The sequence below is a fragment of the Staurois parvus genome, unplaced genomic scaffold, assembly GCF_062004578.1.
Source record: "Staurois parvus isolate SC_StPar_1 unplaced genomic scaffold, SC_StPar_1.0 ptg000308l, whole genome shotgun sequence".
In the NCBI taxonomy this organism is placed as follows: Eukaryota; Metazoa; Chordata; class Amphibia; order Anura; family Ranidae; genus Staurois; species Staurois parvus.
In genome coordinates, this window is record NW_028318104.1 from 2,378,809 (window position 1) to 2,522,987 (window position 144,179).

General features: G+C 42.0%; 1 protein-coding gene across 1 annotated transcript; it reads right to left on the reverse strand.

The window, feature by feature from the left end:
* Nucleotides 1-44,626: 44,626 nt before the first annotated feature.
* Nucleotides 44,627-114,699, reverse strand: LOC149457666 (vomeronasal type-2 receptor 26-like). The gene is made up of 9 exons (XM_089683395.1): nucleotides 114,643-114,699; nucleotides 114,335-114,528; nucleotides 104,319-104,614; nucleotides 95,944-96,230; nucleotides 79,202-80,041; nucleotides 72,393-72,410; nucleotides 68,099-68,266; nucleotides 47,900-48,023; nucleotides 44,627-45,521 (listed from the first exon to the last, which is right to left on the reverse strand). The coding sequence occupies exons 1-9, from the start codon at nucleotides 114,697-114,699 to the stop codon at nucleotides 44,629-44,631; spliced, it is 2,877 nt and encodes a 958-aa protein (XP_089539521.1). The 3' UTR covers nucleotides 44,627-44,628.
* Nucleotides 114,700-144,179: the final 29,480 nt, after the last annotated feature.

Consider the following 144,179-nt stretch of genomic DNA (forward strand, 5'->3'; position numbering starts at 1 on the left):
TAGGATCAGTGTCACTACTGGTAGCATGAGGCCAGGCCATACCTGGACCCTACAGAGGTTGCACAGGCAGTCCAACTTCTCCAGGATAGCACATCAATATGTGCCATTGCCAGAAGGTTTGCAGGTTCACCCTGAGCACATGTGACAGGTGTGAAAGGGTTTGGAGAAGCCATGTAGAATGTTATGCTGCCTGTAACATGGTTCAGCATGACCGTTTTGGTGGTGGGTCAGTGAAGGTCTGAGGAGGCATATCCATGCTGGGACGTACAGACCTCCACAGGCTAGACAATGGCACCCTGACTGCCCTCAGGTATCGGAATGAAATCCTTGGACCCATTGTCAGACCCTACGCTGGTACAGTGGGTCCTGGGCTCCTCCTGGTTCACGACAATGCCTGATGTGGCAAGAGTTTGCAGACATTTCCTGAAGAATGAAGGAATTGATACCTTGAGAGATGCCCTGGTCCAGATCTGGGAGGAAACACCCCAGGACATCATCCATCATCTCATAGAGGAGCATGCCCCAACATTGTCAGGTATGCATACAAGCATGTGGGGGCCATACAAACTTTTTGAGTTCCTGCAATGAAATGTCAACAAAATGGACTAGCCTTCTGCATAATTTTTTTACTTTGATTTTCAGGGTGTCTTTGAATCCAGTCCTCTGTAGTTTGATCATTTTCATTTCCATCAAACAATGGAGCATCCTTATGTTCTTAACACATTACCCCGTCCATATCAGTTTAGTTATCCACGATGATATTTTTCCACATTGAGATCTGATGTGTTTTTAAAGTGTTCCTTTAATTTTTTTGAACAATGTATATTGCTGTGATCACTTACCTGTGTATACCGATACAGACTAAGTAACTGGGCCAATGCATAATTTGAATGGAAACCACTGTCACCAATAAAGCCGGCCACTTCTCCATGTTCCTTACAGCAATAGTTAGCAGCTTCCTTCTCTCCAGACAATATCTTTATGGCATATCCCAAAGTTTTCTTTGCATCATCACAAGTACTAAATATATGATAGCCCAGGGTGACATTGGGCAGAAGATCGGGATCCTTGTTAATCTCATTGATAACATACTTCATCGCTATGATGCTTCTGTATTCTTCAAAGTCAACTCTGCAGGATATTGAGAGGTTTTCAAACCACACAAAATGGTGAGTTCTGAGATTACAGTTTAGCCACAGCTCATAAAACTAAGACTCTCACAGGAAAAAAATGATTTAAATTTAAATATCAGTTGCAGACAACATAAATTACAAACAATGAACTGCTATTGGTAAACAGTAAATAATTGGTTGTGTCGCGCTCCACCTACTAAAAATGAGATATTTGAGATATTTTAACCATGCATATCATGCACTACTGTGTTAGATAATAAATAATGTGAATATATATTATTCCATGATCATATAAAATAAATAAAATAAAATAAAAAACCTCTGTGCTACAATTAATTATTGACCAATATTAATAAATATAAAAAGTGAAATCAATAATGTGAAAAACTCTAATAAATATAATAGAATTCCCTATCAGTGACATTAAATAAAAAAACATTTAAAGTGACATATATGTGCAAAACACAATGTGTATGTGCAAAATGCAAAATACATCAATAAATTAATAATAATGATTAATGATAAATAATGAATAATATAAAATAAGCATAAGAAATGAATGTGAAATATAAAAAAATGTATATCAATTGATAAATAATAAATAATAAATAAAAACCTCTATATAATCTTACTGTGCAAGTGATACTGTGTATTCACCTCACTTGTACAGCCCAAAGTTCTAAATGGAGCTATATATTGTCCTTAGCTAGACACAATGTGAATGTCCCAATTTTGATCTTTATATATTGTGAACAATATATATTGCTGTTAAGATGGACTATAATATTGCTCTCCTTCCACTAGGTGGCCTCCCAGATTCTTCTGAGCTGTAAGGGCTAGGTGGATGGATACGGATATCCCTCTCGTCCTGGGGAGGGGTCAATCCCCTATCTCCTCTTCTCCCCTTTTGCTCCTCCAGTTTAGGCCATGTAAAAGAAGAATTCCCACATAGTGCTTTATCTTTCAAACAAGACTTTAATTTGTCTCCGGTAAAATGCGCACTTACATTTCTCAAGACAATACAGAGCGTGTTTCAATGTGTGCCCATGCACAATAACAGTACTCGCCGTTCTGCTGACTGGTGGCGTCGTGACGTCAGAGCCCCTCCCCTACGCCTTGCGCCACAGGGTCACGTGGCTTCCTCAGGGGGATTCAATAGGACGACATAACGCTGCTATCTTTATATAGGCCGTTCCAGCGCCATTTTCTCGAAGTCCGCATGGAAGCGGCCATCTCAATGGGGCCAGATATTACTTATACATATGCAATGTGTTCCCAGGTTAAACACATTGCTTATATTATTTGCATAGGGCTTATTGGAGAGCACCCTTACATTACTCTGACTTAACACCATTAGTACTGTAACTGAGCTAGGCACCATTGAATTCAATTTTTTAAGTACACAAAGCCTCCATTAAAACACAATAAAAATACTTGTTATCCTTTAATTAGCAATATAAATTTTTTTTTTAAAACAAACGCATTAAACTCAAATCAAATGTAAATTTTTTTTTAAAATAGATTAAAAATAAAAAATAAAAAATAAAAATAAAAATGAAAATAAAAATGGAAATGAAAATAAAAATAAAATAAAAATAAATATGAAAATAAAAATAAATATAAAAATAAAAAATGCAAAGTAATAAAATTGAGAATATAAAAATATATATTAGATAAATGAAAAGAAAAAATGAATATAATAATTGCTAAAATGTTAAAAATATTATTTTTATCCCCTTGTTATTTCATTATTCAATCCTGCGACTATACACAAATCAGTATTCTACTTGTTATACATGCTCTTATTGTTTCTATTATTTTAACATCTGTATTTGAATATATGAAGTGTAAAAAGTATTAAAAAATGTTGTTAAATATTATTTGTACTTGTACACTACCCTTAAATAAAAACCATACTAAAACCTCAGTCTATATATATATATGTATGTCCACATCCATCTTATCTACATACGTCTAATAAATACGCATGGACATACATAATATAATATACTATGTAGCTATTAACTTAAAACACTATCAATTAAAATCTTATAAGGTAATATGCCCTTCTCTAGTAATTACTAATAAAACAGGATAAGATTACTGATAATAAATATATAGATGTTTTTAAAAAAACTAGTTGTTGAGGATTTGGAAGCTCTGCAAATTAAAAAATTTAGAGAAGATAAGGCCTTACAAAGAGGTATTAACAGTTTGGAGAAAAAGAAAAATGTAGTAATTAGACCCGCAGATAAGGGAGGAGGAATAGTAGTCATGTCCAAAGATCAATATGAAAATACTATGACAGATATACTAAGTGATACAGCAACATACAAAAAACTTCACAGTGATCCCACAAAGGCATATAAAAAAGAATTGGTTAAATTAATACAATATGGAAGTACGAAGGGAATATTGAATAAAAAAGAAGAGAAATATTTGACACCATCAGTATGCAAATTACCCATTATATATGCAGTACCAAAAATACACAAAGACAGTATGAACCCTCCAGGACGACCAATTATTAATGGTATAGATTCAATGACATCTAGGTTAGGTGAATACATTGATATCCATTTACAGCCACTAGTTGAGAAAACTACAGCATACCTTAAGGATACAAGACACATTATACAGTTAACCCAAAATTTGAGGGTAAATAAAAATACACTATTAAGCACAGCAGATGTGTCATCCTTATACACCAATATAAACCATGAAGGAGCAATAGAGGCAGCTAAATGGGCGTTAAAAAATGACCCTGCAATTTCTAACAAGCACAAAAGATTTATTATCAAATGTTTGAAGTTCTGTCTATACCATAACTATTTTTGGTATAGTGGTGAATATTTTTTGCAAATAAGAGGAGTTGCTATGGGCGCTAAATTCGCCCCTAGCATTGCTAATTTGTATATGTCAAAATGGGAGGAGGAATATATCTACAAAAATTACAAAAAAGAAATACTAATATATAGTAGGTACATTGATGACATTATTCTTATATGGGATGGCAACAAGGAAGATCTAGAGGATTTTTATGTGAATTTAAACAGGAATGAAGATAATATAATTTTGAGCTGTAATATAAGCGAAAAGGCTGTAAATTTCTTAGACATACTGATGGTGAAAGATGGTAATATGGTATATACAAAAAATTCCTTCAAACAGACAGATCGTAATGCATACATACCAACTACAAGCTGTCATTATCGCCTTTGGATTAACAACATACCCAAAGGTCAATTTATAAGGCTTAAAAGAAATTGCACTAAAGAAATTGATTATAGAGCACAAAGTGAAGTACTAAAACAAAGATTCATTGATAAAGGATATGCACCGGATAAAATTGAAAATGAAAGAAAAATAGTAGGTCATATGGATAGAGACATGATTTTGATTGATAAACCTAAAAAAACTATAAAAAATATTGAAGTACCAGTAGTTTTGCACTACAACAAACAATATAAAGCGGTACAAAAAATAATTTCCAAACATTGGAAAGTTCTAAAGTTAGACAAACATCTAAAAGATATAATACCGGATAAAACTAAATATATATACAGGAAAGCACCAAATCTTAGAGACAGACTGGTAAAAAATATTTTGGAACCCCCCAACTCTAAAAATATGAGTTTCTTTCAGGGTGTAGGTTTTTATGCATGTGGACGCTGCTACAGTTGCAGCAGAGTTCATAGTAACCCGAAACGTAGACACACGTTTGTTAACATTCATAATAATAAAGAATACAAAATCAAACAATTTATTTTGTGTGATACGAGAGGAGTGATCTATGCTTTAAAATGTCCCTGTGACCTCATATATATAGGTAGAACTAAAAGAGCTTTAAAAGAAAGGATCAAAGAACATGTGTATAACATAAATAGAGGTTACAAGTACCATCATGTATCGCAACATTTTCGCCAATTTCACAATTCGGATGCTTCCAATTTACAATTTTGGGGAATAGAGAGGCATACTAAGCATTGGAGAGGGGATAACATGATCAGAGAGATAAGTAAAAAGGAGTCAAAATGGATATATGAAATGGGATGTTTAGACCCTAAAGGCCTGAATAAGGAATTTGATTTATCCTGTTTTATTAGTAATTACTAGAGAAGGGCATATTACCTTATAAGATTTTAATTGATAGTGTTTTAAGTTAATAGCTACATAGTATATTATATTATGTATGTCCATGCGTATTTATTAGACGTATGTAGATAAGGTGGATGTGGACATACATATATATATAGACTGAGGTTTTAGTATGGTTTTTATTTAAGGGTAGTGTACAAGTACAGATAATATTTAACAACATTTTTTAATACTTTTTACACTTCATATATTCAAATACAGATGTTAAAATAATAGAAACAATAAGAGCATGTATAACAAGTAGAATACTGATTTGTGTATAGTCGCAGGATTGAATAATGAAATAACAAGGGGATAAAAATAATATTTTTAACATTTTAGCAATTATTATATTCATTTTTTCTTTTCATTTATCTAATATATATTTTTATATTCTCAATTTTATTACTTTGCATTTTTTATTTTTATATTTATTTTTATTTTCATATTTATTTTTATTTTTATCTTTATTTTTATTTTATTTTTATTTTCATTTCCATTTTTATTTTCATTTTTATTTTTATTTTTAGTTTTTTTTTTTTTATGAATAACATTTTATTAAATTTTCCACATGTATATACATACATGACATTTTAAAAAGAAATAAAGATAAAGAAAAACAAAGGGATCATCGATGCTAGTAACATGGGTAGAAAAATAACAGTATGCAATGACAATAGGGCAACATTGGAAGGATGATCAAGTCCGCACAAGTCAAGCAGGTTGACCAGAGGTGTAAACATCCCACGGGTTCCACTCAGCTTCAAATGAGATTATAGAATCGGCGTGTGAAGCGGTTAGATATTCCATTTTTCTGATATCTGCAATAATCTTAAATAATGTCAACATTGAGGGAGGTGTAAGGGAGAGCCAGCTCATTGGAATGCTTCTCCTGGCCGCCGTCAAAATATACACAGAGAGTCTCCTCGATGGTCTAGAGAGACCTGGAAAGGGCAGGCCCAATAAAAAATAAAGAGGCTCAAAAGGGAGAGAGGAATGTAATACCAGTTGTAATAAGGCCAAAACCTCTTCCCAAAAGGGAGTGATAAGCCTACAGTCCCAAAAAATGTGAAAAAGGGAGCCGGTTTCCCTTCCGCAGCGCCAGCAAGCAGGAGAAGCACTCAAGTTATGAGAATGGAGCACATCAGGGGTTCGATACCACAACATTATGATTTTGTAAGCATTTTCCTTATAAACTACACACATAGAGGATTTGGATGCGTTCTCCCATATTTTCTTCAATGTCACAGCGGAGAAACTGGGACCACTTACGCATATAGCGATGGGTATCAATAGTTAAAGGAAGGGACATCCAGCAGGAGCTTATATGTATTGGAGACTGTGCCCTTTTGATGTGGGCCCTGAATACACAGGCGCTCAAAGGGTGTAGGCTTCTGCAGAGTCAATGAGGGTGACAGGGTGGAGAAAAAATGGCATATCTGCAAATAAACATAGAAGTGCTGAGGAGGTATTTGGGTATTTTTTTGGATGTCTGAAAATTATTTAAATTTCCGAGTTACGGGATGGACCAGATGACACAGTTGGAAAAGATTGGCTGAGGCCCATGGGAGCATTCGGTGTAAGGACAAACTATCTGGAAGGGAGGGATTATAGAGAACATTAGTCAGAGGGGAGCACTCGGAGGACAAAGCGAATTTAGCCCTGCATCTCTTCCAGATAGACAAGGAGAATTGCATGGGTCCAAGTAAAAGGTGTCGGTGAGAAGCAATGGCCACCGCTGACATATCGCAAAGCAGAGAGCATAAATGGGTCGGAGTAAGTTGTAAGGTTTCAATCTCAGTCCATTTGTTAGAAGGGCGTCTGGTGGACCAGGAGATTAAAAAACGAAGGTGGGTGGCATAGTAATAGGTCACAATATCCGGTACTCCCAAGCCTCCTCTAGAGCGTAAAGAAAGGAGTACAGTACGTGCAATTCTATGTTGTTTGTTGTGCCAAATAAAACGTAAGAGAGATTTTTGGATAGAATTTAGCTTGGACATAGGGATGGGGACGGGGAGAGTTGCAAATAGATACAAAAGTTTGGGCAGTACGGTCATTTTTATAACATTTATACGTCCAAGAAAGGAAATAGGTAGGGTGTCCCAAACTTTTAAGGAACAGGAAATAGCGACAAATAGGGGGGGGGGGGAATTAGCCTCATATATGGAATGGTAGGAGGAAGTAAGGTTGGTACCCAAATACTTCAGTGAGTGGGTACACCAACGATATTGGTAAGTCGCTTGGAGAGAGGTTAACATGTCCGGTGGGATATGAAGTGGGAGTGCTTCGGTTTTGGATGTATTTACCTTGTAGCCTGACAGGGTCCCAAATAATTGTAAGGTTTTATGAAGAACCGGAAGAGAGGTGCAAGGACTAGTTAGAGTAAGAAGGATATCGTCTGCAAATAGGGACAATTTATATTCACGCCCATGGGAATGTATCCCTCGTATGTCAGGGTTAGATCGAATGGCAGTGGATAAACAGTAAAGGGGAAAGTGGGCACCCCTGCCTTGTACCATTCGACATCCTGAAAGAAGGTGAAAGAAACGAAGACAATCTGACCTCTGAGGACGGGGAGGAGTAAAGGACCTTCAGGGCCATCACAAACGGGCCCCGGAAACCATATCTCTCCAAGATCATAAACATATAGGGCCAGCTAAGGCGATCAAAAGCTTTTTGAGCATCCAAACTCAGCAATATAGCAGGGGATGAAGTTCTGTTAATCAGGTCGATCAGGTCAATAGACCTCCTGGTATTGTCCGCAGCGTGTCTGGTGGGCACAAAGCCCACTTGGTCCCTGTGTATGAGCTTGGAGAGGAATCGGGAAAGCCTATTGGCCAAAATCTTAGTAATTATTTTATAATCAGAGTTTAACAGGGCAATGGGGCGATAATTGTCCGGAATAGAAGGATCCTTATCAGGCTTGGGGATAACGGAAATATAGGCACGTGAAAAATCAGCCTGAGGGGGGACACCTCTTAAGAGATCCTGAAACAAAGAGAGAAGATGGGGGGCCAAAATGCCTATGAACGTCTTGTAATAAGAATAAGGCAAGCCATCAGGTCCTGGTGATTTGTGAGAAGGGAGCTGCTTAATTGTATCATACAGCTCCTCAGATGAGATATCGGCATTAAGGGCCGAAAGGTCAGAAGATGATATCTGCGGCAAAGAAAATGACTCAAAGAAGGCATCGAATGACGTTTTACAAAAAGGAGGATGGAGATCTGGGGTTAAACAGTTGTAGAGAGTCTTATAATATGATCCAAAAAGTGAGGCCATTACATGAGGGTCATATGTAGGTGTACCATCTGATTGAAGAAGATGATCTGGTAGCGAGGGAGAGGATTGTGTTTTAAGCTTGTTGACTAGCATACGGTGGGGCTTATTGGAAAATTCGTAAAATTTCTGTTTGACCCAAAGAAGTGATTTCACAGCTCTATGTGAGTCAAGAGCTTTGATTTGGTCGCGTAGAGAAGTAACCCTACGAAGATGAGTTATGGACGGCTTGATTAGCAGCTGACGCTCAGCTGAGGATAATTGGTGGATGAGAGAAGCCTTGGCACTGGCTGAGGACTTTTTCAAACGGGAGCCTATAGAGATACATATTCCCCGGAAAACGGCCTTGTGGGCTTCCCAAAGTGTCGAGGAAGAAGTCACCGAGCCAACGTTGTGTTGGAAGTACATATCCAATCCCCGAGAGAGTTCTTCACGGAAACAGGCAGTAGTGAGAAAGGTCTCATTGAGACGCCAATGACAAGCTTTCGGTAAAAAATCAGGGAAGAAAAGATTCAGAGACAAAGAGGCGTGATCGGACCATGTACTGGGATTGATTTCGGATGAAACCAAGAGAGGGAGTAAGGGGGAAGAGATAAAAAAGTGGTCCAAGCGGGAGAAACTCCGATGAGGGATGGAGTAGAAAGTATACTGTTTATGATGGGGATGTTTGATCTGCCAAGCATCAAAGAGACGATGTTCCCTTATCAATTTGCGAAAAGATTTTGAAGATGAACACTGCCGCTTCGAGGGGGTGGATTCAAATAGTACTTTCCTATCCTTATGGGGGGACATGATTAAATTAAAATCACCTCCAATGATCATATGTGGTGTGGTAAAGACATTCAGTCTAGCAAGGGTTTGGGAGAGGAAATGTAATTGACCTGCGTTCGGGGCATACAAGTTTAACAGGATAAGGGGGGAACCAGCAAACATACATTCCAAAATGATATAACGACCCCGTGGGTCGACTTTGGAGGAAATGACCCGAAGGGAGCAGTGTGTCCGAATCAAAATAGCCACTCCGGCTTTCCCAGTGGGATCAAAAGCCGAGTAGGAGTGGGAGAAAAACCTTGAGGCAAAACGAAAAGAGCCAGTCGACTTGAAATGGGTCTCCTGGACAAAAATAATATCTGCTCCTGAGGATCGAAATTCCTTCAAAGCCATCCACCGTTTTTGGATGGAGTTAAGACCTTTGACATTGTACGATAATAACCGTAAAGCTATCATTAGATAAACATACAAATAGCAAATGTACCCAGATAAAGAATAATGGAGATAGCATCGATGAGGCAAATCTAAGAACAGTAGGGACATGAAACATTAGAACTAATAACATTAATAGACAAACCAAAAAAATTACAATAAAGAACATAGATATCCGTATGGATATGAACTTGGGAAAGACATCGGCACCCAAGTCGTCCAGGCAAATGTCCGGACGTGATCGGGGGCAACATGACAACCGGAACATAAAAATCGGCAAACCCGGCCAAAAAGATACAGCATAAAAAGGCACCCAGCGCAAAAATAAAATGAAAAAAAGGGAGGAAGAAGGGAGGGTGAGGAAAAGAAGGGAGAGGGGGAAAGGGAAGGGGAGAAGAAGGGGGGGAAGAAAAGGAGGGGGGATGGAAAGGGGGAGGGGAGGAGATAGGGATACAACCTTGAAGAACACCTCAAAAAAACATCAAGCAGGATCATCACTACAACGAGCAGGGCGAGGGCATTGTGGAGTACGGGAAGGACGCTTCCGGCCCCTACGAACTGGTGTCCAGATCTTGCTGGGGGTAGCGGAAGGACGAGATGGAGTAGATGGTAGTGAGGCATTGTCGTCCGGCAGGGGGGGTAGTCCCAGTTGCTTCAGGAAGGAGTCCGCTTCAAAAAGATCACGTAGAATAACCTGGGCGTTATCTTTGGAGACGACCAGCTTGAAGGGAAAACCCCAGCGGTAAGGGATACGAAGATGTTGAAGATGCGTGGTGAGTGGTTTCAGCGCTCGCCGTTTAGCCAGGGTAATAGGAGAAAGATCACAAAAGAGCTGAAGTCGGTCCCCTTTAAATTCCAGGGAGGGAACGTTGCATACAGAGGCCAACAAGGCTTCCTTGCTCTCAAAAAAATGAAAGCGGACGATGACATCACGTGGTCTGGTGCCGTCAGCAGGTCTGGGACCTAAAGAACGATGAGTCCTGTCCATGCGCCACTCCGCTTCTGGGACCAAGGGTGCGGTTGTGGTGAAGAAAGACAGGAGGTGTCGGCGAAGTTGGGAATCGGCAATGGATTCAGATATACCTCGAATACGGACATTTTGCCGGCGTTCCCTGTTTTCCAAATCTTCTTGCTGGAGCTGAATTTGGGGCATGGTGTGTTTCAAGTACGCATTGTCTTCTTCCAAGACATGAACGTATTGCACCAGTTCATCAAATTTATTCTCCAGTTGATCTGCACGCTCCCCAATCTGCGCTATTTCTCCACGAAGATCCAAGGCTAATTTGCCCACTTCAGCGGCAATAGTGGCGGTAATATTGCGCAAGAATACCTGCAATTTTTCTTCTAGCGCAGATATCGTGAGGGCAGGTGACACACGGAGATTTGTGAGAGCGGATGAGGAAAGGCTCATCAAAGGATGCTCTGCTGTCCCCTCTATAGGGATCTGGGATTCAGATTCATCTATATGGTGGTGCTGAGGGAGTGAGGAGATTAGCTGCATTGTGGAGGCAGCAGGTGTAGTACCTCCTGCCGCCACTGGGGGCCCGTCAGAGCTCATCCCTGGGAGTGAGGAGGTTGGCTGCATTGTGGAGGCATTGTGGAGGAAGCTTTAGGCAGCTGGTATAGTACCTCCGACCGCCACTGGGGGCCCGTCGGAGCTCGCCTGTGGGATCCCTGTTGTAATTGAGGCCGAGGATTGTGGCCTGTGAAGAAACCGCTGCAGCGGTGACGGCCGCGGCTCACGTGGCGGAGGGGAGGGGGGCATCCAGCGCCCTATCTTCCCCATTATAGGACTGAGGTCTGGCGCGCTGGGTGCCCTGCTACTGTGACTCACCCAGGGAGGAATATGGAGCAGCGGTGCGCCGTGGGTGAGTCTCTTAGGTCGGGGGGATGTACGGAGCTCACAGGAATGCGGCCATCAAAGTTCCCAGCCGCGCATGCGCCCCTTTATTTTTATTTTTTATTTTTTATTTTTATTCTATTTTAAAAAAAATTTTACATTTGATTTGAGTTTAATGCGTTTGTTTAAAAGAATTTTTTTATATTGCTAATTAAAGGATAACAAGTATTTTTATTGTGCTTTAATGGAGGCTTTGTGTACTTAAAAAATTAAATTCAATGGTGCCTAGCTCAGTTACAGTACTAATGGTGTTAAGTCAGAGTAATGTAAGGGTGCTCTCCAATAAGCCCTATGCAAATAATATGAGCAATGTGTTTAACTTGTGAACACATTGCATATGTATAAGTAATATCTGGCCCCATTGAGATGGCCGCTTCCATGCGGACTTCGAGAAAATGGTGCTGGAACGGCCTATATAAAGATAGCAGTGTTATGGCGTCCTATTGAATCCCCCTGAGGAAGCCACGTGACCCTGTGGCGCAACGCGTAGGGGAGGGGCTCTGACGTCACGACGCCACCAGTCAGCAGAACGGCGAGTACTGTTATTGTGCATGGGCACACATTGAAACACGTTCTGTATTGTCTTGAGAAATGTAAGTGCGCATTTTACCGGAGACAAATTAAAGTCTTGTTTGAAAGATAAAGCACTATGTGGGAATTCTTCTTTTACATGGCCTAAACTGGAGGAGCAAAAGGGGAGAAGAGGAGATAGGGGATTGACCCCCCCCAGGACGAGAGGGATATTCGTATCCATCCACCTAGCCCTTACAACTCAGAAGAATCTGGGAGGCCACCTAGTGGAAGGAGAGCAATATTATAGTCCATCTTAACAGCAATATATATTGTTCACAATATATAAAGATCAAAATTGGGACATTCACATTGTGTCTAGCTAAGGACAATATATAGCTCCATTTAGAACTTTGGGCTGTACAAGTGAGGTGAATATACAGTATCACTTGCACAGTAAGATTATATAGAGGTTTTTATTTATTATTTATTATTTATCAATTGATATACATTTTTTTATATTTCACATTCATTTTTTATGCTTATTTTATATTATTCATTATTTATCATTAATCATTATTATTAATTTATTGATGTATTTTGCATTTTGCACATACACATTGTGTTTTGCACATATATGTCACTTTAAATGGTTTTTTATTTAATGTCACTGATATGGAATTCTATTATATTTATTAGAGTTTTTCACATTATTGATTTCACTTTTTATAATATATTTATTAATATTGGTCAATAATTAATTGTAGCACAGAGGTTTTTTATTTTATTTTATTTATTTTATATGATCATGGAATAATATATATTCACATTATTTATTATCTAACACAGTAGTGCATGATATGCATGGTTAAAATATCTCAAATATCTCATTTTTAGTAGGTGGAGCGCAACACAACCAATTATTTATTAGTTTATTATCACACAGTATTATGAGTATGTGTATTTGTGTTGAGGCACCATTATTAATTTAGTTGTCAGCCATTTATAAATTATTTTTAGTTGTTAGCCACTTATAAATTTTGCACATACCACTATAGTAGCTCACAAGTACACTTTATTATTATTGGTAAACAGTAACTCCATTTTGAAAGTGCTGTAATGCAGTACCCCAGGGGTGCAAGGACGCAAAGGGGGGAGAAGTGAGTATTGTTGGAAGAGGGTTGCAGGAGGTGCAGAGGGGAGCAGTACTGAAATCAGTCTGCAGGGGTGCAAAAGTGAGCAATTTTGGAAGAGGGTGGATGAGGCACAGAAGTGAGCAGTTCTGGATTAGAAGGGCAAGGTGCAGGGGTGAACAGTGTTGAAAGAAAGTGACAAAAAGGTGAGACTGAAATCTTAATGCAGCCATGCATAGAGGAAACTTCATTCAATACAGTAAGAAAATTTCCATCCATGTATGGGCAGGCTGGTTGTACAGAAATCGATCTACTGTAAGTCTGTTCAGTTTTTCCCAAACAATCATACTGTATGGCCTGCTTTATGTCTATGGTAGACAGCCAGACTGAAACACCCATAAAAAACATCATGCATCCCTCATGCTCCACGACACCTGGCGTACCTTAAATCCTTTGGTGATTACTCTTTTTATTCTGCACCACATTGTAAGTATTCGCAGATAGACTATTTCTTTTTATTGCAACCAAACCTGACATATTTGTCAGCGGCCTCCATTGATCCAATGTATCTATTGGACCATAACACAATCTCACACTACAATTTCCAGAGAGGGACTGGAGGACAAAAAAACTGGAAACTGAACCCCTCTCTTTTGAGTGATCCTGCACAGATCGCTATGATCAACACTCATATAAGAGATTATTTTTATGAAAACGTCACTGGGGACGTCTCCGAAATGACAATCTGGGAGGCACATAAATGTGTTTAGGGGTACCTTTATAGCACTTGCGAAATGGCGTAAGTAGGAAAGTCAAGCGAAAATTAAGACATTGACCAACAAAATACAGAGACTGGGACTTAAACATAAATGCTCACAATTATCATCAGTTATGGCTTCCCTGACTAGGGCAAGAGAATCCTTGTTAGAGGAGTGGGGAAGAAGACTAAGCATCAGTTCATTTTGTTCAAAAGCTGTTTTATGAACATGCTAATAATAGTGGAAAACTGTTGGCCAAAATGGCTCAGGCTTGTAAAGCGAGTATGAATGCATAAAATCAGAGACCAGACTGGCACTGACCATCATAGTATGCAGGCAATAGCTTCTCAATTCAAGACCTATTATGAGGCACTTTATCACCTATGACCTTCCTCGATTATTGATTAACATTCTACAACCAAAATGATTGAGGACTACTTGTATAAGTTTTGCCCTTGCACAATCCCCCATAAGGAGATGGCTAACTTGGAGAAGCCACTCACTGCAGTAGAGATTAAGCGGGCCTTCCAGCAAATGAAATCTGGGAAAAAACCTGGTCCAAATGGACTACATGTGCAATATCATAAATGCTTTAATGAGGTACTACTTCCCCATTTTCTATTCGCCTTTAACACATGGTCTCATGATGCAATGGCTTTTAGTCAGTTGTTGGAAGCTCATGTAATGGTTATTCATGAACAAGGAAAGGATCCAGCAAGCGTCCATAATTATAGACCCATACCCTTACTTAATGTGGATGTTAAACTTTACACAACAGCCTTAGCGACTCATTTGCTACCTTTTCTCGCCTTCTGGATCTCCTTGGATCAAGTAGGCTTTGTGCTTTTGTGGGATAATACGATCAAGGCTGTAGGTACCACCCACTGGCTTAAACATCGACAGTTTCCTCCTGTCTATGGATGCAGAAAAGGTATTTGACAGGTTGGCCTGGGATTACATGCTGTCGGTATTATCTCATTTGGGTCTGGGGACTCAGATGTGCAAACACATAGCTGCGCTATATTCCACCCCTACAGCCAGAGTCAATTGCAATTGAACAAGCATGTGTACCTAGCCCTCTGGCCTCACTTCCTTGGATGGTCATTAGAAATATGCGGGCAGTTACTACTCCATGAGGAATGTATCTTGGATTTTTCCTCCATTATAGGCCCATTAACACCCCTGAATTTTAACCCTGATTTTCTACCTGGCATTGAGGGAGGAATCAGAATCCCAGGATGTCCTGAAGACCGCTTAGAGGCCACTCTATGTTTTGAGAGAGGAGTATTTAAAAATAAAACTCCAGTTCATAGATCTTTCTACTTCCTCTTCTTTCCCGTGGTGGCTGTATTTTCAACTGAGACACTATTTAAACTCCTCCCAAAGGCGACAAGTGTTTGGCAGACCGCTTTCTCGATATGAAAAACTATGCTGCTCGAAATCCCCCCAACGTCATCTGATGATCTATGTGACTTTCTTTGAGGATAAGTCCCCTAAGACTCTCAGATCAGTGAGATCGTGGGAAAAAGACCTCAACCTTTCCTTCTCAGAGGAAGAGTGGCAAATATCACTTGCTGTGATACATAAAGGATCCAGTAATGTAACGGCCCAGGAGCACAATTTTAAAGTGTTTTCTAGATGGTATAAAACCCCTGAGCCTCTTCATAAGATGTTCTCAAACATTTCTGACCTTTGTTGGTGCTGCGGACTAGATGTAGGTGATATGCTACATGTCTGGTGGTCATGCCCAATGATTAAGCCTTTTTGGAACAAGGTGCATGATCTGATTGCACGCATTACAACTTTTGACCTGGATTTCAGTTCATCTCAGTACCTGTTTCATCACTCGTCTGTCATGGGATCTTCTTATCGCAGATCCTTGCCCATGTTTTTGATCAGAGCAGCGTGAATGTGCATCCCAACTCACTGGCGCACGACAACTGTACCTACCCTGTGGGAATGGATCCTGCGCGTGAATAGATTAGCAGAAATGGAGGAACTGATCCATATTGCCCGAGACTCCATCCACACATACTCCCACCATTGGGCATGCTGGCTCCATTTTCAGACTACTGAGGAGTACTGTGCTATCTGGGTGAGATCAAACTCAAACTGAACTATACCAGTTGCACTATACAGGATCTTATGGGGAATCTCTCAGCTTGTCTATCTTTCACATCAGTACGTTTGGTTTAAATATGGAAACCTAGAGCCCTTCTGGCTAAGGATTTGGGTATTCTCCTGATTCTTATCCTTTTCTTTCTCTCTTGTCCTTTTCTTTCTGTTTTCCTTTGTCAGTTCATCCCTCCCCTTTTTTTAAATTTTCTTCTTTTCTTTTCTCTCTCTCTCTCTCTCTCTCTCTCTTTTACTATCTCTCCATTTTTTTCTCTTCCTCTGTTTTCTATCTCTTCTTTTGTTACTGGTGCATTTTGTTCACCTATACGGCAATCAAGACCTTTAAATGGTATTCAATCATGGTGACCTCTGTTCATGTTCATATGTATTTGGTAGAACTGATGTTAAGTTTTGGAGATATGTTACATTTTCTGATTCTGATATTATCGATGTCATCGCTGTGGACTTTAACTGGATGCTAACTACTTCATGACTTTTGTATGTGCCTATTTCTGTACTCCATGTATCTTCTGAACAGTTTATTGTTACACTTTTTCTGTATGTTGATATCTGCATTAATAAATATATTTTCAGGGGAAAAAAAACATCACGACCAGCTGAAGACATGTTTCATGAAAAGCAGAGACAAGATACATACAATGAAAACATTCTAAGCTAAAAGCAAAGCAGAATATTGTACATCTAAATGAAGCCAGAGTTTGCTAATGGCTAATATAAACTTGTAAAAAGGTCTAGAGCAAACACACCGTCATGAATTGTTTTTTTCACCTGACCACAGACATGTAATCCAGACAGTATGGCCGGGGGCATTATATATTTATCACTCATGGCCCACCGGATAACTGTGATGGCATCAAGGGTGAATGTAGGATGGGGCACACCATTGGAGCTGATTGTTCTGTCCTGTGTCCTTTCAACTGCTGATGGTGAAAATAGCCTCCAACTTCTTTGCCTCTTTAATGCTTTCCTTGGGGGAATCAGCCACTGAACATAGAGACTATGCAATGGCTCAGGCAAAACAATGCCATTATTTGTTGTAGCTGGTACCCCTAGGTGATAGGAACCCCACTGGGGAAGAGATATGGTTAACCCGGAAGTGGTTGATTGTACCCTGTCTTGTGCCGGGTAAGGCTGTGTGGGAAAACAGCACCAACCTTCTGTCCGCCTTCAGCATGAAAAGTTCATATACATACTTTGCCTGGCGCAAGTCCTCAGCCTGGTGGTGAAGTGCTTCCTGGACAGGTACCCTGGCTTACAGAATCTTCTGAGGCAGGCAAGAAGAGAGTTTGTAGTCATTTCAGTTGGTCACACCCAGATAGTATGCAACTTTGTGAAATTCAGCAAGGAGATTGACATGTCTGGAAACTGCTTGATATGTAACCCAGCTAGTGGACCTCTACTGTCTTGCTGCATCAACTGTTCATGCATCTTCGGGCCATAAATGAGTCCTTTCGTGAGTATGAAATGAGGACAGACTCCAGAAATTGGGATTCTTCTCCCAATGTCAATAGCATCTCATACAAGGTGCATGCACCATATCATCATGATTTGAGGAGGCAACCACAATGGTGAGCTGTAACAATGCAGGCATCAGTATCACTATTTCTGTGGTATTTCTGCTGGAACATACAGTGCATGACAGGGCACTAGGGGCATAGTAAATATAGAAGGTGAACTTACCAGTGTCTCAGGGTCGAATATATCTGGCCACCATCCCTGTGAGGCCTTAGCAGGTACAGGAGCAACGTTAGGAGGAGAAGGAATATAGTTGCCATCGTGGCATTGAGGAGAAGGAGGGCATGGGACAAACTCCAGGGGATTGGTTTCATTCCTCACAAATCCTTGGAGTTGTATGTAGATATGGGGAGGTAGCTGAGGAAATTATTATGTGACAGATCAGCTATTTCATCTGTCCCTGCACAGAGTTGTGTGGCTGAAAATGATCCAGTCCTGAATCAGGAACAAATAGCAAGCCGCTGCTGCAGATGCTTCTGAATAATTGGGGCATTCTGCTAAAGTATTTATTTTCTGTACAGCCTAAACCTCTCCTTTCATCACTACAGGAATGAAATAAATCCCACCATCCTCCACTATTGCTGTCTCCTGCAACCATGAGCACAGCTGGCCACCATTAACACTTTCTTCTACCACTACTGGCCTGGCACTGTTAGCATCTACTGCCATCACTGTAGTCCCCCCCCCCCCCACCACCACCACCATTCCCAGATCATACTGGGCCCATGTGCTGAGTATACATAAGGATGGGGTTCTATTTTGCTATGCCCCAGCCCCTACACTCTCTCCTGCACCAGCTCTTGTCAGTGATCCCCCCGGACTCTTCTGGCTCTGCTGCAGGCCATGGAGGCCAACAGAATGATGCATGGAACTCTCAGAAAGTTTCTAATCTCCAACCCCCTTTTAATTGCAGTGCCTATGACAACTATATGAAAGCTTTTAGCATACTATCTACCAATCCAGGTTCTTGTTATGAAAACAAAGGAATGTTCCACCCCAAGTGGGGGGGGGGGGGGTGCAGGACATGCTGATCGCAAGACTGCTTCCACTAAAAAATATGAGGTTAGGACTGTTATATTAAATAATTATTTAAGGGTTTTTCTAAGAGAATATCATTTAAACCATATTATAATGTATTTTAAAACACAGACGGCAATACAAACTGACAGGGGCTCTAATCCATCTCTACTCTGTCCAAAACAAAAAAAAAAGTTTTGCCTTTAGTTAACTTTAACCCTTTGATTGCCCCAGATGTTAACCCCTTCCTGCCCAGTGTCATTAGTACAATGTCAGTGCATTATATTAGCACTGATCACTGTATTAGTATCACTGGTCATGTCAGTTAGCCAGCGTCAGAATGCCCGCCATACTATCACAGTCCCGCTATAAGTCACTCCTTGCTGTCATTGCTAGTAAGCAAAAAAATCCAGTATATACTGTATATATAATTTTCATGATTTTTTTTTTACCAAAGACATATAGCAGAATACATTTTGGCCTAAAATTATGAAGAAATTGTATATTTTTTTAAATGTTTAATATGTTTTATAGCAAATATTAAAAAAATATATTGTTTTTAATTTTTGGTCTTTTTTCATTTATAGAGCAAAAAAAAAGTCCAGTGGTGATCAAATACCATCAAAAGAAAGCTCTATTTGTGTGAAAAAAAACCCCAACAATTTCATTTGTGTACAGTGTTGCATGACCACACAATTGTCAGTTAAAGCAGTGCAGCTCCGTATACCAAAACATGGCCTGGTGATGAAGGGGGTAATTCTTCCTGATGGCAAGTGGTGAAAAAAACTTGAGATATTGCTTCATCCTAAATACATATTATTACAATTCCTCTACCCTTAAAAACATCCCTCACGTTGTGCATGTGATAACAAAGCCCCTCATATATCCATTCCTATGGGGGGAACACACATCAGTAATCCACAGCTCTCTTTCTTTTAGATACCATTAATCAGCTTCTCTGTGTGTGACAGGAGACTTGGGGGTTGATTTACTAAAGGCAAATACTCCGGGCACTTGCAAAGTGCAGTTGCACTCTGTTAGAGCAGTTGTTCCAGAGCTTAGTAAATGAGCACAAGCTCTGCTGACGTTCATCATCCAATCATGTGCAAGCAAAAATTCTGTTTTTTGGTTTCCCTTGCATGTGATTGGGTATTCTTTGCAAAGTGAAGCTTTGCCTCATTTACTAAGCTCTGGAGCAACTTCATTTTGCAAAGTGCACAATCTATTTGTCTTGCCCAAGGGAACTGTAATTGAGGACAAACTCCTTAGCAACTATGTCTAAGTCCATAAACAACAATTCTTTTCTTGGAGAGCTCTCCAGCCCTCCTATACCACTCCTGTACCACCTCCGACCCCAGATGACTTCTCCTCTTTACACAGCTGCCTGAAGGAATCTCTGGGCACGGGGACCCAGAATCTTCCACTTTAAATCAACAGTCCCATATGGGGGCTAGTTATGTTTCCCACCTGAATGCCCTCCCCACTTATCTAGCCCAGGGGCTATAGGGTTTCTCCCTCCCCCTCTCCTGAAAGCTTGTTGGGTTGGTGGCTGCCTCCAGACCTTCTGCTGGGCTGACTCCTTCCCTGCTATACTGGTGGTTCTCTCTCAGGGGACTGCTGAGGTTGAGAGATCCTCCTTTCCAGCACCCCCCCCCCCATCCCCTAGGCTTCACATTCCAGCCTCCTAACTTCATCTTCCACCCAACAATCTTCTGCTGCTGACCAGTTTCTCTCATATTTAAGGCTGTCCTGTCTCCATGCCAAGCCTCCTGCTTGAGGTCTGGTCAAGATCCCTTATTTCTGCAGATCAGCCCCTCCTCACCCCCACCCACTGCCTTCTAAAAGCTTATCAAGCTTCTAGAAAAGGCAGAGGTATCAGGGAACTCTAACAAAAAAAAACTGACTTGTGGGTGAAGAGCCTACAAAAAAGAAGTCCCAAAGGGAACAAACATGCTTCTTAACAAATGTGTTTATTGAAAAGTTTCAAAGTCTTGATAATACAAAAACCCCTCCACCTTACACAATAAAACATAATGACAAAGTTGCCATATCATAAAAACACCCACCTGGGCACACAGGCATACTCTCCAGACACACAAGATGACATATACATGGGGATGTAATGGTAGAGACCGGGGAACCCTGTAGTGATATCCCTTAACAAATGCCGAGGATGTATCACATATCAGTGTGTGTAATAATAGATGGTAATGACAGTCCATCAGTCCAAAAGGAATATATTCATACATAGAAGCAACAGTCTGCGTGCAGTCAAGAGAAGATACCATGTGTGTAAAGGTCAACAGAGCAATCAGAGTTCAGAAGATTTTTAATAAATAAGCAAAAACTTAGGCAATGAAGTGACTGTGGACATTGTTTGGATTTTGCCAAAATGTTTGACACAGTTAGAAAATTGTATATATATAAATGGATAGAAAACTGGCTAAACGACTGAATTCAGAGAGTAGTGGTAAGGATTCATACTCTGAATGGTCTAGGGGTGTCAGTGGTATATCCCAAGGTTCAGGGTTGGGACCCTTACTTTTTAAACACAATACGATTATACTTGAACAAAAATTAGCTGCGTGGTCGAGTTGTCCGAAAGAACCCTTTACTGTGCCAATACTACAAAATAGCCCGGTGTCAAAGTGTTGTTGGGCATATTGGAACTGGGTTTTTTTGTGGCATTGGAACAGTAAACACCTCACTACATTAATTAATGCAACATTCATTGTAATACACACACACACACACACACACACACACATATATATATATATCCATTCAGTTGTATCCGACCCTTGGCGATTGCATGGACCGTCACTCGTAAGCTTCTTTTTCCATGAATTCTCTTAGCAATTATTATAAAGGTAGGGATGAAACTAGGACAATTTAGACAGGAGCCAATTAACCTACCAGCACGTCTTTGGAATGTGGGAGGAAACCGAAGTACCCGGAGGGAGAGAATGCAAACTCCATGCAGGAGGCGCCATGGTTGGGAATCGAACCCATGACCCAATTACTGCAAGGCACTAAGCCACTGTGCCGCCCTATATATATATATATATATATATATATATACATGGAGCTATATGTGCATGTCATGGTTCTCCCAGCTTTTCAGCAGAGGGATTCTAGCAACACTGAGATTGGCTTTAATTCTGGAGGTCCATTGTGAGTCGGAGCGGGGCTGTGTATTAGATCTGGATGGTGGATTGCTGGTTGTTATCCACAAGCTGAGCTGCACAGCCCACCTGAACTACTGTATATGTGACCATCACTGCCTTTGTGGTCTGATGTTATTAGGTGTGCATTCCTTGCATGTGGTGCCATAACATTGGACCATGTTGGGGCATTGTGTTGTGGACTGGTCACATTGTGCAAGGTGTGAGACCTGTAAGGAATGGCTCAATGTGCACCATGTCAGTAAAGGGAAGGGAGCCCTGTAGGACATTCTAACAAGTCAGACCAGGTCTGTTGATGCTTTTATGGATACTATGAGGAATGTCCTTTCTAAGTTGTTTTGCAGAATACTGTATGAATACTGTATCTAGGTTTATTGGGACAACATAACCACTTGCCATCCAGAATAGTTATGACATCACATACATGTTGGTATCAGATTTTCTTTTTCTACAAAAGTACTTTGAACCTCCAAACATCATAGATTTTCTACAATTTAAAATACACCTAAATTATTTTTAATGCACACAAACACAAAATAATACCCAATTTTTAGTTAAATATAAAAGATAATGTTGCATCTAGTAAATAGATACCAAACATGTCAAGATTTACAACTGTTCATTCCTGTAAAATGGTGACAAACTACAGTGCTTACAATTATTCATAGGTGACATTTTAATCTTGGTGATTATAAATAGGAAGCTGGTATACATAGCAGAGGAACAGTGTTACGGCTGTCTTCCTTAGAAAAAGTTGTAGGAACGTGTCTGTACGATGATGTCATCACTCCGGGGTCGTTACCAGAAATGAGGTTTTTCCACATGTACTGATGTCTATGTATTACTTAAGGGGGCAATACAGCTTTTAAGGAGGCAATATATCTGAGTTCATTGGGATACAGTGTACATTGTTTGTGAGAGCTTTTCTCTGGCTTTTAAATATTTTGGGGCATTTGAATTAATATATTCCATAATGAAAGTTATCTTTTCTCTTGAGCCAACCTTGCTGATGTAGAGAGGATCTGGTGTGTGGTGCAACAGGAGAAGCCAACGCTTACACATGGAGAGGAGACTGTTACACCTGGGATCACAGCAGCCCAGTTTAGTAGGGAAGAGATGAACAACATCCTTTGTGAATGTTCAGACAGTGACAGGTACTCTTTATGAAGAGTGTAGAGATCTATTGTACCCTCGATCCCTCCTCTGCCCTCCGAAGCATCTGTTCATACACAGATCAGTAACCGGAAATGACAAAATCCTCATAGCTTCCGGCATCATTCATCAGAGAGGAGAAGGATAGATGGATATTCTTCCTTCTCCTAGTTGGGAATCATGCCAAGGACTTTAGTGCTTCAGAGAAGGAATACTAACCACTGAGCCACTGTGCTGCCCACCACTAAGCCACAAGGAGCTGCTGCACAACTGCCATAGCCCTTCCCAGCAATAAGAATTGTGCCGGTACCGATAGCATGTATGTTTTTAGTAGTGGGTTAATATAAAATGATACATGTTAGTATATGTAAAGGGTTATATCAGAATAAAAGCTATACATGTTCATACAATATTACTGTGAAAATTAAGGCAAACCATTTTTTTTGTTGAGTTATACAGAGAGAACAAAGATGATAAAAAGAGACTTACAACACACAAAAGTCAAAGCGTGGAGGTGCACCAGGCAAACCAAAACCTTCAACTCTTCTCGTATATAGGGTGTTATGGTGAGCAGAGAGTAATCCTCCGATAATGACATCTCCCTCCTGGTAATATTCATACTCAAACAATGGCTTTAACATATCAAGTCTACAACGAGGTGCTGAGCTCCGGGCCAATACAACTCCATAGGATGTGATGGGAAGGATGAGGATCAGCAGGTAAGAGACACAGAGGAGCAGAGAACATCTCATGTCACAGCAGATCCTCTCAGTCACCGGCAGATCTGCCCAGGAGGAGACACAATCACCAGAACTTTATACACATCGACTGAGACCGATTTACACTACAGAACAAAGAATGGAAGAATAGAAACATCGACTGAGACCGATTTACACTACAGAACAAAGAACGGAAGAATAGAAACTTCAATCTGAAATGATAAGATCCATATTGGGCAGTGCAACTGATCTAATAAAGTTGGTTTATTATTTTATTTCATATTTAGTACACTTTCAGTCATTCAGAATTACCTTTATTCATTTTCAAGTTATACTTCTTTTTTTTTTCTGGTAAAATGACATTTCTACATCACAGGATGGGAAGTGAATGTTCAATAGGGGTGAATGAGTCATTCATAATTCACTTTGGTTTGTTGGGTTTTCAGACCCTCTACTGGGGAAAATTAAACTCACTCTGCTGGGGAAAATCAACAACAAAGAAAAATGGTAAATCAATCAAATGAATTGCTTTGGTGATAAAGGAGTTCAGGGGAGCATGCTGATTCACCAGCCGCCTATTGTACAGAATGACTGAACCCCATAACATTCCATTGTATAGGATTGGTAGATCATTTCTGCAGTCTTTGCAGTTGTTTAAAATAGTCCCTGTTAAGTTACATGTGGGGGAGGGGAGGGGGGGACAGGGACAAACCATTTAACATTGAACTATTGTCTATACTGTACACAAATTGGGTTTCCATTCCTGTCTATGTCCATGTAGGATCTTCCTCTTTATTTCCCAGTCATCATTCTCACCAAGACAGAAAATAAAGAGATGTATCCCCAACTGGGACAGAATTAAAACCTGACAGAAAGGGGTGCATACATGGGACAGAGTGTGACAGATGTGTGAGTATCTTCGCTACATTTCAGCCACAAAACCTGTCAGAGGTGCTGCACAGGGACCTGTGGTGTGGTAGACAAAGCTTACTATGTGCTAGAGCTGCCTCCAGGTCAATGTATGAAGGGAGGTCATGGAGACAAGGTAAGGTGGAGGCAGGAGGATCAGGAAGGGGGAAAGTAACAACAGTTGATATCTCTCCATCTCCTTCTCCCTCTGATGGTGGATCTTTGTTTGACCCATCACCTTGATCTCCCTCTACAAAAAGCAGAAGAGATCCCAGAGATGCTGCAGGTCATCAGATCACTGCCCCTGGATCTCCCTTTCAGGTCTCCTCTGTTGTACAACCACCAGAGCCTGAATATTCAGGAGTCCCTGTTATTTTATCTAGATTCTCAGCCCTGCTGGAACAAGGTCTTCACAAAACAAACCACTTTTATGGGGGGGTTAAACAAGGGCATATATAGGGTACATGTGTTTTATCAAGGAGATGAGGCGAGTGGATTCTACATACCTATAGAATAAATTGGATATGGCTCAGGAAGAATTGTGTCCCTTGCACCACGTCTCACACTACCTAAATGATTTATTCACAAAGGTCACAGATATAGGTGCTATGGTAGCTCTGAATACCGGCTATCACAACTTTTAGCATTGGAGCAAAACTTTGATACTGTTATGGAACAAGAGGACCGGTCCAAGTGGCTAAATACAGTTGCAAGAAAAAGTATGTGAACCCCTTGGGATTACGTGGAGTTTTGCATGAATTGGACATAAAATGTGCTCTGAACGTCATCTAAATCACAACAATAAAAGAAGACAGTCTGCTGAACATAATACTACACAAACATTAGATGTTGCCATGGTTTAATTGCACATAACATGTAAACATTCACAGTGCAGGGAGGAAAAAGTATGTGAACCTTTGGACTTAATAACTGGTTGACCCTCCTTTGGCAGCAATAACCTCAACCAAACTTTTCCTGTAGTTGCAGATCAGACCTGCACAACGATCTGGAGTCATTTTGGACCACTCCTCTTCACAAAACTGTTTCAGTGTAGCAATATTCTTGGGATGTCTCGTGTGAATCGCTCTCTTAAGGTCATGCCACAGCATTTCAATCGGGTTGAGGTCAGGACTCTGACTGGGTCACTCCAGAAGGCGTATTCTGTGCTGTTGCAGCCATTGTTTTGTTGAATTACTTGTATGCTTTGGGTCATTGTCCTGTTGCATCACCCATCCTCTGCGGAGCTTCAGTTGGCTGACAGATGGTCGTACGTTTTCCTGCAAAATGTCTTGATAAACTCTGGAATTCATTTTCCCATCAATGACAACAATCCGTCCAGGCCTTGAGGCAGCAAAGCAGCCCCAAACCATGATGCTCCCTCCGCCATGTTTTACAGTGGGGATGAGGTTTTGATGTTGGTGTGCTGTGCCTTTTTTTCTCCACACATAGTGTTGTGTGTTCTTCCCAAACAACTCAATCTTGGTTTCATCTGCCCACAGTATATTCTGCCAGTAGTGCTGTGGAACATCCAGGTGCTCTTTTGCAAACTTCAAACGTGCTGCAATATTCTTTTTGGACAGCAATGGCGTCCTCCGTGGTGTCCTCCCATGTACTTCATTCTTGTTTAATGTTTTCCTTATTGTAGATGTGTCAACAAAAATGTTAGCATGTGCCAGAGATTTCTGTAGGTCTTTAGCTGACACTCTGGGATTCTTCTTTACCTCATGCAGCATTCTGCGCTGTGCTCTTGCAGTCATTTTTACAGGACGACCGCGCCTAGGGAGAGTAGCAACAGTGCTAAACTTTCTCCATTTGTAGACAGTCTGTCTTACCATGGACACATGAACATCAAGGCTTTGGAGATACTTTTGTAACCCTTTCCAGCTTCATGCAAGTCAACAATTCTTGATCGTAGGTCTTCTGAGAGCTCTTTTCTGCGAAGCATGGTTCACATCAGACAGTGCTTCTTGAAACCAGTAAACCCAAAACAGGTGTGTGTTTTTTAAGGGCAGGACAGCTGTCAGCAACACATCCAATATCATCACACTGATTGGAGTCAAGATTGGCTCACTCCTGGCTCCAATTAGCTCTGGGAGAAGTCATTAAGCTAGGGCCTCACATACTTTTTCCTCCCTGCACTGTGAATGTTTACATGTTATGTGCAATTAAACCATGGCAACATCTAATTTTTGTGTAGTATTATGTTCAGCAGACTGTGTTCTTCTATTGTTGTGACTTAGATGACGTTCAGAGCACATTTTATGCCCAATTCATGCAAAGCTCCACATAATCCCAAGGGGTTCAAAAACTTTTTCTTGCCACTGTATAATTTTTAAAACTGTTCCTAGGGGAAGCAAACTATAAAGTTTTCTCTAGAAGTTACCCACTAAACTGGGGAAAATATTACCCAACTGCTCCATCCACTGCTCCTGAGACTGTGGCCGAAAGGAGATAAGCTACATGCATAGTGGCAATGCCCAAAGGTTAATGTGTTACTAAACCCTTGACCCCGCATTCACTATATGTGGTCTCCCCGGACCCTGCATTCACTATATCTGGTCTCCCCGGACCCCGCATTCACTATATCTGGTCTCCACAGACCCTGCATTCACTATATCCGCTCTCCCCGGACCCCACATTCACTATATCTGCTCTCCCCGGACCCTGCATTCACTATATCCGATCTCCCCGGACCCCGCATTCACTATATCCGATCTCCCCGGACCCCGCATTCACTATATCTGGTCTCCTCGGACCCTGCATTCACTATATCCGCTGTCCCCGGACCCCGCATTCACTATATCTGATCTCCCCGGACCCCGCATTCACTATATCTGCTCTCCCCTGACCCCGCATTCACTATATCCGCTCTCCCCGGACCCCGCATTCACTATATCCGATCTCCCCGGACTCCGCAATCACTATATCCAATCTCCCGGACCCCGCATTCACTATATCCGCTCTCCCCGGACCCCGCATTCACTATATCCGCTCTCCCCGGACCCCGCATTCACTATATCCGCTCTCCCCGGACCCCGCATTCACTATATCCGCTCTCCCCGGACCCTGCATTCACTATATCTGCTCTCCCCGGACCCTGCATTCACTATATCTGCTCTCCCCGGACCCTGCATTCACTATATCTGGTCTCCCACAGTACACACAACATGGAAATGCCATTATTTTAGTAAATATAAACTGCTAAATACCTTTTCTCATCAGCAGTTAGAGCAGTCTTGTGACTTCAGCAGAGCACTGGTTAAAGCTTGCAGAAGGAATTTTCTTTCTGCTCTAGGAGGATGTGAAACCGTTGACCCTCTGTCTGGACAGTGCTGGTTGGCCCTGTGTTGATCACATGCACTCTCCCAAGAAAATAAAAAACCTCTCTAGCAATACACACCAAACTGAGCATGTGCATGTGGCCATGGGTTCAGTCTGTATCAGGTGGTCATTTCAACAAGAGGAAGGTCGGGGAAGAAAGGATCAAACAGTCTTTTTACACAATGCAGAGGATTAACCCCTTTGATTCCACAGTGAGTATAACAAGCACGCTTTCCTGCATCTACAGACTGATTGTACTGTTGGGGGTTTAGTAACACTTTAAGTAAATTTGGAACCACTTTTTCAGCATCATATATACAGTCTTAGGTAAAAACAACTTGGACTTCCCTACCAAATAAACCTATTCCAGATACTCTATATTGCCAAAAGTATCGGGACACCCCTCCAATCATTTATACACAGGTGTATACAATCATCCCCTAGGCATGCAGACGGCTTCTACAAACATTGGTGAAAGAATGGGTCGCTCTCAGGAGCTCAGTGACTCCAAGCGTGGCCCCATGATAGGTGGTCACCTGTGCAATAAGTCCATCCGTGACATTTCCTGGCTACTAAATATTCCACGCTCAACTGTTAGTGGGATTATAACAAAGTGGAAGCAACTGGGAACAACAGCCACTCAACTATTGATTTAATCCCGAATTGTAAATCATCATCTTTGGCAAATAACAAATCTATGTTGGATGAGGGTGCGTGTCCCTACGCAGCATCAGGCCAATTGTTGAATCTAAAATATGACTTTTATTCAGATATATATAAAATGTATGCTAAGCTGTAATGAATACCTATTGGAGTGGAATGTACTGCGCACAACAGTATGACTGGATACCAATACAAGGATTTACCTTCCATCCAAATGGTTAATAACACCAGACCAGATCACATACCATACCACTGTAGATGAAGTTACGGCATAAAGAAGACTCTGTAGTTTGATCATAAGCCTATCAGATGGAATATATCATCTCTATTAAGGAGATAAGGTCACCCCATGGGCAGAACTAGTTGGACAGTATAATCTGTCTTGCTACAGATATGTAATACAGGTACACTCATCCACGGGACTTAATACCAGCCTCTAATGGACAAGCCCCATACATCACCATATCCAGTCAAAAATACCTCACTATCTTGAGGAATGCAAATGATGCACTATAAAGCACAGTACAGACCTCTCCAAAAAAAGGGGGGGGGGGTAAATGCCATGTGCATTCGAAAAGTGCTCCCAAAGAAAGACCCAAAGAAAAGAAAAAAATAAACTCTACATGTTTCACTCCAAAAAACAGAGCTGCTTCAGGAGTATAAAGAATTGAAATATAAATACAGATATGCTCAGTGATAATCAATAAAGTAACTTTTCTTATGTAATAATCTCAAAAATCCAAAATCTGTAATTAGTCAAATAAAGTCCAATTTTAAATTAAAGTCCAATAAACAAATACGTGTAGTCCAAAATTCAAGTGCAAAAAACTCTCCGCTGCTTGCAAGACCTTGATTACCTCAAAAAAACAAAAAAATATACATAGTGCATTATCCTTTATAAATAAAAATTAACATATAAAATTAATCCGATAATATTCACCCAAGTGAAAACACGTGTATATATCAAACCACATACACATGTGATATACTGTGCAAAACCATGCATGTGAAAACACTCTACTGTGCTAAAAACTCATGACACAGTGCACACTTCTATCAGGGTAAGGAATGAATACCCTTACCAATGTTCAAAGCAATTAATGTTTTTAATCTCAATCCACAGAGAATTTGTCTGGTGATATAAATCCTTTTACAGATGTCCTCAGGGTTTGCTTTGTATGGATCCTTCCACCCTAGCAACTGAGATATGCTTCCACCATATACGCCAGCCAGATGCCCATATACAAGGAATAAATCATAGCGTAATACTGCCACACACTAAGATCAAAAGCTTTTAATTATCCTGCTTACATTAAAAACATCTTTCATCGCACATAGCATATAAAAACCTGTCTGCCATCCGGAATCCAGGAGAGTTCTAATCGCAACTCACAGCCGAAATTTTGCCCTCTCCAAGATGGCCGCCACTCTACTTCCGGTATTCTCGTATGCGTCTGACGTCACCTCCCTTTGACGCGTTTCGTCATTGGACGTAATCATAAAGGGTACGTTCGCCAGACTAGGAAGTTCAATTTATACTCCTCCCTCACAAGGTGATGTCGCCACAATCTCCATCTTTAGAAAGGGCAATGCCCTCACCTTCCGGAATTCGATAGCCAAACAGCGCACAAATGACGGAGAGCCATACCTAGTATAGTATTGGCGCCACAATCTCCATTTTTAGGAGGGGCAACGCCCACACTATCTGGTATATCCTTAACCAATACATAGCAACGGCACAATTTAGTACATATCTATATATATCATCCTAAATTACCTACTCTATTCATCAATTCTCATTCAGATCAGAATATTAAACACATCAATTCCTTCATATACAATGTCACAATATAATCAACCAATTATTTTTTCAATATTTCATTATATGTCTATATCCTAATTAATATTAAAATACCATAATATAATAAATAATTAAAATTATAAAAATAAATTAAATTCAGAAATTAACACCTAAACCCTATTCTTCTCTGAAATCGCATGTTATATATTTATAAATATCTAACCAAATTATTAAATAGTTTATATACGCATAAACTCTATCTATAATAGACTAAGTATAATCTGTCCGTGAAAGTATATTACAACCGATCACTATACCCAACTATATATATTACCCTATACCTTAAAAATTATTATATTAAAATTATATATTTCATAAGCAATATTAAATAAATTACTATCATTTTATATATACTAAAAATGAGACATTATTTTCATATTTATATGTCGACATAAGACCTCAAATGGTAAAATTACTAAATTAGCCATCCGATATCCCAATAGACATATCATCCTAAATACTTTTGCTAATTGATGGAAGATAATATCCTATATAACCAAAATACAATATTTATCATTTTAATATTAACACTACCTTTTCCTTATATTCTTTTTGTTCCATTTTCTTTCTAAAGATAAACATAAAATCAATTACATTATTATTTATCATTCCCTATCAACTCCAAAACACAATATACAAAGACTCATATCTTAGCCACACAAATCATAACGATTATTCTCATAGATTTGGATTTAAAAATTAGAGATGAAACAATTCAAATCCAGATCCACATTTAGGCCTCCCGGTTTTAAAGTTCTCAATTCGAATATCCAATATGTTTCGTTCTTGGATATGGCCTTAATTTTGTTACCTCCTCTCCAATGTGTATCTATCTTGTCAATTCCACAGAATTTGAGGACACTAGGATCACAATTATGCTGATCTCTAAAATGCCTCGATAAGCAATGATCTTTTTTCCCTTTTTTTATATTTGTGATATGCTCACTTAATCTTTTTTGTAGAGGTCTTGAGGTTCTGCCTACATACTGGAGTTTACAGGGGCATTCCAGTAAATACGTGACATAGGGGGTAGTGCAAGTAATAAAATTCTTGATCTTAAATATCATACCAGTGTTATTAGATGTAAAATTTGTGATGACTCTTACTTTAGTATTGGTTATTTTACACATTCTACATTTTCTACAGGGGTAGAAGCCTTTGAAATCAAACATATGTTTTTCTTTTTTATTAGGAGGGGATATAATATTTTTCACTAAAACATCTCTCAAATTTTTGGTTTTCCTGTAAATAAATGAAGGTTTACTTGGGATTAGTGAGCCCAAATTGGTATCTCTTCTTAAAATCGGCCAATATTTGGAAAAAATGGATTCCACATCTTTATATTGGCCATTAAAACCTGTAATAAAAGCATATTCCACTTTATTTTTATTAACAGGATTTTTTTTAATATTATTCTTAGATAGGGATCTTATAATCTTCTTATCCCCTATATAGCTTTTGCTCACCTCAAATCTGTTTTTTTCCAACACCTCTGGATCATACCCCTTTTCGATAAACCTATCCTTAATAATTTTAGTTTGCTCTATATATTCTTTTAACCTTGTACAGTTTCTTAAAATTCTGCAAAACTGTCCTTTGGGAATTCCATTGATCCAGGATGGATGGTGACAGCTATTAGTGGGTATATATCCATTCCTATCTGTTGTTTTAAAATATGTTTTAGTAAAAATAACATCATCTTCTATAAAAATATTTAAATCTAAAAAATTCACTGAAACATTATCCATATTGAAAGTAAAACCTAAGTCATATTCATTTCCTTCTAAAACTGTTAAAAAAGCTTTCAAAGATTCCATAGAACAGTGGTCGGCAAGCCGCGGCTCGCGAGCCACATGCGGCTCTTTACAAGCTTAAATGCGGCTCTTCTGTGTGCCGGACGCCCGCTCCCCTCCCTCCTCTCCCTCCCCTCCCTCCTCTCGGATGGGCGTGTGCCGGGAGGCCGCCCCCTCACCTCACCTCCTCTCCTCTCGGACAGCCGCCCCCTCCCCTCCCTCCTCTCGGGCGGCCGCCCCAAAAGTCAGGACTCTGCAGCTGTCAGGATGTAGGCGGGGCAGCCAGGATGTAGGCGGGGCAGCGTGACGAACTCCTCTCCTCTCACAGTCCGCCCTGAAGACCAGAACGGCGCGGGAAGCACAGCGAGAGGAACGCGCGGAGCAAAGGTAAGTGAATTGACACAGGGGGGACTTACTATATGGGGGATGAATTACTATATGGGGGACTTACTATATGGGGGGGACTTACTATATAGGGGATGAATTACTATATGGGGGACTTACTATATGGGGGGGACTTACTATATGGGGGATGAATTACTATATGGGGGACTTACTATATGGGGGGGACTTACTATATGGGGGGGGACTTACTATATGGGGGATGAATTACTATATGGGGGACTTACTATATGGGGGGGGACTTACTATATGGGGGACTGACTATATGGGGGACTTACTATATGGGGGATGAATTACTATATGGGAGATGAATTACTATGGGGGGGATGAATTACTATGGGGGATGAATTACTATGGGGGATGAATTACTATGGGGGATGAATTACTATGGGGGATGAATTACTATATGGGGGATGAATTACTATGGGGGATGAATTACTATGGGGGGGATGAATTACTATGGGGGGGGATGAATTACTATATGGGGGATGAATTACTATGGGGGATGAATTACTATGGGGGGATGAATTACTATGGGGGATGAATTACTATATGGGGGAGGAATTACTATGGGGGATGAATTAATATGGGGGATGAATTACTATGGGGGATGAATTACTATATGGGGGATGAATTACTATGGGGGATGAATTACTATATGGGGGATGAATTGCTATGGGGGATGAATTGCTATATGGGGGATGAATTACTATGGGGGATGAATTAATATATGGGAGATGAATTACTATATGGGGGATGAATTACTCTATGGGGGATGAATTACTATATGGGGGATGAATTACTATGGGGGATGAATTACTATATGGGGGATTAATTACTATATGGGAGATGTATTTTCAGTTTTAAAAATGTGGCTCTCAAAATAAATTTCAATCGTGGTTTTGGCGAGATTTGGCTCAGTTGAAAAAAAAGGTTGCCCACCACTGCCATAGAACCATCCCAAATCACCAAAATATCGTCGATGTATCTTTTCCACAAGATCAATCCTTCCCATTTCTTATTAAAAATGACTCTCTCCTCCCATTTGCTTAGGAAAGATGCTTAGGAGAAGGAATGTATAATCTTAGTTCTATCCCCCTGACACAGAATGAAATCCATGTTCTAGATAAAGGACTCAAATTTGCCCCCAAATCTAATTTTAATAAATTTGAGGCTTACATTGATCTTAACAGATGCGTTAGAAAAATTAAATATTAAAAAATATTTTTCTTCTCTACCTGGGCCTGGGTTTTCGGCCATTAAATCTAGCCCAAGTATTGTAGAATATTATACACATAGTGGATTAAAGAATAATTCGACTTTTAATCCAGTTAATATGAAAAATCAGTTCGTGGAAGTTTTTAAACAGATGGTTACAGAAGAAATAAGAGACGTTAAAATTAAGAAATTAAAAGAGGAAATTATTTTTCAGGAAGGTTTAAATTCCCTAAAGAAAAATAACAATGTTGTAATTAGGCCGGCCGATAAAGGTGGAGGGGTGGTGATTTTGGATAGGTCGGCCTATGAGGATGTTATGGGAAATATCTTACAGGATTCAGATACTTATATGAAGTTAAAGAATAATCCACTGAATAAATACAAGAAAATACTCCAAGAATTAATTAATAAAGCACAGAAAGATGGAATTTTGGATAGTAAAGAGGTGAGATGCCTAATTCCATCTCACTGTAGAATGCCCATAATATACTATTTACCTAAGATACATAAAAGTTTGATCAATCCCCCTGGTAGACCGATCATAAATGGAATAGATTCTATACATTCTAGAACGGGGGAATATATTGACTTATATCTACAGCCTATAGTAAAACAAATGCCATCATATCTAAAAGATGCACAAGATGTGATTGATTTGGTGGAATTTATGAAGGTCTCGAAAAACACTATATTGGTAACTATTGATATTAATTCTTTATACACTAATATTAAACATGAAGACGGAATAAAAGCAGTAAAGTGGGGTCTTAAGAACTTCACTGATCTCCATATTAAACAAAGGAGATTTATTGTGACATTACTTGAATTCTGTATGACAAAAAATTATTTTTGGTATGGGGGACAATATTATATACAAAAGAAAGGGGTAGCAATGGGCGCAAAGTTTGCGCCCAGTCTTGCAAATATTTTTTTAAGCAAATGGGAGGAGAGAGTCATTTTTAATAAGAAATGGGAAGGATTGATCTTGTGGAAAAGATACATCGACGATATTTTGGTGATTTGGGATGGTTCTATGGAATCTTTGAAAGCTTTTTTAACAGTTTTAGAAGGAAATGAATATGACTTAGGTTTTACTTTCAATATGGATAATGTTTCAGTGAATTTTTTAGATTTAAATATTTTTATAGAAGATGATGTTATTTTTACTAAAACATATTTTAAAACAACAGATAGGAATGGATATATACCCACTAATAGCTGTCACCATCCATCCTGGATCAATGGAATTCCCAAAGGACAGTTTCGCAGAATTTTAAGAAACTGTACAAAGTTAAAAGAATATATAGAGCAAACTAAAATTATTAAGGATAGGTTTATCGAAAAGGGGTATGATCCAGAGGTGTTGGAAAAAAACAGATTTGAGGTGAGCAAAAGCTATATAGGGGATAAGAAGATTATAAGATCCCTATCTAAGAATAATATTAAAAAAAATCCTGTTAATAAAAATAAAGTGGAATATGCTTTTATTACAGGTTTTAATGGCCAATATAAAGATGTGGAATCCATTTTTTCCAAATATTGGCCGATTTTAAGAAGAGATACCAATTTGGGCTCACTAATCCCAAGTAAACCTTCATTTATTTACAGGAAAACCAAAAATTTGAGAGATGTTTTAGTGAAAAATATTATATCCCCTCCTAATAAAAAAGAAAAACATATGTTTGATTTCAAAGGCTTCTACCCCTGTAGAAAATGTAGAATGTGTAAAATAACCAATACTAAAGTAAGAGTCATCACAAATTTTACATCTAATAACACTGGTATGATATTTAAGATCAAGAATTTTATTACTTGCACTACCCCCTATGTCACGTATTTACTGGAATGCCCCTGTAAACTCCAGTATGTAGGCAGAACCTCGAGACCTCTACCAAAAATATTAAGTGAGCATATCACAAATATAAAAAAAGGGAAGAAAGATCATTGCTTATCGAGGCATTTTAGAGATCAGCATAATTGTGATCCTAGTGTCCTCAAATTCTGTGGAATTGACAAGATAGATACACATTGGAGAGGAGGTAACAAAATTAAGGCCATATCCAAGAACGAAACATATTGGATATTCGAATTGAGAACTTTAAAACCGGGAGGCCTAAATGTGGATCTGGATTTGAATTGTTTCATCTCTAATTTTTAAATCCAAATCTATGAGAATAATCGTTATGATTTGTGTGGCTAAGATATGAGTCTTTGTATATTGTGTTTTGGAGTTGATAGGGAATGATAAATAATAATGTAATTGATTTTATGTTTATCTTTAGAAAGAAAATGGAACAAAAAGAATATAAGGAAAAGGTAGTGTTAATATTAAAATGATAAATATTGTATTTTGGTTATATAGGATATTATCTTCCATCAATTAGCAAAAGTATTTAGGATGATATGTCTATTGGGATATCGGATGGCTAATTTAGTAATTTTACCATTTGAGGTCTTATGTCGACATATAAATATGAAAATAATGTCTCATTTTTAGTATATATAAAATGATAGTAATTTATTTAATATTGCTTATGAAATATATAATTTTAATATAATAATTTTTAAGGTATAGGGTAATATATATAGTTGGGTATAGTGATCGGTTGTAATATACTTTCACGGACAGATTATACTTAGTCTATTATAGATAGAGTTTATGCGTATATAAACTATTTAATAATTTGGTTAGATATTTATAAATATATAACATGCGATTTCAGAGAAGAATAGGGTTTAGGTGTTAATTTCTGAATTTAATTTATTTTTATAATTTTAATTATTTATTATATTATGGTATTTTAATATTAATTAGGATATAGACATATAATGAAATATTGAAAAAATAATTGGTTGATTATATTGTGACATTGTATATGAAGGAATTGATGTGTTTAATATTCTGATCTGAATGAGAATTGATGAATAGAGTAGGTAATTTAGGATGATATATATAGATATGTACTAAATTGTGCCGTTGCTATGTATTGGTTAAGGATATACCAGATAGTGTGGGCGTTGCCCCTCCTAAAAATGGAGATTGTGGCGCCAATACTATACTAGGTATGGCTCTCCGTCATTTGTGCGCTGTTTGGCTATCGAATTCCGGAAGGTGAGGGCATTGCCCTTTCTAAAGATGGAGATTGTGGCGACATCACCTTGTGAGGGAGGAGTATAAATTGAACTTCCTAGTCTGGCGAACGTACCCTTTATGATTACGTCCAATGACGAAACGCGTCAAAGGGAGGTGACGTCAGACGCATACGAGAATACCGGAAGTAGAGTGGCGGCCATCTTGGAGAGGGCAAAATTTCGGCTGTGAGTTGCGATTAGAACTCTCCTGGATTCCGGATGGCAGACAGGTTTTTATATGCTATGTGCGATGAAAGATGTTTTTAATGTAAGCAGGATAATTAAAAGCTTTTGATCTTAGTGTGTGGCAGTATTACGCTATGATTTATTCCTTGTATATGGGCATCTGGCTGGCGTATATGGTGGAAGCATATCTCAGTTGCTAGGGTGGAAGGATCCATACAAAGCAAACCCTGAGGACATCTGTAAAAGGATTTATATCACCAGACAAATTCTCTGTGGATTGAGATTAAAAACATTAATTGCTTTGAACATTGGTAAGGGTATTCATTCCTTACCCTGATAGAAGTGTGCACTGTGTCATGAGTTTTTAGCACAGTAGAGTGTTTTCACATGCATGGTTTTGCACAGTATATCACATGTGTATGTGGTTTGATATATACACGTGTTTTCACTTGGGTGAATATTATCGGATTAATTTTATATGTTAATTTTTATTTATAAAGGATAATGCACTATGTATATTTTTTTGTTTTTTTGAGGTAATCAAGGTCTTGCAAGCAGCGGAGAGTTTTTTGCACTTGAATTTTGGACTACACGTATTTGTTTATTGGACTTTAATTTAAAATTGGACTTTATTTGACTAATTACAGATTTTGGATTTTTGAGATTATTACATAAGAAAAGTTACTTTATTGATTATCACTGAGCATATCTGTATTTATATTTGTACACCTCTAAGGGTAGAGGTGAAGTGTGCTTATAATTAGTTGGGGAAAATTAGTGATTTACATTTATTAAAGAATTGAAATAGGTCACATAGTGGCTGGAAGTTGTGCTCAGCTTTCCATGGTAGCAAAATGGCAACTATCTTTTTTTCACCTCTATATATAGAGGTTTGACCATCAAAATGGCCCCCACACATGCTCAGTTCCTCAACAGATGCCATCTTGTGGACAATAAAACAACACCACAACAGTGGTGGCACCTATAGTTTACTTCACCTCTATACATAAAGGTGTTGGCCATCAAAATAGCCCCCACACAAGCTGAAAACAACAGTGGGGATGCTGAAATACTTGTGTAAGTTCAAAATTGAGCAATTTTCATTGTAACTTTACGGTGTGACTTGATGCGACTTTGGATGAGGGTGACTTTGGTGTGACTCTGATGAGTGTGACTTTGGTTTTAAATATGGATGACAGCACACATGCCGTACTCGAGCCGCATGTACATCATTCAGGTGTGACTTTCATCTGGTTTTTGTAAAGATCACATTGATCTCTATGGCCCTCAAGTCGCATGAAAGTCAGTAAAAAGTAGTGCAGGAACTACTTTCAAGTCGCTGTGACTACAGGTTGCACAGATATGAATGGTACTCATTGGAAAACATGGGGTACTACTTGTCTGGACCTCAAAGTCACATGATGAGTGGCACAAGAGTGGATGGGCTCTAAGAGTCAGATGTTTAGTAATATGACATGTATATTGTAGGCCTGGAATATAAAAATGCCACTGAACAGACTCTGAGATCATGAACTAAGGACAAGCTGATGGCTCACCATGTTGTCATTTCACAACAGATGAGAATGATTGGGTTGGGTTGATAAAAAGCAAAAACCTTCATAACTTAACCACTTGCCCTCCAGAGCATTTACCCCCCTTCCTGACCAGGCCTTTTTTTGCTATACAGAGCTGCACTATTTCAACTGGTAATTGGGCGGTCATGCAGTGCTGTACCAAAACAAAATTTATGTGCTTTTTTTCATACAAATAGCTATTTCTTTTGGTGGTATTTGATCACCTGTGAGATTTTTATTCTTTGCGCTATACAGAAAAAAAAGACAGAATTTTTTTTTAAAAAACTATATTTTTTACTTTTGGTTATAAAAAATATATAGTAAACTCAAAGTTAGTCATAAATTTAGGCCAAAATGTATTCTGCTACATGTCTTTGGTAAAAAAAATCCCAATAAGTGTATATTGATTGCTTTGTGTGAAAGTTATATACGCGATAACTGTGATATACAGTAGATACTGCAATTTACGCCATTTCGTGCTATACAGCGCTGCGCTAGTTTAACTAACAATTGTGCGGTCATGCAATGCTGTACATAAATGAAATGTATGTCCTTTTTTCACACAAATAAAGCTTTCTTTTGATAGTATTTGATCACCTCTGTTTTTTTGCGCTATAAACAAAAATTTTGAAAATAAAATAATTTCTCATTTCTATCTTAAAAAATATCCAAAAAACTCAAATTTCATCATACATTTAGGCCAAAATGTGTTTTGCCACGTGTCTTTGGTAAAAAAAAATCCCATTGAATGCATATTAATTGGTTTGTGTGAAAGTTACAGCATCTACAAACTATGGTATAGATAATAGAATTTATACAGATTTTACTGACTGCCTATCATATTTCTTGAGGTGATAAAATACCAGGAAAGTACAAACACCCCCAAATGACCCCTTTTTCAGAAAGAAGACACACTAAGCTATCTGCTGAGAGGCATGTTGAGTCAATGAAAGATTTATTTTTTTCCACAAGTGGAAAATGACAAAATATTTTTTTTTACACAAATTTGTCAATTGCATGATATATTGCTCACACATGCCATGGGTATATGTGGAATCACACCCCAAAATAAAAGCCAGAAGGTTTCACTTCCTCGCTACCTATCACAGTTTCGGAGGCCCCGAAATGCCAGGATAGCACCAAATGGTGAGTATTTTTTTTTAGATATTTTGTTTTTTTTTAATTATTTTAACACTATCCCTTTCATTTTTTTAATTTTTTGAATCACTTTTATTGCTATCACAGGAAATGTAAATATCCCCTGTGACTGCAACGGGCATTGACAGGTATTTTTTTTTTTTTTTTTTTTTTTTTTTTTTAGAAATCTGGGGCCTATCAGACTCTAGATATCTCCTCTGCCCTTACATCATGTAATCTCACCAAGATCGGTGTGATCAGATGCTTTCCCAATTTACAAATGGTGCTGTTAATATCCTGTGAAACTGAAGTGATGAAATGCTCGTAGCTTCCAATTTCTTAGACTATAGAGATGATTGGCACCATTCTGGTCTCCAATCAGCTCTATATTCAGCTGACAGAAACACCAGCTGCATTCTCAGGTTCCCCCGATCGCACAGAACTGCGTGAGAAGACAATGGAAGGCAGTGGGGGGGCATCATCTCCCGATGCTTGTAAAAGCAATCCTGCAGCTTATTAGCCACTAGGATTGCTTTTACTTGAAAGCTAATTGCCGGATGAAAAAAAATTATACCATCCTGATATAACCACTCAAAGTCCAGTGATGTACCAGTACATCGTTGGTCCTTGTTGAGTATATATGCTATGTTCTTTTTTTATGCAGCCTGTGGACTGAATAAAAAAAAGGGAAGAAATCTATGCCAGAAAAAGTGTGTGTTATGCCCACCATTAGAATATACCGCCCTGCATCCACCCACTTCTAATGGTGGGCACACATGAAATGTCCTTTTTTTGTCATTCAGCCCGTGGGCTGGGTGAAAAAAAAGAACCTAAAAGATTCCTCTATTTACATCAATCAACGTGGATAAAGAAATCTCTGCCAACATTTTTTTTAAATATATACTGAAGCATAGAGGCCATCCACCCACTGGCCACCCAAGGCCCCCATGCTTGGGCATATATGTTCTTTTTTAACTGTGGATGAAAAATCTCATCCAACAGCGCTGCACACACCTACTTATGTGTATTCTGAGAGCAAGACCCTGTTTCTGTCAGAATAAACAGATCGGAGCTGCAGCTGAATGGCATTCCTGCAAAGAAAACAGCAATGGTTAACAATAAAAAAGTAACAATAAAACAGTAAATGTGTAACGGTAGAACAGTAACTCGACAACAACAAAAAAAAAATACAACTATTTTTGTTTTTTAAAATTTTAAAACATTTTTTGTACTTGTACTTGTATTGTAGAGTCTCTCAAAATGTGATAGCCAGTTTCCTGACTACTTAACATCTTTCGAGACCCTGTGCAAATATGTGCCCTGAACTGTGCCGCGCTGTACCCTATAATAATACTCCTCTAGTGTGTGGTAGCGACAGAAGCAGTGCTTGAGGCAGAGAAAAGGTTGGCCAGGACAGGAGGGACAAAAAAAGTGGGTGTCTTGCCCAATTCCATATCTGCTACAGACACAACATCTTTTTTGCGGTGTCCTTTGGGTTGGGGTACCAGGAATGGTATCAGGAAAATGCTTCTCATGCAGCTGGCTAACTGCATCTGGATTTAGGGTTTGGGCCATAGCACCTTCTGGATACAAAAGGGCCATGATGAACTCTTCCTGGAATTTTATGAAGGATCCACTTCATCCAGTTGCTTTGTAAAGCACAAAAGCATTATTTAGAGGCAGTTGAAATAAATAAACAGACACTATTTTGTATCAGCGTCTGGCTTTTCAGGAAACTCAGTACAGCTTCATCATCTGGTTGTTGAAGTCCACCCCTCCCATGTTAAGGTTATAGTCATGGACACAGAGGGGCTTCTCAAAAACACCAGCGGCAATTTGGATGGTCGTGTCTGCGTGAAAAGAAGACAGGACGGAAACATCCTGTTTGTCCTTCCACTTCACTGCGAGCAATTCCTCATTTCTCAAGCAGACTTTTTCCCCCTCTCTAAGATTGGTATTTACAAGCCGTTGGGGGAAGCCCCGGCGATTAGGTCACACGGTGCCACATGCACCAATTCCAAGATTCTACAAAATCTCTAATTAGTGGCACGCTTGAATAGAAATTGTCCACTTATAAGTGGTGCCCCATATGGAAAAAGGATGACACCAAGTCCCAAACTATCTTGCCACTGCTCCCCATGTAGTCTGGGCATCTGAGGGGCTCTACGTGACTATCTTTTCCCTCGTAATTCCAAAACTTATATGTATAGCTTGTTGCCCTCTCACAGGTCTTCTACATCTTGACCCCATATCTGGGATGCTTGCTGGGTAGAAATTGAATGCAAGGCGGCCAGAAAGATTAATGAGGGACTCATCAATGCAGATGTTTTGCTGGGGAATATAGACATCTGCATGTTTTTGGTTAAGGTGATTTATGAGGGGTCAAATTTTGTGGAGCCAGTCAAATTCAGGGTCACCCTTAGGATGACAGTGTATTGTCATTGAAATGCATAAAATGCATTATAGTCTCATATCTATGCCTGGCCATGGCAGCAGAGAACACGGACATATGATGAATTGGGTCTATGGACCAATACAACCACAATTCATTTTTTTTTAGTAATGCCCATGTTGAGGGTTAGGCCATAAAAAATGTTAAATTCAGAAACGAATAGGTTTCCATGCGAATGGTCTGGCAAGGTTTGAATTTGGGTTGGCGGCGATAATCTATTGTGCATATAAATTGCTTTGATCCACAATCAATGCATATAGATCTTCCGTGAAAAACAGCTAAAAAAAAACAAGGGGAGTAGTTCAATTTGCTGTTTCCACCTGAATTCCGAGTTGAGCAGTGAATGGGGGATGCTGCAGAACTTGTGACCTGCCAATCAGGATTTGCAAGCACATTCAGAAGGACACTAGGAGCCCCCCTGGGCCACAAATCTCATATATATACGCAAATCATGTATATATACGTGATTTTGTGCACCCGTGTCGCCTTGTAGCAGTATTACTGCTATAGGGCGGACAGGAAGCTGTTAAGAGGGATATGCCTGCTGTAATTTCATCCTGTGCCCACCTGGGGGAGTTGGCCAGTAGAAGTGCAGCAGAAGAAAGTCAATATATTCAAATGAAGATGGCAAAACCTGTTACACTTTTGGGTAAGACTGTTGATGGTAAAGTCATGAAGAATACTGACTGTGTGATTGCCCAAACCGCTATGGGAAGGACCTCAACTGGGAGACCTACCGTCTGTGTGAAAAAGGACTTGCCTCAGTGCAGTGCCCTGTGTAGTGGGGAGGAAAGGGTTAAAAATTAGTCTGTTGATGTGATATCTATTGATCAGTATGATATTACTGTGTATACACCAGGGGCAGACTGACAACTCATGGGGCCCCCCGGGCAATAGGGGATCATGGGATCCCTGTGTCCTTGCCTTAACTCAAAAAAGCCTATGAAAAAGGTACCAGGGGCATCTCATGGGGCCCCCTACTGACCCTGGGCCCTCGGGCGGTGCCCGAGTTTCCAAACGGTCATTCCACCCCTGGTATAGACCTGTGTCAGTTGAACAAAGTTCTGAATTGAATGAGGTGGGGTGACCACTAAACAGGGTATGCTATCTTCCCTACAAACAGTATATGAGGCAGCAGAGCTGTCCCTAGAAACCTCCAGGGAGCTCTGTGTGTTGGAGCTGGAGGTTGCCCGGGACAACTATGGTGCTGCTCTGATGGACAAGAGGGTATTTGAATCTAGTGTGGAAAATGTGTTAAATGCTAATGATTACTTCTTAATCTTTTTTAGCTTTTTCTTTGATATGTCTGACCAGGAGATCTTAGAGCTTGGAGACATACCACCTTATGGGTCCTACATTAAGCTCCTTGGTTGTTGTAATTCTGAGAATAAAACCTCTGATTGCTCAATGCCCCCCTGGAATCTGTTTTTACTTTAGAAGTTTTCATATCAGGATCTGGCAAGGTCTGGCGTATGAGAGTTGTCTCTGCAGCATTGTATGGGGAAGCCGTATACTCCCTTGTGGCAGCAGTTTGCAAATAAATGTCTACAAGGAGAAAGATTTAGTAGGTCCTATAATGAAAATGTCCTTTAAAATGAAGTAAACCTTTCACTTTAAATGTGAACTTACTGACAACACGCTCTCATCAACTTTAACTAATATTAAGAATGATTTTTAAAATAAACCAAGCAAAATGTATTTATTAATATAGACAAATACATCTACATACAATATAATTACAGTGACCCTGACACCAAACAAAACTACATTAAAGTCAGCTTACGAAAGAACATGTATAATATTTATCTTTCTGGAAGGTGGTGAGTGAAATCTTCCCTCTCTGGAAGAGTGATGGGTGTCTCTGGTATCTGACACTTTAGGATGTTTAGGATACGTTCCCCCCTCTGGTAACTGTGGTTCCTCCTCACTAAGTGACTACATTGTTCTGTAGTGATGTAATGGATGATGGGAGGAACCACTAAACCCAGCAGGGGACAAGGTTTCCAACAAGTCCAAAGTTCCTGATACCAACGGTGTCCAGAGCAAACATTACACCCACTGTCCACCATCTTACTTCATTCCAGAGAAGTAAGTATTAAATATTTATTTATAACAGTTAATTCTCAATACACTAGCAAAATACTAAAATGAACAATAATAGAGATAATGCTATGACTACAGGTAACCCAGTGTTGCTCCTCACATATTAGCGGATAACTGTCTTTGTATTCAGGTCAGGTCTGAACAGAATTATGTAACATTTTGGGAAGAATATACAGCCAAGAAGTCCAGAACTTGATGCCATTATAGCAAAAACCTCCACAGCCACCATGTACTTCCCTCTGGTGCTCAGATAGGCCGGGATCATGGCAATCCAGACACTGCAGAACACCAGCATGCTGAAGGTGATGTACTTGGCCTCATTAAAACTGTCCGGTAATGTCCTGGCTATAAAAGCTATAATGAAGCTCACAGCTGCCAGAAGCCCCATATATCCCAGGACTGAGTAGAAGCCAATAACTGAACCCTCATTACACTGAATGATGATCTTCTCCTGATAAGAGTGAATGTCCTGATCCTGGAAGGGGGGAGAAATAGACAACCAAGTGACACAGATTATGACTTGGACCAGTGAGAAGACACAAATGACAAAATTGGGCAGTTTGGCTCCCATCCATTTCCTCCAGGGACTGCCAGGTTTGGTGGCTTTAAAAGCAATACACACCATGATACTTTTGGCAAGTAGAGAAGAGACGGCAACTGAGAAGATGACCCCAAAAGAGGTGACACGCAGCATGCAGGTTACATCTACTGGATGGCCGAGGAACAAGAAGACACAGAAGAAGCTCAGCATGATGGACACCAGGAGAAGATAGCTCAGGTTCCGGTTATTGGCTTTAACAATGGGGGTGTCCTGGTAATATATAAATATTCCCAATATTAAACCAGTCAGAAGACAACAGAGGATGGAGATGGCTGAAAATACTGGAACAATGGGGTCATCAGTGTAGGAGAGAAATTCCACCACTCTTGGAACACATCGATCCTTCTTCTCATTTGGCCATTCTTCATCAGGACATTTTATGCAATCTTCACTGTCTGCAGGAAGAACAATACAAACACAATGAGCATCAGGGTCAGAGCTTAGAAAACAAATTAAAAAGAATAATTCATTTAAGATATAGAGATAGAAAACTTAAAGGAAGACTTTGAAAACACATCAGATCTCAATGGGGAAAAATATCATGCTGGATATCTATACTGATATGGACGGGGTAATGTGTTAGGATGCAAGAAAGCCCCTTTGATGGAAATGAAAATTATCAACTTACAGAAGACTAAATTCAAAGACACCCTGAAAATCAAAGTGAAAAAATGATGCAGCAGGCTAGTCCATTTTGCTGAAATTTCATTGCAGCAACTCAAAATGGTACTCAGAAGTTTGTATGGCCCCCACGTGCTTGTATGCATGCCTGACAGCATTGGGGTATGCTCCTAATGAGATGACGGATGGTGTCCTGGAGATTTTCCTCCAAGATCAGGAGTTGAGCTCCTGGACAGTCTGAGGTGCAACCTGTCGGTGGCAGAAAGACCAAAACATGATATCCCAGAGCTGTTCTATTGGATTTAGGTCAGGGGAGAGTGGGGATCATTCAGTGGTATCAATTCCTTCATCCTTCGGGAACTGCCTGCATACTCTCACCACATGAGGCCAGGCATTGTTCTGCACTAGGAGGAACCCAGGACCCACTGCACCAGAGTAGGGTTTGACAATGGGTCCAAGGTTTTCATCCCGATACCTAATGGCAGTCAGGGTGCCATTGTCTAGCCTGCAGAGGTCTGTGCATGCCTCCATGGACATGCCTTCCCAGACAATCACTGGCCCACCACCAAAACGGTCATGCTGAACGATGTTACAGGCAGCATAATGTTCTCCAGACCCTTTCCCATCTGTCACATGTGCTTAGGGTGAACCTGCTCTCATCTGTGAAAAGCACAGGGTGCCAGTGGCAGACCTACCAATTCTGGTGCTCAATGGCAAATGCCTATCAAGCTCTATGGTGCCGGGCAGTGAGCACAGGGCCCACTAGAGGACGTTGGCCCCCCAGGCCAACCTCATGAAGTCTGTTTTTGATTCTTTTGGTCAGAGACATTCACGCCATTGGCCTGATGGAGGTCATTTTGTAGGGCTCTGACAGTGCTTGTGCTGTTTCTCCTTGCACAAAGGAGCGGATACCGGTCCTGCTGATGGGTTAAGGCCCTTTCTACGGCCCTGTCCAGCTCTCCTAGACTAACTGCCTGTCTCCTGGCATCACCTCCATGCTCTTGAGACTGTGCTGGGAGACACAGTAAACCTTCTGGCAATGGCACATATTGATGTGCCATCCTGGAGGAGTTGGACTGCCTGTGCAACCTCTGTAGGGTCCAGGTATGGCCTCATGCTACCAGTAGTGACACTGACCCTAGCCAAATGCAAATCTAGTGAAAAAGGGTGAGAAAAGATGAGTCGGGAAAAAATATCAGTGGCCTCCACCTGTAAAACCATTCCTGTTTTAGGGGTTGTCTCATTGTTGCCCATCTAGTGTACCTGTTGTTAATTTCATTAATACCAAAGCAGCTGAAACTGATTAACAACCCCCTCTGCTACTTAACTGACCATATCAATATCCCAGGAGTTTTACTGACTTGATGCTAGACTCGTATTAAAAAGTACTCCTTTAATTTTTTTTGAGTAGTGTATATCAACTGTTTAATTCATGCTTTGTCAGTATAAAAATGGAGATTATATGACTGTCATTGATGGTGTCACATCCCGCTTTTGGGAAATGTTGTATTGTTGTAACCCTGCAAGGAACTATATTATTAAAACAGTATATCAGAGCCATTAATATGATTTTCGGATGCAGTAAATCTTTTTTAACAAATTTTTGTATTATAAAGTATATATAATTTTTAAGCAATATATGTGATTGTCTGTATTTGTTTTCTCATTTTGTCTGTCATAGTTGAGATCTACCTATGATGCCAATTACAGGCCTCTCTCATCTTTGTAAGTGGGAGAACTTGCACAATTGGTGGGGACTAAATACTTTTTTGCCCCACTGTGTGTATATATATAGTGATGTTTTATTAGCTGCATTAAAGTCCCAAGGGGGGTAATTTTTTCTTGTATGTAGTAGTATTAGTAGTGGTAGTAGTTGTAACAATATACAAATACAGCCAGGCAGGGCTGACACCATTTCAATTCACAAACTCCTGTGCGTTGTCAGTCTACAACAGTATTAGGAGCTAACTACATTTCTAGCAGGACCAACAGGCATCTTTCTGTACTTGCAGTGGCTTTACAGATATAAAACATGAGGGAATGTACACTTTACAGGTACATACTTCATATGTTTTTCCCTGACAAACCCTTTAGGTACTGAGGTTACTTCTGACCAGGCCAAAAATAACTCACTAACAAGTACAAACTCTACCAGAAATGTTGGATATCTCTCCTTCCGGACACGGGATGCACTCATAGCAGCATTTATGAATTGAAGATCCAAACTTTTTTCTGCTGCCGGGTAAACAGGGATCTGAGCATCGAGATACCGGAATCTGAAATAAGATATTGTTATTAATATGATGATTATTATTATTTTGCGACGGTCCATCATATCTCATGAGGTTATACAAACTAAGTGTTTCAAATAGTACAGACGTTCAGGTTTGCCTCAGCCATGGGTTCAAGATCAAAGATCTATTCAGGGATAATAGTTTAGTGTTCATGAATTTGAAGGGGTTCATTAATAGATTCTCCAGCACCCAGAAACAATAGACCCTTCCCTCAACAGAAGATCTCTCCCACAATTGACCCCCACAGCAACAATAGATACCCCAGCAGCCAGCATCAATAGACCCTCCAACACAGCCCAGCACCCTTTGGCATTATATACATTAAGTGCTGGAGGTGCCGGAACTGCGTTCCTCGTGCTCCCACTGAACAAAAAGCCCCGGTCCTTTTGCTGGCTCTGGGGTATGAAACAACATTGTAACACAACTTTTTTGGGCACAAGATGACATGGGAGTAACCACCCTTGGGCCTGCCCCTGCAGAGCTGACAAAAGCTCTTCCCCAGAGTGGCTCCTATCTCCTAGGAACAAGCTCCAATGCTGCATGGCATTGTTTTGCCTAACCTTTGTATAACCTCTTAAATGCCTGAAGAGGACCAGTTGTTCATAGAACAACTCATCCAAAGAGGGTATTGAGGGGAGCAGGAGATGGCGGTGACTGTGCTGTCACCATCACCAGCCGAGCAAATGGCAGCACAACCAGCTCCAACAGTTGCCCTGTCCTGTATCCATCACAGATGATATTTACTCAGTTGGGCATGAACTATATATATATACACAGTGAGGAACAGAAGTATTTGAACCCCCTGCGATGTTGCAAGTTCTCCCACTTAGAAATCATGGAGGGGTCTGACAATCACATTGTAGGTACATTCCCACTCTGAGAGACAGAATTAAAAAAAAAATTCAGGAAATCACATCGTATGATTTGTAAAGAATGTATTTGTCTCGCACGGCTGAACAGAAGTATTTGAACCCCTGAGAAGATCCGTGTTAATATTTGGTACAGAAGCCTTTGTTTGCAATTACAGAGGTCAGACGTTTCCTGTAGTCCTGACCAGGTTTGCACTGCAACAGGGATTTTGGCCTCCTCCTCCACACAGATCTCCTCTAGATCTGTCAGGTTTCGGGGCTGTCGCTGAGCAACACGGAGTTTCAGCTCCCTCCAAAGATGTTCTATTGGATTTAGGTCTGGAGACTGGCTAGGCCACTCCAGATCCTTGATATGCTTCTTACGGAGCCACTCCTTGGTTCTCCCGGCTGTGTGCTTCGGGTCGTTGTCATGTTGGAAGACCCAGCCACGACCCATCTTCAATGCTCTGACTGAGGGAAGGAGGTTGTTGCTCAAAATCTCACAATAAATGGCCCCATTCATCCTCTCCTTAACACAGTGCAGTCGTCCTGTCCCCTTCGCAGAAAAGCACCCCCAAAGCATGATGTTACCACCCCCATGCTTCACAGTAGGGATGGTGTTCTTGGGATGCAACTCATTCTTCTTTTTCCTTCAAACACGACGAGTGAAGTTTAGACCAAAAAGTTCTACTTTGGTCTCATCTGACCACATGACTTTCTCCCATGCCTCCTCCAGAATTCTTGCTGTTTCTTAGGTGTTCAAATACTTATGTTCAGCAGTGTAAGACAAATACATTCTTTACAAATCATACAATGTAATTTCCTGAATTTTTTTTTAAATACTGTCTCAGAGTGGGAATGTACCTACAATGTGAATGTCAGACCCCTCCATGATTTCTAAGTGGGAAAACTTGCAAAATCGCAGGGTGTTCAAATACTTCTGTTCCTCCCTATATATATATATATATAAAACATTCCTGTCTATACTTGCTGGATCATGTTCCTGTAGTCAGCTGATCCCATGGTCCAGTGATGTAGAAACATTGCCTTCCTCATGATGGTGGTTGTTAGGGATGGTTTTACAGACAAAGAAATGGTGGCTGGGAACCTGCTACTGCCAAGTCATAAAGGGGTCTGAATTTATCAGCTACAAAGGTGCAATCTGTAAAACCACCAACATTTCAAAGGTGGCTAGGAGTAAACAGAAAAACTTGCCTGCTCACTGGTATAGCTGAAGATAACAGGATGGGGTTGGCAGAATCTGAACATGGTCATACCCTAATCTCTCTGTATGTTAACTAATTTCTCACTTAAACCTGAAACAATTGACTACTGATGTGATACTTTTTTAATTTGCACTAACATACAATTTTGAGGACAAGCTTTCGAGGTATGTCCCTTTCTTCATGCTCTACGCAGTTGAGTACTGCCTGGACCTTGAAGAAGGGGACATACCCCGAAAACTTGTCCTCAAAATTGTACAGTGGGGCAAAAAAGTATTTAGTCCCCACCAATTGTGCAAGTTCTCCCACTTACAAAGATGAGAGAGGCCTGTAATTGGCATCATAGGGAGACCTCAACTATGAGAGACAAAATGAGAAAACAAATCCAGACAATCACATTGGCTGATCTGGAAATAATTTATTTGCAAATTATGGTGGAAAATAAGTATTTGGTCACCTACAAACAAGCAAGATTTCTGGCTCTCACAGACCTGTACCTTCTTCTTTAAGAGGCTCCTCTGTCCTGCACTCATTATGAAGAAATTCATAACTCAGTCTATTTGTGCAATCTCATACTGTGACCTGTGGTATCAGTGACACCTACTGGTGAGAATGAGAAATGCACAACCCAACTGAGCTTAGGGGAATGTCAAATAAAGAAACTGTACAATCAATTTGCACTAACTACAGCCCAGCCAAAAACTACATTTGCAAAGTAGCCCCAGTTTAGGACCCGGGGGCTACAAATACCAAAAGCAGAACTAAACTCTTTCAATCAATATTATCTATCTTTCATTAACATATATATACGTTGTGGTTTTTAAGTGGTCTACTGAGGTTATAGCCATAGCTGTCAGCTATAACCCGGGTATTTTTGCAGCAGCTGCCGCTCTTTCTTTTAACCTCCTTAGCGGTATTCCCGAGTGTAGCTCGGGGTAAAATTTCAGTACCAAAAGCGGTAACCCTGAGCTACACTCGGGAATACACTGCGGCGTTCTCCGGGGGTCCCTGCAGCACTTACCTTGTCCTTCGCTCCCGCGATGCGTCCCCTGCAGCGTCCCCGGCCATCTCCTCCGGCATCCGGCTTCCGTGTTACGGTCCCTGTGACGTCGGGACGTACGACGGGAAATTGGAAATTTTTAAAAAATGTCATTTTTGCTGTCATTGCTTTTTCAATGCATTTCACATACATTTTGTCCCGAGTGCTTTGTCCGGCGCCCTGCCTGCATTTTTACTGTTCTTTCTGCCTGGAAACTGAGAAACGTCCATGGCGTCCAAAAAGCGTCCCTTTAGGTCAGACGCGGTTTTAGACCGGCTAGAGAACAGCGATAGTAAATCAGAACCACTTGCAGAATTGAGTGATAATGATTCGTGGGGGAAATTCCTCATCAGACACTGAAAACGATTCTGCGACTGAGCTCAGCGATGTGCGAACTTGGCGCTCTATTTCACATTTCAGTGTTTTTGGTTTGATTATATTATTGAATTACATTTATTATTATTATATTATTATTTTTTATGATTATTTATTAAATTATAATTTATGATTTCGTATTTCAAGTTTTATCCTCCCCGGGATGTTTACTAGACTCTTGTTCGGACAGATTTCAGGGAGTTATTCCTAAAAATTACAGCCTACAATAAAAAAACTACATATTTCCATGCAAAAAAATGTACCGCTTTCAGCACAGAAAATAGGAAATAATCATACCGCCAGGGTGGTCCAAGTAGTGGATTTGCCACTGAATAACCTTTAGAAGCAATGGGAGAGGACACCCCCCTCCTGCCTCATTTCGGTAGTTTGGGGGCTTTCCTGCCTGATCCCTGGAACCAATTCAGTGCTGGCGGTGGCTGGTCATAAAGATGGATGAAGATAAGATGGCCACCACCCATCTCGATGGCCTAGGACAGTGGTGGGCAACCTTTTTTTTCAACTGAGCCAAATCTCGCCAAAACCACGATTGAAATTTATTTTGAGAGCCACATTTTTAAAACTGAAAATACATAGGATGGTACACTGTTTTTAGTTTCAATAAGTTTTTATAGTAATTCATCCCCCATAGTAATTCATCCCCCCTATAGTAATTCATCCCCCCTATAGTAATTCATCCCCATATAGTAATTCATCCCCCATATAGTAATTCATCCCCCATAGTAATTCATCCCCCATAGTAATTCATCCCCCCTATAGTAATTCATCCCCCATAAAGTAATTCATCCCCCATAGTAATTCATCCCCCATATAGTAATTCATCCCCCATATAGTAATTCATCCCCCATAGTAATTCATCCCCCATAGTAATTCATCCCCCATATAGTAATTCATCCCCCATAGTAATTCATCCCCCATATAGTAATTCATCCCCCATAGTACTATTCCCCATATAGTAATTCATCCCCCATATAGTAATTCATCCCCCATATAGTAATTCATCCCCCATATAGTAATTCATCCCCCCTATAGTAATTCATCCCCCATATTAATTCATCCCTCATATAGTAATTCATCCCCCATAGTAATTCATCCCCCATAGTAATTCATCCCCCATAGTAATTCATCCCCCATAGTAATTCATCCCCCATATAGTAATTCATCCCCCATAGTACTATTCCCCATATAGTAATTCATCCCCCATATAGTAATTCATCCCCCATAGTAATTCATCCCCCATAGTAATTCATCCCCCATATAGTAATTCATCCCCCATAGTAATTCATCCCCCATAGTAATTCATCCCCCATATAGTAATTCATCCCCCATAGTAATTCACCCCCCCCTATAGTAAAATATCCCCATATTAATTCATCCCTCATATAGTAGTAGTAAGTAGCAAGTAGTAAGCCAAGTCCTCCCTGTGTCAATTCACTTACCTTTGCTCCGCGCGTTCCTCTCGCCGTGTTCCCGTGCCGTTCCGGTCTTCAGGGCGGACTGTGAGAGGAGCCTAGCTCCTCTCACGTTCGTCACGCTGCCCCGCCTACACACATCCTGACAGCCAATCACTGGCTATCAGGATGTGAGTGGCAGCGAGACTGGCCAATCATTGCATTTGAGCGCGCTGCCCTGGCTGTTTTTTTTTTGGATCACGCTGCAGAGTCCCTGCCGCCAGAGAGGAGGGAGGGGAGTGGGCGCCCGGCACACAAGAGCCGCATTAAAGCGTGTAAAGAGCCGCATGTGGCTCGCGAGCCGCGGCTTGCCGACCACTGGCCTAGGAGAACCAGAGTGACACCATGACGTCCCTTCCGTTTCTGGATCAATGTTAAAGCCATTTTCGTTTTCTCAAAGCAAAAGATCAAAACTTTTTTTGCTTTTAAGGGTAGAACAGAGATTTGGGGTCTTATAGACCCCAGATCTTTCCATAAAGAGGACCTGTCGTGCTATATTGTTATCGCAAGGGATGTTTACATTTCTTGCAATAACAATAAAAGTGATTTAAAAAAATTAAAGGTACAGTGCAAAAAGAAAAAATGTAATAAAATAAATAATAATAAAATTATTTAAAACACCCCCCCCATGTTTCGCGCAGTGGTAAATGCATATGGAGGTCACGCCCACATATGTAAACTATGTTTTCATCACACATGTAAGGCATTACCGTGAATGTCAGAGCGAGAGCCATATTTCTAGCACTAGATCTCCTCTGTAACTTTAAATTTGTAACCAGTAGAAATTTTTAAAGTGTCGGCTATGGAGAGTTTTAAGTTCCGTAGTTTTCCGCCATTCCACAAGCATGCACAATTGTAAATCATGACGTGTTAGGTATCTATTTACTCGGCGTAACATCATCTTTCATATTTTATGAAAAGATTTGGGTATATAATATGTTTTGGGGGTTTTTTTAAATTCATGAAAGTGTATTTTTTCCCAATCAATTGCATTTAAAAAACCGCTGCGCAACAACCGTACGACATAAAAATTTGCAATCACCACCATTTTATTCTCTAGAGCCTCTGCTGAAAATATATATCATGTTTGGGGGTTCTAAGTCATTTAGATTTGATTTTTACTTGTAAACAAAGAGTGTCAGAGAAAGACGTGGTCTTCAGGTGGTCACAGAAGATGGCACAGATAGAAAATGCTAGGGAGGTGTATTAGTCTCTGTTCAGAATCTTCCATCAACTGTCATACTGACTGACCTCACTGCCACACCTAATATCTCACAACTGTCATACTGACCGACGTCACTGCCACATCTAATATCTCACAACTGTCACGCTGACTGACGTCACTGCCACACCTAATATCTCACAACTGTCACACTGACTGACGTCACTGCCACACCTAATATCTCACAACTGTCATACTGACTGATGTCATTGCCACACCTAATATCTCACAACTGTCATACTGACTGACGTCACTGCCACACCTAATATCTCACAACTGTCACACTGACTGACGTCACTGCCACACCTAATATCTCACAACTGTCACACTGACTGACGTCACTGCCACACCTAATAATATCTCACAACTGTCACACTGACTGACATCACTGCCACACCTAATATCTCGCAACTGTCACACTGACTGACGTCACTGCCACTCCTAATATCTCACAACTGTCACACTGACTGACGTCACTGCCACACCTAATAATATCTCGCAACTGTCACACTGACTGACATCACTGCCACACCTAATATCTCGCAACTGTCACACTGACTGACGTCACTGCCACTCCTAATATCTCACAACTGTCATACTGATTGACATCACTGCCACACCTAATAATATCTCACAACTGTCACACTGACTGACATCACTGCCACACCTAATATCTCGCAACTGTCATACTGACTGACATCACTGCCACACCTAATATCTTGCAACTGTCATACTGACTGACGTCACTGCCACACCTAATATCTCACAACTGTCATACTGACTGACGTCACTGCCACACCTAATATCTCACAACTGTCATACTGACTGATGTCACTGCCACACCTAATATCTCACAACTGTCATACTGACTGATGTCATTGCCACACCTAATATCGCACAACTGTCATACTGACTGACGTCACTGCCACACCTAATATCTCACAACTGTCACACTGACTGACGTCACTGCCACACCTAATATCTCACAACTGTCATACTGACTGACGTCACTGCCACATCTAATATCTCACAACTGTCATACTGACTGACGTCACTGCCACACCTAATATCTCACAACTGTCATACCGACTGACGTCACTGCCACATCTAATATCTCACAACTGTCATACCGACTGACGTCACTGCCACACCTAATATCTCACAACTGTCATACCGACTGACGTCACTGCCACACCTAATATCTCACAACTGTCACACTGACTGACGTCACTGCCACACCTAATATCTCACAACTGTCATACTCACTAATGCACATAATTTTCACAATCAGCAACCTTCGTTGACTCCAAGAATGACGCTATTCATGAACAGACACATTTACATGTTTATCCTAAAATAAGGCAAAAATCCCTATAAATCCCAATTATGAATCTCCTCAGCAGACTAGATGTAGCCAGGTGCCGGCTATATCATTACACCATTCAGGGACATTCACAGAAGAGACTTTCATCCTTCTCTGCCTAGAACTGGGACCGCTACATCAATTCCTGTTAGCAGAGTAGATTCAGTTTTTCTGACAGCAGAGGATCTTGGGACCTGTAGTCCTAGAGCCAATACATCCTGTATTCCTGAGTGCTGATGGAACTACAACAACCAGAAAGCTGGCAAACAAGAGGGATGCTGGGAAAGAAGATATATTCTACAGCAAGGGACTGGCTCGCTCGCTGGATTCAGAGCTGGACATAGGGGGATAGCCGTTTTCCTCCAGAGACAGATTTCTGGCCTACTGCTGGGGGACTCTGCACATCAGTTCAGCACAGCGGTGACACAGATCACCACACTGGGATCACATCAGTCTTCTCTACACTGGGATTTCACTGTCCGGTCTTCACACAGATATCTCTGCTTGCCACGCTAACAGGCTGGTAACTCTGCACTTCCCTGCAAACAGTCAAGAGCCTAGGCAAGTCTCTCAGTCCTAGGAGACCATACTATCCATAGGATTGATGTCCAACTTCTTCTTGCCATCACTCTAGAGACACTGCATGCAGACACCTTTACTCCTCAGTACTAGAAGATATTTGCTTTGAGCAGTACCACAGATTATCTTTTTAACTTAATTGAATTACCAATATTCACTAATGCTTATGGGACCCACCATTGCTAGCAGATGACAGTGGATATCACCATATCAGAAACATTAAACATTGCAGGACTCAAATGCAAGAATTCTGTCTCTTGCATTGTTATTCAATACCAGCCTTTCTCAACCAGGGTGCCACCTGAGGTCCTCAGGGGTGCCGCAGCATCCTGGCTAACAGAGACATTCACATCAAAACTGTGAAGTAAAACAAGAAGAAGCGCACCAACCTTGCGCATTACCTCAGTAACCAAATTTATTTAGTAAAAGAATGGTACTCACAAACAGCGAATAAAAACAGGCATGTAAGTCCTCCAAGGGACTTCAAAGGCAAGAGGCCAGCGCGAATCCCATCATGGGGGTGGACACTCAGTACCTCTGACGCGTTTTGAAGGTCATGCCTTCTTCCTCAGAGCTCAGAGCATGACCTTTGAAACGTGTCAGCTGTACTGAGTGTCGACCCCCATGATGGGATTCGCGCTGGCCTCTTGCCTTTGAAGTCCCTGGGAGGACTTACATGCCTGTTTTTATTCGCTGTTTGTGAGTACCATTCTTTTATTCAATAAATTTGGTTACTGAGGTAATGCACAAGGTTGGTGCGCTTCTTCTTGTTTTACTTCACAGTTCTGTTCGGGCTTCCCCAGCCTTGGTTTGGAGCTGCACGACCTTGTATGCCCCGGTGGTTGTTTTGTTGGGATTTGATCTGCTCACCACCGGCCTGGGTCCCGGAGCGCAGGAGATATAGCATTTAGTACATTCACATCAAAGCCAGGCTCCACATCATCCACCGAACATCGGTATATCGGGAGCTCGGCAAAGACAGTCTCATGTGGATCAGAGGGGGGGGGGGGGCATCTTCCAAAATCCCAAGCTCTCCACCTCCTCCTACAGGGCAGAACTGGCATTGCAGTTCCCAGCAGTGAGTGCGGGTACCATACTGCACATTTTAAAAAGGCTGTGTATGTGTGTAGATGTGTACTGTGTATATATATATATATATATATATGTGTGTGTGTGTATGTTTGTATATATACATGTGTTTGTGTGTGTTTATATGTATACATGTGTGTGTGTACTGTATATGTATGTGTATTTTATTTATTCATTACTACATGTACTTATATAGCACCATTAATTTACACCACGCTTTATATTTATATTATACATTCACATCATATGTGTGTGTGTGTCTATGTATGCACGTTACTTTTAATCCTTTCCCCTAATCCTGTACGATCAGAACTGCTTTTTTGGGCTTGTTCACAATGGCAGAAAGAACTGCTACTCCTCTGAAAAGCAATCCATATTCATATTGTTTTTCAGAGGAATTTGACAGGTGGTGAAGGGGCACTATGTTGCCTCCACAATGCCTGTTTTAATCCCCTAAATGCAGCAGCACTGCAGGGCGGTTACAGCATGGCCCCATTCACCTGGGGGCATACATCTTGCCAGGGCCACAGCATGTGTATGACCTCCGCAGCTAAAAGGGGAAGCAGTTGGGCATGGTAAAAACACAGCTCAACCCCATGGCTTTACTATTCCCCAACTTTACATGTGAAAAGTCCTTGCATGCTGTGTGTAGGGCAGCCTATTCATTTAAATGGGATGGCCCACAGAAGTCCCTGACCCTTTTTTAAAGTCACTCTGCACCAAAAAACATATCAATTCAAAACACGGGTGGTGTAAAAGGTGCCACCTCTCCAACCGCTCCACCTCTGCCTCCCCCCTCTGCCTCTCCCTCCACTGGCTCCCTATCGCCCAATGCATCAAATTCAAACTACTCACTCTGACCTACAAAGCCATTCACAACACTGCCCCTAACTACCTCACCAACCTGATTCCCAGGTACCACCCTACCCGTACCCTTCGCTCTTCACAGGACCTCCTTCTATCTTGCCCCCTGGTCTCCTCCTCCCACACACATCTGCAAGACTTCTCCAGGTCCTCCCCCATCCTCTGGAACTCACTACCCCAATCCATCAGACTGTCACCTTCCCTCCTCACCTTCAGGCGCTCCCTGAAAACCCACCTCTTCAGGGAAGCCTACTCCTCCCTCACCTAACTGCTGCTCTCCTTCATTCCTCCTACCACTCCATCCCCCACAGCCACTTCCTCCTGTACCACTACCCCCTCCCTCCTAGATTGTAAGCTCGAAAGAGTAGGGCCCTCTAACCCCTCGTGTGCTGTTTGTAGTTGCTGTACTGTTTCATGTATTGTCCCCCCCCCCTCTATTGTACAGCGCTGAGCAAACCCTTTGGCGCTATATAAACTCGATGTAATGTAATGTAATGTGCCACAGCCTATTAGTTATCAATCGCAGAACACCAAAACATTTGGGCTTTTAAGGCATCAAATAACGACAAGCATGTATGAACAGACACATTTTTATTTACACAACGAAAAATATTATACATCAAACACATTTAAAAAGGGAAAATGACTACAGGTGCATCCAAAACAAATATCCAACCCTCTATAACCGTATTATACTTTTATATCAAGATAGTCAAATTCTCTGTCCAAAAAAGGACCATATACAGTACTATAAATAGATTTTATACAAAGAGGGGGGAGAAAAGAGTCACCGATGGGCTCTACACGTTTCGCGGTCCAAGCAGCTTCATCAGGAGAAGTACAGATCAGAATCTATTACAATCTATAAAACAATATACAGTAAGTATATACACAATGACAACATAGATACACATACACGTCGTATCTTCTCTTTACCACTTCATTCCCCAAGATGCATGTGGCTATCCAGGCATAGCTATCAGACCAAGACCCCCCAATGAGGAAGACACATCCCCGGAACCATGTGCCACCCCCAAAGCTAGACTACTGGAGCATACTAGGACAGTCTGGGCCACCACCCCACCAGCCTCCAACATTTTCAATGGTATAAATATATAGTATGCAGCAATATACAATAAGTACACCCCTAATTATAGCACAAATACTATGTAATACCACTTGCATCCAGTCTCTGGAGTTATCAACAATATACATTATACACCAAATTCATTGGTAATATCTCCTTAAAAAAAACAAATTCCATTGCTGAACGTTAGCCACTGACCATATACAGGTGAAACTCGAAAAATCAGAATATCGTGCAAAAGTTCATATATTTCAGTGCAGCAACTTAAAAGGTGAAACTAATATATGAGTGTCAAGGTCCTACCTTTTCCCAGAGGTTATGCTGCTCCATGTGCTGGCATCCATCTTGGATTTCTGCAGAGCATGGTGGGAGTCTTTTATGCCTTCAGGCCTCTGCGGTCCATCCCCCAGAGGCGTGTGGTTGATCACATATAAGCCTGTTGTCCGCACGTGCCCTTTGCATTCGTGTCTTGTGTGTTAGTGTGACTATAGCTCTGTTTATACTCTCGTGGCTCTCCTGGAATCTGACTCGGGTTTTGACTAGACCATTCTCTGCGGTTTCCATTGATCTGACCTTCCGTTGCTGAACCTGGCCTGTGACCTGTTATTCTTGTCTACTGTTCTGTACCGTCTGTCCAGTTGTTATCGACCCGGCTTGCCCGACTACTCTTTGTCTATCTGGTCTATCTGGTTACCACAGATGGGGTGTCTCGGGGGCCGCAACCTGGTTCCTGGCTGCGTCAAGTCCATCCCCACCATCAGGGGCCCTGGTGAAGGGCAGCCTGGGACTTAGACTCCACGCCCTGAGGGACTCTGTTCTGTGGGTGGTGGTTGTCGTCAGTCAGTGCGTGACCCTGCCCTGACAATGAGATAGACTCATTACATGCAAAGCAAGATAGTTCAAGCCGTGATTTGTCATCATTGTGATGATTATGGCTTCCAGCTCATGAAAACCCCAAATCCACAATCTCAGAAAATGAGAATATTGTGAAAAGGTGGAATATTCTCGGCTCAAAGTGTCCCACTCTAATCAGCTCATTAAGCAATAACACCTGCAAAGGGTTCCTGAGCCTTTAAATGGTCTCTCAGTCTGGTTCAGTAGGAATCCCAATCATGGGAAAGATTGCTGACCTGACACCATCACTGACACCCTCCATAAGGAGGGAAAACCTCAAAAGGTAATTGCAAAAGAAGTTGGATGTTCCCAAAGTGCTGTATCAGAGCACATTAATAGAAAGTTATGTGGAAGGGAAAAGTGAGGAAGAAAAAGGTGCACAAGCAGCAGGGATGACCGCAGCCTGGAGAGGATTGTCTGGAAAAGGCCAATCAAAAGTGTTGGGGACTTTCACAAGGAGTGGACTGAGGCTGGAGTCAGTGCATCAAAAGCCATCACACACAGATGGATCCTGGACATGGGCTTCAAATGTCGTATTCCTCTTGTCAAGTCGCTCCTGAACAACAAAAGTCAGAAGCGTCTTACCTGGGCTAAAGAAAAACAGACCTGGTCTGGTGCTCAGTGGTCCAAAGTCCTCAACTTTTGCATCTCATTTGGAAACCAATGACCCCGAGTATGGAGGAAGAATGGAGAGGCACAAGGACCCTGAGTATGGAGAAAGAATGGAGAGGCCCAAGGACCCGGAGTATGGAGGAAGAATGGAGAGGCCCAAGGACCCCAAGTATGGAGGAAGAATGGAGAGGCACACACTGCAAGATACTTGAAGTCCAGTGTGCAGTTTCCACAGTCTTTGTTGATTTGGGGAGCCATGTCATCTGCTGGTGTTGGTCCACTGTGCTTCATTAAGTCCAGGGTCAACGCAGCCGTCTACCAGGAGATTTTGGAGCACTTCATGCTTCCTTCCACAGACGAACTTTATGGGGATGCTGACTTCATTTTCCAGCAGGACTTGGCACCTGTCCACACTGCCAAAAGCACCAAAACCTGGTTCAATGACCGTAGGATTACTGTGCTTGATTGGACAGCAAACTCGCCTGACCTGAACCCCATAGAGAAAGATGAGAGACATGAGACCGAACAATGCAAAAGAGCTGAAGGCCGCTATTGAAGCATCCTGGTCTTCCATAACACCTCAGCAGTGCCACAGGCTGATAGCTTCCATGCCACGCCGCATTGAGGCAGTAATTGCTGCAAAAGGGGCCCAAACCAAGTACTGAGTACATATGCAGCTTCTACTTTTCAGAGGTCCGATATTGTTCTATGTACAATCCGTGTTTTATTGATTGCATGGAATATTCTCATTTTCTGAGATTGTGGATTTGGGGTTTTCATGAACTATAAGCCATAATCATCACAATGATGACAAATCACGGCTTGAACTATCTTGCTTTGCATGTAATGAGTCTATCTCATATGTTAGTTTCACCTTTTAAGTTGCATTACTGAAATAAATGAACTTTTGCACGATATTCTAATTTTTCGAGTTTCACCTGTACATTGCTCAAAAAAATTAAAGGAAGGCTTTTTAATCAGAGTATTGCATCAAGTCAATTAAACTCCCAAGATATTGATCTGGTCAGTTACATAGCAGAGGGGGTTAATAATCAGTTTCAGCTGCTTTGGTGTTAATGAAATTAACAACAGGTGCATTTGATGTGGAGGCCACTGACATTTTTTTCCTACTGATTTTTTCTGACTGTTTTTTACTAGTTTTGCATTTGGCTAGGGTCAGTGTCACTACTGGTAACATGAGGCCATACCTGGACCCTACAGAGGTTGCACAGGCAGTCCAACTCCTCCAGGATGGCACATCAATACGTTCCATTGCCAGAAGGTTTGCTGTGTCTCCCAGCACAGTCTCAAGAGCATGGAGGAAATTCCAGGAGACAGGCAGCTACTCTAGGAGAGCTGGACAGGGCCGTAGAAGGTCCTTAACCCATCAGCAGAACCAGTATCTGTTCCTTTGTGCAAGGAGGAACAGGATGAGCCCTGCCAGAGCCCTACAAAATGACCTCCAGCAGGCTACTGGTGTGACTGTCTTTTACCAAACAATCAGAAACAGACTTCATGAGGGTGGCCTAAGGATCCAATATCCTCTAGTGGGCCCTTTTCTCACTGCCCGGCACCATAGAGCTCGATTGGCATTTTTCATTGAACACCAGAATTGGCAGGTCCACCACTGGCACCCTGTGCTTTTCACAGATGAGAACATGTTCACCCTGAGCACATGTGACAGACGTAAAAGGGTCTGGAGAAGCAGTGAAGAGCATTCTGCTGCCTGTAACATCATTCAGCATGACTGTTTTGGTGGTGGGTCAGTGATGGTCTTGGAAGGCATATCTATGAAGGGACATACAAACCTCTACAGGCTAGACTACACTGGTGCAGTGGGTCCTGGGTTCCTCCTGGTGCAGTGGGTCCTGGGTTCCTCCTGGTGCAGGACAATGCAGGGCCTCATGTGGCGAGAGTATGCAGGCAGTTCCTGGTGGATGATAGTATTGATACCACTGAATGGCCCCCACGCTCACCTGACCTAAATCCAAATAAAACACCTCTGGGATGTCATGTTTCGGTCCATCCAACGCAGCCAGGTTGCACCTCAGCCTGTCCAGGAGCTCAGTAATGCTCTGGTCCAGATCTGGGAGGAAATCCCCCAGGACAGCATCCTTCATCTCATTTCGGAGCCTCCCCCAACGTTGTCAAGCATACATACAAGCACGTGGGGGCCTTACAAACTACTGAGGACCATTCTGAGTTGCTGCAAGGAAATGTCAGCAAAATGGACTCGCCTGCTGCATCGTTTTTTCACTTTGATTTTCTGGGTGTCTTTGAATTCAGTCCTCTGTAGGTTGATTATTTTCATTTCCATCAAATGATGGGGTTTCCTTACGTTCCTAACACATTACCCGGTCCATATCAGTATATATATCCAGCATGATATTTTCCCCATTGAGATCTGATGTGTTTTCAAAGTGTTTTTTAACTTTTGGAGTAGTGTACATTATTTGTAAAATTATAAGCAATATAATTATCTAAGGCTCGCAATGGGGATGCCCATGGTTTTAACCCAACGTCAAAAGTCCAGCAATACAATAATAACTTGACCCCTAATCTAATATAGAAAATATATGATTACCATCAAACCCCAGGGACAAGTTCTAAGATATACATACCATATAGAATAGACTGGTAAACCGTTTGCATATCAGGAATATTTTCAACCACCACTACCACCATCACATGCAACATAGTCCAAAAAAGAGGAAATGAAGCCCAGGATTGGCCAATATATACTCCCAGAATAGTCCACCCACTGGCATCATCAAATGGCGCTGGTGTTGTCACTTCCTGTTTAGGCAATAGGGCACACATGCCAATAAACTAAGCAGAGGGGTGGATAATTGAACCATCCCAAGCATTGGGTGCCCGATTGGCCCACCAAGCAGGAGACAGTACACAGCACCAAGAAACCCCTACACTGGTAGGATCAAACCCAGGCACTTTACTGAACACCCCATGGACCCAAAATATAAATAAAAAGAAAGACAATCACATATAATATGTATCCCTTAACAAGTATTACATTGGCTAGTCTCCAAGTTCTGTATCCACGTGACTTATACTGCTTGCATGACCTATGTGTAAAACAAAAAAATGGAAACTGCTACCCTCACTTGAGCTGGGAGGTTAAAAAAAACAATGGGGGTCCCCATTGTGGGCCTTAGATAATTATATTACTTGTAATTTATTATAGATAATGTATATGGTCAGTTGCTAACAGTCAGCAATTACATTTGGGTTGATTAAGGGGATATTACAAATGAATTTGGTGTATATATTGTTGGCAATTAACTCCAGAGACTGGGTGCAAGTGGTATTACATAGTGTTTGTGTTATAATTAGGGATGTACTTATCATAGTATATTACTGCATACTATATATTTATACAACCATGTAGGACACATTGAAAATGTTAGAGGCTGGTGGGGTGATGGCCCCTTCTGTCCTAGTATGCTCCAGTGGTCTCACTTTGGGGGTGGCATGTGGTTCTGGGGATGTCTCTCCCTCACTGTGGGGTCTTGGGCTTATGGTTACTCCTAGATAGTCACATGCATCTTAGGTAAGAAAATGAAGTGGTAAAGAGAAGATGTGTATTTGTATCTATGTTGTTATACTTTGTAATTGTATACACTTACTGTTGATTGTTTTATAGATTGTAATAGATTCTGATCTGTACTTCTGATGAAGCGGCTTGGACCGCAAAATGCGTAAAGCTCATTGGTGATCCTCTTCTCCTCCCTCTTTGTATAAATTATAGTACTGTATATGGTCCTTTCTTGGTCAGAACATTTGACTATCTTGATCTACAAGTATAATACGGTTATAGAGGGTTGGATATTTGTTTTGGGTGCACCTATATTAATGATTCATTTTCCCTTTTTAATGTGTTTTATGTATAATCTTTTTTATTGTGTAAAAATAAACATTTGTATGTATGTTGATACATAGTTGTCTTTATTTAATACCTGGTGCTTTAAAAGCCCAAATGTTCTGGTATTCTGTGACTGCACCAAAAATACATGGCATTTACCAATGTGTGGGGGTACTATTAAGAATTAACCTCCCTAGCGGTCTGATTATGTCCATATTTCTGTGCTCAAAGCGGTACATTGTTTTGTATGGAAATATGTATTTTTTTTATTGTAGGCTGTAATTTTTAGGAATAACTCACTGAAATCTGTCCGAACAAGAGTCTAGTAAACATCCCGGGTATGTTAAAATTTGAAACACAAAATCACAAATTATAATATAATAAATAATCATAAAAAATAATAATATAATAATAATAAATGTAATTCAATAATATAATCAAACCAAAAACACTGAAATGTGAAATAGAGCGCCAAGTTCACACATCGCTGAGCTCAGTCGCAGAATCGTTTTCAGTGTCTGATGATGAATTTCCCCCACCAATCATTATCACTCAATTCTGCAAGTGGTTCTGATTTACTATCGCTGTTCTCTAGCCGGTCTAAAACCGCGTCTGACCTAAAGGGACGCTTTTTGGACACCATGGACGTTTCTCAGTTTCCAGGCAGAAAGAACAGTAAAAATGCAGGCAGGGCGCCGGACAAAGCACTCGGGACAAAATGTATGTGAAATGGTTTGATACAGGAATGTTATACTATGTGGTTTTAGTGTATTTAGTGAATGTCACTTTTTGTCATTTTCAAATTTCCCGCCAGTTCTGTCCCCCGTACGTCCCGACGTCGCAGGGAATGGAACCCGGAAGATAGATGCCGCCATCCGCTGGATTACATTGCAGTGGGGACATCGCGGGAGCGCAGGACAAGGGAAGTGATCGAGGGATCGTGGAGCAACGCTGCAGTGTATTCCTGAATGTAGCTTCGGGGGGGTTACCGCTTGTGGTACTTAACCACTTCCAGTCCGGACACTTTTACCCCCTTCCAGTCCAGGGCAATTTTCAGCTTTTAGCGCTATCACACTTTGAATGACAATTGCGCGGTCATGCAACACTGTACCCAAATGAATTTTTTACCATTTTTTTTAGACAGATAAAGCTTTATTTTGGTGGTATTTATTCACCACTGGGATTTGTATTTTTTTTGCTATGTAAATGAAATATCCAAAAATTTTGAAAAAAAGTGTTTTTTTTATAAAATTTTGCAAATAAAGAATATTTCATCATAAATCTTAGCCAAAATGTATTCCGTTATCTTTTTAGTAAAAAAAAAAAAAAAATCCAATTAGTTTATAAGCAAAAATTATAATTTTTAAGCATTTTTTTTACATTTTTATTATATTTTTTTATATTATTATTTTTTATTTTTTTTTTACATACTGTCACCCTAGCAGTACACTGTCACCATGGTGACACTGTACTACTTGTGGGGGGTGATGAAGATTTTTTTTTTTACACTGATTGCTTTTACACCCATATAGGATGTAAAAGCAATCATTTCTCCGTCTCTCTGGTTGCATTCTTGCACTCATTGAGAAGTACTGAGTGAGCTGTGATTGGTCACAGCTTGTCACATGGTACAAGGCTTTTGTGAATAGCCTTGTACCATGTGACCTCTGTGATCATTCACAGATTTCACATGTAGTAAGCAATGATGTCAGAAGTGACATCTTGCTTACTACTTTGCATGTGATCACTGATTGGCCAGTCAGTGATCACTGTGTCCGGAGGACACAGCGGGCACCGGATTGCGGTGCTGCACGCTCCCAGGGAGCGCGCACAAGCAGGGTGCGGGAAGGTCGTTTATAGACGGCAACCCGACCCTGCAGTGCCACTGTCCGGCCGTTTATATACAACGGCCGGACGGGAGGTGGTTAAACTTTACCCCGAGCTACACTCGGGAATACCGCCAGGGGGGTTAATGGCACCCCTGTGCATCTGCTAAAGAGCAGTGTGTTTGTCTACATGACAGGAAATGCACAATTTTGCACGTATTACTGACAGCAGTAATGTGAACCAAGCCTTAGAGTGGGAGGCTTCAAGACTAAAATTACTTTTCAAGGGTGTCTAGATTGGAAACAGGTTGATAAAATGATAAATACAGTTCTATACTGTTGAAATATGTCTGAACCCAGACTGTCAGATGTCGGGAGGTATAGGTATAACATGCTGTCCTGTTCTAAGCTTATACAAGGATCTCCCAGCTGGTTGCAGTGAAGGGAGCAGAGGTCTATGCACCATTCAGGGGTGCAGGAGCATCATCAGAGGATGGAAGAAGCACCGCCCATTGACCCAAGCCATGAATATGTGGATGAGTGTGGACTCAGCCAGTGCCGCTCCATCCAGGCAGGGCCATAATTAATACTGAATGGACCCTGAACAAACATTTTCTTTGGTCCCCCCATGCAATTTCATTATCCACCTGCTCTGAGACATACAATAAATAGCAGCTAGACTCAAAAGCTGTTTATTGCAACAGATCAGGCAGCGATTGCGATTGGTTGGCAAAGATTAAAGCATATCATTACCTCTCACCGACTGGTTGATAGAGCTTACATCACACATTACTGCTCACTGATTAGTTGCTAGAGGTTAGAGCACATGATTTCTGCTTCCTGATCGGTTGCTAGTGATTACTGCACATAACTACTGCTCACTGATTGGTTGCTAGAGGTTACTGCACATCCTTACCACTCACTGGTTGCTAGAGATTACTGCACGTGATTACTGGTCACTGATTGGTTGCTAGAGGCTACTGCACTTCATTACCACTCACTGATCAGTTACTAGGGGTAATTTTTTTTGCACATAATTATTGCTCACTGATTGGTTCAGGAAGATTACAATAGATCACTGCTGTTCACTGATTGGTTGCTAGAGGTTACTGCACATTATTGCTGTTCACAGCACATCATCTTTTCACTGCCTGCACACCATGGACTGAGAAGGGGATTGGACCCACCAATATGTCCCTTTTTACCTTCCTAGTGGGCAGCATTCAGCAGAGGTGATGGTGGCTGGAACCTCAGGGGGGCATATTATTCATATGAATGTCACATTGTCACCACTATTTACATATGAATGCCGGCTATTTACATGTGAATGCTGACACCACCTGCACAGGTGAGTCATGTGTACATGGCAATAGGGAAGAGCTGGGCAGAATAAGTGTCAGCACTTCACACTGACATCAGGACACAATGCGGGTTTAAGACTTCAAGAGAATGTAAACCAAGTATGGGGCAGCTGCTCTGGGCCCCACAACAATGACTTTTGCCCCTCCTTATAGACAGCCCTGCATCCAGGCCCCCTGACATGTTTCGCCCCACACACCAGAGCTTGGGCACAGAGGTGTCGGGAGGCTTGCAAAGTCAGCGCAACCACTGGGGACAAGCATTATAAGCGGCCCCTGTGGAGGTAGAGCTACATATATAAACAGAAAACAATCAAGTCATTTCTTACTTTGCCATTTTTCCACAACCAGGACATACTCATATTTGGAAACTTTTCAGGCACATAATCTGGGCCTTCAATAATGGAAACTGTGGCATAATATAAGTTTGTATCATTCACAGTCCAGTGGTGTAACAGAAGATCGGTTGGAATTTCTCTTCTCTCGTTAAAGTAGATCTCGCCTTCTGCTAGGTCCATGAAGTGAACTTTTCTCACATATTTATGCAGCTTTTCATGGAAGACAAAAATTCACAGATTACTATATACAGAAAGAAGTCTTTCTATAAATGAATGAACCAGGAGAATCATTAATCCAGGCCATAGACGGTTCGTTTATCGGCCGATTTTTTGCCTGAAAAACTAAAATCTGTCGCTCTGTTGCCACCAATGATTGCAAAAATCGGCCGCTTTTTGCAAATTTTCCAGCATGATCGATAAAAGAAATGAGGAGTAACCGCAAAATCGGCCTATTATTCTTTTGGACGAAAATTTGGCCGATAAACAAACCGTCTCTGGCCTGCTTTATTCTTCACTTTTGGTTCTCCTGCAATGTCTCCTCTGATATGAAAAGAATCCCCTGTCCTAATAATCCAGAGAATCATCAATCATTCATTTGATATTCAGATTGCACACATCTGTATGTATGTATTTAGGAGAATCAAAAAATGTACATTTTTCTGTCTATTCTATTTACATTTTTGCTCCAAGAGAGATAAGCAGAGGACAGAAAAGCTTCATATGGAGTGATTGGTATTGATTATTATAAACTGCTTCACTTCCAGAGCCATTTTGTGCGTTTTTTGCAATGATTAAAAAATAATTTATTCCTAAAGATTATATAAAACTCCCAAAAATGATATACAGTATTTTCTAAAAGTAGGAAAAATAAAATGGTGGCAGCTCCAATGTTTTATGTCACACAATATTAGTGCACCGGTTTAGGAAAAACTAAATTTCTGTACAAAATACACTAAAGATAATTTTAAGGTACACAGACACAATGTATTTCTCAATTTCTGATAAAATATGAAAGACCAGGTTGCACTGAGTAAATAGATACCCAACATGACAAATCGTAAAATTGTGTGCGCCCATGAAATGGCAACAAACGTCATTACCCTGTATTTTCTATAGCCAGTTAAGGACTGCCCTATAATAGATGTACTGCCACAGGGTGGCCGATCTAAGCAAAATCCCATGCACAGTCAGGTCCATAAATATTGGGTCATTGAAACAATTCTAACATTTTTGGCTCTATATACCACCACAATGGATTTGAAATGAAACGAACAAGATGTGCTTTAATTGCAGACTGTCAGCTTTAATTTGAGGGTATTTACATCCAAATCAGGTGAACGGTGTAGGAATTACAACAGTTTGCATATTTGCCTCCCACTTGTTAAGGGACCAAAAGTAATGGGACAGAATAATAATCATAAATCAAACTTTCACTTTTTAATACTTGGTTGCAAATCCTTTGCAGTCAATTACAGCCTGAAGTCTGGAACGCATAGACATCACCAGACGCTGGGTTTCATCCCTGGTGATGCTCTGCCAGGCCTCTACTGCAACTGTCTTCAGTTCCTGCTTGTTCTTGGGGCATTTTCCCTTCAGTTTTGTCTTCAGCAAGTGAAATGCATGCTCAATCGGATTCAGGTCAGGTGATTGACTTGGCCATTGCAGAACATTCCACTTCTTTCCCTTAAAAAACTCTTTGGTTGCTTTTGCAGTCTGCTTTGGGTCATTGTCCATCTGCACTGTGAAGCGTCCAATGAGTTGTGAAGCATTTGGCTGAATATGAGCAGATAATATTCCCGAAACACTTCACAATTCATCCGGCTGCTTTTGTCAGCATCACATCATCAATAAATACAAGAGAAGCAGTTCCATTGGTAGCCATACATGCCCACTCCATGACACTACCACCACCATGCTTCACTGATGAGGTGGTATGCTTAGGATCATGAGCAGTTCCTTTCCTTCTCCATACTCTTCTCTTCCCATCACTCTGGTACAAGTTGATGTTGGTCTCATCTGTCCATAGGATGTTGTTCCAGAACTGTGAAGGCTTTTTTAAATGTCGTTTGGCAAACTCTAATCTGGCCTTCCTGTTTTTGAGGCTCACCAATGGTTTCCATCTTGTGGTGAACCCTCTGTATTCACTCTGGTGAAGTCTTCTCTTGATTGGTGACTTTGACACACATACACCTACCTCCTGGAGAGTGTTCTTGATCTGGCCAACTGTTGTGAAGGGTGTTTTCTTCACCAGGGAAAGAATTCTTCGCTCATCCACCACAGTTGTTTTCTGTGGTCTTCCGGGTCTTTTGGTGTTGCTGAGCTCACCGGTGCGTTCCTTCTTTTTAAGAATGTTCCAAACAGTTGTTTTGGCCACACCTAATGTTTTTGATATCTCTCTGATGGGTTTGTTTTTTCAGCCTAATGATGGCTTCACTGATAGTGACAGCTCTTTGGATCTCATCTTGAGAGTTGACAGCAACAGATTCCAAATGCAAATAGCACACTTGGAATGAACTCTGGACCTTTTATCTGCTCATTGTAATTGGGATAATGAGGGAATAACACACACCTGGCCATTGAACAGCTGAGAAGCCAATTGTCCCATTACTTTTGGTCCCTTAACAGGTGGGAGGCACATATGCAAACTGTTGTAATTCCTACACCGTTCACCTGATTTGGATGTAAATACCCTCAAATTAAAGCTGACAGTCTGCAGTTAAAGCACATCTTGTTTGTTTCATTTCAAATCCATTGTGGTAGTGTATAGAGCCAAAAATGTTAGAATTGTGTCGATGACCCAATATGTATGGACCTGACTGTATATACAGGAGTTTGCACTCTCTTCTTTAAGGGGCATGTATGCTGCCGGCGCACAGCTTCTGCTATGATTAGTCCCAGCAAAAGCCTATCAGCATGTGCTGGAAAAGGGATGTCCGCCGGCACATGGTGATCGGTAAGGAGAGAGACAGAACACAGCTCTGCCTATGTAAACAAATCTGAGCTGTGTCCAGTCAGTGGCAATGTGTTGGGTTATCTTTCTCTGCAAAGCAGGGAATAAAATCCAGCACATTACCTAAAAACAGCCCACTGTGTACACATAAACACTGGCTAGGCACACAGTTACCCCTCTGATCGCCCTAGGTGTTTATCCCCTTCCCAGCCAGTGTCATTAATACAATGACAGTGTATATTTTTAGCACTGATCACTTTATTAGTGTCACTGGTTCCCACAAAGTGCCAGTTAGTGTCAGGCCAGGGGCGGACTGACCATTTGAGCACTTGGGTACTGTCTGAGGGCCCAGGGTCAGTGGGGGCCCCATGAAATGCCCCAGGTACCTTTTTTATAGTTTTTTTTGGATGTGTTTTGAGTGTGGGCAAGGACACAGGGGCCCCATGATCCCCTATTGCCCGTGGGCCCCATGAGTTGTCAGTCCTCCCCTGGGTCAGGCTTTCCACCACAATATTGCAGTCATGCTATAAGTTTCTGATTGCCGCCATTATTAGTAACTAGAAATTAGATTTTTTTTTTAAAATGTTTTCATTCATGTTTTTTTTTCATTGGAAATGTTTTTATAGCAGAAAGTAAAAAGTATGTTTTTCTTTTTCAGAATTGTCAAACTTTGTTTATCGTGTACAAAAAAAAAACAGTGGTGATCAAATACCACCAAAAGAAAGTTCTATTTTGGGGAAAAAGGGGGAATGTACAGTGTTTTCACTGGAGAGATGATTCAGCTTTCTCCTCCTTCCTGCAGGGGGTGGCAGAGAATGGGCACTGAGACTGGGAACACATCTCAGCCTCAGTGTGGGAGAGGAAGGAGGAGCTGTCTTCATTGCAGATGGCTGTGAGTACAACAGTGAAGGGGGGCATAACTGTGATGTATGGGGACATCTGATCTATGGGGATACTATGATGGGGAGCATCTGCTATAAGGGGATAACTGTGGAAGGGGACACCAACTTTGTTGGGATACTGTGGTGGGGGATACCTGATGTATGGGGACACCTGATGTATGGGGCACTGTGATGGGAGAAACTGAAGTAAGGGACACTGTGATGGGGACAACTGATGTATGGGGCACTGTGATGGGGGAACCTGATCTAAGGGGACACTGTGATGAGGACACCTGAGGTACAGGGAGATTGTGAAGGGGACACCTGATATATGGGGAGATTGTTATGGGGAACCTGATGTAAGGGGACACTGTGCCTCTACCCCTGATTTCTCAGTCAGGATCAATAGCACCACTATCAACCCATCCTTGCATGCCAGAGTGCTAGGGGTAACCTTGGATCCTGAACTATCCTTTCAGGCCCACATTCAATCCCTGTCCAAATTATGCCACCTCAACCTCCGCAACATCTCCAGAATACGCCCCTTTTTAACCAATGATACCACAAAGCTCCTAATTCACTCAATGGTTATCTCTTGCCTCGACTACTGCAACTCCCTCCTCATTGGCTTACCTTTACATAGGCTATCCCTCTTCCAGTCCATCATGAATACTGCTTCTATGCTCATTCACCTTACCAATTCAGTATCTGCTACCCCTCTCTGCCAATCCCTCCACTGACTTCCACTCACCCAACGAATAAAATTCAAAATACTGACAACAATTTACAAAGACATTCTCAACTCTGCCCCCAGCTATATCACCAAACTGGTCTCAAAATATCAACCAAACTGCTGTTTTTGATGTTCCTAAGACCTTCTCTTTAGTTCCCTTGTCACCTCCTCCTATGCTCACCTCCAGGACTTCTCCTGAGCTTCTCCCATTCTATGGAACTCCCTACCCCAATCTGTCCAACTAAATCCTAATCTATCCACCTTTAGACGATCCCTGAAAAACTTTCTCTTTAAAGAAGCTTATCCTGCTTCTAATTAGTAAACTGCCTTTTATTTCCTCCATCAGCTCATCCCCCCACAGCTATTACCTTTTGTATCACTCAACCCTTCCTCCTAGATTGTAAGCTCTAATGACCTGGGCCCTCTGTTTCCTCTTGTACCAAATTGTATTGTAACTGGAATGTCTACCTTCATTTTGTAAAGAGCCGCATAAACTGTTGGCGCCATATAAATCCTGTATAATAATAATATAATATAATATAATATAATAATGGGGATACCTGATATATTAATTGGCTCCTGTCTAAATTGTCCCTAGTATGTGTATGTATGAATGTAAGTTAGGGACTTTAGATTGTATACCTCTTGAGGGTTAGGGACTGATGTGAAGGTACAATATATATGTAGAGCTCTGCGTAAATTGACGGCGCTACATAAGTACCTGCAATAATAATAAATAAATGTTTGGAAACACTGTGATGGGGACACATGATGTATGGGAAGATTATGATGGGGACACATGATGTATGGGAAGATTGTGATGGGGACATCTGATGAACAGTATATGGGCACTGTGAAGGGGAAACCTGATGCAGGCTAGTAAGAGCCCAAGTTTCCCCTCTTTGCCCAGGGGCCCATCATACTATTAAGATGGCACTGGTGTAGAAGTGGTAGTAGATCCAAGTGATTCTGTGTTATCATATTTCATGATCTTCAGTCCAGCCAGTGAAGTCCATTGAAGGGCTTTATTTACCCACGTTGATTTAAAGTAATTTAAAAGTAAAGGTTCCTCACATCAGGATTCCCAAACAGGGGTTCAGCTTCCACACAGAAATCAGAAGCAAAAACACAGCCCCTGGCTATAAGGGAGCTCACCTCAGACTACACGGCTCTCTAGAACTCAGACTCCCAATACAGAACACAATGGTGTTCACACGCTGCTACTGTGACAACTGGAACTGTGTTGTCCTGTTCCAAAGAGACAAACAGCACCCCAGCCTAGTGCATTATCCCAAGGATACATGAATGAAAAAGGATATAAACAGACTCACAAACAATGTCTGTGAACAGCAAGTCAGGCCACTGCCTCGTGCTACATTGGTAAGTCAGAACCAGAAGAATCAAATGACAAGGGACACCATCCAGGATCCAAAAAGCAGCTTATGTGTTTCAAGGGTAAATTTGTATCCTCAGAGACAAATGATTTGGCTCTGAAGTAGAGGGTTTACCCTTGAAATGCGTAAGTCACTTTTTGGACCATGGACGACGTCCCTTTGGCATTAGATTCTTCTGGGTTTCACCCACCACTGTCCCACGAGGCAGTGGCCTGACATGCTCCACACACACATTGTTTGTGATTTGTTTTTTCATCTAACTATCCTTGGGATAATACACTAGGCTTGTGCCCTGTTTGTCTCTTTGCAGTTACTATTCAGACAACCCCAGCCATTTGAATGCAGCAAGGCTTTTTCATATCCCCTGGTGCTGTATCTATGCAAATATATGAATAGAGAAGAAACAAGAAGGCGCTTCTAGTTTCAATAAGTCCAAAACGTTTTAATAAAAACTGTTAAAAACATACAAACATACAAGAGTGATAAATAAGCAGGCGTATTGATAGTATGTCTATGCGGGGCTCTTCTCACTGTATGTCAGCCTGCTGTGCTGCCCCCTCCCCCTCCCAAAATGAGATGCCAAGATGGCCACTGCTCTTCCAGAAATGCTGGAATGCATGCTGTTCGCGTGGAGTGCAAACCAGAAGTGATGTTTCGCAGCATGCTCCTTCTTCATCACAGAGCCCAAGGAGGAAGGGAGCCACATAAATAGGAGAAAGGGCCAGGAAAAGGGCAGCACTGGAAATGAATATGTATACGCCCTTAGGGAGACCTATTGGATTTATGCTTTGGATGTACTATCTCCTGGTGGTCTAAACGAGGACCTTGACATCAACACCATTATATAGAATCTATATTTATATTATATAATATCATTTCTACAAATTCTAGATTTGGTCTTTTCAGATTCTGCATTTACTGTACAAGTTATTTATAGCGGGGGGTTGGTTTTTTGGCTTTCGGCTCCAATTTATAGCCATCTTCCACAAGTAAGTACATACCATAGAAACTAAGGTCCAGTCCATTTATGGTTATAATGGTAATTGTGGTTTATGTATTTATTTTGTCCTCCTATTCATGCTTGCTGGGGCACATCCACTATGTGGTTTAGCTGCCATATTATTATATCTATAAAAATTTCATGACCATGAGGTAATTTCCTTTATTATGTACCAGCACATCCATTGTATTTTGATCACTAGACCATGTTCTGCCCCCTCTCCCCTTGTTTTTCCCTACCTAAGTTATCCCATTGGTACATTATACTCTGGCTGAAATTTTATCTCTATCTTTATTTTTATTTAATTAACTGCTAATTTGTTACTAACATATGTTTTAGATTTACAATCATGTGCAACTTTTGTATTGATCACTGTTGCTTTATGTACATTTTACCCATATACTGTATGTGCATATGTGTACATATAATTTTATTTTATGTATTGTCTACAAGTACCGCTGTTTTCTGTAATTACTGTCCATTAATAGGGGTTCCTGTCACTGAATAGCGACACATTGTGCTTACATTGAATTACATTTTTATTGTCATATACTTTCAGTAACTTTTTTTTCACTCCCTTTCCTGTTTTTTATATACATTTTTAATGTTGCTCATCCACGTTGCATTTGGCTTCGGTAGGAGTGTATACTGTACATATTCATTTCCAGTGCCGCCCTTCTCCCGGCCCTTTCTCCTATTTAAGTGGTTCCATTCCTCCTTGGGCTCGGTAATGAAGAAGGAGCATGACTAGTGCACCCGAGATAGGTTCATTCAGACCCCACTACACCACCGTTACCCTTTACCCTTCCATACCAATCCCCTTTACTTACTATACTTACAGAAAACACAACACCAATTTTGGAGTAAATGGCCAGCACGGCCTTTTATTAACAAATCAAGTTTAAACACATCAACCATTCCTTATAACAGAAAACATAAAGAGTTGTCGTTGGTCTTTGAAGGCACCCCCAAAACGATCCGAAATGCACCTGCGGACAACCATATTCCACTAGGCCTCCAGCCGCAACCAACCAGCTCGGAGACAACCATGCCGTCCGCAGTGCAGCACCACCACCTTCCAGTTAAACCTCGGTTAACTGGGAATGTTCCCGGGCACACCATACCGATGGGTCCCACACCATTTTGTACCTCCAAGATAAGAACCGCCTCCAAAGACCAACCACCGCCCAGGAACCAAAATAAACCCCCCCCCCAGGAGGAACACAACTTTCACCAAACAGGGCGGGCGGGAGGGAAGCTCTCTCTCCCACGTCCAGCTCCCAACTGACGCCCCTCCCCAGAACACCCCACCCTAAAGTGCAGGAGACCCCACCTACACTCTCCTCTACCAACCAGATCCCCCAGCTATCCTTTACCAACTCTAAACAATCATTAACCCTCACACGTCTTCCTTCCCACTCTGGGCCTAGTCATGCCTGCCCTTCGCTAATTCTTTTCTTCTTTTATCGCTGCGGGCATTTCTTTCCACGCATGCTCCGAAGTGTGTCGCCGCCCTACGTCCATGTCACTTCCGATTGGCACTCCACGCAGACAGTGTGCATCCCGACAGTCCCGGAGAGTGGCAGCCATCTTGGCATCTCATCCTGAGCTCCCCCTGCAGCTTCTGGCCAGCATAGCGGGATGACATATAATGAGAAGAGCCCCGCATAGACGTACTATCGATGATTCTGTTTATTTATCACTCTTGTAAGCATTTGTAACTGTTCTTATTAAAACTTTTTGGATTTATTGCACTTAGAAGCGCCTTCTTCTCTCCTCATCCTAGAGTCTGGTTCACACTCTCAGAAGTGCTGCCTAGTGGATGTCTCCATTCATCACAATAACCAGCTGTCATCTTCCCATTGACGGTCTCCATGACAGATGAGCCCTATGTACTCTCTTCTTGCAAATATATGAATACTGTCTCTAGTCCACTACACTCATGCGCAGCTCCAGAGCCCAAATTGGGTTTTACTAATCTTTGAGGTAGTTTATGCTGTATTATACAAGCTCAACTTCCATGGATGAGAACCTTGGGTAACACAAAGCCCCTTTCACACTATGACAATATGAAGATGCAAACTGTATATTTCAGGGTGTTTCATGGGCCCTGACCTAAAGAAGTGGAGAAGACTGTAAAAAAGTTCTTAATATTTGGTGATACAAGAGTACTGGAAACGTATTTGCATAATGCACAGCTTGGAATATGTGTCTATGTATACAACCTTTTGACCAATCTCTTTATGAATGATTTTATTACTTACACAAATAAATATAATGAATATAAATGTACATAATGCAAATAAAATATATATATAAAATCTGGACTTCTTGAATGTGACTCCCAACATGAAAAGCAATTAATTTAAAAAATCAATAAAAGATTTAAAAATCCATTTATACCCCCCCCCCCCGCCTTACACTCTTATTATAAAGACTGACCATTCGTTTTATTATTTTTAAAACTGTACAGAGAAAACCAGACTCCTGAGAGAAAGGGTGGATATACAGTGAAGGAAATGCGTATTTGCTCCCCTGCTAATGTTGAATGTTCGCCCCTCACACAGAAGTGATCGGTCTAAAAATCTAAAAATCGAATGTTCGGTGCATTGAGGGACAGAATAGCAACACAAAATTCAGCAGAAATGCGTCTAACAAATTTGCACTGATTTGCATTTTCATGAGGGAAAAAAGTATTTGATCCCCTTCACAAAACATGACTTAGTACTTGGTGGCAAATCCCTTGTTGGCAATCACAGAGGTCAGATGTTTCTTGTAGTTGGCCCCCAGGTTCGCACACATCTCAGGAGGGATTTTGGCCCACTCCTCTTGGCAGATCCTCTCCAAGTCATTAAGGTTTGGTGGCTGACGTTTGGCAACTTGAACTTTCAGCTCCCTCCACAGATTTTCAAATCGGATGAAGGTCTGGAGACTGGCTAGGCCACTCCAGGACCTTAATGTGTTCATCTTGAGCCGCTCCTTTGTTGCCTTGGCCGTGTGTTTTGGGTCATTGTTATGCTGGAACACCCATCCACCACCCATTTTCAATGCCCTGGCTGGGGGAAGAAGGTTCTCACCCAAGATTTGATGGTACATTGCCGCGTCCATCGTCCCTTTGATGTGGTGCAGTTGTCCTGTCCCCTTAGCAGAAAAACACCCCCAAAGCAGAATGTTTCCACCACCATGTTTCACAGTTGGGATGGTGTTCTTGGGGTCATAGGCAGCATTCCTCTTCCTCCAAACATGGCGAGTTTAGTTGATGCCAAAGAGCTCGATTTTGGTCTCATCTGACCACAACACTTTCAACCAGTCCTCCTCTGCATCATTCACATGTTCAGTGGCAGACTTCAGACGGGCTTGGACATGTGCTTTCTTGAGCAGAGGGACCTTGCGGGCACTGCAGGGTTTCAGTCCTTGTCGGCGTAGTGTGTTACCAATTGTTTTCTTGGTGACTGTGGTCCCAGCTGCCTGGAGATCATTGACAAGATCCTCAGGTGTAGTTCTGGAATGATTCCTCACTGTTTTCATGATCATTGACACGAGGTGAGATCTTGCATGGTGCACCAGACCTAGAGAGACTGACACTTGTTTTGTGTTTCTTCCATTTGTGAATGATTGCACCAACTGTTGTCACCTTCTCACCAAGCTGCTTGGCCATAGTTTGGTAGCCCAGTCCAGCCTTGTGTAGGTCTACCATCTTGTCCCTGACATCCTTGGACAGCTCTTTGGTCTTTGCCATGGTGGAGAGTTTGGAATCTGATGGTTTGATTGCTCCTGTGGACAGGTGTCTTTTATACAGGTAACACAATGAGATTAGCAGCACTCCCTTTAAGAGACTGCTTCTAATCTCAGCTTATTACCTGTATGAAAGACACCTGGTAGCCAGAAATCCTGCTGAATGATAGGGGATCAAATCCTTCTTTCCCTCATGAACATGCAGATCCGTCATCATTTGTTAGACGCATTTCTTTTGAATATTTTGTTGCTATTCTGCCTCTCAGTGTTACAATACACCGACCATTCGATTTTTAGACCGATCATTTCTTTATGAGTGGGCAAACATTCAAAATCAGCCAGGGAGCAAATACTTATTTCCTTCACTGTAGCTGTCCATCTCACCTAAATTACGTAATTACTTGTATTTTATAATATAGGTTCCTAGTAAGATGAACACGTATTATCCAACTTACTCTGTGCTGTAATCCATTTTGCTCAGATGTATTTTTCTTCATGTACATTTCGTGTAGAGCATGGGCCAGAACATTTACAGCCATCATCACACAAGCGGGCATAGTTGTATAACGATTAAATATGAATGACAAATCTGTTACCTCCGTACAAGGATTTGCGGAAATATTATACCTTGATTGGAAAATGTCATTTTTGTGTGAGTTTGGGGAAAGGCTGTGATACCCATAAATCCAAAAATCTTCCAGTATTGGGTCGATTAGACAGTCGGAGATGTTGGCACCATCACCATAAATATTAATGCCTAATTCTCCTTTTGGTTTCCATATAAATATGAAGCTGCAGCTGAGTGGTGTAAAGTCATAGGAAAACATACTTCTTACTTTGTTCCATGATGGTGGGAGAATAAATGTGATATTGTTTATAACAGAATGTATGTCAGAAGCTAAAAAAAAAAGGTTTACTGTAAAAGTTCCACATATTATGACAACCTCAGCTGATGATTCACTAACAGTTCTCCTTTTCTGAATATAAGTGGCTTCATCTGAAGTGAGTTGAATAATGTAATCTGTGCAGATCCCATGTAGTCTCATCATCTTACTCAGTTCTTGGGACTCATCATCACCACTGCCAATCCCTGATGATATTATTCCAACCCAGTTCCACCCAAAATGCTGCAAAATTTTAATAATAGCTGTGTAACGAGCCCCATCATCTGGTGTCATACGGAATAAAGTTGGAAAGGTTTTTCCATCACTCAGGCGACGGTCAGTGACTTGATAATTGATCTAGATGATATGTTGGGAAATATTTTATTGGGATGTTATTATTCGAACACTTTACATTGTTTCTATGAATGCAGGACTTTCCTTATTCTCAATATGACAACATTCAGCACTTTATCTGCCATAGTCTTAATCCCGGTAATCAGAGACTTCTGGGAAGTGTAAGCTGAAAGCAAAACTTTTCTACATAGTTAAGCTGAGGTTAAACTACAGGATCCATGAGCGATCACTAAGGGGCCGGGGCATATAAAAGAAAGCCTGGGAAGACAGTGGGGAGTTGGAGAGAGATTTTGGAAGGTTTGGATACATGTGATAGTTTGTGCTGAGCCACGCTGTTCCAGACCGGACCGGACTGGAGCAGAGGAAGCACAGCTGCTGGAGGAACTGGAGAGATTACTGTCAAGACGAGCATCAGGTGACAGAGGCCACCTCTAGGAAACCTGTTAGGTGCAGAAACTTGAGAGTTGCTGCCATCATAGCCACTTATTAAATCAAAGGGGGCCCCCTACTGCCAGACCCCCATTGACTCTTCTTATCGCCGCAATTGGATGAGAGGGTTCCTGGCACACATATCATCATATTCATTTATAATCAGCTTGCTACCATTCAGGTTCTTCAAGTTTCAGACTGCCATCCTTCATTCTGCCATCGTGATCTCTGCTTGCAGGTTGCCACTGTAATTAAATAATGTTATGTTAACCTGTCAATGGTCATAAAGTTATGACTGATCGATGTTCAAAATTCTACTTTTTGCCAAACTCTGCTTGCAGGTTGAACAGAATTAACCCCTTTTTCCCTGCTAGGCAGAGTCTGTTTCAAGTGACTACATCCACTACTGTCCAGGCCATCTAAGGAGGCTTCCTTTGTGGTTATTATCAAGCTTCTCTTATAGAGTCCATCAAGACCATAGAATCACTCTTAAAGTGACTTTGCTAACCATGTCACACCTCAAGGTAAACTGGCCTACTGCTTCATATCCTAGAGTGACTTTTTTCCAACAGCTACATATCTTAAATTAACGTCAGCCTACCGCTCCTCATTCTAAAGTGAATGTTGTCAGCCACCTCACCTCACCTTACCTAAAGTGATTTGTGCCAACGAGTCTGTCTCTCAAAAGTGAATTATACCATTCATCGCACTACCTAAAGGGACAGCACTTTGCATTGAGCACCAATGCAGGGCCCCAGCTAAGCCGACAGAAGAGCGAAAATTTCAGATTGTTTTATTTTCGGGGTTTATTCTTTTTGGGGACACTGGTTGCAGGTGTTTTACTCAATTCTCAAGGTTAAATTAAGTCTCTCCTGACTGAGAACCTACAAGTGAGCTAGCCAGCCTAATTAAGCCATTCATTATTTGCAGTTGTCATATGATCTGCTGTGATTGGTCACAGCTATCACATGGTACCGGCATCTGGCCAGTACAGTGATTTGTCATGGACACAGCCATTGACAGATTGCAAACAGAGGGTGCACAGGTCTAGTGCATTACCATAAAAAAATGATTAAAAAAAATGTTTAAAAAAAAGTAGGTGTTGTACTCACAAACAACAAGAAAGTCAAGGCACGTCATAAAAGAACAGCTTAGTCAACACTGCGCTGAGTAACAGTCCGCAATAGGGAGTGTAGACATCCAGTAACTGACGCATTTCGAGGACTTGCCTCTTCCTCAGAGCTCTGAGCTCATCCCCCTACCCTGTCCCCTCTCCAATAGGTCTGTGCACCCGCCCAAAATAACGCAATGAATGTGTGTGTATACAGGGGCCCAAGATCACCACAGTACCACCTAGGGAACAAAAAGAAAAGCCAAAAATACAGAGAATCCACTAAAAGTTCCAGACTAATACTAAAAAAAATCCAAAAATTATAATACAATTTGTATTGTATATGTTGGTGCTCTTGAACTGGATACTGATGTCAGTGCATAAAAATGTAACCAATATTATATTCTTCACATTCTACAGGGCTTATATGGATAGTGAATCTGCCATTGACCCATGTTAATCATAGTCTTATTAGAATTGAGAAAAAAAAAAGAATCTAGTTTTAAAGAAATGTTTTAGGGGGCCGAGCCGGGAGCTGGAGCACATGGCGGTGTTTTAGCTGAGTTCCAGGACAGCGGGAGACACCGAGAGACTCACGGTGGCTGCAGTCATTTGAAAACCAGAAGGTGACAGAAAGAAACTGGCCAGCCAACATGGCCAAATGGAAAAGCAAGGAAAGAACCATGGAAAATGGCCTACACTACAGTCGTGAGCAGACCAAGCCAAGATGGTGCCAGCAACATTACACATCCCAAAACTCCACCCGCTGGCCTCTCAGGGAGACATTGAATTTACTCAGCATCTGCATGTCCAGCTAAAGGTACTCACAATGGTGCTTCAGCCACTAACAGCCCTCTGAAACAGGATGAAGCTAGCAGGAGAAGAGGGACAGGTAGCTGGGATGACAACTAGAGGGGAGGATATAGAAAAAACGAAAAAACTGAAGCATATGAGGAACAATTGAGGGCTTTTCCCACTTCTGGCCAGCCAGTACTAGACATCACTCATAAAGTCATGCTACTCTCTCTTAGAGGAGCTTTACAACATGATATGACAGTATTTATGCACACCACTCAAAAGGAATTAGAGGCTGTGAATGGTGGTCAACTCTCTCATCAAGGGTTACAGTTTTGTTACATTAGCTGTAGCATAATGTATGTGAGCTCACTTTCCGCTTCTATGTTACATTATTCATTACAACACCTGTCTGTACTATGACATATGTATACTTTCCATAAAAATTTATAGTTTTAAAAAATAATGGTTTATAGCCTAACAATTTTTTCATGCCTGGCTTTGATGTAGCCTCTGTATCCATATGGCCTCCTATTGAGGGACCTTTTTATCTAAGTCATCCACCTGGGATCTTTTCTAAAATATTCTAGTGCCATGAAGCACATACATGATACTGTATATCAAAATTCGGTTTCAAAAAGGAAGATTCCAGGAAAGGAACCTTACAGGAATTTCAAGAATCCATCTAGGTTTAGGATAAAAGTTAATTTAACCTCAAATATACCATTTTGACACAGGTAAATACCATGTAGATCTATGTTCAGGAAGATGGCTATTTGACTATAACGCTGTATATAAAGTCTTCTGCTGGTAATATGATCCTGCATGCACAAGGTTCTCAAATGAAAGCATTGGTCCACCGGATCCCATATGGGCAGTGCATCCAAATATGCCGTAACTGTACAGAATCCCATATAGACTCTGGGATTCTACAGATGGATAAAATCCATTATTATTAAACGTTGTCTATGAGGTATGTCCAGAATATAATGAGAATGAAGTTCCTAAGGGAAAAGCTGCCCAAAGTCACCTGGGGTGGGATGCCAGGTATACGTCATTTGCATTCCAGCCCAAGTGAGTTTGGAGCAGTGGTAAATGATAAATGTGTGAAATTGGGTAAAAGTGCATCAGAAACTTTGGCAATGGTGAGGAAAGCTTATGGAGAAGCTGTGCTATCATCTGTAGAAATGTACTACTGGTGCAAGGCCTTCAAGGAAGGACAAGATGGTGTTGAAGATGAACAACAATCAGGACGCCCCTTTTTTGTCAAAAACAGAACAGAATGTGGATGCGGTGAGGTCTGTTTTCAACTGTGACTGACAAGGAATTACCAAGGCAATTGTTCATGAAATCGTGAATATGAAAAAAGTGTGTGCAAAACTTGTTCCAAAATATCTGACACCTGATCAGAAGGAACGCCGTCAACTCGTTTGCCAAGACCTGTTGCCCTGCTTGGAAAGAGAGCCTGATTTTTTGAGTTGAGTGATCACAGGAGATGAATCTTGAGTGTTTAAGTATGATCCCAAAATGAAGAAACAAAGTTCAGAATGGCACACACCCTCATCCCCTTACCCCAAGAAAGCTTGAATGGGCAAATCAAAAGTCAAATCAATGTCATTGTTTGTTTTTTCTTTTATTCACATGGAATTGTCCATAAGGAATTTGTACCTACTGGTCAAACTGTGAATCAAAGATTTTACCTGGAAGTTCTTGGTCGCTTGAGACAAAAGAGGTTTTTATGTGCATTAGGAAACCACCTCAACATGGATCCTTCATCATGGCAACGCTCCAAGCCACAGTACTTTGGCTGTCAGAGAGTTTTGGGCTGAAAAACACATCAGGGTACTTCTCCATCAACCCCACAGCCCCAGCTTGGCTCCTTGTGACTTTTTCATATTCCCAAAGATGAAGGGTTTGAAAGTACATAATTTTGGTACTGTGGATAGAGGCTCTGTACACCATCCCACTTGAAGACTTCCAGGGATACTATGAATAATAGAAGAATCACTGGGAGTGTTGTGTACACTCACATGGCGCATACTTTGAAGGAGAAATGTTCAATTGTAAAACTTTTCAATAAAATAATTTTAAAAATATCATTCTCACTACTTTCTGGACACACTTCGTATGTATGATTTTATTTGATTTTTTTGTACTTTTTGTAAAAATAATTTTACTTTGTTATCTGCGAGCCCTTTAAAAGCCCACAGTGTCTCAGAATCAATTTTTGTCAATATATATAAGATGTGGTGCTTTAACACTTGCCCCCTACTACTTTTCTTAAAGGCTCTTTTTATTAAGACATCATGGGGTTTATTTACTAAAGCTGGAGAGTCCAAAATCAGACTCCCTTCTGCATAGAAACCAACCATAAACAAAGGATGGGAATGATGGCCGACATCACTGATGGCCTTGTTTGGTTAGTAATGTCATCCATCATCCCCACCCTTGTGTTCAGCTCAGGGAGGTGTTGTTGACCTCTAGCAGTATGATGGGGTAGGGACATGTTGGAAGGTTCAGCTGTTTTTTCTTTCAGCACTCAGAGTGCATCAATTATTCTGATTTACCAGGAACTGCATCTTTGGACAATGTGATTGATGATGGATTTATAGCTTTTTGTTTTATAAGGGACTTGTGTTTTTCTGAATGAGTAGAGGCACTATGGTTTGGTATTGATTTTAGAGGGATCCCACCTTTTTAACAGCAAAAGTAACAGAAAAAAATTGCTGGTAATTTTGAAAATGTGTATTAGTAAAATGAAGAATTTTTTAAAAATAAAGGAAACTTGCAGGGAAATGGAAATGATTGGCATTCTAAATGACATTTATTTCTTTGTAAATATCACTAAACCCTAGAGATGTGCTACTTCACAAGAGGAACTCCGAAGAAAGTTTTTTAAAGGAATAGTGAAAACATGATATTTCACTTTAAGCAATAATAGAATCACTGCTCCTCACAAAATTGCATTTTCAAGAACTTTTTGTGCATTGGAACATTATTTAACTTGTTCATCTGAACTAAGAATGTATCCAATAAATACCATCCCAAGTGGAACTGTAGGTATCTTCAACAATCAGTCAGTGGAAAGGAGCAATTATAGAAGGGAGAAGAATGCAAAGAATGAAATAACAGAAATCTAGAATGAGGAGGAATAGTATGGGGAGAAGAAGAGTGGAGAAATAAAGAACTGGTGTCCTTGAGTGCCAGTCAGGACCTGAACTCCATCCGCCCATTGCCCAGAGCCTGGGAGTAGTTATACTAAGATGAACGGGGGGGGGGGTGTGCAGGAACATGACTATATTTCTACCTCATTGTTTTTGTCAGCTGAATCATTAATGATGGCTCTATGACATTCCATCCTCTTGACATCTCTGACCCTGGAATGGAAGTGAAGACATGTCATTTGCATTGCTTCATCCATTATCCAAAAATGAGAAACAGTCCCCTTGTTTGGTGATTTATTTGAATGATTCATGCAAATATCTTCTGTTCTAAAAAGACTTTGCTATGCTTCATACTGGTTAAGTGGATGGACTTTTGATTCCTTTTGGCCTCCATCAACATAACCTGTCAGATTTACTTTCCTTTTGGTCTCCAAACTCTACTCCATAAATCTGTTGTTTACATGCCCTGCACTAATGATGACCAACAATCCTGATATTTCTTCAAGCACAATGACAGAAATGACTCTATAACTTTGGGTTCTATCTATCCTGTAAACCAGTTTCCCTGGATGTACACTTGGCCAGGGGATCATACAAGGGATGAATTGAATGGAAACATATTGAAAACTATTAATTTTTTTTCCTGTTTTTACTCCAATGAATTAGTACCCTACTCATTCACAAAAAAATTGTAAACAGTAACTAAGCACATGTGAGCTAAAGGAGTGTCTTGTGGTGCTGCTCAAAGCTGGATAGTAAAAATAGAATCACCCCTCCGGCAAGGAAATGGAGCAGGTGTCCAAGAGCAATTTCCAGTATAGGAGATAAAGATGGACTCCTCTGCACCGACCTCAGGAGTTAGATGAATGGCTGGTTTGGCTTGGCTTCAGCCACCACTCTCTGATTCCTTTCTCCCTGCCCACTGGGGATTGATCACAGATCACACCAGCTGCTGACCCATCAAATAAAAAAGCCAACTGAGATAACCTGCTGCATATGCTATGCTTTGCCAAGTGAATGTAAACAAAGGTACAGGGATGGTGGCTTCCAACTACCGAACAACCAGCCTGCATCAGTGTAGTAATATCACTGCAAAAGTTATCACTCATGAGTTCCATCTCAAGCCATCTAGTTTGCCAATTTTCCAAATGCTGAACAGATAAATTTCAGACCAAATTCTATCTGTGAAGCCAGCAGTTTTGCCAGCTTGAGGTGCTGGACATGGTGGTGAATTGGGGACATTTTTCCTTCCCCCACAGTAGCTGAAGAAGAGACATCTGACATAAGAAGGGTGGTTCTGGAAATGGCAAAGTAGGTGTAGGAAAGATACTATTTTAATAGCCTTCACTTGACCCTTCTCGGCCTGGCCACATGGCGCTCTTTCCATATTCTAAGCCTATAAATTATCTTGGGAGACATCCCTCCCAGTCAATAAAGGCCACATATGAGGAAAATTGTATGTTGTTGTAGAGCGTTGGATACAGAAAGTGGGGAACATAGAGAAAAAATGCTGGACCTTTGCTGATGACTTGTCTCAATAAGTTTCTGCTCCAACTGAACGCTGTGGTATAGAGTTAATATTACATAGGTACATAGTTAGTCAAGTTGAAAAGACACTAGTACAATTCAACCAATGGAAATGGGAAATAACAGGAAAAAAAACACACACAAATATAAAGTTTTCATATACACAGTCCTATACCCAGAGCTGATCCAAAGGATCAAAAAAAAGCATGATCCAATTGGCTCCAGTGGAGGAAAAAAATCCTTCTTGATTCCCCAAGAGGCAATCACATATTAACTGGATCAACTAGCCCTGGCGGTATTCCCGAGTGTAGCTCGAGGTATAGTTTCAGTACCAGAAGCGGTAACCCCCCCCTGAGCTACACTTGGGCTTAACATGCGGCGTTGCTCCAGGATCTCTTCTTCTCTTACCTTGTCCTGCGCTCCCGTGATGTCCCCCTGCAGTGTCCCCTGTAATGTCCTCTGGCCGATGCCGGCATCTGTCATCTGGGTTCCGTCCCCTGCGAGCGTCGGGACGGAACTGGCGGGAAATTTGAAAATGACAAAAAGTGACATTCACTAAAATCACAAAATCACATCGTATAACATTCCTGTATCAAACCATTTCACATACATTGTGTCCCGAGTGCTTTGTCCGGCGCCCTGCCTGCATTTTTACTATTCTTTCTGCCTGGAAACTGAGAAACGTCCATGGCGTCCAAAAAGCGTCCCTTTAGGTCAAAAGCGGTTTTAGACCGGCTAGAGAACAGCGATAGTAAATCAGAACCACTTGCAGAATTGAGTGATAATGATTCGTGGGGGAAATTCCTCATCAGACACTGAAAACGATTCTGCGACTGAGCTCAGCGATGGGCGAACTTGGCGCTCTATTTCACATTTCAGGGTTTTTGGTTTGATTATATTATTGAATTACATTTATTATTATTATATTATTTTTTATGTTTATTAAATTATACTTTATGATTTCGGGTTTCAAATTGTAACATACCCGGAATGTTTACTACACTCTTGTTCGGACAGATTTCAGTGAGTTATTCCTAAAAATTACAGGCCTACAATAAAAAAACAACATATTTCCATGCAAAAAAATGTACCGCTTTGAGCACAGAAATATGGACATAATCAGACCACTAGGGAGGTTAATATCCAGTTATATTTTGTGCATTTAGGAATTTATCCAGGCCTTTATTAAAACAATCTACTGAGCTGGCCAGAACCAGCTCTTGAGGGAATCTATTTCACATTTTCACAGCTCTTACTGTGAAGAAGCCCTTCCATATTTGGAGTTTAAATATCTTTTCCTGCAGACATAAAGAGCGCCCCCTTGTCCTCTGTGATGACCTTAGGGCCCATTTATACCTAATGTAGTGGTATGCAGCTGGCTTCAGTTGGATGGATTTTCTACTGCACTCCAACTGCATAGACAGTCCAAAATCCTGGCACTCCTATGGGCATAGTTCACACTATTGCAGTGCAGTCAAAGAAAGTAGAGTAAACTGCATATTTCCACACTGTAACTGCATGTGAACGTGCATGAACACATTGCAAATACACAGCACCTCAAAGGACAAAAAAGAAGAAGGAAGTGGCCTCAAAGGAAATGCATGAAAGACAAACCCAAGAATGCATAGAAAAAAGCACTGCAGAATGCAGAGCAAAATGAACGTGCACACGCTTTAAACACATGCAAATGTGCAGACATAAAAACACAAAGTTGACAAGCATTTCCAGTGTAAAAGGGCCCTTAAAGTGAATCACTCTACACTGAGTTCGCTATAAGGACCATTGATGTATTCAAACATGGAGATCATATCCCCCCTTATGTATTATACATGGAGATCATATCCCCCTTATGTATTATACATGGAGATCATATCCCCCATTATATATTATACATGGAGATCATATCCCCCTTATGTATCATACATGGAGATCATATCCCCCCTTATGTATTATACATGGAGATCATATCCCCCATTATATATTATACATGGAAATCATATCCCTCCTTATGTATTATACATGGAGATCATATCCCCCTTATGTATTATACATGGAGATCATATCCCCCCTTATGTATTATACATGGTGATCATATCCCCCCTTATGTATTATACATGGAGATCATATCCCCCATTATATATTATACATGGAAATCATATCCCTCCTTATGTATTATACATGGAGATCATATCCCCCTTATGTATTATACATGGAGATCATATCCCCCTTATGTATTATACATGGAGATCATATCCCCCATTATATATTATACATGGAGATCATATCCCCCTTATGTATCATACATGGAGATCATATCCCCCCTTATGTATTATACATGGAGATCATATCCCCCATTATATATTATACATGGAAATCATATCCCTCCTTATGTATTATACATGGTGATCATATCCCCCCCTTATGTATTATACATGGAGATCATATCCCCCTTATGTATTATACATGGAGATCATATCCCCCATTATATATTATACATGGAGATCATATCCCCCTTATGTATCATACATGGAGATCATATCCCCCCTTATGTATTATACATGGAGATCATATCCCCCATTATATATTATACATGGAAATCATATCCCTCCTTATGTATTATACATGGAGATCATATCCCCCTTATGTATTATACATGGAGATCATATCCCCCTTATGTATTATACATGGAGATCATATCCCCCATTATATATTATACATGGAGATCATATCCCCCTTATGTATCATACATGGAGATCATATCCCCCCTTATGTATTATACATGGAGATCATATCCCCCATTATATATTATACATGGAAATCATATCCCTCCTTATGTATTATACATGGTGATCATATCCCCCCCTTATGTATTATACATGGAGATCATATCCCCCTTATGTATTATACATGGAGATCATATCCCCCCTTATGTATTATACATGGAGATCATATCCCCCCCTTATGTATTATACATGGAGATCATATCCCCCCTTATGTATTATACATGGAGATCATACCCCCTTATGTATTATACATGGAGATCATATCCCCCCTTATGTATTATACATGGAGATCATATCCCCCCTTATGTATTATACATGGGGATCATATCCCCCCTTATGTATTATACATGGAGATCATATCCCCCCCTTATCTATTATACATGGAGATCATATCCCCCCATATGTATTATACATGGAGATCATATCCCCCCTTATGTATTTTACATGGAGATCATATCCCACCCTAATGTATTATACATGGAGATCATATCCCCCTTATGTATTATACATGGAGATCATATCCCCCCTAATGTATTATACATGGAGATCATATCCCCCCTTATGTATTATACATGGTGATCATATCCCCCCTTATGTATTATACATGGAGATCATATCCCCCTTATGTATTATACATGGTGATCATATCCCCCCTTATGTATTATACATGGAGATCATATCCCCCTTATGTATTATACATGGAGATCATATCCCCCCTTATGTATTATACATGGAGATCATATCCCCCCTTATGTATTATACATGGAGATCATATCCCCCCTTATGTATTATACATGGGGATCATATCCCCCCTTATGTATTATACATGGAGATCATATCCCCCCTTATGTATTATACATGGGGATCATATCCCCCCTTATGTATTATACATGGAGATCATATCCCCCCCTTATCTATTATACATGGAGATCATATCCCCCCATATGTATTATACATGGAGATCATATCCCCCCTTATGTATTATACATGGAGATCATATCCCCCCTTATGTATTATACATGGTGATCACATCCCCCTTATGTATTATACATGGAGATCATATCCCCCCCTTATCTATTATACATGGAGATCATATCCCCCCTTATGTATTATACATGGTGATCACATCCCCCTTATGTATTATACATGGAGATCATATCCCCCCTTATCTATTATACATGGAGATCATATCCCCCCTTATGTATTATACATGGAGATCATACCCCCTTATGTATTATACATGGAGATCATATCCCCCCTTATGTATTATACATGGAGATCATATCCCCCCTTATGTATTATACATGGGGATCATATCCCCCCTTATGTATTATACATGGAGATCATATCCCCCCTTATCTATTATACATGGAGATCATATCCCCCCATATGTATTATACATGGAGATCATATCCCCCCTTATGTATTTTACATGGAGATCATATCCCACCTTTATGTATTATACATGGAGATCATATCCCACCCTTATGTATTATACATGGAGATCATATCCCCCCTAATGTATTATACATGGAGATCATATCCCCCTTATGTATTATACATGGAGATCATACCCCCTTATGTATTATACATGGAGATCATATCCCCCCCTTATCTATTATACATGGAGATCATATCCCCCCATATGTATTATACATGGAGATCATATCCCCCCTTATGTATTTTACATGGAGATCATATCCCACCCTTATGTATTATACATGGAGATCATATCCCACCCTTATGTATTATACATGGAGATCATATCCCCCCTAATGTATTATACATGGAGATCATATCCCCCCTTATGTATTATACATGGTGATCATATCCCCCCTTATGTATTATACATGGTGATCATATCCCCCTTATGTATTATACATGTAGATCATATCCCCCCTTATGTATTATACATGGAGATCATATCCCCCCTTATGTATTATACATGGAGATCATATCCCCCCTTATGTATTTTACATGGAGATCATATCCCCCCTTATGTATTATACATGGAGATCATATCCCCCCTTATGTATTATACATGGAGATCATATCCCCCTTATGTATTATACATGGAGATCATATCCCCCCCCCTTATGTATTATACATGGAGATCATATCCCCCCTTATGTATTATACATGGAGATCATATCCCCCCTAATGTATTATACATGGAGATCATATCCCCCCTTATGTATTATACATGGTGATCATATCCCCCCTTATGTATTATACATGGTGATCATATCCCCCTTATGTATTATACATGTAGATCATATCCCCCCTTATGTATTATACATGGAGATCATATCCCCCCTTATGTATTATACATGGAGATCATATCCCCCCTTATGTATTTTACATGGAGATCATATCCCCCCTTATGTATTATACATGGAGATCATATCCCCCCTTATGTATTATACATGGAGATCATATCCCCCTTATGTATTATACATGGAGATCATATCCCCCCCCCTTATGTATTATACATGGAGATCATATCCCCCCTTATGTATTATACATGGAGATCATATCCCCCCCCTTATGTATTATACATGGAGATCATATCCCCCTTATGTATTATACATGGTGATCATATCCCCCCTTATGTATTATACATGGAGATCATATCCCTCCTTATGTATTATACATGGAGATCATATCCCCCCCTTATGTATTATACATGGAGATCATATCCCCCCCATATGTATTATACATGGAGATCATATCCCCCCTTATGTATTATACATGGTGATCATATCCCCCTTATGTATTATACATGGAGATCATATCCCCCCTTATGTATTATACATGGAGATCATATCCCCCCTTATGTATTATACATGGAGATCATATCCCCCCTTATGTATTATACATGGAGATCATATCCCCCTTATGTATTATACATGGAGATCATATCCCCCCTTATGTATTATACATGGAGATCATATCCCCCTTTATGTGTTATACATGGAGAGCATATCCCCCCTTATGTATTATACATGGAGATCATATCCCCCTTATGTATTATACATGGAGATCATATCCCCCTTATGTATTATACATGGAGATCATATCCCCCCCCCTTATGTATTATACATGGAGATCATATCCCCCCTTATGTATTATACATGGAGATCATATCCCCCTTATGTATTATACATGGAGATCATATCCCCCCTTATGTATTATACATGGAGATCATATCCCCCTTATGTATTATACATGGAGATCATATCCCCCCCCCTTATGTATTATACATGGAGATCATATCCCCCCTTATGTATTATACATGGAGATCATATCCCCCCTTAATCTCCTCTTCTCAGTAGAGAATACATTCAGTTCCTCTAATCTTTCCTCATAGCTGATCTCCTCCATGCCTCGTATCAGTTTGGTTGCCCTTCTCTGTACTTTCTCCAGTTCCCCAATGTTCTTTTTGTGAATTGGTGCCCAAAACTGAACTGCATATTCCAGATGAGGTGTTACTAATAATTTGTACCGGGGGGAGGGGGGAGGAATAACCTCTCTCTCTCTCTCTGGAGTCTATACCTCACTTATACAAGAAAGGAGTTTACTAGCTTTAGAAACCATAACATGTTATTATTAGGCTTATGATCTACCAGAACTCCCAGATCCTTCTCCACCATTCATGCCCTCAGTTTGCCCCCCCTAGTATGTTAGTATGTATGTTTTACATTTATCAACATTAAACCTCATTTGCCACATAGTTGCTCAACACTCCTTCAGCGTCACCTAAAACACTACCACCTCCCCCTCCCTCCCCCTCTTTGTCGGGGTCCCCCAAGGCTCTATCCTCGGGCCCCTCTTCTCCATCTATACCTCCTCCCTTGGCAAACTTATTCACTCCCACGGCTTCAATTACCACCTCTATGCTGACGACACCCACATTTACCTCTCCACCCCCCACCTCACCCCCTCACTCTCTGCCCGCATCGCCCACCTCCTAAACGACATGTCAGACTGGATGTCGCTCCATTTCCTCAAACTTACCCTATCCAAAACTGAGCTCCTGGTCTTCCCCCCCACCCCCCGCCCATCCTCTCCATCACTACTAACAACGCCACCATCTCTCCCACCCCACACGCCAAAGTCCTGGGTGTCACCCTGGACTCCCACCTCTCCTTCCTACCTCACATCCAACTGCTATCTAGATCTTGCAGGCTCCACCTCCGCAACATCTCCAAGATACGCACATTCCTCACCCCAGACACCACCAAACAACTCGTACACTCCCTCATCATCTCACACCTGGACTATTGCATCTGCCTTCTCACTGGCCTACCCAAACGAACGCTATCCCCACTCCAGTCGATCCTAGTCTCATCCACCTCACCAACCGCTCCACATCTGCCTCCCCCTCTGCCAATCCCTTCATTGGCTCCCGATTGCCCAACGCATCAAATTCAAACTGCTAACCCTGACCTACAAAGCCGTGCACAACGTCGCCCCAAACTACATAACTGACCTGATACCCAAATACTACCCTACCCGATTTTTAATCCCAGACCCTATATAGTTTATAAATATATTAAAAAGTAAGGGTCCCAACACTGAACCTTGGGGTACCCCACTAATCACACTGAACCTTGGGGTACACCACTAATCACACTAAACCTTGGGGTACATCACTGACAACCCCAGACCATGCAGAGTATGAATCATTAACCACTATGCAGTAACTAAGGTCCTTTAACCAGTTTTCTATCTAGTAAAAAAATAATTTACTAAGTCTGTAGACTTTACACTTATCTTTCCCACATGTTCAGTTTTGTATTTCAATTTTTGAACTTCTACTTTCAATCTAAAATTGTTTTTAGTTATTGCGTGAATTCCCTCATTTCATGATATGAATGATATGTGTGCCTATCTGTTTACGTTGTTTCCTCTCTCCTTTTGTTCTTTATTGCACATTTTCAGTTTCTGCATTACTGATTACACTGAATGCCATGCTGTTTGCATTATGGGATACCCATGCTTCATGTATGTTACCTGCTTCCTCAATGTTGTGTTTTTTTCTTTCCTGTCAGTGAGAATCTTTTGGCTCTCTTCCTTCTTATTGGAAGATCACTGGATTCTGAGGGGGAGCAGGGAGTAAGTGAGCCTCCTGCCCAGTACTAGCCACATGTAATGTCACCAACAGCTCCCTTTCACTTACCTATCAATCGGTGGAGTGGTGGTGGAGACTGGAGTGACTCTGTTCATGGATTTCAGTCTCTACACCCAGTGTGAACATTTCTCATTGATTTCCTGCTGAGCTTTATGCATCTATGGGGCTTCTCTCAGCAGCAACTTATATTTCTTACACTCACACGGCTTATGAACCCTTAATGCTGTCACTTGATTGGATACATTTTGCTGCATTTATTTCATTTTACTATTTCTTTTTACTGTATTGATGTGCTGGTTTCTACTTCACCTACTTCACCTTATTGGATCTGTGATCCCTTTATTTCTGTCCTCCCATCCCTATATGTAGACTGAAAGGAATTCTCAGTGTGCGATGGACTCTATTTAAAGCCACCATCCATGAATGGTGAGATTCCAGATTGGAAGTAATGGTGGTACCTGGTGAAAGACGTCACTGACTACTCTACCTTTTTAAATGATTTCTTGTACAGATCCTGCACACACAATACAATAATGTTGGCAGATGCCCAGATACATTCACTTCTGACCAGTTTAGAAGCAACTACTTAAAGGAGACTATAAACAAATACACAACTTCATTTCTTACAGCTCCTGATTGTTGAGCTCATATTCTGGGCATTAGATCCAAAACCCAGAAGACAACTCCAGGAACCTACCAAAGGGACATGGTGAGCCACCTGGATTGCTCTCTCATTCAAGCATTGACCCTGGGTAGTAATATGGTGGAATTTGGGGATAATGATCACTGAATAATTTCCCCAAATTACAATGTTCTATGTACCTGGAATATTCATATTTCTGTTCATTCTGATCTGCACTCATTCTAGAAAAGTAAATGTACAAATGTTCCACCTAGAATGTACAGAGCCATCCATTGAACTCACCATGTTACATACATCATTTATTGCAGTGATCACTTACCTGTGTATACCGATACAGACTAAGTAACTGGGCCAATGCATAATTTGAATGGAAACCACTGTCACCAATAAAACCGGCCACTTCTCCATGTTCCTTACAGCAATAGTTAGCAGCTTCCTTCTCTCCAGACAATATCTTTATGGCATATCCCAAAGTTTTCTTTGCATCATTACAAGTACTAAATATACGATAGCCCAGGGTGACATTGGGCAGAAGATCGGGATCCTTGTTAACCTCATTGATAACATACTTCATTGCTATGATGCTTCTGTACTCTTCAAAGTCAACTCTGCAGGATATTGAGAGGTTTTCAAACCACACAAAATGGTGAGTTCTGAGATTACAGTTTATCCACAGCTCATAAAATTAAGACTCTCACAGGAAAAAAAAATTATTTAGATTTGAATAGCAATTGCAGACAAATTTAATTACAAACCATGAACTACTATTGGTAAACAGTAACTCCATTTTGAAAGTTCTGTAATGCGGTACCCCAGGGGTGCAAGGATGCAAAGGGGGGAGAAGTGAGTAGCATTGGAAGAGGGTTGCAGAAGGTGCAGAGGGGAGCAGTACTGAAAACGGGCTGCAGGGGTGTAAAAGTGAGCAATTTTGGAAGAGGGTGGATGAGGCACAGAAGTGAGCAGTTCTGGATTAGATATGCAGGGGGAAGGGGTGAACAGTGTTGAAAGAGAGTGACAAAAAGTGAGAATGAAATCTTAATGCAGCCATGCATAGATGAAACTTCATCCGATACAGTAAGGACCGGCCAAATTTCCATCCATGTATGGGCAGGCTGGTTGTACAGAAATCGATCTACTGTAAATATGTTTAGTTTTTCCCATCAATAAGTGCTGTATGGCCTGCTTTATGTCTATGGTAGACAGCCAGAGACAGCGAGACATTTCATATAACCCCCCCCCCCCACCCACCCACTAGAATACAGCTCAGCTTTATTATACATTGACTTATTCAGAGAAGGTGATAACTCCAGAACTCCACAGACCAGACTGAAACACCCTTAATAAACATCACGACCAGCTGAAGACATGTTTAATGAAAAGCAGAGACAAGATACATACAAAGAAAACATTCTAAGCTAAAGCAAAGCAGAATATTGTACATCTAAATGAAGCCGGAGTTTGCTAATGGCTATTGTAAACTTGTAAAAATGTCTAGAGCAAACGCACCGTCATGAATTGTTTTTTTCACCTGACCACAGATATGTAATCCAGACAGTATGGCCGGGGACATTATATATTTATCACTCATGGCCCACCAGATAACTGTGCTGGCATCAACGGTGAATGTAGGATAGCCTCCAACTTCTTTGCCTCTTTAATGCCCTCTTTGGGTGAATCAGCCACTGAATCTAGAGACTATGCAATGGCTCAGGCAAAATGATGCCATGCGCTGTTGTAGCTGGTACCGCTAGGTGACAGGAACCCCACTGAGGTAGAGATATGGTTGGCCCAGAAGAAGCTAAAATGATCACAAATGCTTTAACATGGCAACCAAAACCTGAAAGACGTGGAAGAAAGCGTAAAACTACCATTGGAATGGATAGAAGAATAGCCAAAATGGCGCGGACTCAGCCAACAATCAGCTCCAGGAAGAGCTCAGTTTATACAGTGAATGTTTGAGTTTGTAAAGAAGAATACAAACACTGCGATTTTTTGAACCGTCTAATATTCACGTTTCTTCAATTTTTTTAGAGGAACAACATAAATTTGATACATTTTTCTTCATGTTTTGATTTGGAATAGAATGTGTCGTGTTCCCAATGCATTTGTGTGGATGGAAATAAAAGCTATTAGAAGGATTTTGAGCTTTATTCACTTTTTTCAACACACTGCTATTATTTCGAACACAACTGTACATACCTTGACTGGCGCAAGTCCTCAGCCTGGTGGTGAAGTGCTTCCTAGACAGGTACCCTGGCTTACAGAATCTTCTGAGGCAGGCAAGAAGAGAGTTTGTAGTCATTTCAGCTGGTCACACCCAGATAGTATGCAACTTTGTGAAATTCAGCAGGGAAATTGACATGTATAGAAACTGCTTGATATGTAACCCAGCTAGTGGACCTCTACTGTCTTGCTGCATCAACTGTTCATGCATCTTCGGGTCATAAATGAGTCCTTTTCTGAGTATGAAATGAATACAGACTCTGGGAATTGGGATTCTTCCCCCCATGTCAATAGCATCTCATACAAGATGCATGCACCATATCATCATGATTTGAGGAGGCAACCACAATGGTGAGCTGTGACAATGCAGGCGTCAGCATCACTATTCCTGTGGCATTTCTTCTGGAACAGACAGTGCATGACATTATAGACATGGCACTGGGGGCACAGTAGAATTAGAAGGTGAACTTCCCAGTGTTTCGGGGTCGGATGCATCTGACCACCATCCCTGTGAGGCCTTAGTAGGTACAGGAGCAACATTAGGAGAATAAGTATAGTAGCCATGGTGGCAATGAGGAGAAGGAGGGCATAGGGCAGGCTTCGGGGGGTTGGCTTCTTTCCCCACAAACCCTTGGAGTTGTATGTAGATATGGGGAGGTAGCTGAGGAAAATGTCATTCTCAATGACCCTGAGGACTTTGTTTTCTCTGCCTCCTGTAACTTTTTTTAGATGGTCTCATCCATGCTCCAGAGCCTGCAAAATTTGAGGCACAAATAGGGGACACTTTACTGGTTGGCAGCTCTCCAGGATCCATGTCACAAGGGGAAAGCATCAGAGCTCATCCTGCCTTTGCAGAGGGAGTAAAAGATAAAATACTTGGAGGAGGTGCTGTGAAAGAAATGGTAAACCTCTTCCCCAGAAAATGGCAGTATACTGTCTCATGGATGATGTGGTTTGGAGCCTGTTATGGTTGAAGGGAGGAGAAAGGGGGGTTATGGGGGTGAGGCTACTGAAACAAGGTGTTTAAAACCTTTCTATCTACCCAGTGCCTAGGGCTGTCTACTGCCAGCAACTATTGGCAGAGGCTGCATCGTGTGGTGAGGGATTACATGGCGTCAAAGGCAGACTGACAACATTACAATGGATGACCCCCTTGATCATTGGGCAAGAAAGATGGATCACTGACCAAAGCTCTCCCAGTATGCACCCAAGCTGCTGGGCTGTGTTGCAGCGAGTACCCTCTCTGCACATACATACATTTAGTAATGCGGGGGGGGGGGGGGTCCTTGTGCCAGACCAATTATTTCATCTGTCCTTGCACACAGTTGTGTGGCTGAAAATGATCCAGTCCTGAATCAGGAACAAACAAAGCCCCTGCTGCAGATGTTTCTGAATAATTGGGGCATTCTGCTAAAATATTTATTTTCTGTACAGCCTAAGCCTCTCCTTTCATCACTACAGGAATTAAATAAATCCCACCGTCCTCCACTATTGCTGTCTCCTGCCCCCCATGAGCACAGCTGGCCACCAATAACAGTTTCTTCTACCACTACTGGCCTGGCACTGTTAGCATGTACTGCCATTGTTTTAACCCCCCCACCACCACCACCACCACCACCACCACCACCATTCCCAGCTCATACTGGGCCCATGTGCTGTGTATACAGAAGGGTGAGGTTCTATTTTATTATGCTCCTACCACTGCCCCAGCACCTACACTCTCTCCTTCACCAGCTCTTGTCAGTGATCCCACCAGATCCTTCTGGCTCTTCTGCAGGCCATGGAGGTCAGTGGAATGGAACTCTCAGGATGTTTATAATCTCCAACCCCCTTTTCATTGTAATGTCTATGACAACTACTGTATATGAAAGCATTTTGCATACTATCGACCAGGTCCATCTTTATTATTGATTGGACCCTGGGCAAACATTTTCTTGGGCCCCCCATGCAATTTCGCTCTCCACCTGTTCTGAGACAGCAGATAGACTCAGTTTATTTAGCAGCTAAAATCAGTTTATTTAGCAGGACTGTCATCAATTGCAATTGGTTGCCAGAGGTTACAGCATATCATTACAGCTTACTGACTGGTTGGTAGAGGTTATAGCACACATTACGTCCCACTGATTAATTGCTGGACGTTACAGCACATGATTTCTGCTTGCCAATTGATTGATAGAGGTTATTGCACATCATTACTGCTCACTGGTTGGTTGATGGAGATTACTGCACATCATTACTGGTCACTGGTTGCTAGAGGTTACTGCACATTATTACAGTTCACGGATTGACTGCTAGAGGTTACTGCACATCATCACTGATCCCCTATTGGTTGCTAGAGGTTACCGAACATCCTTACCACTTACTGATTGGCTGCTAGAGGTTATTGTATATTGCTAGAGGATACTGCACATCATGTTTGCTCACTGATTGGTTGCTAGAGGTTACTGCACATCATTGTTGCTCACTGATTGGTTGCTAGAGATTACAGCAGATCACTACTGTTCACTGATTGGTTGCTAGAGGTTTTGCACATCATTACAGCTTACTGGTTGCCAGAGGTTATTGCACATTATTACTGCTCATTGGTTGCTGTTGATTACCGTGCATCATTACCACTTACTCATTGATTGCTAGACGTTACAGCACATCATTGCAGCTCACTGATTGATTGCTGAATGTTACAGCACATCCTCTCCTCACTACCTGCACACCATTGAATGGGAAGGCGAAGGGACCCACTAAAAGACAGAAAACTCCTAGGGATTCTAGGACTCCTGGAATCAGTTGCAGTTTTGGGGGGAGGGTGTGATCAGTGGCAGTGGTTTGGGAATGGGATCAGTGTCAGTGGTGGGGGGGTGGGATAAGTGGCAGTGTTGGGGGTTGATGGGATCAGTGGCAGTGCCGGATGGGGATGGGAGATGACATTTTTACATCGACCACCAATGTAAGAAGAGATTTACACTAGCCACTAGTGTAAGGGCAATTCTGCACTTACCACCAATGTAAAGGGAAATTTACACTGACCACCAATGTAATGGGGGATTTTACACCAGCAAGCAATACATTTCTACACTGGCCACCAATGTAAGGGGGAATTTACACTAACCACCAATTAAAGGGAGGCCTCTATATGGACTACCAATGTAAAGGAAGATTCAACACTGACTAGGAGTTTTTACCACCTACCAATATAAAGAGGAGTTTTTACATTGGCCACCAATGTAAAGGGGATTTACACTTACCACTAATGAAATAGGACCATTCACAGTGACCACCAATGTGAGGAAGGATTTACACTGACCACTAGTGTGAATGAAAGGATTCTTCACCAAGCCCCAATGTGATGAGAAGATTTATACTACCTCCAATGTACAGTTGCAAGAAAAAGTATGTGAACCCCTTGGGATTACGTGGAGTTTTGCATGAATTGGGCATAAAATGTGCTCTGAACGTCATCTAAGTCACAACAAGAACACAGTCTGCTGAACATAATACTACACAAACATTAGATGCTGCCATGGTTTAATTGCACATTACATGTAAACATTCACAGTGCAGGGAGGAAAAAGTATGTGAACCTTTGGGCTTAATAACTGGTGGACCCTCCTTTGGCAGCAATAACCTCAACCAAACATTTCCTGTAGTTGCAGATCAGACCTGCACAATGATCTGGAGTCATTTTGGACCACTCCTCTTCACAAAACTGTTTCAGTGTAGCAATATTCTTTGGATGTCTGGTGTGAATCGCTCTCTTAAGGTCACGCCACAGCATTTCAATCGGGTTGAGGTCAGGACTCTGACTGGGCCTCTCCAGAAGGCGTATTCTGTGCTGTTGCAGCCATTGTTTTGTTGAATTACTTGTATGCTTTGGGTCATTGTCCTGTTGCATCACCCATCCTCTGCGGAGCTTCAGTTGGCGGACAGATGGTCGTACGTTTTCCTGCAAAATGTCTTGATAATCTCTGGAATTCATTTTCCCATCGATGACAACAATCTGTCCAGGCCCTGAGGCAGCAAAGCAGCCCCAAACCATGATGTTCCCTCCACCATGTTTTACAGTGGGGATGAAGTTTTGATGTTGGTGTGCTGGGCCTTTTTTTCTCCACACATAGTGTTGTGTGTTCTTCCCAAACAACTCAATCTTGGTTTCATCTGTCCACAGTATATTCTGCCAGTAGTGCTGTGGAACATCCAGGTGCTCTTTTGCAAACTTCAAACGTGCTGCAATCTTCTTTTTGGACAGCAATGGCTTCCTCCGTGGTGTCCTCCCATGTACTCCATTCTTGTTTAATGTTTTCCTTATTGTAGATGTGTCAACAAAAATGTTAGCATGTGCCAGAGATTTCTGTAGGTCTTTAGCTGACACTCTGGGATTCTTCTTTACCTCATGCAGCATTCTGCGCTGTGCTCTTGCAGTCATTTTTACAGGACGACCACGCCTAGGGAGAGTAGCAACAGTGCTAAACTTTCTCCATTTGTAGACAGTCTGTCTTACCGTGGACACATGAACATCAAGGCTTTTGGAGATACTTTTGTAACCCTTTCCAGCTTCATGCAAGTCAACAATTCTTGATCGTAGGTCTTCTGAGAGCTCTTTTCTGCGAGGCATGGTTCACATCAGACAGTGCTTCTTGAAACCAGTAAACCCAAAACAGGTATGTGTTTTTTAAGGGCAGGACAGCTGTCAGCAACACATCCAATATCATCACACTGATTGGAGTCAAGGTTGGCTCACTCCTGGCTCCAATTAGCTCTGGGAGAAGTCATTAAGCTAGGGCCTCACATACTTTTTCCTCCCTGCACTGTGAATGTTTACATGATATGTGCAATTAAACCATGGCAACATCTAATGTTTGTGTAGTATTATGTTCAGCAGACTGTGTTCTTCTATTGTTGTGACTTCGATGACGTTCAGAGCACATTTTATGCCCAGTTCATGCAAAACTCCACGTAATCCCAAGGGGTTCACATACTTTTTCTTGTAACTGTATATATAAAGCAAGATAGGCATACCCAAAGGGTAAGGGTAGGAATTACAGATATTATTTGCTGACACTTGGTGGAGTTTTTGGCCCGGTTTTGAGCACTTTTTGTGTGTAATTTATTATAGCCTATTTCCATGTGATGAAGGTAATGCACTATGTGCTGTTTATACACTTTTTTTGAGAGTTAGAAGAGAAAGAGGATGATAGCACTTGGAGGATTTGAAAGCTGATCACCAGAAATTCCTGTGAGACGATTGGCGAATAGAAATGCACATGCGTATGGAAATATCCAGACGTACGCATGCGCACAGAAATGAGAGATCGCGCACACGCACAGCAAAGATTGGCGCCAGACTATTTAAAGGGTGCCTCTGCCTGTTAGTGTTGACTGGTCTTTAGCTGTTTCCCGTGTCCTGCTTGTTCCTGTGTGATTCCCTTGTTGCTGACCCAGCTTGTTCCTGACTTGACTCTTTTTTCCTCTCCTGCTTGATACTGGTTCCTGACTTCGGCTCTGCTCCTGACTTTGGCTTGCTTATGATTTGATACCTCGCTGTCGGCCCGTTGATGACCCCAGCTATTCCTATGACACTGCTCCTGTCTCCCATCCTAGCTTCCTGCCTTGCTCTGGTACACGTCTGGCAATCTACGATACCAGCTCTGCATATCACTACTGTTCCTGAATCGGAGGTTCAACAGTCTTTTAAGGACTCCAGCTGCAAGTGCTTCAAGCAACATCTGCTGGCGCTCTTGTCCCCCTGGTCCCTAGACACCCTCTGTTCCACTTCCAGTGGGGTCAGGGCTAGTGACACAAGTGAGGCCAACCTTGTCATTTAATTCTCCAATCAGGTACATGACATATGGTTACGCATTGAGAACGTTTATTGATTGAACGAAGAGTTGACATTTTGGACTTCCTGAGGAGGAAGAGATAACTTGGTGACCAGGGGTTGGACACTTTGGAAATGTATTTATAGCACATAATTATTGGTCTAATAGCATTTGGGGTTAACTTGGTTTTGAATTTACACAAAAGATTCAGGTTTCTGCATGCTTAGTAGAGCAGCCAATAGCGCTGTCTATCTAATTATGGGGGAGGGACAAGACAAATACACTGCACTGGCTGCAGCGACCGTTGCTCCTCCTCCCGCCCATCCTTAGCCAATCAGCAAACACTGTAATGCTCCCCTTCTCCAGTCCGCCACATTTGACTGTATATGGAAGATGCTGGTGGCTGGAGCGGGGCTGAATGAGGGCCCTGGCAGGGGGAGACATAAAACCTGAAGCCCTGGAGCTACAAGAAGAAGGTTCAATCAGAAAGAACTGTGTCACTGGTCACCTGTAATGGCGGCCAATCTTATCCGTGTGTTCAGGCAGCGTGCAGGTTACACAGGATACATACAAGCCAATGGCCTAATCTAACCTGCAAGCTGCCTGAACACACTGATAGGATCAGCCGGCATTACCAGTGACACATGGTTGGCCTTACCGGTGACCAGTGACATATGGTTGGCATTGCCGGTGACCAGTGACATATGGTTGGCATTACCGGTGACCAGTGACATATGATTGACATTACCGGTGACCAGCGACATATGGTTGGCATTACCGGTGACCAGTGACACATGGTTGGCATTACCGGTGACCAGTGACATATGGTTGGCATTGCCGGTGACCATTGACACATGGTTGGCATTACCGGTGACCAGTGAGACATGGTTGGCATTGCCGGTGACCAGTGAGACATGGTTGGACACATTGATGTTGGCTTTGGAGGAGTTACTGCTGGTTAGGGATGGAAGCTTCACAGAGATTCATTAGCTGATTACTGTCCTCCACGGCTCTTGACCAGTTGCCTGTTTTATAAGACTGGAAGATTGGAAGTGCTGCTGCCTCCTGTCACTTGTTGTACTTTGTAATGAGGATTTCTGACTGGATCTTACAGAGCTGGCTTAAGTAGAGTGGAGCAGCCCTGCAATATTATACACTTTTACACTGGGTTCAGGCATCATTGCAGTCTCTGACCATCTCCTGTACTATATCTGTAGTCTCTGACCATCTCTTGTACTCTTAGATTGTAAGCTCCAAGGAACAGGGCCCTCCTAACCCTCTTGTATTGATCTGTATTGTTGCTGTATTGTTTCCCTTTATATTGTAAAGTGCTGAACAAACTGTTGGCGTTATATAAATCCTATATAATAATAATATTTGCAGTCTCTGACCATCTCCTGTAGTGTGTCTGCAGTCTCTGACCATCTCCTGTAGTGTGTCCGCAGACTCTGACCATCTCCTTTTAGTATATCCGCAGTCTCTGACCATCTCCTTTTAGTATGTCTGCAGTCTCTGACCATCTCCTGTATCGTGTCTGCAGTCTCTGACCATCTCCTGTATCATGTCTGCAGTCTCTGACCATCTCCTGTAGTATGTGCCTGGTAGGTGTAGAATAGAGGGACGTTTTTTCTTATCTGATGCACAGGCTGATTTGCACCACATGTTGGAGCCACATTTGTCAATGGTAAAATGAAAGGCCTTGCGCACAGTCCCTGCTGCTGGTGGAGTTATATCAGCCTCCTCACTGCCTGCCTCCTTCAGCAAGTAAGTGCTGAGGAGAGAGCAGCTCAGTCTTCGGGAAATAACAGCAAAACAGTGGCAGGCTCAGGCTGGAAGCTACCCTCATCAGTGCAGCCGGCAGTGGCAGAGCAGAGGCATTGGTCAACCTGCAGGAGTCGGCACACAGAGGGATCATGTGCAGGAGTCGGCACACAGAGGGATCATGTGCAGGAGTCGGCACACAGAGGGATCATGTGCAGGAGTCGGCACACAGAGGGATCATGTGCAGGAGTCGGCACACAGAGGGATCATGTGCAGGAGTCGGCACACGGAGGGATCATCTGCAGGAGTCGGCACAAGCAGGGATAGTCCGCAGGAGTCAGCACACAATTCTCACAAAAGGTACAGGGAGATCAAAGTGCACACACACCTTTCCCCCATGCCATGTCCTGCGGTTGCCCATGATGAATTGTACAGTCAGCAGCCAAATGTTGTCATCATCATCACACAGTACAGGGGGTTTTGAGCCACAGCACCTGTATTGTGTGATTATCATGATGATAGAACAGTGAATGACATCCTCCATTGGCTACATGCACACCAGTGTTTAGGGCCGGTGAACATTGTAGCGGCAGTTCCTCCTGTGGGTCTCAGCAGGTAGGTACAGTTGTGGCCCCATTCTCTATAATGACAGGTCACTGGTGGCCTGCATTGTTTTGAGGCAGACTCAGGGGAGGGGCAAGGGGTGTGGCCAAGAGCAGGATCGAGGGGGGTCCTGTCAGGTAGGCTATATGGGCCCCATGATTTCTAACAGTGGCCCTTCCTGTCTGTTTCGTGTCTTCACTTGGAATCCGGATCCCTCTGTTTCTATGGTGTTGGCCACCATTTGAGCATTCTCATACTCTGTGTTGGTTCGTCCTGTCTTTGTTATCAGTGTTTCCTTCTGGCTGTGCTGTTATATTCCCATTTCCTTCTGTCCGTGGATCCATTTCTCTCCTGTTGCTGTGTGTGTGTCTCAGCACTGTTTCCTATTGTTCCTCCTGCAGCCCTTTCCAGCCTGCTGAGTCTCTTCCTCTCTCTCCACCATTGCTGAGCATCTCCCAGTCTCCTGCACTTCATGCTTGTTCCCTGCATCCTCTCCCCTGATGTTTTCCTAGCTTGCTACTGTAGGTTCCCTTGATTCCCTTTATCCTGTGTGTCCCCGAGTCCTTCCAGCATGCTACTTGGTTGCACTGTGCTCTCACGGGTGTGTTAGAGAGCTGCAACCCGCGGAACACCTCATAACACAACATCCGCACCTCCAGTGGTCTCCATGTGGCTCCTTAGACCTGACACACCTCTGTTTGCGTGCGGACTCACTGATCCTGGATCTGCCAACACCAGTACCCGGGTACCCCTGTTTAGTCATTTCCACTGGCTGCTAGATCTTGAGTTTACAGTCCCAGGTGATCCCATCCCATAGTTGTGACACCAAATACATTGCAAAAAGGAATTTCAGCAATATACACCCTCTTGTCCAAACAATGTCCTTCTGGGAACAATCGCTTCCTCACCAGCACAGTGCCAATCAGCGACTTCTTTATCCCATAAACATTCTCAATGCATCACCCACTGGGAGTCCTCGCAGAAACATTTACATATGTAGCAATACCCCCATAGGACTCGCTGAGTTTTGGGTCCTCCTATAGTTCTGCACAGCCAGGCAACACACATTTTCTTCACACTTGCACACTGGAGTCAGCAAGCAGTCCTTGAGCTTGATTTTGTGTTTTATTAAGCGGTATTGAACTTGAATGGGGTAGATGGGTGTATGGGATGCTCAAGGGAACTGTAAATGAGGACAAACTCCTTAGCAACTATGTACAAGTCCATAGACAACAATTCTCTTCTTGGACAGTTCTCCACCCCTCCTTGTATACTACCTCAGACCCCCCCCCCCCCCCCCCAGATGAATTCTCCTCTTTACACAGCTGCTTGAAAGAATCCCTGGCCAAGGAGACACAGAATCTTCCACTTTAAATCAAAAGTCTCATAAGGGGGATAGTTAGTTTTCCCACTGAATGCCCTCTCCCCTTAGCTGGCCCGGGGGGGGGGGTTGGGTGTAAACCTAGGTTTACTCACTCCACCTCTCCTGCAAGCTTGTTGGGTTAGTGGCTATCTTCAGACCTTCTGCTAGGCTTGCTCCTTCACTGCTATACAGGTGGTCCTGTCTCAGGGGACTGCTGAGAGATCCTCCTTTCCAGCACTCTTACCTGTAGGTAGACCCCTCCCTGCCCCCTCCCCCCAAACTCCAGCCTCCTCACTTCATCTACCACCCAACACTTTCCTGCTGCTGACCAGGATCTCTCATATTTAAGGCTGTCCTGACTCCATGTTAAGCCTCCTTCTTGGGATTGGCCAAGATTGCTTATTTATGCAGATCAGCCCCTCCTCACCCCATTGCCTTCTAGAAACTTTTCAAGCTTCCAGAGCAGGCAGAGGCATCAGGGGACTGACCTGCAGAACCCTCAGCCATGACCTAAAATGACCTGACTACCCAGGCTGACTCACAACTCAGGGTGCTACTCAACCCTTTACTGTGCCAATGCCACAAAATAGCCCGATGATGCGTGTCAAAGTGTTGAGCATGTTGTAACCAGGCTTTATTGTGGCTTTGGAGCAGTAAAGGCTTCACCACATTAATACTGTATTTTATATTTATATATATATATATATATATATATATATATATATATGTATAGAGTGGGAACTCGCTTCAAAGTGGTAGAGCTTTTCTTTGCAAAAAACACACAGCAACTCGCTTATTCTTTTTAAGGGCCTTTTTGCCCAATTTTATTTAAAAGAAAAAGTTCCATAAATCTTCCCACGCAGGGGTATCCACCATCAAACACATGCAAATGAAAATTCAGCCTCCTGGCTTGCACACAGTTTTATGTCTGTCTCCTACAGACTCTTTCCAAAATATTGCTCTTGCACACAGCTGGCCATGTGCACACAGCTAGTCTGGCTTCCACCTCTCCTAGGTGAAGCCCTCTTGTCTCCACAGCAGAGCCCGCCTGTCTGCCAGGGTGGAGCCCAGAACCCTGGTCCTGACCCTAGAAGATTGCCCTGCACACCTAAGCAATCAGTATCCTGGCCATTTCCAAAACCTGGACCCAGGATTGAAGATTTCATCCCTCCCAGATCTCTTTGAAATCTCCAGGCTCCAGATCCCAAAATGGACCTTAAAAACAAAGGAGGAAAGTGAAAAGCCACATTTCTCTGCATCAAACACTTACCCTGGAGCCTCTCAACCTGCCCCGTTGAGAATCCTGGGTGACAGATCGCCACACTGTCACTATATATATATATATATATATATATATATATATATTGTGCCAGGACAAGACTCTGTCATGGTGAAATTGGCCATCAAAAGGTCACGGGTTTGCACTTTTGCTGAGTGTAGGACTAGGGAGCATAGGTTTTAAATGGAGAAAACTGATTTTGCAGCTTTCTCCAGGTTTTGGTAGTCCTGGATGGGGCTCCCTAGTTTGTAGATTCCATAGTGTCCGGGGTTTGTGGAGGAACAGTAGGGTGTGTGCCCAGGTGCACACAGCCCCTATAATGGAGGTTTAGGAATACCTCAGGGCTCCACCCAAGAGAGACAGAAGGTCTCCTACAGTCAGGGAGGCGAAGTATGAATGTCGGCAAGAGACAGTTAACAGCCTAAGGACTAGGCCAGAGGAGCTGTGTGCATCTGAGTTAATGGCCTGAGGACTAGGTCTGGAAGAGCTGGTGGTCAGAAGGACCAGTATCTATAGCAGCAGTGCTGCTGAAGAGTAGCCAGGTGGGCTAGTATTTTCATTTGGACTGTGTGTATTTTACTGGAGAAGAACCCCTGCATGGGAAAGTTTATGTTGGACTTTTGTTTTTGCCTTTCCTTTAAACCGTTTCCCACCCTCCCGCCTGCAATGTACTACAGCCGGGCGGCAGCTACAGGCAAAGTGACGTACCGGTACATCACTCTGGCTGTACTAACACAGGGGGGCACTGCGGGCCCAAGCGGCTGCACAGCACCCCCCCCGCTGCAGACACAGAGGAATGAAGATCCCGGTGAACATGTGATCACTATGCAATCACATGATCACAATGTAAGTAAAGCTGTTATGAATCAATCTGATTCATCACAGCTCTGTTTCTCTTCCTAGTGAGCTGTGATTGGCCCACAGCTGTCACATGATACATGGGGCCAATCACAGCACCTTGTACCATGTGACCAGCTTCAGCCAATCACAGATCACTATCTTGAGCTGTCAAAACCTAAATCATTCATGACAGTTCAGGCTTTGCATTGCAGGAGAAATTATCTTTATTTCTGTGTAAAAAAAAAAAAAAAGAAAAAAAATCTCTGATCACCCCAACCCCCCCACAGTATAAATGTTATTATGGTAACATTGTATTATTCTGATAAAAGTATTAAAAATCATTATAAGAATGTAAAAAAAATACCATATTGAGAATTAAAAAAAAAATTTAAGGTTTTTTTTTTTAAACTACTTGCCGACTGCTTACCAACATTTTGCTGGGCAAAGCGACGTAATCTTACGCCGCTTCCGATTTTGAGGTGTGAATGTGCCTGCGCCCCACTGCCCCCCCATAAGTACAGGGAGAGAAGGGCAAAAAGAGCAAAAAATAAAATTTTCCAGGGACTCAGCATGCCTCTCTGCAAAATCCTTGGGATGTCTACTTTCCAAAAAGGGGTCATTTTGGGGGGGTTGTTCTTCCCTGGTATTTTAGCACCTCAAGAAATGTGATAAGCAGTCAGAAAGTAAAAGCTGTGAAAATTCCAATATATATACCATAGTTTGTAGACGCTATAACTTTCACAGAAACCTATTAATTTACACTTATTGGGATTTGTTTACCAAAGACATGGAGCGGAATACACTTTGGCCGAAATGTATGACTAACTTTGAGTTTATTGGATATCGTTTATAACCAAAAGTGAAAAATATTGTTTTTTTTTCAAAATGTTCAGTCTTTTCTTGCTTATAGAGCAAAAACTAAAAAAGGTGATCAAATACTACTAAAAGAAATCTCTATTTGTGTGAAAAAAAGGACATAAATTTTAATTGGGTGCAGCATTGCATGACCGTACAATTACCAGTTGAAATAGCGCAGTGCTGAACAGCAAAAAATGGCCTGGTGATGAAGGGGGGGGGGAGGTAAATATTCAGGAGGGCAAGTGGTTAATAAAAAATGGGCTACCAAGCCGTGAAATATAGTTCCTGACTGATGTGAACTCACTTGAAAATGCATCTATCACGGAGCTAAACAGCCTGCATGTCACTATATATATATATTCACTGAATTTAATGTAACCACCTTTGTACATGTAATTTGTATATAATGAAAATGTCTCTGTATGCTCAAAATTTTATTGTGCTACTCTGGGGAGCGATGTGTCCATGTCATGGTCCTCCCAGTTATTCCTGCAGAGGGACTCTAGGAGTCCTGAGATTGGCTTTAATTCTGGAGGTCCATTGTGGGTCGGGGCGGGGCTGTGTAGATCTGGATGGTGGATTGCTGGTTGTTATCCACAAGCTCAGCTGCACAGGCCACCTGAACTACTGTATATGTGACCATCACTGCCTTTGTGGTCTGATGTTATTAGGTGTGCATTCCTTGCATGTGGTGCCATAACATTGGACCATTGTGTTGTGGACTGGTCACATTGTGTAAGGTGTGAGATCTGTAAGGAATGGCTCAATGTGCACCATGTTGGTAAAGGGAAGGAAGCCCTGTAGGACATTCTAACAAGTCAGACCAGGTCTGTTGATGCTTTTATGGATACTATGAGGAATGTAAGTAATCTACAAATAGGAACAATGTCCTTTCTATTCTGTTTTGCAGAATGGATGAATACTGTATCTAGGTTTATTGGGACAACATAACCACTTGCCATCCAAGATAGTTTTGACATCACATACATGTTGTTATCAGTTTTTCTTTTCCTACAAAAATACTTTGAACCTCCAAACATCAAAGATTTTCTAAACTATTCAGAAAAAAATACACCTAAATGAAGTTTAGTGCACAAAAACACAAAACAATACCCATTTTTTTTGGTTAAATATAAAAAATAATGTTGCATCTAGTAAATAGATACCAAACATGTCAAGACTTAGAACTGTGCATTCCTGTAAAATGGCGACAAACTACAGTGCTTACAATTATTCATAGGCAACATTTTAATCTTGGTGATTATACATAGGAAGCTGGTATACATAGCACAGGAACAGTGTTACGGCTGTCTTCCTTAGAAAAAGTTGTAGTAAAATTACCAAACACAGCAGGAGCGCGGCCGTATGATGATGTCATCACTCCGGGGTCGTTACCAGAAATGAGGTTTTTCCACATGTACCGATGTCTATGTATTACTTAAGGGGGCAATACAGCTTTTATGGAGGCAATATATCTGAGTTCATTGGGATACAGTGTACATTGTTTGTGAGTGATTTTCTCTGGCTTTTAAATATTTTGAGGTATTTAAATTAATATATTACACAATGAAAGTTATCTTTTCTCCTTAGCCAACCTTGCTGATATAGAGAGGATCTGGTGTGTGGGGCAACAGGAGAGGCCAACGCTTACACATGGAGAGGAAACTGTTACACCTGGGATCACAGCGGCCCAGTTTAGTAGGCAATAGGTGAACAACATCCTTTGTGAATGCTTGATCAGTGACAGGTATTCTTTATGAAGAGTGTAGGGATCTAATGTACCCCTGATCCCTCCTCTGCCCTCCAAAGCATCTAATCAAACACAGATCAGTAACCGGAAATTACAAAATCCTCATAGCTTCCGGCATCATTCGTCAGAGAGGAGAAGGATAGATGGATATTCTTCCTTCTCCTAGTTGGGAATCATGCCAAGGACTTTAGTGCTTCAGAGAAGGAATACTAACCACTGAGCCACTGTGCTGCCCACCACTAAGCCACAAGGAGCTGCTGCACAACTGCCATAGCCCTTCCCAGCAATCAGAATTGTGCTTGTACCGATAGCATGTATGTTTTTAGTAGTGGGTTAATATAAAATGATACATGTTAGTATATGTAAAGGGTTATATCAGAATGAAAGCTATACATGTTCATACAATATTACTGTGAAAATGAAGACAGACCATTTTTTTTGTTGAGTTATACAGAGAGAAGAAAGATGATAAAAAGAGACTTACGACTCACAATAGTCAAAGCACACAGGTGCACCAGGCAAACCAAAACCTCCATATTCAACACTTAGCATATATCTGGTGGAATGGTGAGCAGACATTAATCCTCCAATAATGACATCTCCCTCCTGGTAATATTCATACTCAAACTCTGGCTTTAACATATCAAGTCTACAACGAGGTGCTGAGCTCCGGGTCACTACAACTCCATAGGATGTGATGGGAAGGACGAGGATCAGCAGGTAAGAGACACAGAGGAGCGGAGAACATTTCATGACACACAGCAGATCCTCTCAGTCACCGGCAGATCTGCCCAGGAGGAGACACAATCACCAGAACTTTATACACATCGACTGAGACCGATTTACACTACAGAACAAAGAACGGAAGAATAGAAACATCGACTGAGACCGATTTACACTACAGAACAAAGAACGGAATAATCGTAACATCAACTCAGACCGATTTACACTACAGAACAAAGAACGGAAGAATAGAAACATCGACTGAGACCGATTTACACTACAGAACAAAGAACGGAATAATCGTAACATCAACTCAGACCGATTTACACTACAGAACAAAGAACTGAAGAATAGTATCTTAATAATATCTTAATAATATCAATAGGCAACGCTTTAAAAGCCTTTACAGGTCATGAATTTAGATTTACACAGGAAGTCTAATGCTAGAATTACTGCCCTCGATCTAACGTTCATGGTGATACCTCACATGAATGGTACAATCTCTGTTTACATACCAACATGGGACCAATGCTTGCATTTGCCTTTTTTGCATGAGCATGGGAAGGGGAAAGTCCAGGGTGATTTTAATTTTTTTTTACACTGTCCCTTTCTTGGAGCCATTCTAGTCTTTAATCAGCTCTATGGTCAGCCAGGAGAACTGTTGGCTGCATTCTTGGTTTCCCCTGTGGGACAGAAGAGCTGTCACGTACCTGATGGGAGACTGAAATGACGTGGTCGGCCTCACTTGTGTCACAAGTCCTAACCCCGCTGGAGTAGGAACAGAGGGAGTCTAGGACCCAGGGGAACAAGAGTGCCAGTAGTTGTTGTTTGCAGCTCTTTCTAATGAAAACCTTGTTAGGCTGATGATCCTCTGATTTTGGCACAGTAGTAGTAGGCAGAGCAGGTTTTGCAGATTGCCAGGCGTGCACCAGAGCAAGGCAGGTAGTGAGGACAAGAGACAGGAGCAATGTCATGGAATAGCCAGGGTCATCAACAGTCGGGCAGCACGGTACAAAATCAGAAGGAAAAGACAAGGTCACGAGCAGAGCCGAAGTCAGGAACCAGTATCAGGAGAGCAATCAGAGTCAGGTGAGGAACAAGCCGGGTCAGTAACAAAGGAATCTCACAGGAACAAGCAGGACACGGGGAAGCTGAAGACCAGTCAGCACTGAACATGATCAGAGACACTCCTTAAATAGGCCGTCTGGTGCCAATCTTTGCCGTGAGTGTGCACGTGCGTGATCGCACATTTCCGGTCACAATTCGTCTTGCCGGAAATCCCTTACATTGCCCCCCCCCCTTAGGGGCAGCCTCCAGATGCCCACTAGGGCTCGTTTTTCAGGGTGACGATGGAGATAGGCTTAAACTATCCGTGGGGCATGGACATTAGTGGATGGTTCCCGGGAGTTATCCTCTGGTCCATAACCTTTCCATTTGATGAGGAACTGGGTCTGTCCGCCCCTCTTCCTACGATTTAAGATAGCCTCAACCTCGTACTCTTCATTTCCCTCAACCAGCAGTGGAGCAGGCACCTCCGAATTCAGGTTGGGAAACCCACTTGGGATATGTGGTTTTAACAGGGAGCAATGGAATACCGGGTCAATCTTCATGTTAGCAGGTAGTTCCAATTCAAAGGCCACAGGGTTCACCTTTCTCTTGATAGTGAATGGTCCCAGGTATCTTGGACCAAGCTTTCTTGACAGACAACTTAATTTTAGATTAGCCGTGGATAACCAGACTTTATCCCCTTATTTCAGTTTCAAGTTGCCCCTTCTCTTTCTGTCAAAAAATGTTTTGTTACTCACCTGAGCTTCAGAAATCGTCTTCTGTAATACTTTGCCGTTCCTCCTGAGGAACTCCATCCTTTCTTGTACTGCCGGAACAGCGGCCTCCACTGGTATTTCCGGAAGAAAGGAGGGATGGTATCCGTAGTTAGAGTAAAAGGGAGATTGCTTGGTGGCGGAATGGATGGAATTATTGTATGCAAATTCCGCTAATGGAAGGAGTGATGCCCAGTCATCCTGTGAATATGAGGAGAAGCATCGGAGGTATTGCTCCAGAGTTTGGTTTGTCCTTTCCGTTTGTCCATTCGTTTGTGGGTGATAAGCAGAGGAAAAGCATAACTCAATCTCTAATGCCTCACAGAGCTTTCCAAAATTTGGATGTAAATTGCACTCCTTGATTAGACACAATATTTAGGGGAACGCCATGTAGTCTTACAATCTCCTTGATGAAAGCAGAGGCAGTTTCCATGGCAGAAGGAGTCCCTTTCAAGGGAATGAAGTGAGCCATCTTGGACAGGCGATCAATTACTACAAAAATAGTGGTGAATCCCTCTGATGGGGGAAGTTCAAAAATAAAGTCCATGGAAGTCATATTCCAAAGAGCTTTTCCGGTATGGGCAAGAATTCCAACAGGCCCCAAGTCTTGGCTTTATCAGACTTGTTCCTCAAACAGACTGTGCAAGATTTCACATAGTCCTGGCAATCTTAAATTGCGTTTGGAATTCATAAGACTTCAGATTTGGTCTCTCGCTCTTTCTGGTGGCCAAAGTGACCTGCTAAGGGATGGTCGTGAAATCTATTCGGAATAGGAGTCCTGAGTTCTTTGGGCACAAAGATTTGTTCCTTGTGGAAGTACAGACCATTCTTTAATTGCAGATGCATATTTATGGGAGGTGGATGGCTGATTATCCTCTGATTTTGGCACAGTAGTAGTAGGCAGAGCAGGTTTTGCAGATTGCCAGGCGTGCACCAGAGCAAGGCAGGTAGTGAGGACAAGAGACAGGAGCAATGTCATGGAATAGCCAGGGTCATCAACAGTCAGGCAGCACGGTACAAAATCAGAAGGAAAAGCCAAGGTCAGGAGCAGAGCCGAAGTCAGGAACCAGTATCAGGAGAGCAATCAGAGTTAGGTGAGGAACAAGCCGGGTCAGCAACAAAGGAATCATACAGGAACAAGCAGGATATGGGGGAGCTGAAGACCAGTCAGCACTGAACATGAGCAGACACACTCCTTAACCTCCCTGGCGGTATGATTATTTCAGATTTTTGGTGCTGAAAGCGGTACCATTTTTCTGCATGGAAATATGTTTTTTTTTTATTGTAGGGCTGTAATTTTTAGGAATAACTCACTGAAATCTGTCCGAACAAGAGTCTAGTAAACATCCCGGGGATGATAAAATTTGAAACACGTAATCATAAATTATAATTTAATAAATAATCATAAAAATAATAATATAATAATAATAAATTTAATTTAATAATATAATCAAACCAAAAACACTTAAATTTGAAATATAGCGCCAAGTTCGCACATCGCTGAGCAAAGTCGCAAAATCGTTTTCACTGTTTGATGACGAATTTCCCCACAAATCATTATCACTCAATTCTGCAAGTGGTTCTGATTTACTATCGCTGTTCTCTAGCCGGTCTAAAACCGCTTTTGACCTAAAGTGACGCTTTTTGGACACCATGGACGTTTCTCAGTTTCCAGGCAATAAGAACAGTAAAAATGCAGGCAGGACACAGGACAAAGCACTCGGGACAAAATGTATGTGAAATGGTTTGATACAGTAATGGAATACTATGTGATTTTAGTGATTTTAGTGAATGTCACTTTTTGTCATTTTTGAATTTCCCGTCGTTCCGTCCCCCGTACGTCCCGACGCTCACAGGGGACGGAACCCAGATGACAGATGCGCCAGATTACATTGTCGGGGACACTGCAGGAGGGACATCGTGGGAGCGCAGGACAAGGTAAGTGATACAGGGATCGTGGAGCAGCGCCGCATGGTATTCCCCAGTGTAGCTCGGGGTTACCGCTTGTGGTACTGAAACCTTACCCCGAACTACACTCGGGAATACCGCCAGGGAGGTTAAATAGGCCGTCTGGTGCCAATCTTTGCCGTGCATGTGCACGTGCATGATCGCGCATTTCCGGTCACGATTCATCTTGCCGGTAATCCCTTACAAGAGCCCAAGAAAACTGTGGAAGGCGGCAGGAGAGAGGGGGAGTCCCTTCCTGCCGCTTGTAAAAACAATCCAGCAGCTAATTAGCCACTAGAATTGCTCTTACATGAAAGCAGACCACCAGCTGAAACAAACAATACCAGAATGCCTGTAGCTGCAGGCATCATCCCGTTATAACCACTCAAACTCCAGCGACATATTAGAACATTGCTGGTCCAATTTGCGCATATACAGTATGTGTGTGTGTGTGTGTATACAGTTGTGTACAAAATAATGGCAGTCAGACATCACTAACCGGATCAATCACTGTTTTTGGTAGAAATAATATTTCTACATGGCAAATAATTTCCTAGCAGGTGTAGTAGAGTAATAGAAATCCAACAGACCCAACAGTCATGACATGCATGCTGCTGATTCTGTGTCATTGAATCACTCATTGAAAGGGGCGTGTTCAATGTAATAGCCGCGTGGAGTTCTATTAGTGAGGTCATTCATTCTTTGAAAAACAGGTGGCAATTATTGCCCTTATTTAAGGAAGGAAGGCAGCAAATGTTGTCCATGCTGGTTACAGTGCATTTCTCTCTGAAATTCTGAGGAAAATGGGTCGTTCCAGACATTGTTCAGAAGAACAGCGTACCTTGATTAAACAGTGGATTGGAGAGGGGAAAACATATAAAGAAGAGCAGAAAATGATTGGCTGCTCAGCTAAAATGATGGCAAATGCTTTAAAATGGCAACCAAAACCTGAAAGACGTGGAAGAAAGCGAAAAACTACCATTGGAATGGATAGAAGAATAGCCAAAATGGCGCGGACTCAGCCAACAATCAGCTCCAGGAAGATGAAAGAAGGTGTGACGTTCCCTGTGAGGACTGTTACAATTAGAAGACGCCGATGTGAAGCCAAGCTATCTGCAAGAAGCCCCCGCAAAGTCCCACTGTTGGGAAAAAGACGTGTGCTGAAGAGGTTACAATCTGCCAAAGAGCACATTGACTGGCCTAAAGAGAAATGGCGCAACATTTTGTGGACTGATGAAAGTAAGATTGTTCTTTTTGGGTCTAGTGTGCGGAGACAGTTTGTCAGATGACCCCCAAACACTGAATTCAAGCCACAGTACACTGTGAAGACAGTGAAGCATGGTGGTGCAAGCATCATGATATGGGGATGTTTCTGATACTACGGTGTTGGGCCTATTTATCGCATACCAGGGATCATGGATCAGTTTGAATACATCAGAAGACTTGAAGAGGTCATGCTGCCTTATGCTGAAGAGGAAATGCCCTTGAAATGGGTGTTCCAACAAGACAACGACCCCAAACTCACCAGTAAAAGTGCAACATCTTGGTTCCAGACCAACAAGATGGACGTTATGGAGTGGCCAGCCCAATCCCCGGATCTTCATCCAATAGAAAACTTGTGGGGTGACATCAAAAATGCAGTTTCTGAGGCAAAACCAAGAAATAGAGAAAAACTGTGGAATGTGGTCCAATCATCCTGGGCTGGAATACCTGATCACAGGGGCCAGAAGTTGGGGGACTCCATGCAACACAGATGTCCAGCAGTTCTCAGAAACAGTGCGACTACAACCAAATATTCATGAAGTCATTCAAAGGAAAGCAAAATCTTCAAACATTTCTCAGTTTATATAGTGAATGTTTGAGTTTGTAAAGAAGAATACAAACACTGCGATTTTTTTTGAACCATCTAATATTCACTTTTCTTCAATTTTTTTAGAGGAACAACACACATTTGATGTATTTTTCTTCATATTTGATTTGGAATAGAATGTGTCGTGTTCCCAATGCATTTGTGTGGATGGAAATAAAAGCTATTAGAAGGATTTTCAGCTTTATTCACTTTTTTCAACACACTGCTATTATTTTGAACACAACTATAATGTAACAGCAGAGAACACGGACATACGATGAATCGGGTCTGTGGACCAATATGACCGTGATCGGTTTCCATGCAAATTGTCTGGCAAGAGCAGAATTTGGGTTGGCGGCGATGTATTGTTGTCCATATAAATTGCTTTGGCCCACAACCAATTGGTACAAATCAGCAGAAGGAGCTAAATGCTAGTGCTTACAGCGAATGGGGCCGATCCTGCTAGCACTGCATTTTTGGGGACACTATACAAAGCATGCACTAGTATAGTTCCGTTCATGTTCATTATATTGATCCGTACAAACACTATACTAGTAATGGTGGTGATCAGCGACCTATAGCGTGAGTGCAATAGTGTGCAATGCTAGCTGACCCTGGCTGGGTGGGGCGCTAACTGACCCTGCCGTTATCTGATGTTGCTAGTGGCAGTGATCAGTGAAAAATTCTATATACTGACACTGTACTAATGGCACTGGCTGGGTGACAGGCTATCAAAGGGTTAATAGGGGCGATCAAAGGGTTAAATGTGCTAATCTAAACTTTTACTTGGTACTGTGTTCTCCCTTCTCTCCCTGGACCAATGACGGGGTCACCGGGGGGTGCAGGAATGTTTACACCCCGAAATAGAAAGCTATGTAAGATTATGTCACTTTGCCCAGAGCCTCTGCTCACCCACAAAATGAGGGTAAGCGGTCTGCAAGTAGTTTAACTAGTAGCCGACCGCAGATAGCCGAATGACGGCTGCACTGCGGCCGGCCAGTTCTGGGTGGACCTCATAAGACGTCCCACCAGAACGCGCTCTCCTGCGCGCCCCAGGGGGCGCGGACCCGGCGATCTCCGTGATCGCTGTGTCCTACGGACACAGCTGATCACGTGATGTGGTAAAAGGCCAATCACAGCGGCCTTTTACCACCTGATCAGCGGTGTCCAATGACACGCTGATCAGAGGGAAATGCAAGTGCCGGTTCTCGGCTGCACTTTCCTCACGCTGTCAGATCGTGAGGAAAGTACTGCCGAGAACCGGCAGTTGTCAGAGCGGGGATCGGCACCAATCATCAGGGCACTGATGATCAGTGCCCTGATGATCGGTGCCCAGCAGTGCCACCCGCAAGTTCCGCCCACCTGTGCCCAGCAGTGCGCCCACTAGCTCCGCCCACCTGTGCCCAGAAGATCACCCACCTGTGCCCAGCAGTGCACCCACCTGTGCCCAGCAGTGCATCCACCTGTGCCACTCTGCAGTGCCACCCACCTGTGCCCACCCACCTGTGCCCACCAGTGCCACCCACCTGTGCCCACCAGTGCCACCCACCTGTGCCCACCCACCAGTGCTGCCTACCAGTGCCACCCACCAGTGCAGCCCAGCAGTGCTGCCAGTCAGTGCCACCAGTCAGTGCCCAGGGGTTGTGCCAGTCAGTGCCGCCAGTCAGTGCCCAGCAGTGATGCCAGTCAGTGCCGTCTATCAGTACCCATCATCAGTGTCACCTATCAGTGCCGCCTATCAGTGCTGCATATTAGTGGCGCCTATCCGTGACACCTCATTAGTGCGGTCTATCAGTGCCACCTATCCGTGCCACCTCATTAGTGCTGCCTATCAGTGCCCTTTAGTGCTGCCTATCAGTGCCCATCAGTGCCGCCTATCAGTGCCCATCAGTGCTGCCTCATCAACGCACATCAGTGAAGGAGAAAAATTACCTGTTTGAAAAATTTTATAATAGAAACAAAGAAACTTTTTTTTTTTTTTCAAATTTTTTGCAACTTTTTTATTTATAGCGCAAAAAGTAAAGCGCCCAGCAGTGATTAAATACCACCAAAAGAAAGCACTATTTGTGAGAAAAAAATGATCAAAATTTCATATGGGTACAATGTTGCATGACCGCGCAATTGTCAATCAAAGTGCGGCAGCGCTGAAAGCTGAAAATTGGCCTGGTAAATAAGGGGGTATAAGTGCCCGGTAGGCAAGTGGTTAACAAAAAACCCTTATTTTTTTTTTTAATTCTCAATATAGTATTTTTTTTTTAACTTTTTTTTATTATTATTTTTCAAATATTTTCATCAGAGTAGTACAATGTTACCATACTAACACGGTACTACTGTATGGGGTTGGGAGGGGTGATCAGTGATTTTTTTTATTATTTTACACTTTGCTTTGCAGGAGAAATAAAGATAATTTATCCTGCAATGCAAAGCTTGCTGTCATGAACCAAACTCATTCATGAACTGTCATGAATGAGTTAGGTTCTTGACAGCTCAAGATAGTGATTTGTGATTGGCTGGAGCTGGTCACAAGGTAGAGGGTCATGTGATTGGCCCCATGTAGCATGTGACAGCTGTGGGCCAATCACATCTCACTAGGAAGAGAAGCAGAGCTGTTATGAATCAGACCAGCTTTGCGAACATTGTGATCATGTGATTGCATAGCGATCACATGATCACCGAGTCCCATTCACCGGGATCTTCATTCTGCTCTGTCTGCCGGATACAGCAGTCATGGGTGGGAAGTGCTGCGTACCCGCTCGGGCGTGCAGCACCCTCCTGTGTTAGTACAGCCAGAGCAGTGTACTAGTTCGTCGCCGCCCATCCGCAGTCCATTGGGTGGGAAACAGTTAATGAATATAGGAAACGTTTATTTTTGGTAGACAAGGAAATAGATGAAGTTAGCACCAAGCTTCTACCTTTTAAGTCTTTTCCCCAATTTGCTTTACATGAAAAGCTTCATCAGTTCATGAAAGACCTTGGTAGCCAAAGAGCCAAAATTCTGGGAGGACAAATTGGCCTTCCAAGAGGGTAGAGCATACAAATGGAGTCTGAAAAACAGGAGTGGTCGGGGACAAAACAGAGACATTTGGTGAAATAATGCCGATAGAGGTTCTTTATCATCTTTTATCTCTTCTGTATCTTCCTCTTCACAGGTTGCTGTTAACCCCTCCCCCTCCAGAGGATTTCCCACCTTCCTGACTAGGCCATTTTTTTTGCATTATGGCGCTGTGTTAATTTAACTGACAATTGTGCGGTCATGCAACGCTGCACGCAAATTAAATTTACATCCTTTTTTTCCCATGAATAGAGCTTTTCTTCAGTGGTATTTGATCACCTGTGCGGTTTTTGTTTTTAGTGCTATAAAAAAAAAAATCAACAATTTTGAGAAAGAAAACAATATTTTTGACTTTTTGCTATTAAACATGTTCATTAAAAAGAATAAAAAATTTAATTTCGTCATAAATTTCAGCCTAAATGTATTCTGCTCCGTGTCTTGGTTAAAATAAAATCCCAAATGGTGTAAATTAATTGGTTTACGTGAAAGTTATAGCGTCTACAAATGGCGGTATAGATAATGGGATTTGTTTTTTTTAAGTTTTACTAGTAACTAGTTACTAGATCAGCGACTTATAGCAGGACTGTGGGGCTGCGGCGGGCATTCTGACACTGGGGGGGAACTGACTAACTGCCACTGACATCCTCAGTGACACCAGTACAGTGATCAGTGCTAATAAAAAGCACTGCCACTGTACTAATGGCACTGAGCATGAAGGAGTTAACATGTAGGGTGATCAAAGGGTTAACTGTGTGCCATTTTGCATCATGTTCTGTGTTTGAGCTTCACTGTAAGCACACTGCTTTGCATGGATTGCTTCGCAGCCATGCAAAGCAGTGTGCAGGAGCTGACTGGGAGGAAAACTGTTTTGTCTATTAACAGTTCTCCCCCCTAACCCCCCCATCGGAGATCCTCGGCAATCATCCAGCGCCGGTGAGTAATCACTGGCTGGGACCCGGTGATTGATAGCCGTGGCCGCGAATGGCGGCGTGGATATGTCACACGCGTCCCCTACCCAGAAATGGAAAATTGCGTATATAAACGTGATTTTGTCAACAGCTGCTGCCCTGTAGCAGCATTTCTGCTATGGGGCGGAGCTAAAGCGGTTAAACACCAAGGTTCAAGTAAACTTCAGCCCAATAAAAGGCTGGACAAACACCTTAAAAAACGCATTATTCATAATACTTCTTCATTTCCTGCTGAGATAATCGATCTTTTGGGTCTTCTGTCACTCAGAGTACAGGTAATTCTCATGGTGATTCAACTCTTCACCCTTTGGGGTCTTCTGGTAATGGTTCTTAAAATACAGGGGCTCACTCTTCACATTCACATGGAATGGTTTGTATTCCTACTATACCTAACTTCTCGGAAACTTTCTTAGATCCCAGCTACGACAATTAGTCGGCAGTGGTGTGGTCAGCAGAAAGGAGTAATGACTCCATTTATAATTCTGAAAACAGAGAAGGAACTTTGTATAATGAATCATTCTAATCATAACACTTGACTATTGCACCAGAGATAGGCTTGTCCACTCCTACTTCCACCATTACCGATCCATACCACTCCCCACCCCTTAACCAATTATACTTTACAAAAAACATGACACCATTTTGGAGCAAATGGCCAACATGGCCTTTTATTAACAACTCACATTTTTAAATACAACAGCCGTTCCTTATAACGGAAACCAAAGAATTGTTGTTGGTCTTCAAAGGCACCCCCAACGATCTGAAATGCACCTGCGGACAACCATATACACTAGGCCTCCAGCCGCAACCAACCAGCTCGGAGACAACCATACCGTCCGCAGTGCAGCACCACCACCTTCCAGTTAAACCTTGGTTAACTGGGAATGTCCACCGGGCACCCCCATACCACCGATGGGTCCCACACCATTGTTTTACCTTCCAAAATGAGAACCGCCTCCAAAGACTAACAACCGCCCGTGAACCAACATAACCCCAATATGTTTTTTTCCCACTTTTTCTGCCCCCCCGGGAGGGACCCGGTACCCCCACAAACAAGGAGGGCGGGAGGGAAGCTCTGATCCTTCCTCACGGTCCAGCTCCACTGACGCCCCCTCAACAGAACCCCCACCCTAAGGTGCCACAGACCCCACCTACACTCCACCTCTGCCAACCAGATAACCCCACACTCAAAACCCAAACCCCCTGGAGCTAACTTTAACCCTTTCCGTTCCCCTTCACCACTCTGGGGCCTAGTCATGTTTGCCCTGCGCTATTTTCATTCTTTCTTATCCGCTACGGGCATTTCTTTCTCATGAGGAGATTTGGGTACTTACTAAAGGTCTAAGTTTTTGTCCTGATCTGAATGCGAACAAATTTGAAATTCTCAAAGACTTACAACTTATTGCACGTAAATTGATGCTTAAAGGTCATCCTATGCAATGCAAATACTGTACGTATATTCTTTCCTCATTCACTATCACCTTCACGGGTTCTCCTTTGTTAATTTATGTACTTCTACTTCTCTTTCCCACATGATCAGTGCTCTTGGTTTTATTTGCTTTTTTCATTTTTTTATCTAAAATTTTGAATTTTTATTCTGGTTATTATTTGTATTCCCCAATGTAATGCGTGTTTTTGCATCACTAGTTGCACTGACTGTCATTGTTGTTTTCTGTAGGGGATAACCATGCTCCTTGTGTGTTGTCTACTTTTTCTTTTTTTTGTTTTTTTCTTCCCCGTCAGTGAGGATTTTGAGGTTCTCCTCCTTCTTGGCTCATTGGCTGTGATTGCCAGCAGTGGGAGCACTCCTGCTGCTGTCTCAGCCATTGAGGGGGGCTCAGGTAAGTATTAGGGGGCTGGGAGGACTGCTGCACACAGAAGGTTTTTTACCTTCATGCCTAGAAGTCATTAAGGTAAAAAACCTTCTCCCTTTACAACCACTTTAATTCTATGAATCATTTATACTTCAATTCCTGAGAGTAGGTGTGTAAATTGGGGCAGGCTGGTAGGCGTCCCAGTACATTACTTTTTCCAAGGTCCCATGATGCTAATAACTAGAGATGAGCGAATTTCTCAAAAATTCGATTCGGCTGATTCGGCGAATTCCAGTGTGAAATTCGATTCGATGCGAATTTCTTCGCTACGAAGATGACTTATAAAAAGGGTTTCTAGGCTTCAGAGAGCCTTTAAATTAGTGCAGAACACTGTACCTTTAATTTAAATGCCCTTGGAGATGAGGAAAGAGAAGGAGAAGGAGAAGGATGAGAAGAAGGAGAAGGATGAGAAGAAGGAGAAGGAGAAGGATGAGAAGAAGGAGAAGGAGAAGGATGAGAAGAAGGAGAAGGAGAAGGATGAGAAGAAGGAGAAGGATGAGAAGAAGGAGAAGGAGAAGGAAGAGAAGAAGGAGAAGGATGAGGAGAAGAAGGATGAGAAGAAGGAGAAGGAGAAGGATGAGAAGAAGGAGAAGGATGAGAAGAAAGAGAAGGATGAGAAGGAGAAGGATGAGAAGAAGGAGAAGGAGAAGGATGAGAAGAAGGAGAAGGAGAAGGATGAGAAGAAGGAGAAGGATGAGAAGAAGGATGAGAAGAAGGAGAAGGATGAGAAGAAGGAGAAGGAGAAGGATGAGAAGAAGGAGAAGGATGAGAAGAAGGATGAGAAGGAGAAGGATGAGAAGAAGGAGAAGGAGAAGGATGAGAAGAAGGAGAAGGATGAGAAGAAGGAGAAGGATGAGAAGAAGGAGAAGGAGAAGGATGAGGTGAAGGAGAAGGAGAAGGATGAGAAGAAGGAGAAGGATGAGAAGAAGGATGAGAAGAAGGAGAAGGATGAGAAGAAGGAGAAGGAGAAGGATGAGAAGAAGGAGAAGGATGAGAAGAAGGAGAAGGATGAGAAGAAGGATGAGAAGAAGGAGAAGGATGAGAAGAAGGAGAAGGATGAGAAGGAGAAGGATGAGAAGATGGAGAAGGAGAAGGAGAAGCAGAAGGAGAAGGATGAGAAGAAGGAAAAGGAGAAGGATGAGAAGATGGAGAAGGAGAAGGATGAGAAGAAGGAGAAGGAGAAGGATGAGAAGAAGGAGAATGATGAGAAGAGGAGAAGGAGAAGGATGAGAAGAAGGAGAAGGATGAGAAGAAGGATGAGAAGAAGGAGAAGGATGAGAAGAAGGAGAAGGATGAGAAGAAGAAGGAGAAGGATGAGAAGAAGGAGAAGGATGAGAAGAAGGAGAAGGATGAGAAGAAGGAGAAGGATGAGAAGAAAGGAGGAGAGAAGGAGAGAAAGGATGAGAAGAAGGAGAAGGAGAAGGATGAGAAGAAGGAGAAGGATGAGAAGAAGGAGAAGGATGAGAAGAAGGAGAAGGAGAAGGATGAGAAGATGGAGAAGGATGAGGAGAAGAAGGATGAGAAGAAGGAGAAGGAGAAGGATGAGAAGAAGGAGAAGGATGAGAAGAAAGAGAAGGATGAGAAGGAGAAGGATGAGAAGAAGGAGAAGGAGAAGGATGAGAAGAAGGAGAAGGAGAAGGATGAGAAGAAGGAGAAGGATGAGAAGAAGGATGAGAAGAAGGAGAAGGATGAGAAGAAGGAGAAGGAGAAGGATGAGAAGAAGGAGAAGGATGAGAAGAAGGATGAGAAGAAGGAGAAGGATGAGAAGAAGGAGAAGGAGAAGGATGAGAAGAAGGAGAAGGATGAGAAGAAGGAGAAGGATGAGAAGAAGGAGATGGAGAAGGATGAGAAGAAGGAGAAGGAGAAGGATGAGAAGAAGGAGAAGGATGAGAAGAAGGATGAGAAGAAGGAGAAGGATGAGAAGAAGGAGAAGGAGAAGGATGAGAAGAAGGAGAAGGATGAGAAGAAGGAGAAGGATGAGAAGAAGGATGAGAAGAAGGAGAAGGATGAGAAGAAGGAGAAGGATGAGAAGGAGAAGGATGAGAAGACGGAGACGGAGAAGGAGAAGGAGAAGCAGAAGGAGAAGGATGAGAAGAAGGAAAAGGAGAAGGATGAGAAGATGGAGAAGGAGAAGGATGAGAAGAAGGAGAAGGATGAGAAGAAGGAGAAGGAGAAGGATGAGAAGAAGGAGAAGGAGAAGGATGAGAAGAAGGAGAAGGATGAGAAGACGGATGAGAAGAAGGAGAAGGATGAGAAGAAGGAGAAGGATGAGAAGAAGAAGGAGAAGGATGAGAAGAAGGAGAAGGATGAGAAGAAGGAGAAGGATGAGAAGAAGGAGAAGGAGAAGGATGAGAAGAAGGAGAAGGATGAGAAGAAGGAGAAGGATGAGAAGAAGGAGAAGGATGAGAAGAAGGAGAAGGAGAAGGATGAGAAGAAGGAGAAGGAGAAGGATGAGGAGAAGGATGAGAAGAAGGAGAAGGATGAGAAGAAGGAGAAGGAGAAGGATGAGAAGAAGGAGAAGGAGAAGGATGAGGAGAAGGAGAAGGATGAGAAGAAGGAGAAGGATGAGAAGAAGGAGAAGGAGAAGGATGAGAAGAAGGAGAAGGATGAGAAGAAGGAGAAGGAGAAGGATGAGAAGATGGAGAAGGAGAAGGATGAGAAGAAGGAGAAGGAGAAGGATGAGAAGAAGGAGAAGGAGAAGGATGAGAAGAAGGAGAAGGATGAGGAGAAGGAGAAGGATGAGAAGAAGGAGAAGGATGAGAAGAAGGAGAAGGATGAGAAGAAGGAGAAGGATGAGAAGAAGGAGAAGGAGAAGGATGAGAAGAAGGAGAAGGATGAGAAGAAGGAGAAGGAGAAGGATGAGAAGAAGGAGAAGGATGAGGAGAAGGATGAGAAGAAGGAGAAGGATGAGAAGAAGGAGAAGGATGAGAAGAAGGAGAAGGAGAAGGAGAAGCAGAAGGAGAAGGATGAGAAGAAGGAAAAGGAGAAGGATGAGAAGATGGAGAAGGAGAAGGATGAGAAGAAGGAGAAGGAGAAGGATGAGAAGATGGAGAAGGAGAAGGATGAGAAGATGGAGAAGGAGAAGGATGAGAAGAAGGAGAAGGAGAAGGATGAGAAGAAGGAGAAGGATGAGAAGAAGGAGAAGGAGAAGGATGAGAAGAAGGAGAAGGATGAGAAGAAGGATGAGAAGAAGGAGAAGGATGAGAAGAAGGAGACGGAGAAGGATGAGAAGAAGGAGAAGGATGAGAAGAAGGAGAAGGATGAGAAGAAGGATGAGAAGAAGGATGAGAAGAAGGATGAGAAGAAGGAGAAGGATGAGAAGAAGGACAGTTCTGTGACAGTTTCTGTCTATTTCTGACAGTTCTGGGACATTCACTCCATACAGCTGTTTCAACCGCTGTATGGAGGGAATGTCATGGAACTGTCAGAAATAGACTATTAATGACAGTTCTGGGACTGTCCTTCCATGCAGCGGTTGAAACATTGTATGTATTTGTTTCCATAAATGGATCCATTTATGGAAACAAATACATACAATGTTTCAACCGCTGTATGGAGGGAATGTCATGGAACTGTCAGAGTCCCAGAACTGTCATTAATAGTCTATTTCTGACAGTTCCATGACATTCCCTCCATACAGCGGTTGAAACAGCTGTATGGAGTGAATGTCCCAGAACTGTCAGAAATAGACTATTTATGACAGTTCTGGGACATTCACTCCATACAGCGGTTGAAACATTGTATCTATTTTTTTCCATAAATGACATTCTGCAGATACACTTAGAGGAGCGCTGCAGATACACTTTTTGCCGGCTTGGAATTATTCTTATTTTCATCCTACTTCTTCTTTTTCTTCTTATGAGGATGAGGATGAGGATGAAGAAGAAGAAGTAGGATGAAAATAAGATTAATTCCAAGCCGGCAAAAAGTGTATCTGCAGTGCTCCTCTAAGTGTATCTGCAGAATGTCATTTATGGAAAAAAATAGATACAATGTTTCAACCGCTGTATGGAGTGAATGTCCCAGAACTGTCATAAATAGTCTATTTCTGACAGTTCTGGGACATTCACTCCATACAGCTGTTTCAACCGCTGTATGGAGGGAATGTCATAGAACTGTGAGAATAGACTATTAATGACAGTTCTGGGACTGTCCTTCCATACAGCGGTTGAAACATTGTATCTATTAGTTTCCATTTAGGATACAGATGTTTCAACCGCTGTACATGTGAAGAAGCTGTGAGAGAACTGTCAGAAATAGAGGAACTCTGCACATACACTTTTTGCCGGCTTGGAATTATTCTTCTTTTCATCCTACTTCTTCTTCTTCTTCTTCATCCTCATCCTCATCCTCTTCTTCTGAGGATGAAGATGAAGAAGAAGAAGAAGTAGGATGAAAAGAAGAATAATTCCAAGCCGGCAAAAAGTGTATGTGCAGAGTTCCTCTATTTCTGACAGTTCTCTCACAGCTTCTTCACATGTACAGTGGTTGAAACATCTGTATCCTAAATGTAAACTAATAGATACAATGTTTCAACCGCTGTACATGTGTTCCTTCTGTCAGAGAACTGTCAGAAATAGCGGAGCTCACTGCAGGGACACTTTTGCCGGCTGATCGGGAAATGTTCGATTCGCGCACCCGAAGTAGGCAAAATTTCGGTTTCGCCGCAAATCGAATATTTCCTGAAATTCGACTCGAATTCCGGTTCGCCTGGTTCGATTCGCTCATCTCTACTAATAACCACTTCCAGTCCGGACACTTTTACCCCCTTCCTGTTTCAGCTTTCAGCGCTATCACACTTTGAATGACAATTGCGCGGTCATGCAACACTGTACCCATATGAATTTTTTACCATTTTTTGAGACAGATAAAGCTTTATTTTGGTGGTATTTATTCACCGCTGGGATTTTTATTTTTTTTACTATGTAAATGAAAAAGTCCAAAAAATTTTGAAAAAAAGTGTTTTTTTTTTTTATAAAATTTTGCAAATAAATAATATTTCATCATAAATCTTTGCCAAAATTTATTCCGTTATTTTTTTAGTAAAAAAAAAATCCAAATTAGTTTATAACCAAAAATTATAATTTTTAAACATTTTTTTTTACATTTTTATTTTATTTTTTTATATTATTATTATTTTTTTATTTATTTTTTTTTACATACTGTCACCCTAGCAGTACAGTGTCACCATGGTGACACTGTACTACTTGTGGGGGGTGATGAAGATTTTTTTTTTTTTTTTTTACACTGATTGCTTTTACACCCATATAGGATGTAAAAGCAATCATTTCTCTTTCTCTCTGTCTGCATTCTTGCATTCATTGAGAAGTATTGAGTGAGCTGTGATTGGTCACAGCTTGTCACATGGTACAAGGCTGTTGTGAATAGCCCTGTACCATGTGACCTCTGTGATCATTCACAGATTTCACACGTAGTAAGCAATGATGTCACAAGTGACATCTTGCTTACTACTTTGCATGTGATCACTGATTCGCAATCAGTGATCACATGTTCGGGACCTCGTACAGAGGTCCCGTCCGACGATCGGTGTTTCACTGTGTCCGGAGGACACAGCGGGCACCAGATCGCGGTGCTGCGCGCTCCCAGGGATTGCACACAGCTAGAAAAGGCAGGTGCCGTTTATGAACGGCAACCCACCCCTGGACTGCCACCGCCCTGCCGTTTATAAACAGCAGGCAGACGGCAAGAGGTTAAGATGATCCTGTCTGCACATACAATACAGTAATGTTGGCGGATGTCCAGATACTAGAGATGAGCGAATCGAACCAGGCGAACCGGAATTCGATACGAATTTCAGGAAAAATTCGATTCGCGTCGAATCCGAATATTTGCCTACTTCGGGTGCGCGAATCGGATTTTTCCCGATCAGCCGGCAAAAGTGTCCCTGCAGAGAGCTCCGCTATTTCTGACAGTTCTCTGACAGAAGGAACACATGTAAAGCGGTTGAAACATTGTATCTATTAGTTTCCATTTAGGATACAGATGTTTCAACCGCTGTACATGTGAAGGAGCTGTCAGAGAACTGTCAGAAATAGAGGAACTCTGCACATACACTTTTTGCCGGCTTGGAATTAATCTTATTTTCATCCTACTTCTTCTTCTTCTTCTTCATCCTCATCCTCATCCTCAGAAGAAGAAGAGGATGAGGATGAAGAAGAAGAAGAAGAAGTAGGATGAAAATAAGAAGAATTCCAAGCCGGCAAAAAGTGTATGTGCAGAGCTCCTCTAAGTGTATCTGCAGAATGTCATTTATGGAAACAAATAGATACAATGTTTCAACCGCTGTATGGAGTGAATGTCACAGAACTGTCAGAAATAGACAGAAACTGTCACAGAACTGTCCTTCTTCTCATCCTTCTCCTTCTTCTCATCCTTCTTCTCATCCTTCTCCTTCTTCTCATCCTTCTCCTTCTCCTTCTTCTCATCCTTCTCCTTCTTCTCATCCTTCTCCTTCTTCTCATCCTTCTCCTTCTCCTTCTTCTCATCCTTCTCCTTCTCCTCCTTCTCCTTCTCCTTCTCCTTCTCCTTCTTCTCATCCTTCTCCTTCTTCTCCTCCTTCTCCTTCTTCTCATCCTTCTCCTTCTTCTCATCCTTCTCCTTCTCCTTCTTCTCATCCTTCTCCTTCTCCTTCTCCTTCCTCATCTCCAACGGCATTTAAATTAAAGGTACAGTGTTCTGCACTAATTTAAAGGCTCTCTGAAGCCTAGAAACCCTTTTTATAAGTTAACTTCGTAGCGAATTAATTTCTTCCTGGAATTCGCCGAATCAGCCGAATCGAATTTTTGAAAAATTCGCTCATCTCTACCAGATACATTCAGTTCTGACCAGTTTAACAGCAACTATGTGAAGGAGATGTAAACAAATGGCACAACTTGTTTTCTTACAGCTCCTAAATGTTGTTAATATTCTGGGTATTTAATCCAAGAACCAGAAGAGAACTCTAAGAACCTACAAAGGGACGTGGTGGGGATTGAGCAACCTGGATTGCTGCCTCATCCAAGCCATTAAAACTGTTAAGTAAAGCGGTGGGATTTGTGGATAACTATCATCACTGAATAATTTCTCCAAATTACAATCTTCCAAAGCCATCTATTGACCACACCATGTTACATACATAATATACTGAAGGGATCACTTACCTGTGTATACCGACACAGACTAAGTAACTGGGCCAATACATAATTTGTATGGAAAGCACTGTCACCAATAAAAGCGGCCACTTCTCCACGTCCCTTACAGCAATAGTTAGCAGCTTCCTTTTTACCTCTAGACAATATCTTCATGATATATCCCAAAGTTTTCATAGCATCATTACAAGTACTAAATATATACAGTAACAGCCCAGGGTAACATTGGGCAGAAGATCGGGGTTCTGGGTAATCCACATTACAGCCACGTCCGTTGTCACCATGCTTTTGTACTCTGCAGTCCACGTTGCAGAATATTGAAAATTTTTCAAACTACACGACAAATAGTTATTTCTGACATTACAATTTTGCCGCATTTCACAGAACTAACATTTTCACTGAAAAAAAAAAATAATTTAGAGGGTAACTCAACTTTCGTGGGAAAAAAAATAGCAAATAAAAAAAAATTAGTATAGCATATACAATTGCAATTACAGAATTTGATCTTCCCCTACAACAAAAATGTTATTTATGGTGAGATACTGCCAAAGGGCAATCCTGTCTAAAGGGATGCAGACCCTGCCACTTTCCTCATTAGAGCCCTGCAAAGCCAGAGCACAGGGGGGCATGAGTGTCTGATAAGTCTCTCGCTGGTTGGTTCTGATGTGTGTCAGGAGAACAGGAACCTCAGGACTGGACAAGCTGGCAGATGAACTGGAACCAGTGCAGACACAGGATAGCAGGGGCAGCTGAGAAACAGGCACAAGGCAGGGCCAGATGGTCTGGATCATCAACTAGCATGCAGATGGGGTACGAGCGGCAGGCAGTAGAGCAGTCAGGAGTCAAGCCAGGGTCGGTAATAGCGGACGGTAATGGCAGAAGGAGCAAACGGAGATGTGGTCCAGAGACAAGCCAGGGGTCAGTACAGGCGGCATTCAGAGCAGAGTCAGAGGCAGACTGGGTCAGTAACAGACGATCAGGCAATACCTGGTATCAGGAACACAGGAACGCAATAGACCGAACCGCACTGACAGACTGCAATAGCGTGGTTTAAATAGCTTTCCTTGTGCCAATGCGCATTCACATTCACATATGCACACTCTCGTACACCCGTTTGTGCACATACACATGCACCTGCAATCCAGCTGCAGGCAGAGTTCCTCAGATTTGTGTGCATGCGCACATGGGGAATCCTTTCTCTGACCATCTTCTGTATCATGTCTGCAGTCTCCAACCATCTTCTGTATCATGTCTTCAGTCTCTTACCAGCTCCCGTAGTATGTCTGCAGTCTCTGAAAATCTCATGTACTATTTCTGCAGTCTCTGACCATCTGTTGCATCATGTCTGCAGTCTCTTACCATTTCCTGTAGTATGTCTGCAGTCTCTGACAATCCCCTGCATCATATCTGCAGTGCCTGATCATCTCTTGTAGTATGTCTGCAGTCTTTTGACCATCTCCTGTATCATCTCTGCAGTCTCTGACCATCTCCTGTAGTATATCTGCAGCCTCCTACCATCTCCTGTATCATGCCTGCAGTCTTTAACCATCTCCTGTAGTGTGTCTGCAGTCTCAGGTCATCTCCTGTAGTATGTCTGCAGTCTCTGAACATCTCCTGTAGTATGTTTGCATTCTGACCATCTCATGTAGTATATCTGCGATCCCTGACCAACTCTTGCATCATGTCTACAGTCTCTGACCATCGCCTGTACTATGTCTGAAGTCTCTGACAATCTCCTGTAGTATGTATGCAGTCTCTGACCATCTCCTGCATTATATGTGCAGTCTCTGGTCATCTCCTGTAGTATGTCTGAAGTTTCTGACAATCTCCTGTAGTATGAATGCAGTCTCTGACCAACTCCTGCATCATATCTGCAGTCTCTGATTATCTCCTGCATCATATCTGCAGTCTATGACCATCTCCTGTAGTGTGTTTGCAGTCTCTGACCATCTCCTGCATCATATCTGCAGTCTCTAGTCATCTCTTGTAGTATGTCCGCAGTCTCTGGTCATCTCCTGTATTGTCCGCAGTCTCTGGTCATCTCCTGTAGCATGTCCGCAGTCTCTGGTCATCTCCTGTACTGTGTTGTCCGCAGTCTCTGGTCATCTCCTGTAGCATGTCCGCAGTCTCTGGTCATCCCCTGTACTACGTCCGCAGTCTCTGGTCATCTCCTGTACTGTGTCCGCAGTCTCTGGTCATCTCCTGTACTGTGTCCGCAGTCTCTGGTCATCTCCTGTACTACGTCTGCAGTCTCTGGTCATCTCCTGTACTACGTCTGCAGTCTCTGGTCATCTCCTGTAGTACGTCCGCAGTCTCTGGTCATCTCCTGTACTACGTCCGCAGTCTCTGGTCATCTCCTGTACTATGTCCGCAGTCTCTGGTCATCTCCTGTACTGTGTGTCAGGGCTCCAGGGTGTGACCAGAGGTATGTGAACTGACGCAGGGAAACGCAGGCTTCAGATAAGTTATAAACAATATAATTTATTAAAGACTAACAATACAAACATAAACGCAGTGCAATACTAAAACATAACACAGTGCAAACAAACCAAACCACCCACAGATAACAGTACATACAATGCAAGCGTCGTCAGGCAGGCCGGGTCAATAACAATCGGGCAGGTAGGTACAGGGGGTCAGGCAGAGAATGGTCGGGGTCACAAGCCAGGGATAAAACAGGAGAAGTCAGCCGAGGTCCGGATCAGGCAGGGTCAGCAACGAATCAGACAGAGACAGGAACAGGAACAGGAATGCAGGAACAAGATACAGGGCCCAGGAAAAACACACACCAAGGCAGAGACTGCAGGTCTGGCCATCCCTTAAATACACCTGCATAATCAACTTCAGGTGTTTGGCTGGCTGCAGGGTTGAGTCTCTGATTGCTGGGAGCACCCGCTGGCCAGCCCTGGTACTGCAGCCCACAAGGAAGGTGAGTCCCACCATTACTGGCAAGTCCATTCCTGACACTGTGTCTGCAGTCTCTGGTCATCTCCTGTACTGTGTCCACAGTTTCTGGTCATCTCCTGTACTATATCTGCAGTCTCTGGTCATCTCCTGTAATACAGCCATGGCCAATGTGGGGAGGCACGAGGCTGCAGCAGTATCAAGTGCTTCAACATGATGGCATACTGTATCTATGAGCAAGCCTCAGAATCAATTAGTGCCGGGGTGTCGATGGAAAACTCAGACCAGGAAATGGTAACTGGAACTAGAGGCTTATCTTTAAGGATCACTGGGGATGCAAAGACGTCACCTAGGGTCTGTCCCCTACAGGACCTGAGGTGCAGGCATTTCCCGGATGGATTGGACAGGACTTCAATACGTGACCTGCTTGGCCACAGAAAGGGCACAATCTCTCCCTTCTCCTAAAGGCCCCCTTTGTTTGGGGTGTAGTTGCAAGTATCTCTATGCCGTGTGAGAGAAATATCTTCTTAATATGACAATTTTGTGAAAATAAACAACAAATTTTATTGAATTTCTGTATTTTTCAAAGAAATGTGGGAAAATGTACAACTTCAAAAAACTCATCACGCCTCCTATGAAATACCTTGGACTGTCTACTTTCCAAACAAGGGGTCACATGGGAGGGGGGGTGTACTTTCTAGCCATGTTAGGACCTCAAGAAATGAGATAGCAGTCAATACATCAGGATTGATCAATGGAGTTTGAATTTGTGGTGGGATGCAGTAGTAGGAACCGTTCTCCTCTCCATGTCGCATTGTGTGTTGAGATCTGAAATAAGCGCGGAGAGGGAGGGAGATGTACTGGAATTCCATAGTTTAGTGAGATTAGTCTTGGCCGCTGACAGAGTATGGACAATGATTGTACGAGAATCTTTGGGAAATTTGTCGATCCCTATATGGAGGAATGCTAGAGCCGGATTTGGTGGGATTGGTGCGCCGGTTATTGTTGTGAGGAGTTGGAAAACACTATTCCAATAGGATCTAAGGGATTTACATGACCAAAGTATGTGAAGAAGGGAACCTATTTCTCCACATTGCCTCCAAAAGGTGGATGAGCGATGAGTGTAATATAATGAGAGTTTGGTTGGTGTGAGGTACCATTGGTGCAGGATTTTCATGTAGGACTCCCAATGGGAGCTGCAACGGGAAGCTGTATGTGTAACGTTAAAGGTCTTCTCCCATATGTGTGATGGGGTTGGTTGAGAGAGGAGTTTTTCCCAGTTGGAGAGAGAAGAGGTTTGAAGGGAAAATCGGGAGTTGGTTATACATGTGTAAAATGTTGAGATCCCTTTTTTTGGGTATTGCGGTTTGTATAAGAAATAGAATGCGATGATTGGGATTTTCAGAGAGGGTGGGATAGTTATCGTCTGTAGGGAGTGAGCTATTCTTAGGTATGTAAAGTGTTCATTGTCGGGAAGGTTACATTTTCTCTGAAGGGTCTGAAAGGAATCCAAAACGTGGTTTGTATAAAGGTCTTGTAATAAGAAGATGCCACGATTTACCCATTGTAGCAGGGGTAGTGTCAGGGATCTTCACGATCCCCGCAGTGATGGTCCCGGCGCATTGCACCGCCCTGTGCAGGGACACGGGCACTAGGTCCGGGCCGGCCGCGGCGTTCGAGTTCGCGCATGCGCAGTAGAAGCCGCGGCCGCCCGCTGGGCACCAATGGCAGCGCAGGGCGGGATATTTAAATGGCCCTGAGCTGTCATTCAGTGCCTTCTGGTCTTACCTGCATCCTGTATCCTGCGAACCTGTGCCCTGTAAGTTTTTGACCCGGATTGTACCTGACCTTGCTATATTCTCCTGTCCTGACCCTTGCTTTGCCTGACCTCTCTCCTGGATGCCCCCTATTGGATTTGACCTGCTGTTGCTGACCTGGCGTGTGACCCGACTATTCTCTGCCCACTGCCTTGTACCTTACCGTCCTCTCTGTTACCGACCCGGCCTGTCTGACCTTGCTCATCCATCCCTCGCAGTGGGGTCTTCAGACCTCCTCATATCAGACTCTTTCCCGTGGGAGCCCTCGGCGCATACCACTACCGCTGATGGATGTACCCAGTAGCCACGTCTCGGGGTGCTCCAAGTCCATCCCCACCATCAGGGGCCCTGGTGAACAAGCACTCTGGGACTTAGATTCCGTGCGCTGGGGACGTCTATTCAGTGGAGTGCTAGTTGTACCGCCGGGCGGTCCCTTACAGTTAGGGAGGGAGTGACGAGGTGAAGTGTTGTAATTGGAGTATGGATCTTTTTGGTTTCTGTCGGGTGTAGGGTAAGGAGATCGGACCAGGCTTGTATGGTAGCATGAATGCACAGGTGCTTAATATGAGTTTTGAAAATGGGAGTTTGTGGAGAGAAGAGTAAGCTATATGGAGTAAGTTGGGTGTGAGGAAGCGATTCCATGTTGGACCATGTTTTTTCCTCGGAGGGATGCCACCAGTAATAGAGTTGGTCTAGTAAAGTGGCGCAGTAATATGATTTCAAGTGTGGGAGACCTGCTCCTCCTCTGGAAATAGGGTGTATGAGTAAATTTGTGGTACATCGTGGCTTTTTCCTGTTCCAGAGAAATTTGGTAAATGTTGCCTGTAGTTTGGTGAAAAAAGTGTTAGGAATAGGAATGGGGAGTGTGCGAAATATGTATAGGATTTTAGGTAGTATATTCATTTTAAGAGTTACTACTCTTCCCAGTTTGGATAGTATTGAAGTATGCAGCTTGAGAATTTCTCGTGGGATGGATTCAAGTAGAAGTTTATGGTTTGCAGCGTAGAGTTGCCCTGTTGTAGGAGTGAGATTTATTCCTAAATATGGGATATTGTTGTTTACCCAGGAGAAAGGGAATTGTTTAGATAGAAACTGCTGAGTCGTAGCGGGCGTGTGGAGGTTTAGGATGGAGGATTTGGGTTCATTGAGTTTGTAATAGGATACGTCAGAGTAGTTTTGGAGATGTCCGCGAATCATTTGAAGTGACCTGTACGGGTTAGTTATCATCAGTATAATGTCGTCTGCAAACAGGCTGATTTTGTGTTCAATCGTAAGATGTGTAATTCCTGAGAAGTTGGGGTCATCTCTAAGTTTTGAAGCCAAGGGTTCAATAAGTAATGCGAAGATTATAGGGGACAAGGGACAACCTTGTCTTGTACCACTGGAGATGTGAAAGGGTTGTGATAATGTGCCGTTCGTTAGCACACTAGTGGATGGGTTAGAGTATAAAGATAGGATTGCTGAGAGCATCCAATCCGTAATACCAAATTTTTGGAGTGTGAGTTGCATAAATAACCAATGTATTCGATCGAAAGCCTTTTCGGCATCTAAGGACAGGAGTAGAGAGGGCTGTTTTGTGGTTTCCAGGTTATGTATCAGGGATATGAGCCTCCTGGTTGCGTCTGGTGCCTGGCGACCAGGGATGAATCCTACTTGGTCTGGGTGAATTAATGTAGGGAGGTATGGGAGGAATCTTTGTGCTATGATTTTGGCATATAGTTTTATATCCGTGTTTAGTAAAGAGATTGGCCCATAATTCTGTACAAGTTGAGGGTCTTTACCTGGTTTCAGAATAGTTGTAATTATGGATTGGAGCATTTCTTTTGGAAATTCACCGGTCAAGGCGGCATGGTTGAAAAGGGTGGTGAGATGCGGTGTAAGATCAGATGCACATGTTTTATAGAATTCATTAGTGAAGCCATCATTTCCTGGTGATTTGTTTAAGGGTAATGTTTTAATGGATTTGGTTATTTCTATGGGGGAGATTGGAGTAGAAATGGTGGAGAGTTGTAAGGGAGTAAGTTGAGGGAGATTGGTAGTGTTTAAGAATTTTTGTATAGATATGGTCGTTGGTTGAGTTGTATCCGGATCCTCTTTAATGTTATAGAGAGATTTGTAGTAGGTTGAGAAAGCATTTGCTATGTCTAGTGGGTTTGTGAGAGATGTACGTGTTGTTGGGTGTTGGATTGAGGATATTTTGGATTTGAGCCGTCGTTGCTTGATTATTTTTGAAAGTAGTGAGTTTGCCTTGTTGCTAAGGGAGTAGAATTTTGCTTTTGTAGGTTAAATTCGTACTTGTATAGTAAGAGAGATCTGAGTTTGTGTCTGTCTGAAGTCAGTGATTTGTGTGTGGAGGGATTGGGGTTGTTTTTATTGAGCTCTTCTTTTAGTTTTATGGATGCGAGAAGTTGGTCAATGTGTTGCCTTCACAGGCTAATTGAATTATAGTTACTTATATGGGATATGTAGTGTACCACGGCCATCTAGTGGCAAACATGAATGGCAGTTCTCCTCTGGATATGTAAATTCTTAGACAGGAAATTACTTTTGGTTTAGGAAGTTCTTCAGCCATTTTTAGATTGCCATCCACTGTGGATGCATGTGACCGATTCTCTCCCCAGGGGCTTGAGACATCATCACCTGTAAGTGCCTTTCTTCTGTGTCATCTGTCATTTATGCTACACTAGTTACTCTATGTATACTGATATGCTGTCATTGTATTGTGTTTCAGTTTCACCTATAAAATAAAGTTGGATTCTTTGGTAGACAACACAAGCAGTGGGCTTCTGTTTGCTGGAGATTCTGACAAGGGTTTAGCTGTCCGTTTAGAGCCACACATAGTCAGTGTTTTGAGAACGGAACAGTGAAAAGGTGGAGCGCAATAAGCCTGGAGATAGGAGTCACTGCACAGACAAAATGAGTCTAAGATCAGGAAGACAGTATAAGGCTGAAGATCGGCCACCCGGGACACATCAAGGCAGGGAGAGCATGTCAAGTGTCCAGCAAGATGATGCACGCTCACACTCGTCTAGATCAGCAAGGTCCAGTCAGATTTCATCAGCAAGTGCCCTTTTAGCCAGAGCTCACTCCAAAGCAGAGGCAGCTCGTGTTCAGCTAGAATTCGCTGAGAAAGAGGCCACCATTATGAAGGAAATTGCTGAGAAAGAAGCCGCCACTGCAGCAGCAGCAGAGGCTGCCATTATAAAGGAAAGGGCTGAGAAAGAAGCCGCCGCTGCAGCAGCAGAGGCTGCCATTATGAAGGAAAGAGCAGAGAAAGAAAAAGAAAAATCAGAACAAGAAGCAAAGTTGTATATTCTTCAGCGTCAGTGTGCAGCTGCCGCCACCGCCGCAGAGGCCGCAGCTTATGCCGAAATGGAACGGTATGGAAGTGCGTCTATCCTCGAAGGCCCATATGTGCCTGAGAAACCCCTCTCCTCAGTAGAACGCACAAGGGAGTATGTCCAAGAACTTTCAAGCAGCAATGCAACAAAACAGTTCCCCAATCCAGAGTCAGCTGAATTTAAACCAAGACCAGCAGAACCCCTGAGTGTACGAAAACAAACCCATGAGGCCAGCAGTACCAGAGCGATTAAAAATGAATCCTTACTACAGCAATCCAAACACCAGAGTACACACGATGTCACTAAATATCTTATCTGAAATGGTTAATTCGGGCTTTCTCAGGTTTGATGACTGCCCTGAGAATTACTGGGCATGGAAGTCTTCTTTTCTGTATGCAGTCAAAGACTTAGACTTATCAGCAGCCGAGATGCTGGACCTGATGATAAAATGGCTTGGGATGGAGTCAGCAGAACATGCAAGAAAGATGCGCAGGATACATATATTTAACCCTCCAGCAGGACTTGATATGGCCTGGCAAAGGCTAGAGGAAAGATATGGATCACCAGAGGCAATTGAAGGTGCTCTAATGAAAAGACTTGAGTCTTTCCCCAAGCTAAACAGCAAAGACAACTTCAAACTGCAAGAGCTGGGTGATATTCTTTGGAAAGTCCAGTGTGCCAAAAAAGAAGGCTATCTAAGAGGACTTGCACATTTAGATACCGCCAGCGGTACTAAGCCAATAGTGGAGAAACTACCTCACAACCTGCAAGAAAAATGGGTGAGTGTTGGAGCCAAATACAAAGAAGAACATGATGTCCCCTTCCCCCCTTTCTTTGTGTTTTCTAGATTTGTACAGCAGCAAGCAAGGATCCGGTGTGATCCCAGCTTTTCCTTCATCACCAGCAGTCAACTGCCAAAGGCAGAAAAGCCACTTAGATCCTACAATAGGACTTCAGTGATCGCCCACAAGACAACGGTTCCCTCTGAGGACCCAGGCTGTCCAAGCAGCTACAAGCTAAACACCTTTGAAGGTCCTGACAGACTTTGCCCACTTCATAAAAAGCCCCATCCTCTAAACAAGTGCAAAGGGTTCAAAAGTAAACCCATCAAGAAAAGGATAGCCTTTCTTAGACAAAATGGCATCTGCTTCAAGTGTTATGGATCCACTAAGCATGTAGCAAAAGACTGCAAAATACAAGCGGATTGCTCAGAATGTGGCAGTAACAGACACATCACAGCTTTACACCCTGATACATTGCATCAACCACTAGAGGTCGCTGAAGAGCAGAAAGATGAGGGCAGGGAGCAAAAGGATAATTCAGCTACCCCAGTAATGTCCAAATGCACTGAAATCTGTGGCGACAGTACAAGTCCACGCTCATGTGCCAAGATCTGCCTAGCAACAGTGTACCCCACAAGGAAAAAGGAGAAGGCAGTTAAGATGTATGTAGTTCTGGATGAACAGAGTAACAGGTCACTGGCAAGGTCAGACTTTTTCGATGCCTTCAACATTACATCAAGTGCTATCCCATACACCCTAAAGACATGTGCAGGAATGATAGAAACTTCAGGAAGAAGAGCTACTGACTTTACTATTGAGTCTCTTGACAAGAGAGTCTGTCTCTCACTTCCCATTTTGATAGAGTATGATATGATACCGGATGATAAAACAGAGATCCCTTCACCAGAAGTAGCCCGTCATCATCCTCATCTCAATTCAATATCTCACCTTATTCCAGCTATCCAGACAGATGCCTCTATTCTTCTACTTCTTGGGAGAGACATTCTACAAGTACATAAGGTACGCCAACAAATTAATGAGCCCTTTAATGCCCCCTATGCCCAAAGACTTGACCTAGGGTGGGTCATAGTAGGAGAAGTTTGTCTAGGAGCAGTACATTGGCCTGACAGTGTCAATACTTCAAAGACATCTGTGCTATTTAATGGGCGCACATCCCTTCTAAGTCCATGCCAAAACAGCTTTGTTGTGAAGGAAACCCTTAACATTCCAAAACCATACTGTGACTTTCCTTCTAGTTACAATAGAGACATTAGTAGTGGCATGGAGTCTGACACTTTAGGGAACTCAGTATTCCAGAGAACAAAAGATGACGACAAACAAGCAATGTCTATAGATGATCGAGCTTTTCTCCATATCATGGATAAAGAGACTTTCCAAGATGAAAACAACAATTGGGTAGCTCCCTTACCCTTTCGCACACCAAGGTGTTACTTACCCAGTAACAGAGAGCAGGCCATGAAGCGCCTGAACACACTACGTAAAACCTTGCAAAGAAAACCTGAAGTGAAGAAAGACTTTACAGAATTCATCAAAAGGATGCTTGATAATAATCATGCTGAAGTAGCACCGTCACTGGATGAAGGTAAAGAACACTGGTATCTGCCGATGTTTGGCGTTTACCATCCACATAAGCCAGACCAAATAAGAGTTGTGTTCGATTCCAGTGCTCAGCATGGAGGTGTTTCATTGAATGATGTACTCCTGAGTGGCCCAGATCTAAATAACACACTTCTGGGTGTCCTCTTACGCTTCAGGAAAGAGCCTATTGCTTTCACAGGTGGCACTGTTCAACAGGTAAAAAGATTTGGGCATAAAATTAGCTAATCTTACATAATTTTGGGGTGCTGAAAACGAAAATGACCCAAAAAATGTTGATTGGCTCTAGTTTCCATGATATATTCACCCATCTAATGACGTAAGCCATTCAAAATTATGATGCAACTTCAGCTGCATATTGCGCAATTGATACTGGTGACCAATAGAAAATTGCATGTATACTGAGATGATGCAATATTAGCCTTTAATTGCATCACTTCACTGCATGAAAGCTGCAGTATCTGTAGCTGATTGTAGTTCGACAGCGTCTTTACATTTCGTTTTATGCTTATATAGGCTACTCAGTAATGCCTCGAACTTGTGTGAATAAAGCAGATAATTTCTGCTATATCTGCGGTGAAATAACTTTTATCTCACAAAAAAGGAGGATAACAGGAATGATTAAGAAAGCCTGAATTGGATAATTACTTGTGAGCCACTAGAAGTTTTCCTTATCTATGATCAATTAATTTCGTGCATAAAAAATATATATGTGAACTACCAAAATATTACTAATTAGTTCATTACGTGCTTAAATAAATTTCATAAAATATTAGATCGCCAGGTACTTATTACACCCTCTCCAGGTGTATGAATGTGATCTTTAAATACCAATGATGTACCGCGCTCCAATATATTCAACCTTATGTGATGTTATAAATTAATAAGTGTACCACCAATAATCCAATAATTTTATAAATCAGTTATACCTAAATATATAATTTATGTAAATATATAAATTAATTAATAAATGTGAAAGAATAAATAATTGAAAAATATATATGAGAAAAAGATTTAAATGAGAAAGAAATTAATTAATTTTGAAATGGGAACAACAGTTCACTTCTTTGGGAATGAGATGGTATTGTAGTTCAATCTAATCTGTGTGATGAGTCTGTGTTCACAGCGTGAACCTCTCTCTCCTTTCTCCTCTCCTCTCTCCTCAGCTCAGCCTTCTCAATAGGACTTTCTCCGCTGGCTGCTTGGTTTATTCCTCCATATACGGAACATACAGAGAAGGGAAAAGAAACATAGTGTCTTATCTGGGATAACGATCATTTATTATGCTTTGATCTCCCACTCACATTGTGTAAATATAAGTAGCGCTTTGTAAAAATGTATCCAGATAGTACTACAGACAGCCTTGCAGGTGTGTTTGCCTTCAGTGAATATACTCGCCGTTCCTCTGTGGATGCGTGATGACGTCACCGCCCCTCCCCTGGGGCAATACGTCCAGTTCCTCATGGAGAGGGGCTACCAATTCCTAAAGCACCAGAATCCTTCGTGGTTGAGTCAAGTGAGGAAGAACCTGAAGCGTGTAGTCATCAACCGTCAACCTCACATGACCCAGACTTTCTTCCATCCACACCCACTGATGAGTTTCTTTCTCTGTTGCGTGGAAAGGAAAAGGCTGCCTGGACAGCATTTGTATCAGTGACATCAAATTTTCTTGGAAACAATAAAACACCAGACTACAAGAAAGTGGTAGAAAAACTCATCCAGACTTACAGAAATCTGGGTTGCAACATGTCTCTAAAAATTCATTTTCTACATTCGCATCTGGATTTTTTCCCACCAAACTGTGGAGCAGTGAGTGATGAACATGGAGAGCGCTTCCATCAAGACATTGCAGCTATGGAAAGAAGATATCAAGGTAAATGGAGCTCATCAATGCTTGCTGACTATTGCTGGACAGTTGTAAGAGATAGCCCTTTCCTCGAATACAAGAGAAAAGCCAAGAGAGGCAAAACCGACACAAACTGAAGACAAAACTAGTGAGAATCCTAAGTATTAAAATGATTCAACTTAGCTTATGGCTATAATTTTTCTTGGTAATCCTATGCAATATATTATGCCATTTAGGCTTTGTTATGTAGTCAATATCACTTGCTTTATATTTGTGGAAAGACATCTATCTATATAATTATTGTGCATTATGTAGTCATTACGTCTATAGAAGAAAACTTTCCGTTTACAGAAAAACTAGAGCCAATTGACAAATTT

What these genes read in the sequence shown, in the direction of transcription:
- LOC149457666 (XM_089683395.1), bottom strand. Translation starts at nt 114,699, where the DNA reads ATGGAGTTCCTCAGGAGGAACGGCAAAGTATTACAGAAGACGATTTCT. An exon ending in AGACGATTTCTGAAGCTCAG is followed by an intron (nt 114,529 to 114,642) that starts GTGAGTAACAAA and finishes CTGTCAAGAAAG; the next exon opens with CTTGGTCCAAGATACCTGGG. An exon ending in AGAGATATCCAACATTTCTG is followed by an intron (nt 45,522 to 47,899) that starts GTAGAGTTTGTA and finishes TTCTTCCTGCAG; the next exon opens with ACAGTGAAGATTGCATAAAA.